General features: G+C 41.5%; 7 protein-coding genes across 12 annotated transcripts in view; 4 read left to right on the top strand and 3 right to left on the bottom strand.

Moving 5' to 3' along the window:
• Positions 1 to 9,525: 9,525 nt before the first annotated feature.
• nopchap1 (NOP protein chaperone 1) lies at positions 9,526 to 74,520 on the bottom strand. 3 transcript variants are annotated; one of them, XR_014600251.1, is made up of 5 exons: positions 74,443 to 74,517; positions 73,593 to 73,685; positions 71,902 to 72,035; positions 65,503 to 66,920; positions 9,526 to 9,585 (listed from the first exon to the last, which is right to left on the bottom strand). XR_014600251.1 is itself a non-coding variant. In XM_084050425.1 (4 exons), the coding sequence occupies exons 1-4, from the start codon at positions 74,510 to 74,512 to the stop codon at positions 66,744 to 66,746; spliced, it is 456 nt and encodes a 151-aa protein (XP_083906551.1). In that variant the 5' UTR covers positions 74,513 to 74,520; the 3' UTR covers positions 65,153 to 66,743. The 3 variants fall into 3 exon arrangements, 2 of the variants coding, with proteins under 2 accessions (XP_083906551.1, XP_083906550.1); XM_084050425.1 differs by lacking the exon at positions 9,526 to 9,585 and having other exon boundaries at positions 65,153 to 66,920; positions 73,593 to 73,667; positions 74,443 to 74,520; XM_084050424.1 differs by lacking the exon at positions 9,526 to 9,585 and having other exon boundaries at positions 65,153 to 66,920.
• Positions 18,360 to 33,010, top strand: samm50l (sorting and assembly machinery component 50 homolog, like). Its single transcript, XM_084049901.1, has 15 exons — positions 18,360 to 18,522; positions 19,998 to 20,114; positions 23,987 to 24,088; positions 24,553 to 24,640; positions 25,107 to 25,213; positions 26,580 to 26,710; positions 27,364 to 27,451; positions 27,626 to 27,754; positions 27,899 to 27,970; positions 28,679 to 28,765; positions 29,461 to 29,531; positions 30,262 to 30,329; positions 30,528 to 30,674; positions 32,040 to 32,181; positions 32,309 to 33,010. The coding sequence occupies exons 1-15, from the start codon at positions 18,502 to 18,504 to the stop codon at positions 32,352 to 32,354; spliced, it is 1,416 nt and encodes a 471-aa protein (XP_083906027.1). The 5' UTR covers positions 18,360 to 18,501; the 3' UTR covers positions 32,355 to 33,010.
• Positions 36,134 to 59,869, top strand: aldh1l2 (aldehyde dehydrogenase 1 family, member L2). Its single transcript, XM_084049777.1, has 23 exons — positions 36,134 to 36,357; positions 38,207 to 38,351; positions 40,607 to 40,841; positions 44,701 to 44,866; positions 45,773 to 45,874; positions 46,694 to 46,783; positions 47,868 to 48,002; positions 48,197 to 48,322; positions 48,612 to 48,703; positions 50,331 to 50,475; positions 50,755 to 50,874; positions 51,011 to 51,138; positions 51,431 to 51,581; positions 52,299 to 52,369; positions 52,494 to 52,599; positions 52,974 to 53,061; positions 53,630 to 53,723; positions 53,860 to 53,959; positions 54,060 to 54,158; positions 54,963 to 55,128; positions 56,452 to 56,557; positions 56,672 to 56,871; positions 58,676 to 59,869. The coding sequence occupies exons 1-23, from the start codon at positions 36,310 to 36,312 to the stop codon at positions 58,729 to 58,731; spliced, it is 2,769 nt and encodes a 922-aa protein (XP_083905903.1). The 5' UTR covers positions 36,134 to 36,309; the 3' UTR covers positions 58,732 to 59,869.
• Positions 63,396 to 63,830, bottom strand: LOC311039631 (mitochondrial import receptor subunit TOM20 homolog; the record flags this gene model as incomplete). Its single annotated transcript, XM_084049569.1, has 1 exon — positions 63,396 to 63,830. The coding sequence occupies one exon, from the start codon at positions 63,828 to 63,830 to the stop codon at positions 63,396 to 63,398; it is 435 nt and encodes a 144-aa protein (XP_083905695.1).
• LOC311040255 (zinc finger protein RFP-like) lies at positions 68,465 to 71,192 on the top strand. Its single transcript, XM_084050423.1, has 2 exons — positions 68,465 to 68,899; positions 69,188 to 71,192. The coding sequence occupies exon 2, from the start codon at positions 69,197 to 69,199 to the stop codon at positions 70,838 to 70,840; it is 1,644 nt and encodes a 547-aa protein (XP_083906549.1). The 5' UTR covers positions 68,465 to 68,899; positions 69,188 to 69,196; the 3' UTR covers positions 70,841 to 71,192.
• A 1,796-nt stretch (positions 74,521 to 76,316) lies between the features above and the next one.
• slc41a2b (solute carrier family 41 member 2b) lies at positions 76,317 to 106,151 on the top strand. The gene is made up of 11 exons (XM_084050482.1): positions 76,317 to 76,458; positions 77,557 to 78,242; positions 79,231 to 79,338; positions 81,798 to 81,869; positions 83,188 to 83,332; positions 85,425 to 85,571; positions 88,514 to 88,661; positions 89,126 to 89,205; positions 93,768 to 93,899; positions 95,491 to 95,639; positions 104,714 to 106,151. The coding sequence occupies exons 2-11, from the start codon at positions 77,694 to 77,696 to the stop codon at positions 104,897 to 104,899; spliced, it is 1,716 nt and encodes a 571-aa protein (XP_083906608.1). The 5' UTR covers positions 76,317 to 76,458; positions 77,557 to 77,693; the 3' UTR covers positions 104,900 to 106,151.
• A 17,770-nt stretch (positions 106,152 to 123,921) lies between these two features.
• chst11 (carbohydrate (chondroitin 4) sulfotransferase 11) overlaps positions 123,922 to 127,764 on the bottom strand; it is a 74,773-nt gene continuing 70,930 nt past the window's right edge. For 2 of the 4 annotated variants that reach the window (XM_084049442.1, XM_084049443.1), the window contains exon 4: positions 123,922 to 127,764. This exon is cut by the window's right edge and continues 2,920 nt beyond it. The gene's annotated coding sequence lies outside the window, so the exon portion shown is untranslated. The other 2 variants (XR_014600175.1, XR_014600176.1) reach the window with 2 other exon arrangements.

Here is a 127,764-nt window from a genome sequence, read left to right as displayed (position 1 = left end):
GAATTTTCACGATTTTTCTAAAATAGAAGATCTACAAGCTTATGAGCTTGTAGATCTGCTATTTTTAATAGCCAAAGACATCTTACATATGACACAGATGCGTGTCATATTGTGTTCATGACACATTAAAACAACAAGGCCTACATCATTTAAAACATTTTCACATGTGTGTTTTCAGTGGTTTTACGATAGAGGGCGCTGTTCAGCAGTCTGCGAATGATCACCAGATCACCCACAAAGAGTGATCACGTGATCACGACAAAATGTGAACTGCCGGTCGCCGTGTCCGGAATGATTTCAATTCATCATCTCATCAAAATAAGGGACATAATCATCTTGTGCAGGTGCATAAATGGGGGGGGGGGGCAAATCTGTTCGTGATTTGGACTTTTTTACTAGAACTTTGGCTAGCATCCTATTCTGGGGGAACATTTGCTGAAAATAGCCGATCTACAAGCTCACGACGCCTCGTGTTTTAACTGAAGTAAAAGTATCAATACCACAAAGTAGAAATACTCTTGTTACAAGTCAAAGTTAAATATTCAACATTTTCCTTGAGTAAAAGTACGAAAGTATTGGCATCAACATACTACTAAAAGTAAAAGTACTCTTCCCAACCAACACACGCACGCACGCACGCGCGTGCACGCACACACACACACACACACACACACACACACACACACACACACACACAATGTACACACACACATGTACTCACGCAGTAAATAGGCCTCCCTGTTCAAGCTTCCAGGTAGGCCTACTGCTGGACGTGGAGACACTGTAGGCTCTGTAGATACTGTACGCACTGGAGACACTGGGCGTGGAGACACTGGAGGCACTGTAGATACTGTAGGCACTGGAGACACTGGGCGTGGACGCACAGCAGAAGCATCGCCTGGAGACATAGACACAAGAAAACCTTAATGTAACTGAAGAATGACCTTAACTGAGGTTACATTTTAATCTACAATATATCATGATATAATTGTGCCTATTGTAGTTGTGCTTCATCTCATTTTAAATATTCAATAATGTATGATTATTATGATGATTGGCTCATTTGGGTTCCCCTTTAGGAACATGGTGCCTTAAGAGGATTAAAAAACAACTATTCATCAGATAACTAATGTCTGACACATGGATTAAAAAACAACTATTCATCAGATAACTAATGTCTGACACATGGATTAAAAAACAACTATTCATCAGATAACTAATGTCTGACACATGGATTAAAAAACACTATTCATCAGATAACTAATGTCTGACACATGGATTAAAAAAACATTTCATCTTACTCTGTTGGTTTGCTGCTGCAATCTTTAGTTTCTCTAATTCAGCCTTCACAAGAATCTCGATCTGCTGAGCTGCAATGACAGATATTGTACATTTTGATGAACCATCAACAGAACAAGTAAACTATAGACTTTTATTTAGATTTTTAATAATCAATTACTCACCAAGAAGTGGGGTTTCAGCGATGGCACCTTTTTTCTGTCAGAACATACAGATAGAACATATATAAGTTCAGATGAACCACAGACAATCAAAGAATCAGATCTTCTCTCTATATTTATCTTGTATTCATTCTAATAGTGTTGTATTGAAGGAAATATAAATATTGACTTCTACTCATAAACTCTCTACACATTATAAAGTCAAGTATTATAATACTACAATAATTACTAGGCACTGGCGGACATTTTGACAACACATCCTATGCATCCCATGTTAGTTCTCATGGTTGTAAAACATTAATTTCATAATGCTTTATAATCATTGTTATAATAAATGTATATTCCACATGTCGTGGAACATGGTGCCATTGTGAAAGAAAATATGATCTGTCTGATCCCAGTTTAAGACATCACTTGTTGATTTTATTTTTTTCTGTAATATTTTTCAGGATTTTGTAACTATTAAAATCTATTATCTGGCACTGATGATGATGATGATGATCACATGACCGAAACGATTGCTGCACCTTGACACTTTTTCCCACCCTTTTTTTCTGTATGTTTTAGACATTACCACACCTGAAATCAACCCTGAACTAAGGACACAGACTAAACGTGACTAAAATGTATTGTAGACATGGGATGCATATAAGTGTTACCACATTAACTTATAAACATTATCTAAACTCTCTTCATACCTGTTGGTGTGTTTCCAAACCGCCCCGCTAGATCCAACCTGTTGCCCCTCAACAGGAGTTTCGCCATGAGCTGAGTTTCTTTCCCAGGATAATTCTGTACGATCTGGTCGACGATGTCGGTGTTCTTAGCATTCTGCAGAGCATTCTTTTTCAGCGGCTGGAGACCTGCAACATTGCCAGGCTGTTGCAGACGCCACTTGAACCTGTCGAGCTCCTCGTCATTCAGCAGGTCCAGAGCATCCAGGATACGATCCTTAAGTGTCTCCATCTCCGTCTCCATCTCCATCTCCATTTCCTACAAACACATGATGTAAACATGTCAGCTTCATTCTCTTAATGCTTTGGATGTGAAGGGTACCAGAGAAAGGCCATTAAATGGGGGTCCGTAGCCCTAATGCATGTCAAACTGAGGGGTCCTTGAAATGAAAATGGTTGAGAATCACTGCTAGAGCCGTAAAAATCTTGTCTTATGGGGATCCCTGGCTTATCTTTTTCAAATGGGGGTCCGCGGGCTAATAAGTGTCAATTTGTGGGTCCTTGACATGAAAAGGGTTGAAAACCACTGGGCTAGGACTCTAGGCTATTCATGAAGAACAATTCTATCCTTTCACAACTAGCATTGCACGCATTGTGTTTTTCACAGTGACTGTCCCTCCCACTCTGCACTTATCATTGGATTTAACATTCATTTTAAAATGCCTTTGATGTGAGGCTGATCAGAGGTGGAAAAAGTACTCAAATTCTTTACTTATAAGTAGGCTAAAAGTATCAATACTGCAGTGTAGAAATACTCTGTTACAAGTAAAAGTCCAGAATTTTAAAACTTACTTGAGTAAAAGTACAAAAGTATTGGTATCAAAATCTGTCTGCCTGCCTGTCTGCCTGCCTGCTTTGCTGCTCGCTGCAAACTGACGGCAGCTGCACTTAAGTTGCTCCTGGGTCCTAGTGCCCTAGGCTCGTACTAGAAAGGCTATAGAGTGTGCAAAAAATCCTGAAGGGGCGTCAAGAAGTGTCATTTTGTAGCGGCGGACATCTTTGGGGGGTATTAACAGGTTGACTTAACATTGCTCCCCCCAATTATGTCTGCAGCTACTATGCCACGCCCCCCGTGGTGGTAACGAGACGTTGGCAAGCACTATTAGGCTGCGCTGATATTAAAATGTAGCCTATAAATGTACAGCCCAGCCCGGCCCATAAGCCCGACAAATATGTGACCAATTCGTCCGGCCCAGTTCGACCCTTACAGGTCTGTAACTCTGAGAGTGTGCACATGGAACCAAATGGACCCTTACAGGTCTGTAACTCTGAGAGTGTGCACATGGAACCAAATGGACCCTTAGAGGCCTGTAACTCTGAGAGTGATAATACAAGCCCATGGTTCCCAATAGAAGTGAATGTAGATGAGACATGTTTCTACTATTCTCCATGACTGGGAAGCAGTCATTGAGAAGAGTAGAACACATCATTTACTCTCTCTACTTCCTCCTCCCTTCAGCTCTTCATTTCTCATTCCCTGATTTCCAATGCATCATATTGTTTGTCTCATCTTTTTTTTGTTTAAGAACAAGAACAGAAAAAGTCATAAGAAAGATGCATTTTTCTATTTCAAATATAACTTACTGTAGACCATTATTGTATTGTCTGTTTTCATCAGTTTCAAATATAAACATAAAACTTACTCTCACACGTCCTGCAGATCCACACTGCTGGTCTGTAGAAAGCCACACACTGCCAGTATAAGGCCGATACGGCAACTTATACTGTATGTGCTGAGCTGCGGGTGGAAAGAAGATAGTTCTGGTCCAACTGGATTCTTTTGCACCCACCACCCATAGATACCCCCCCTCCCTCTACCTGTCTGAAGCCTCGATCTGTGTGAGGGGTCAGCCCCCCCCCCCCCCCCCCCCCACCCACCCCACAAAACAATTCACTCACACACACACACACACACACACACACACACACACACACACACACACACACACACACACACACACACACACACACACACACACACACACGTGAACATTTACTTAAGTACAATTTTGAGGTATTTGTACTTTACTTGAGCATTTCCAATTTCCAATACTTTTACTTCTCCACTACATCTCAAAGGCAAATATTGTACTTTTACTCCACTACAATTTGTCTACTTCAGTTACCTTGTAGATTTTGATTATTAATACAAAACATACATTAACCTCTTCAGCCCTACATATATTGCAGCCATTTGAAAATAGCAGATCTACAAGCTCACAATGCGTCGCGATGCGACGCATTGTGAGCTTGTAGATCTGCTATTTTCAAAAGATTTTTTATGCATTTTATACATTTGAAAACTTGTGAAATGGGACATTCTGCGTAATGAGTACTTTGTACTTTTGGTACTTGAAGTACATTTTGATGCTTGTACTCAAGTACATTTTGAATTCCGGACTTTTACTTGTTACAGAGTACAGAGTGCCGCTCTAGTTTGGCCGATTCTACAAAATGTCGTCTAAAACATTTTTTTTGTAAAAACTTATGTTGCTGTAGCTTATGTTGTTCCAGGGACCCCCCCCCCCCCCCCCAAGAAGCAAAGATTTGAGTTACAAATGTTCCTATAAACATATAAATATTCAAAGGTGTCCACACTTTAAAAAAAAAAGAAAAAGAAAAGCAGATAGGGTTAGGGAAAAATAGCTAAAATATAAAATAATGTTTTTTAGACAGATGTGTTCCCGGTTTGAATGGGTTAAAAAAGTATTGTGGCCTTGTTCAGATTAGACTCCCTGTACCACTCCCCCCCCCCCCCCCCCCCATCTTACCTCCACACCCACACCTGAAACCCGCCCCCCCCTCTCACCTCCGCACCCATGCCTGAACACACCCGTGACACTTCAGCACCCCCCCCCTCCCTGGTACCAGATCAATAAGGAGAGTGTTTGTAGCTCTCAGACTGTGGAATGCTCTTCCACAGGTCCTGCAGAGCTGCAGAGCCTGTGGGCTTTCTTTAAGAACCACTTAAAAACATTTCTGTTTTAGACAAACATTTGCAGAATGTCCTCGATTTGTTCTTCTTTGTAATCATGTCTGCTGATGTAAAGCACTTTGTGAGTTGTCTTTGTGAGAAGTGCTTTATAAATAACATGTACTTACTCACTCACTTAGCTGTGCACAGGTGCATAAGGATGTTCTTTAATGTTACACGTGTGTACAGGTGCATAAGGATGTTCTTTAATGTTACACATGTGTACAGGTGCATAAGGATGTTCTTTAATGTTACATGTGTGTACAGGTGGATAAGGATGTTCTTTAATGTTACATGTGTGTACAGGTGCATGAGTAAAGCTTATTTTTGTTCGGCTTCCTTCTGACATTGCAGCAGCATAATAAATACATAACAATGGGCCCGATTCATGAACCGTACTTACGAACAAATTTGTTCTTAGACCCACTTAAGAAGTTTTTTAAGAGATTTTGGCATTCACAAATGTTTTCTTAGCTGTGATTTGTTCTTAAGTTAAGAAGAAATCTACGCATACTAGAGAGCACTCTTAGGCTGGCCTTTGAGTTCTTAAGTGTGACATATTTGTGCAAAAATAATTAATTCTCGAAGTTTCTTCAATTCTACAGTTGTATAATATAGAATTTAAATTACAATAATAGTTTTATCATATCTTTACAGCAGTGGTTCTCAAAGTGTGGTCTGGGGACCCCCAGGGGTCCTTCAGGGAGTTTCAGGGGGTCCACAGCAAACGAAGAACAGTTTAATCACTTTAACCCTATTTTATACTTTGTTTGAAAATAGCCGATCTACAAGCCCACAACACGTCCCATTACTGGCCATTTTGAGCTTGTAGATCGGCTATTTTTGAGACATTTTGATAAATCTTGAAACATTTTCCCTGGCAGAAAATATTTTCAGGTGGGGGTCTGCAGCCAAATGCATGTCAATTTGGGGGTCCTTGACATGAAAATGTTTGAGACAGGTCTGAAAGCCCATATGGATAACATTTTTAACAGCTAATTTCAGCAAATGTACATCGATGTCTAGTGGTGATATGTTGATTAATGTGAGAGAAATAATCAAATACATTCATTAATTAAATACAATAATTTGCTGTTCACTTCAGAAGTACCTCCACAGAACTATTAATTTATTTATCTTTATGTTCCAAACAGTCTCACACAGTGTGTGTGTGTGTGTGTGTGTGTGTGTGTGTGTGTGTGTGTGTGTGTGTGTGTGTGTGTGTGTGTGTGTGTGTGTGTGTGTGTGTGTGTGTGTGTGTGTGTGTGTGTGTGTGTGTGTGTGTGTGTGTGTGTGTGTGTGTGTGTGTGTGTGTGTGTTTTGGAGGAGGGGAGAGGTTACCAGCACAAAATCACCCTCCTCCGGGCAAGATTCGCTCTTGCTCATGGGTCAATTGTCTCTTCTTCGTCCTCAAACAAGCCTTCAAAATCAAAGTCCCATGAAGGCTTGTCATGCACATCAGAAAGAGCAATGACAGCCAACACAGTGGATGGTTTGTTACAAACAAACAAACAAATACAGAGGCACTCATAGATTGTATACATTGGATGTCCACACACAACAGTATCGAAATTAAAAGAACGGGCATTGCAGCTTTAAAAACGATGGAAAGGCCTGGTAAGGCCATGAGTCTATCCAAGAAAATAAATCCCATTTAGTGTCTACACTGTCTTGTGAGTGATGTCATGTTTTGCATAAATATGTTGATCTACGGAACAATGTGTGACACCTTAGATGACATACCGGGGATATAAACACAACATTCTTGGCCAACCAGTTTAGAACATTTGGGCCCCAGGGCCCTCCCTTCAGCTGTGAAACAAGGTGATAAGAGAACGAGCACACAGCTCATACCTGTTTGCATGCATCTAGAATTATTCAATGAAATTCTTATTGGGTTGATTCATTAATTAATCAAAGGCTAGTGAGTTAGTTAATTAGTTTTCATTCACTTTGATTGGCATACACAAAACACATACACAAACTGTAATTGGAAACGTAACAAAACAACTTCCCTGTGCTTTTTGCACAAGGTCAATTGACATTATTCTCGGGCTGTACAAATCGTACAAGTCTACTTCTGTAACCAGTCGACCTGTTTCAGAGAAATGGAAGGTTAACGACAGCAAAAAGCAAACGTAATCCCCCCTATCAGTGGTACCATGGCAATAGAAATTAAACTTAGGTCAATGATTAGCCAAATATTGTGACATATTTTGCACCATGGTCGATGATGTGAAGTATGGACTCCTCTGAAGTAGTGTTTTTACAGAGAAAATGTCAGCAATGTCTGAAATGACTTGAGTCTCTCTACTTATGGATCTGAAATCACTCAACTAAAAATGCTATATTGTCTATTCATTTTAAAAAACAACAAAATATGTGGAATGTTGAGTATCAGGAACACGCAAAATATTCACTTCCTAAATTACTATAATGTACAGCACTTGTGAAAATATCAATAGCTAAAATTATGTTTGCAACAAAAGTACACTACTACCAAGAAATATGCAAATTGTTCAATGATCATGAGCGGGTTAAGATTTAAGGGGAAAGTATAACTTTATAATAGGTATTCACACGTACCAGAAAATAATTATATTTCAATTTGTGGATAAAGACAAGTGGGTGTTGTTATCTATGTTTTGGCTATGTCTCCCTCCTTGTACTGTACATGTAGTGAAGAAGTCAAATACTTTGGCATTATATTGGATGAGAACTTGAACAATCAATGTGTTTGTGATACACATGTCAAATGAAATGAAATAACAGCCATAAAGTAAGTGATACAACGATGACTCAAGTCTGAAATGACTTTGTAAACTTAACTGAGACTAAAAATGAAATGATGTTGATCACTGCTACAAGATGATTAAAAAAAACTGATACAAACTAAAATGGCCAATGCAAAATGGTGTGCTATAGAATATATACTAAAAGAACTATGGTGAATATTGAGCTTTCACATGTATTACAATTCACTTTCAACATTATAAGTGTCACTTAATTCTTTCGGAAATCATAGTTTTAATCTTGACACACAGGGAATACCCTGTATTTCATTCTATCATTCAACTGTTTGCATTCCCTTCCAGTCACCATATAATATGAACCTTAAAGAAAACTCTCTAAAACTGTACTCGTGAACCTCACTGCAACACAACTCAACTCAAATGCAACAGAAATATATATATACTAGAACTAAATGTAATTAAAATATCTCTTAATTAACGTCTCTTATCTAGAAAAGCATGGTTGTCAGCTTTGAAAGCATCTCAGCAGGGTGTAACCTGAAATGTTATCTTTGGTTTAAAACAAATATATATATATATATATACTATATCGAAATAGTTTAAATTAATGTTGTTATTCATTGACATATCTCTGCAATTTATTATCCTTTATTCTTATATTGAAGTACCAGCACTTTTTTTTTTTAAAGGTCTTGATTAAAGTACACAACGTGTTTCCGTTCAGTTAACTAAATTGACATTAGGCCTGCATAATTTGATGAATTTTAAAATATATATATAGTTTGATTGTGGCATTCTATTTAACACTACACATTACAACAGTTTATCAGTTTATGACGTCAATTTGGTTGTTTTCTCTGATTAAGCTATTATATAATTATTTTAGTCTGTCACTATACAGATGTAATATTATATTACTAATGGTGAAATATTATTATGTGATCTTTTGTAACTTTAATCTATGCGAGTCAAAATCAGGTTTACTCTATAATATATTAGTGCAGAAAGAATTTTGTTTTAAATTACGATGGGTTCCTGAGCTATTAAGTATCATGTTTGTCTCCTCTCTAGTGTATGTTATTTGTGTGTCCTGCCCAGAGCGATAGAAAATGTATTCATTTACACATGTCGAGAACCCAGTACTCACATATTTTACTTAAGTAGAAGTATCAATACTGCAATGTGCTATATAAATAAAGTTTATTAATGTAGAAGTACTCTGTCACAAGTCAAAGTCCGGATTTAGTGCAAAGGTATGGATGAAGCAGGGACCCCGGAGCCAAAAATAGCAGATCTACAAGCTCACAACGCCTCGCAGCGTAAGGCGTTGTGAGCTTGTAGATCTGCTATTTTTGGCTAAATTTCTCCTCAGAAAAGGGATGCTAGGCCTAGGGTTCAAGTGATTAATGTAAAATAAATAATCATATCACTTTATTTACTGACAGAGACAGACAGACAGACAGACAGACAGACAGACAGACAGACAGACAGGCAGGCAGGCAGGCAGGCAGACAGACAGACAGACAGACAGACAGACAGACAGACAGACAGACAGACAGACAGACAGACAGACAGACAGACAGACAGACAACAGACAGACAGACAGGCAGGCAGGCAGGCAGGCAGACAGACAGACAGACAGACAGACAGACAGACACGCTGGGCTCTCCTCTGGTCTGGTGTGTTTTTGTGTAGGCCTATATCACTATGCTGTGTGTGTGTGTGTGTGTGTGTGTGTGTGTGTGTGTGTGTGTGTGCGTGCGTGCGTGCGTGCGTGCGTGCGTGCGTGCGTGCGTGCGTGCGTGCGTGCGTGCGTGCGTGCGTGCGTGTGTGCGTGCGTGCCAAATCAAATGTATGGCAAGGTCACGTGACAGCATAAACTTTACTGTATAGTTTATATAACCAGTAAATACAGTTAATTATTATTTTTTAATGTAATTGTTGGTGCAAATGTCTAATGTGATGCCTGGAGGCAGAGCAGTAAGACTGACTCAGTAAGACTGACTGGCTGTGCAATTACTTCATGATTGCTGCCAAATTCTGCCTTAAGTTAAATACAGGGAATTAAAGTACCTTGCGCACACTACAGCAAGTTGACATGGACATGGAAATGTTCATTTCAAAACGTCTTTTCACAGAAAAACACCATGTTTTTCAATAAAACTATTAATATGGTTGCATTAATCAAAACTCTTGCACTTTGACAACTGAGGCAATTATAATACACATGATACACATGTCGTATGACAGATCTACATTGTAGTAGGACATACAGGTGTGTATTTGGAGGATATAGTCTCCATGAATTACTCATCAAGGATTACATTTACCTGCATTTAAATATAATGCTTCAAATAATTCATTACATACAGCCAGTGTGTGTAAAAGTAGGTCACACATTATGGCAGCACAAACATATTGTGCTATAGGGCAGCCCTGCATAAAGCCTTGGTTCTCAAAGTGGGGTCCGGGGACCCCCAGGGGTACTTGAGGGGGTTCCAGGGGGTCCCCAGCTAAATGATGGACAGGAACCAAGTGGACCCTTATGGGTCTGTAACTCTGAGAGTGTACAAATGGAACCAAATGGACCCTAACGGGTCCATTTGGTTCCATTTGTACACTCTCAGAGTTAGATTAACATTGATTTTACAATATGAATTGGGGTCCCAGAGATAGAAATGCCATTAAATGGGGGTCCGTAGCATAATGCATGTCAAACTGGGGGTCCTTGAAATTATAATGGTTGAGAATCACTGCTAGAGCCGTAAAATATCTTCTCTTATGTCCCTGGCTTATCTTTTGAAATGGGGGTCCGCGGGCTAATAAGTGTCAATTTGGGGGTCCTTGACATGAAAAAGTTTGAGAACCACTGGCATAGAGTATGTGGTCAGTCAACTTACCAGGTATGTTAATAACTGTGAGCAGAATGTTGTCAATGACTTAATGACCTGAACAGAGAGACACAGACACATCATCAATCAAACAGCATTCCTACATAAACAACTATATATGTCACAAATACCACAAGAAACAATGTGTGAAAAAACAAGACAACAAGCCGAAAATCCTCTTTCATGAACCAAGCCCGTTTCACTAACACTAAGATCACTCGTTCACAAACCATTTACCAATGAAGAAATTGTACATCTCCTCAGAACAAAAACTAGTGAAAGTAGCCGATCTACAACCTCACAAACCATGAAAAGTTGTGAGATTGTAGATCGGCTATTTTCAGATAAAGTATGTCATACGTTGAAAAAACGTATCTCAAATAAGCATTTCAGGTTATCTTTACCATTTCCACATGTATTCATTGATACAGTCATGTTGTTTGCAATTCAACTTAAATTAAGTCTGCATTAAGTGAGGCTTGAACTGGCGACCTTGAGATTGTGAGGCATTCATTTAAGGGAGACGCCATTGGCCCAACAGACAAGTAACTGTGAAAAAGGAGATCACACAGATGATACAGTTTCACGCAAATAGCTGAAAAATCCTGGCTTTAAGTGTTTTTCAAACTGCTCAAAATTGCGGACAATCTAAGGGCGGAGCTTAATGGTCAAATCGATACGTGTGTTCCTCATGAGTCAAGGCACATGTGTAAGCAAGTTTCACGACTTTCGGCCAAACGAGGCATGACTTATGCCTGTTTAAAGTCTGCCTTTTCAAAAAATTGCTATAGCGCCCCCTTTTGGCCAATTGGAGTAAGATTGGTTTCAGTGATATTTGGAATGACCCTGTACATTTCTGCAAAGTTTCAAAGAAATGTGAGTCTGCATGTATGTTTTAGGCACAGATGAATATTTTTCATAAAACTGTAATAGTTAAAATCTATCTCCTCCTGGGATTTTTGAGCAATCTGCACGAAACGTTTAACACTTGAACTTTGGACCACTGCCTACAAAAATTTCCAACGGATTTTCCATAAGTGAAAAAATGCAGAAGTTATGAGCCAATGGCTGTTTTTCATATAATTCAAAATGGTGGGCGATCTAAAGGTCAGAGGTCAAAAGTCAGACCACGAAAGTTGTCGGGCATGAAGAGACGCATGTGTGTATCGAAGTTTCATGGTTGTAGGTCAAACAGGGCATGAGTTGTACCTGTTCAAAGTTGGCACTTTCAATTGAGTGCTATAGCGCCACCCTTTGACGAATGAGTGTGAGAATTATTTCTTGGTAGTTTTTCATGAGCATCTACCATATGGCCGAGTTTCGTAAAAAGCGTATGCACGGTTAAGCCAGAACTGGCAAAAACAAGTATTTTTCAAACTGCTCAAAATTGCGGAAAATCTAAGGCCGGACCTTAATGGTCAAATCGATACGTGTGTTCCTCATGAGTCAAGGCACATGTGTAAGCAAGTTTCACGACTTTCGGCCAAACGAGGCATGACTTATGCCTGTTTAAAGTCTGCCTTTTCAAAAAATTGCTATAGCGCCCCCTTTTGGCCAATTGGAGTAAAATTGGTTTCAGTGATATTTGGAATGACCCTGTACATTTCTGCAAAGTTTCAAAGAAATGTGAGTCTGCATGTATGTTTTAGGCACAGATGAATAATTTTCATAAAACTGTAATAGTTAAAATCTATCTCCTCCTGGGATTTTTGAGCAATCTGCACGAAACGTTTAACACTTGAACTTTGGACCTCTGCCTACAAAAATTTCCAACGGATTTTCCATAAGTGAAAAAATGCAGAAGTTAGGAGCCAATGACTGTTTTTCATATAATTCAAAATGGTGGGAGATCTAAAGGTCAGAGGTCAAAAGTCAGGGGTGAAAGTTGTTCAGCATGAGGAGACGCATATGTGTATCCAAGTTTCATGGCTCTAGGTCAAACAGGGCATGAGTTGTACCTGTTCAAAGTTGACATTTTCAATTGAGTGCTATAGCGCCACCTTTGGACGAAAGATTGTGAGAATTATTTCCTGATCGTTTTTCATGACCATCTACCATATGGCCGAGTTTCGTAAAAAGCGACTGCACGGTTCAGCCAGAACTGCGAAAAGTGGCAGAAAAAGAAGAAGTGACAGAATACTGCCAATAACAAAACAGGTCCAGAGCTGAGCTCTGGCCCCGTAAAAAAACATTAAAAATGTATATTATTTAACAACATATATACAACATGGAAACACAGCATAAAAAAAGATAGAGGACAGAAATATTAGTAAATTTGTAGTGTGTGTGTGTGTGTGTGTGTGTGTGTGTGTGTGTGTGTGTGTGTGTGTGTGTGTGTGTGTGTGTGTGTGTGTGTGTGTGTGTGTGTGTGTGTGTGTGTGTGTGTGTGTGTGTGTGTGTGTGTGTACTTCTCCATAACTGAGCGCCCCTAAACTTGATGGAAAATGGATACAGACCAGTACAGAATGTTGGTGAACATTTGAGAGATAATTTGTAAAAAAAGGAAAGTAGCAGGCCGCCCAATGCGGCCTGAGGTAAGAAAAGTGCCATTTTCAGACAATACTGGACACTGGACAGGAGACGGCTGTTGGCGCCAGCACTTGACATACGCACACGTTCAGGGAGACCCCCTCTACAACGCCACACTCTCCGCTAAGCGGGAGAGGTGTATTTGGAAAAGTGGCGGGCCGTCCAGTGAGGTCAGGGGTCAGAAAACAGCCATTTTCAGACCCCCTCTAAAACATTTTTGAAATAGTGAAAATAGACGATTAGCATGCAGATATACGTCAGAATCACTTGTCAGTGCACATTTATTTTTATTTATTTATTTAACAGGGACGATGCACATTGATCAACATGTCAGTTATTCACGTCCATGTAAATGAGCCAGAGTTGGCTAATTTTCATCTGTAGTCCCTGGGCAGGCTGTTAAAAAAGTGGTATAGTTATCCATACAAAAAGAGACATCGTCAACTATACAAAACAAGTAGACATAGTACAAAAGACAAAACAATACAATACAGTAAAATAGGAGAAGACACATCAGTGATTAATGGAGGCGAAATTTATTCATGATTACAAATTTGGTTAGCTTTTAGCCATCTTTTAAGGTTGAATTTGAAGGTTAGAAAGTTGTTGGTCTCTCTTACTTCGGTAGGAAGACTGTTCCAGTGACGGGAGGCTCTTACAGAGAAGACTGTTTTACCAAACACACTCCGTCTGAATGGTACCTCACAGTCTCCCCTGGTAGTTGCCCTTGTTGTTGTTCTGTCACCACTCTCCCTTCGCTCTATGAACTGTTTTAGTGGTGGAGGTGCAAGCCCATTTAAAACCTTAAAAATGAGACAGGCATCTGCAAAATGTTTAAAGCTATCAAAATTAAATAAACTAGACCATACCCGGTCGGCGCAGCGCATCCGTGGGGGGATATGCGCACATGATCTGGCAACCCGGGAGGCAGTTCGTCCCATAGCTGGGCAGCCCCGTAACCATGGCGACAGTGTTTGACACAAAAACGCTAATAAGAAGCTGAGATTTGATGAAATTGAAAAACGGGCTTCACAGTTAAGTTCAGATGGTAATGGTCAATGGCTGTGTGCAAAATCAGAGCAATTGGTCCAGCCAGTGAGGAGAACCGGGTAGCTTCACCTCCACTACAAACACCTCACTACAAACGCACAGAGGTTACTAGAATTATAGTAGGATAGTAGGATTATACTTTTGAACTATACGGCAATGGTGGTAACGGTTGGGTTTTTGATCAAGTGTTTTTAATGTCTGTTTGTAAAGTGATTCTATGGGTTTGAGAGTTCTTAGATTTGTCTGTCAGTGCATTGTGCAAATAAGTGTAAATAACATTGTGCAAATAAGTGTCAATTGGTCACCTGGTAGTACCAGGTGACACTTTGCCGACTGGGACTGTATGTGTGGGACTGGGACTACTTTAAAATAGTTAAAATAGGCGATATACAAGCTCAATGCGATTTACAATTTAGGCATTTAGGCATTTAGCAGACGCTCTTAATCCAGAGCGATTTACAGTAAGCAAGGTAATACATCAAATGCATAGAAATAGTAATCTAGGATCATATGTAAACCAAGAATCATCAGTCTAACAGCTCCCTATCCCCCCAAAAAATCTATAATCTCTACATTGAAACTATTCAAACTATAGGATGCCAGGTCAACAATGGCCTGGCATCTGTCTACATAACATGGTATCTAATTACATTTTAGCCTTTGCATAAGCCTGCAAGCCTGCAATGCGTTGCTATCTTCTATTTTTGCACATTTGGCACTGCTGCTACAGATTATCATCATGTTTTAAGAGGTTTATCATACATGCCATTCCATCTGTACTTTCATTTTATTTCTGTTATCTATCATTTTAAAAAGATATTGGTTGTGTTAGCACAGTCTCTGTAGAAACAGCCCCCAACATTTCACTGCTTGTACCTGTATTGAGTAAGTGACAAATAAATCCCTCTTGATTCTTGTTCAGATTAATTCCAGAGTTCTCTTTGAAAATGTCACACATTTTGAAATGGCTCCACATCCATTACCTGATAGAAGAGAGTTGCAGATTTTCATGGAACTTGGTAGAAATGATCTCTAGGCTGCCCTATAAAAATGGCTCAAGGTCACAATCATAGTCACAGTCAATGTTACATCAGTCATATCTCAGGAACGGAGAGAGACACAGAACGAGATGTTGGTGTGTGCCTTTATTAATGGTATTGAAATTTTATACTGATGTCAAACTGGGAAACTGAAATAGAAGCAAGGCTTGTCCATAGCCATGTCTGTTTTGTGGGAGTATCCACACATATCTATCAATAACTGGTCAACGCAACAGTACTGTATACACAGAAGATGCTTTAAAACTTCCTGATGATATTCTGTGGCACTTCCTGGGACTTGCATCCTCTTCCAAAAAGCCAATGAGTAGGTTTGATTTATTATGGAGTCATAAGGAGGTGACATCAATAGAACTTTTTAAAAGGTATTTTATTTAATTTGATAGGTGAAGTCACAGCAGTAGATTGGCTAATTTCAGCATGCAACCAAGTGTAAAATGTAGCATTACGACGCCATCAAGGCCCGCCAAAATACATTTTTGACGATAAAATCAAATGTAGATTTAGTCGACTAAAATCGTATTATATTTAGTCGACTAAAACTACACTAAAACAAACATTTAAGGTGAATAAAATATGACTAAAACTAAATTAAATGTTATTCAAAAGACTATGACTAAAAATAAATAAAAATTAACACTGCGTCACAGTGACATGACAACAACAGGTAACCTCAGTCTGTGATATTAATCTACAATTTTTTGTGTTAAATTGTGACTGTAGCCTGAATGATCAGCGGTCAATTGTAAGCAAGAACAGATTTGTTATAATTGTAAGTAAGTAATAGTAAGTGCCACGGCAAATAGCTGTCTCATGTCCAGCGTCCAATTTGTGGAGTCTATGCACTGAAAATGGCTGTTTTCTGACCCCTGACCTCACTGGACGGCCCGCCGCTTTTCCAAATACACCTGTCTGGCTTAGCGGAGAGTGTGGCGTTGTAAAGGGGGTCTCCCTGAACGCGTGCGTATGTCACACGTGCCCCCGCAAATAGCTGTCTCGTGTCCAGCGCCCAATTTGTGAAGTCTATTCACTGAAAATGGCTGTTTTCTGACCCCTGACCTCACTGGACGGCCCGCCACTTTTCCAAGTACACCTGTCTGGCTTAGCGGGGAGTGTGGCGTTGTAGAGGGGGTCTCCCTGAACGCGTGTGCATGTCACAAGTGCTGGCATCGGCAGCCGTCTCCGGTCCATTGTCCACTATTGTCTGAAAATGGCAGAAAAGGGCACTTTCCTGACCTCTGACCTCACTGGACGGCCCGCCACACTTTTTTTTACACCTCTCCCGCTTAGCGGAGAGTGTGGCAGTGTAGAGGGGGTCTCCCTGAACGCGTGTGTATGTCACAAGTGCTGGCATCGGCAGCCGTCTCCGGTCCAGTGTCCACTATTGTCTGAAAATGGCAGAAAAGGGCACTTTTCTGACCTCTGACCTCACTGGACGGCCCGCCACACTTTTTTTTACACCTCTCCCGCTTAGCGGAGAGTGTGGCGTTGTAGAGGGGGTCTCCCCGAACGCGTGTGTATGTCTCAAGTGCTGGCATCGGCAGCCGTCTCCGGTCCAGTGTCCACTATTGTCTGAAAATGGCAGAAAAGGGCACTTTTCTGACCTCTGACCTCACTGGACGGCCCGCCACACTTTTTTTTACACCTCTCCCGCTTAGCGGAGAGTGTGGCGTTGTAGAGGGGGTCTCCCCGAACGCGTGTGTATGTCACAAGTGCTGGCATCGGCAGCCGTCTCCGGTCCAGTGTCCACTATTGTCTGAAAATGGCAGAAAAGGGCACTTTTCTGACCTCTGACCTCACTGGACGGCCCGCCACACTTTTTTTTACACCTCTCCCGCTTAGCGGAGAGTGTGGCGTTGTAGAGGGGGTCTCCCCGAACGCGTGTGTATGTCACAAGTGCTGGCATCGGCAGCCGTCTCCGGTCCAGTGTCCAGTATTGTCTGAAAATGGCAGAAAAGGGCACTTTTCTGACCTCTGACCTCACTGGACGGCCCGCCACACTTTTTTTTACACCTCTCCCGCTTAGCGGAGACTGTGGCAGTGTAGAGGGGGTCTCCCCGAACGTGTGTGTATGTCACAAGTGCTGGCATCGGCAGCCGTCTCCGGTCCAGTGTCCACTATTGTTTGAAAATGTCCGAAAAGGGCACTTTTCTGACCTCTGACCTCACTGGACGGCCCGCCACACTTTTTTTTACACCTCTCCCGCTTAGCGGAGAGTGTGGCAGTGTAGAGGGGGTCTCCCTGAACGCGTGTGTATGTCACAAGTGCTGGCATCGCCAGCCGTCTCCGGTCCAGTGTCCAATTTGTATAGGCTATGCAGTCCTTTGAACAGCATTTATCCATTTAGATAATGTTTTAATGTTTTAAAAAAACGTTTTTGTTACACAGAAACATAATATGTGTTATATAGCTTCGTTTAAATGCTTAATTTATAGTTTTAATGTGCAAATGATTTTCAATGGTTTCTTTTTACTCTAGAGGATACTCTTATTCTGAAGAGATCGTCAACCGGAAGTCTTATTTCTGCTCCGTTATTTCTGCTCACGGAACACAGCTCCAAGGGAACTCCACTCGTCCCTCCCAGTCTTCCCTTAGGGTCTTGGAGAAAACGGGGGATAAACTGGAATATATCATATCGGAGTGATCCAATATAGCGTTAAATAACATTTAGTTAGCATTAGCAAGCCTAAATAAGCAACTACACTTCAGCAACAAGCCCCAAAAAAACTCGACCACCAATATTTATAAGCAACTTCACAGAAAAAATAAGCCCAAAGTCGCTTATAATAAGCAGACATGGCAACGCTGAGCGTGATCTTACCCTTTGGTCTCCGCCCACTTTAGCTACGCGTGGCTCCTTGGTGGCCAATCACACAAGAAGGACGCATGTGACGTCACAAGTGTCATGGCGTCTCCCTTGAAGGGGGCTTGGTTCTGTCTGTGAAAATTAGTCATTGCCATTTATTTATATATTCGTTGTAACAGGACCAGTGAATAAAAAAAGTAAACCCTAATTGCAACAAAACAAACCTTCTAACAGCAAGACGTTACCATGGGTGCCGTCCATGCCAAGGTAAAGCACATTCTTGTTAAACAGCGATTCGTGGAATTCTCTGTGACCTCCTCGGCTATGTAATGCATTGTAGGATGACCAGTAGCATGCTGTACTCGATGTACTATCTCAGTGGTTCTCAACCTTTTCAGGCCGCGAAACCCCAAAATAATCATATTTGAACCGGGGACCCCCCCGACCCTGATAAGAACTTGGAATGTAGGAGTTGAGCTCTGTGTATTATATTGTGAAAATAGCCGATCTATAAGCTCACAGCGCCTCGGCGTTGTAAGCTTGTAGATGGGACATTTCCAAAATGTTTGCCTCTTTCTTAGATTATTTGACAATTTGGCCAATGTTTGACCAGTATTTATTGTATAGTTTGTTGATTACGTTTGATGCAGTAATGGTCTTTTTCTATTCTTTTTTTTGTTATTAAAAAGGTCTTAAAAGTCCTCAAATTGTCACTTCACTGTCATCTGGGGAACCGCCCCCCCAAAAAAAGAATCCATCATGTGGTACCCCCCTGGGGGTCCCGACCCACAGGTTGAGAACCACAGTACTAAATGACCCAGCAGCTATACCGTCCTGGACACAAAGAATCAATGGAGGAATGACAAACAATTCAAGTTGGGTTTCCAAAATGTGCTGGTTTTCTAGAGCAGTGGTTCTCAAACTTCTACATTTCAAGTTCCCCCGTTTGGTCCATTTGGTTCCATTTGTGTACTGTCAGAGTTACATACTTGTAAAGGTCAATTTAGAACCCCCCCAAAGAACCCTGAGGGTGACTCCCTGGACCCCACTTTGAGAACCACGCACTGATCTAGACTCTAGAGGACTGTAACATCAGGCATGCTAAATACAGAGAACACTCTTGATTGCCAATTTACTAATATTGTAATTTTCTGGAATAAGCCACCTGGTTTTGGGGTGCAGCACCCACTTAACCCAATCCGGGAACGCATCTCTGTCATTTTAGATTTCTTTGGCTATTCAAAAATGGCAGATATACAAGCTCATAGTGCGGCACCAAGTGCTGCGCTATGAGCTTGTAGATCTACATTTTCTAAAAATCTTTGTGCAAATCTTTGAATATATATTATTTTAAAGCGAATATTTGTAACTGTCAAATGTCTCAAAAATGTCTTCATTTTTCTGAAAAACTATTGTTGCTATATCAGTGGTGCTCAAACTTGCCAAGGACCACCCAAAATTATACGCATTTTGCCGCTGACCCCCAGGGTTTGAGTTAAAAATGTTTGCTTTAAAAATATATATATTCAAAGATTTGCACACATTGTTTAATAGCCAAAGTATAAAATAAAAGTGGTTACACAGATGCATTCCCGTTTTTAACAACTGATATCATGGTCTCCACCCATCACTCTGGTTCCTAGCCTGTCTCTACATTCACCCATCATCCATAAATCCTCAGATAAATTTGATTGTTTTACAATTCTGTTAACTTTGTACTACCCATCCCATGGTACCTGCAGAGTTTGGATCCTCTCCCGATGCATGGCCGCAACTTGGGAGTCAACCCAGATGACATGGTTGACATGGTTCCGGAAACAGAGCAACAGACTAAACAGGAGATACTGGAAAACAAAGATGTGAGTTGATTCACTCTCAGGTTGAACACTACTAATACAATGTATGTTAAACAACAGAATATATGCTTCTCTTTCTGAGCATTCACAGTGTTCTTCTGCCTACACATGCGTCATGTCCTAGTATGAGCGAATAGGGGAAGGGGATCAGCATCAGGTGATTCCCTTGTTTGACCCGGCAAAAACTTGTATGTGTCTCAAAGAATATGATTATTGACAGAATCACGGAACGTTTTGAATATTTTGCGGTCCCGTTTTCATTTTTCACAAGATCGGTGGTTTTTGCAATTACCTGCACTACAATACTTCACCATATGTTGCGCTATGACAAAATAAACCCATTAAATGTAGTAATGTATACGTTCCGTAATGCAATTCCAATGGTGAAAGCTGTGTTTTTTCATCCGGCGAAAAGAAAAGCGGATTTGGCCACACCCCGAAATACCTGTATGTGTGTCTCAAAGAATATGGTTGGGGCTGCAGTGGCTCAGGAGGTAGAGTGGGCCGCCAGGTTCGATCCCTGACTCCCTGACTCTAAACTAAAGTGTCTGGCACAGAGGAGGGCACTGACTGGCATACATGTGAGAGAGAGGAGTTTTTGTTTTAAGTAAGATGTTTTAAAATATGTTGTCAATTAAATTAAGTCCCCTTACATCTGTTTGCAAATTACATCCTGCACATTATTCTACATTCATTCAAACTCTGAACTCTGACTGGTGGAGGGAGTCTTGGAGATAGGTGGGTTATTGAGTCTAATGATCATTACAATGTCCTGATGTGAAAGAAAAAGAAGAAGAAGAAAAAAATGTTGTTATATATTATCTGTTGGAAATATTTTATTTTGATAGGTTTCATAATTTAACTTAATGTTGATTTGGCACACTGACTCTCCAGAAAATGAAAACACGGCACTTCATGGCAAAATGGTTGCCGACCTCTGGTCTAAATTGTCCTTGAGCAAGACACTGAACCCCCGACTGCTCCCGATGAGCCGGTTGGTACCATATTCATGGTTGGTACCACATAACGTGTAATGTGTAACAGTGTTCCACCGTTGCGGTGAGCGTGAATGGGTGACTGTGAAGACTGCGAAGATTAGAAAAATGCAATGGTGGACTGGACTACCACTGTAGGACATCATCAGTACTAATGGTGTCCAGTATGGGTCTCCAGATCACTGGAATTTATAAATAGAAGATGCAGCTATATAAAATAACCAGTCACATATCATTGCATATTTTTTATAGTAATTCAATGTAAGTAATATATTGTCATAATCCCATTATTCATGCATATTCATTAATTCATTTGTAACTTATATTTGAATGAATTAAAATAAAATGTACATAAAATGTACAGTCTTGATGGAATTCATTTTTTATCTAAATACTTGCGTCAATGGAGAACATAAGGTGACTGAAAATGAATCTTCCATAATATACATAATCCATAATATACACAATTGGTGTCTTAACCCATTTAGATTCTAAAAACGCTATATATATTGTATATATAGCAACAGCTGAAAAATGACACAGAGGCGTTCCCGGCTTGAAAGGTATAACAACGTATAGGTGTAACACGTCTAAAACAAACCTTTTCAATTTCATGTAATGCTGATGATGAATCTAATCTATGCGATTGACAGGAGAGATGATCAAAGGTGCAGAGTTTATACCACTATCGTTGAGACTGGGACAGAAGAATGGATAGAGTTTCTCAGCGAAGGTGCAGCCTGTGAAAGAGTAGAGATGAGCTCTGGCCTCCACATCATAAAAGGAGACCAGACCCTCCTCATAATCCACAAACACCCCCACTTTCTGGACCTTCTCTCTTATAGGGAGGAGGACAGAAGGGTCAGCAGCAGCCTTGTACAAATGTCCATTCATCAACACTATAGACCAGTACCCGTTGTTGGGGCTCAGTGTGATCGATCCGTTCCTGTTGATGGACTCTCTGACCACTCCTAAATCCCAGCCTGTCTTCCCTTTAACCTGAACCTCATAGTAAAATCTTCCTGAGGAGACGCTTTGTTTTCCTAAGACACAGACACATTCAGAGAATCTCTCTGCGTTGTCTTGGAGATTCTTCTGTATGTCTCCGTGATTCACTCGTTTTCCATCATCAGAGAGGATGAGTTCACAGTGTGCTGTATCAGGGTCCAGAGTTACATCCACCGCATGCTGCTGGATCCTCCTCAGCTCGGCATCAATCTTGCGACTCCTGAAGTGATCAACCATCTCAGAGAGAACTGTATTAACAGAAAATTCTTGTATCTGATCGAATATCCTTTTACATAGTGGACACTGACGCTCATGATTACCATCCCAGTAATGTTTGATACAGGTCTGGCAATGGTTGTGTCCACATGGAGTGGTGATTTGATCAGTGAACACATCCAGGCAGATGGAACACAGGATCTGCTCTTCAGACAGGAGAATGCTAGCAGACGCCATTTCTACACTCTGAGAATAAAAGAGAAAGAAATGTCGTGCTTGAATGATCCATCACACAGATTAATGGTTATGAATCTGATATGGATTTTACTGGAATAGTGGACAATCATTTCTGATAGATACTTGATGGAAACCTGGCAAAAACACGCTTCTCGATTATTCGATTAATACAAAAAGGTCATAGATAGAATAATCGCTAAGAAGATAATCGTTAGTTGCAGCCCTAATTGCCACGTTCTGTTATTTATAGCAGCGCTCTGCTATCGATAAATAACAGATCACAGAATGTTTTGATTAACCATTCAGGAGCATTCAACCAATTTGTGTAATAATTCATGATAAATCCATATCTGCTGTACTCACCTGTTTTTTAAGTTCTCAGTATTTCTGCAAGAGTCCTGTTGAATGAGTGAGAGTGATCATCATTTCACAGTTTGAGTTTCACTTTAGATTTGCGTCACTGAGAAACTACTTCTTGTAGCCGTTAACCCTTCACAGCCTCCCCTCTTCTGTCTTTCATCTCTTGCTTGTTCTCTCTTGGTCTCTTGCACTCGTCCTCTTGTTCTCTACCACTTCTACCATCCATGGGAGAGGAAGAAAGGAAGGGTTAGGGTAAAGGAAGGGTTATATCTACATGTAATTTGCAGGCAGTTTGGTCTGAGCCCTTAAACTAATTTGAATGTGAACTGTAGAATAATCTTGGACATTAAAAATCATAGCAGCCTAAAGGGTATGCTTTCTGTGTTTGTGTGAGAGAGATGGAGCCTACTACTTGCACCAATTGTATCAAGTAAAGTACAGTACGTCATTGTCGATTGCAAAAAAACATCTTGAAACTGCCTGCGATATTAGAACAACAAAGTGTCAATAGCCTGAAATATGCCAACCCACGCCTAGAGCCAGGCTGAAGTGACTACACACAAATAGCAGGGGGGTCATCCCTCCCTATGTTCCCCGGGTTCTATGTTCCCCACTTACTCTAGGGTTAGGGTTGTAAGAGGGGAACATGGAACCCGGGGAACATAGATACGCTCCCCTAGCAGGTGTCACTCTGCGGAGTGCAGAGAGCTGTAGTTAGAAATTGAATTTTAATCCCAGCAGACCAGGATGAATAGCAAGAACTAAATTAATTGATTTAACTATCCAATAGCATCAGAAAAGCTAAATATAACAACAACATGGCTATTGGCCACCGTTTAAAATCAAAGAATACATGTATTAACCATGGTCTCTGTGTGTGTGTGTGTGTGTGTGTGTGTGTGTGTGTGTGTGTGTGTGTGTGTTAATGTAAAGATGAGATAGCTGCCCCTTTTAACTATCACTTCAAAGCCTACACATTCATCACAAGACATATGTATATACGGTAGGCACGGATGTGTGAGAGGTGACCCACTTACAGTAGATGTCTGTTCATTACAGGTTGTTGTCCAACACGTCAACATCCAGGGCCTTGGAAGAACTAAAGAGGATCTGCTTGGCTATGAGATCTCTGAGGTCTTCCACGCCAAAAGCCTCATTGACGTATGTATTGTAAACTGTTGCATGACAATATTATAACATGCAAGTAGCCACAAACACTGTTAATAATTCCTGCACAAGCCTGGAAAAACTCCTGTAGTGTGGAGAAATTGATCATTACGTTGATCACAGTTTTGAAAAGATTTGGAATTGAGTTTTAAAGTGCAGTAAATGTTTGTTCATCTCCTGTGCACTTTAGTAATATTACACATTTCATCTTCCTGTAGGCCAACTGTCATTACACTTACTGTGATATTTGTTGTTTAAATAAAACGATACAAAATACACTAGACACTGCTTGGCCGCAGTCACCTTTGATATAATATTGAACACTGACCAGGATCAATAATAAGGAACGAAAAGAAAATCCATTTGAAATGTGAAAGTTATTGCAGTCCTGTCTGCATGATACTTTTGCAGTGAGACTTTACTTAACGGAGAGCTGCATTTCCATGTCTTCATGACAGGTCATGAAGAAGTCTCACGTGGCCAGGCAGAGGCTGCTCCGCATGGGTATCTTCAAAGAGGTGGAGGTGCTCATCGATACATCTGAAGGTAGGAGGATTCCTTCCACATGGCTGTGTAACTGTTGTCTAGAGCAGTGTTTATCAACCTTTTTGGTGCCAAGGCACACCTGGCATAGCCAAAATATCCCAGGGCACACCTAGAATTTAGCGGCTGGCCCTGGGTGCATCTCTTCTTTGCTGGTGGAGCTCTCATCATCTTGTAGTAATAATACTGAGTGCCAAAGCATGTACCCTGTTCCCCTTTTATACAGTACCAGGTAGGACAACATATTTGCATTCCTATGGGTGATGGTCGCTACACTGAATGGCCGTATCGATTGACGGACAATCACCGCTATTGTTCTCGAGGGGCTGGGTTCACACTTTCTTCAAACGTCGCGGCACACCTCAGCAGTACTCGCGGCCCAAAATTGGGCCCTTTGCCAGGGTTGATAAACACTGGTCTAGAGACGAAGTAATCCCCCCTAACATTCATCTCATCTCCTATACTGTAGGTGCAGATGCTTTGCCCAACGGTCTCGATGTAACTTTTGAGGTGACGGAGGTTAAGAGGCTGACTGGAAGCTACAACACCATGGTTGGCAACAACGAAGGGAGTATGGTAAGAAACAAAACATGAGAAATGAATAGTACTTTAGCGTGACGATTTGATGTCATGTTATTTACAGGGTCCCCACGGTCATGAAATTCCTGGAAATATTTTGAAATTAAAAAAAGAAAAATCCAGTACTGGAAAAGGTTTGAAATTGATCAAACATCATCAAAGGTCCTGGAATTTATCAAGGGTCCTGGAAAAATGTTTGGCTATGCATTGTTTTTGGCTATTGATTTTGTTAAAACAAAACATTTTCATAAACATGAATAATATTACACGAAATATGTAACATAAGTAGTTTTTCGCCGAACGGGCTGTGTGACGGCAGCCTAATGTATGTCTCAAACTTTATTTTTGCTACACTGCCTATCTTTGGGCATTCTACATAGGAGTAAGAGACACATTATTGCGCCGAATGATTGTTATATAGGCCTGGAAATTGGGCTAAATATTCTGGAAAAGTTTTGGAAAAGTTTTGGAATTTCATTGCTAAAAATGTGTGGGGACCCTGTATTTATCACCAATGTCCTTGCCAAGACCTCGCTCTAATCGAAATGAGCTTGCCAGATTGGCTAGTTCTCGCTAGGTCATCTTTCCCATTGAAAACCAGTGGTTCTCAACTAGATTCACACCGCAACCAAGAGTTTCAGTTGACCTTGAATTCGGGACTCATACATAAAATAACACAACATGCCTCTTCCATGGATTAAAGTTCTCAGTCGCCAAGACTGATTTCAGTCATTTGGATTCCATGGAAGCCAGCACGTCTTCTATGGAAGCATGTTGCGCAGCAAAAATAGCCGATCTACAAGCTCTCAATGCGTCTGCGACGCATTGAGAGCTTGTAGAAAGGCTATTTTTGGTTATTTTCAGATTAGAGCATTTGAAGTGGTCAAGCTAGCAATATGTTCAGAAGCATCTTCCATCATATCTTAATCGTCTCGGATATTTCATATAAAAGCAAAGGTTAAAGCCTCAATCTGTGATTTCTTCACATGGTTGGCAGTATGTAGAACAGCAGGAACAATATTACTAAAGCATCCTAATTGTACATATTGTATTCTTTGTTTAGGAATTGGCGCTAGTGTGTGTCCTTTCACACGGTTTCACAAATCGCACATTAGGACATTTTCAGTCGTGAGATTTAAACTGGCTTTAATCCATGCTCTTCTAAAATTGGGTGCAATGCAAATCCAATTTCCCCATGAGGGATCATAACGTTTTCTACCTATCTATTTTCCCTGTTAGAACTTGACTTCTGTTATTTATTTTTGTAGACTGGTGGTTTTGTATTCCAGACTGCTATACAGTAGGGAGGTTTCCCAACCCGATAGAACAGGTGTGTGTGTGTGACACAGTTTCTTTCTCCCAGGTACTGGGCGTGAAGCTACCTAACATGTTGGGTCGTGCTGAGAAGCTCACCTTCCAATTCTCTTATGGGACCAAGGAGACGTCCTATGGCCTGTCCTTCTTCAAGCCTCAGCCTGGACACTTTGAACGCAAGTATGGCCACTAATGCTGCTCTCCTCATTATCACTTTGCCGTGTGAAGAAGCAAACATCACTTTGTCCCCCTTCTTAGCGTAACCGTTTAGTATAACGAGCACTTAAAGGACGACTTCACCCATTTTCAACCCTATCTTCATATTATTGGTCCTCACTAATGCTCATTATGATATGGTACCATTTCTGTCTACTCACTCTGGGCTGTGGACATTTCAGAAACCCCGCCTACCAGTGACATCATCGATGGGGAATCCAAGCTAATAGAAACTGCAGGCTTTCTTTTCCTGGAAAGTTAGCATGCTATAACGGAAGCCATAGTTCTCGCGTCAATACAAATAAATAAAATCTTGTTTGAAAAAACTCATCTGCCTAACTATAATGTCACTGGTAGGCGGGTTTCTGAAGTGTCCACAGCCCTCCTATGAGACATCGACCAAGTAGAAAAAAATGGTACAATTTTATCATGACTATTAGTGAGGACCAATTATATGAAGATGGGTTGAAAATGGGTGAAGTCGTCCTTTAACCTCTCCTGTGTGATTTAAATCGGTTCTAGCAAAAGTGAAAGATGCGTGTGTAAATTCAAGTGGTTCTTGGTTTGCTGGGTCAATATTATTTGTTCACGGTTGATGGTGGTGTCCTCTGTTTCAGCCTCACACTCAACACGTACAAAGTCACCGGCCAGTTTCCATGGAGCTCCCTGAAAGAGACTGACAGAGGAATGTCAGCAGAGCTAAACGTAAGATGATTTGTGCGCAAGTGCAGTTTTTTCCCCATGTATTCCGTAGTTGTGTACAGATTACATTTTTTTCCTTTCTGTTTCTTTTTGAATGGATGTCACCTTTCACCAGCTATGACTAAAGGCAGTTCATGGTTTTATTTCAACTGATACCCTTCACCTTCCCTCCTGCAGTTTCCTCTAGGGATGACCAATCATATGTTAAAGTGGGAGGGGGTCTGGAGGGAACTGGGCTGTCTAGCACGCAGTGCCTCCTTCGCAGTGCGAGAGGAGAGTGGACACTCGCTGAAGTCGGCACTCTCGGTATATACATGTCTTAAAACCCTCTTCTAAGCTCCCGATTCCAGGGCATCATTTACTGTAGACAGTTCAGCTATATTTCTCTGTGTATGTCTGATACATCACAAGTGAAACATTGTCGTAATCGATGGCTCTTAAATTTTCCAGCACACCATGTCGATCGACACAAGGAATTCTGCAATCTTCCCCAAGAAAGGTGCCTTACTTAGAATCAATCAGGTAAGTCTGTAGTAGTGCCTGCATGCAGTAGTCTTGCGGCTTTGTTTATTAAGGATCCCCATTAGTCTACACCGTAGTGGAGACTATTCTTCCTGGGCTCCAGGCAAAAAATGTAAAATGCGGTACATCATGATCAATGTTAGTGAACAAACACACAAACTTGGAGAACAGAATTTACATTAAAAGTGAAATACGAATAAAAAAACAACAGGTTTGCCTGTCCGAAAATACCAATAATGATAAAAACCTACTCTAATTTCCTTTCTGATTATTGCTTCCTTAAGTTTATTTTTTTTAAACCAAATGTATTTCTAGTCAAATGTGGGGTGAGCACATCCCAGTATGCAATGGCTCTGTACAGTTCTGTTTTCTTAAGTGCATTGGTTCTGGGCAGAGGTAATGTAAAGTGACCGCTTAGTGCCTGTCTAGTATTATAACCATGTCTATCGTTTGCAGGTAATGGCTGTAAAAAATAGGGCATAGCAGTGGCGGCATGATTCACCAGGGGCCTTGATGGCTTGGGTCCAGGCTTAAAATAATGATTTTAAATGTTTTTGGAAATCTCTTATGGGGAAAATGAATGGGCTTTCGATCCGTGGCACCACAAAATGGCTGCCACTGCTATGCCCTATAGCTGCTGTAAAAAAAATGTTTTACGAGACATCAAGTTACTGTCCTCGCCAACTGATGTGTGTGTTTGCCCTGTAGGAGCTGGCTGGATACACTGGTGGAGACGCTAGTTTTCTGAAGGAGGACTTTGAGCTACAGCTCAACAAACGGCTGTTCTGGGACTCGGTATGAATGTAACCATTATCTCTAAACTTAAACATATTAGAGAAGCACACCATAGCTTCATTCGATTTAGTTTCATCTTGTTACATTTCGTTTAGATTTAGTTTTATTGAATTTCTTACTTCATCACCATCCATTCTCAGGAGGATCTTAGTGGTTGTCTAAGAGCAGTCAAACATTTGATTTAAATGTAAATATTTTACATGGATTCATGAGTGATCCTGCAGTTTATTTTTTTATATTTCCTAATACTTTAATATTTGTTGATCTTAAATATATCATAATTTAATTTGAACATGCCATAGTGTTATGTTACAGGGGTGCAGTATTTTGTCTTTGTAGCCATTATAAATAATTGCTCTTTTACCTTTTTTTACTTGTCCATGTCTTGACTGATGGATTATGCAGATGGTAATACATGTTAAAATACACCAGCGGTATCCTTTTAAATAATAGTATGCCTGGACTGTAAAAAACAAATGCAAGCACACATAACTGTAGTTGCACTGAGTAACCACAGGGTGGCAGCCAATCATGCAACAAAATTGAGCCTTTAATATGTTTCTTTTTAGGAAAGAATCACAGCCATTATTTATTGTGTTTTGTTGTTTCCTTTTACATTTTACATTTGTTTCATTTAAACGTTTGTGTAATCTAATGTTGATTTGTAAGAGGAATGTTTTATTGTTTTTTCCCAGGTCTTATCTGCCTCTCTCTGGGGTGGAATGCTCTACCCCATTGGAGAACAGCCCTCTTGCATCGCTGACAGGTATGCCGTCTGAATCATCTCAGAGTCTTTTGACACATCCCTGGGCCTGTCACATAATCGCAAGATAATTGAAATCGTCAGAATCGTTTCCATGCTAGAAAACCAATTAAACGTGTTGTAAGCATGTAGTTTAGCTATTTCCGCGATTTTATTTTCATTTATTCTTTTATTATAAAGTGATTAAATGTGTAATTTCTTTGTATATTTAAGTTATTTTTTATATCTGCCCTGTGAATCTTTGTTTACTAAGCCAGCCTAATATCCAAACAGAAATGTATTATTTATTTACAGTGTATGTGCCTGTGTGCCAAAAACACAATTAAATCAATTATTTATATGACAATTAAGTAAGTAACATTTCATGATAGAGACAGCCCTAAATATTCCTGGCTCTAGTGGTAGACTTATGTCTGTTCTTCTGACACAAAATTATGGTTACATAATTTAACAAAGCAGATCTACAAGCTCACGATGCAGTGTGTTATGATGCGTTGTTGGCTTGTAGATCTGCAATTTTCGGTAAAGAGATTTGTTGTAAAGGGGGGTAAAAAAGCAAATAAAGAAAGTATAGACCCCTGGGGAACACAGGTCAACAAAGTGTATATAGTGGTTTAAGTGGTTAAAGAAAAGTGGTTACAGAATTCTTAATGTGAAGATGTAGATTATGTGGAAGCTTTAGTTTTGATCATATTCATATTTGTTGGTGATGTTAAAATATATTTCTATCCAGGTTCTACCTTGGGGGTCCCACCAGTGTCCGAGGCTTTGGGATGTACAGCATTGGCCCACAAAGTGAAGGTGAGTTCATTTTCTCACTTTGTCAGTCTGACCTTGAGGAAAACTGACCATTAGAAAGAATTTCTGGAAATGTATAACATGGAAATATCATTTTTATTTTAATCTAAAATGTGTACTACCACAGGTGTTTTTTTCCCTTTATTTTTACATAATAAGTGAAATATTCACATATTTACAATGACCTTGGATGTGTTCTAGGTGACTACCTTGGTGGGGAGGCGTATTGGGCAGGTGGACTCCATTTATACACCCCTCTGCCCTTCCGACCAGGCAAGGGAGGCTTTGGAGACCTCTTCAGAACACATTTCTTCCTGAATGCCGGCAACCTCTGCAACCTAAACTACGGTAGGTGTACTGAAGACACAACCTTCACTGTCGCGAGCAGGGCTGCAACTATCGATTATTCTATCGAATACTTTTTCGATTAGCGTGTTTTTTAAATATTGTTTACGGTTTTCATACATTAACAAATCGATTAACACAGACATGCAAACTTGTAACTAATAGACCACTTCAACATTACATCCTCAAGAGTGGGTAGTACACACACCTTCTGAATGTTCGTGCTACCACGAATGCTTGATGGTATGGAAGAATGAGGCATTGTGTTTTGTAGTATTACCCCAAAAATGCAGTATCTAGGCTGATCTGGCAACGTACTGTAACTTTTGCGTTGTGGTCGAAGGTGGCAATTGAAATTTGCATCCGAAATAGGGGCACGGGTCTATTATACTTGAATGAGTAACTCCGAGACCACAGTCGGCATCACTAGCGTATGGTGGGTCCTAACGTGGACCGGGCCAGATTCTTAAACCCCCCGCCCCCCGCGGGGGGGGGGGGGGGGGGGGGCTCGCGCAACGATGGCTGATAAGTGACAGTCTTACCTGGCAAGAGAACCGGTTTGACGGGGAAACCGGTTTTTAATGGCCACCCATTAACTATCCGGCCGAATGCAAATAAGCCCGATTTGAAAACAAAGGCGAATTCCGGTGGTTCGGCTACAACAGAATGGGTGCTAATGTTGTTATGTAGATTTTTTGTTTTTTTCCCCCTGGGGGCAGTGGGGGAGCAGAGTTTTCCAGACCGGGCCATGGCCCCACTGGCCTCTATGACGATACGCCATTGGTCGGCATTTGCCACAAGCACGATGCATTTATCATACACTCACAGAAATAAATGCCGGCCTCTAGCTGATTGTCTGTCGTTTCAACTTAGCAGAATCAGAATTGGAAGTACCTTTATTGCCAGATATAATACATGTACTACTAGGTATTTGACTTGGCCCACAGTGTAAACAGGTCCTCGCAGCAGTCAAGCAGATCATTATGCATAAGCATGACACACAGGATGGACAGGACTAATGTTCTCATTGTCATTCTGCACTGCTCCTCTCTACCTCAACCACACCTCACTGCCACAATCACCTGTCACACAGGAATGTGCAAGCATTTTACATGAACATTTATAGTTAAATTCACACATTGATATATCTGCCAATTCTGACTTCTCTGATGGAATGCACTTAACAATTTCCCAACCTTTTCAACTTTCCCAAAAAATCGCTGTTGGAATTACATCTGTGTGTGTGTGTGTGTGTGTGTGTGTGTGTGTGTGTGTGTGTGTGTGTGTGTGTGTGTGTGTGTGTGTGTGTGTGTGTGTGTGTGTGTGTGTGTGTGTGTGTGTGTGTGTGTGTGTGTGTGTGTACTGTAGGTGACGGTCCCCGGGCACACCTTCAGAAACTAGCAGAGTGCATTCGCTGGTCATACGGCGCAGGCATTGTGCTGCGCCTCGGAAACATTGCCAGGCTGGAGCTGAACTACTGTGTCCCCATGGGAGTGCAGAGTGGAGACAGGTGGGATGATACACAATTGGACTGCCATTGACAGACCTACCGTTCTATTTTGCATTATTTAAGACACACACTTAGCCCCAACTGACTTTTTCTTTCTCGACTCTTTCCGTCTTCTCTCCCTGCACAGGATATGTGACGGTGTCCAGTTCGGAGCAGGAATTCGCTTCCTGTGATGTCATCACCCTGCTGCCTTCAGTTATGGCAGCAGAGACTTGTGGCGCTAAAAGGGAGAGAGTATTGTCACTTGTAATGTGTTGTAGAGTGTAACACTAGGCATGGATCCTACAAGAATGCATTGTCCTCGAGGAGTGCGCCTGAACCCATCTCCTTTTGATATTTACCATTTATATCACAACACTCCTGTTTGCTGTGGCACCACTATTAGTTCCATTTCTGGCCTGTGAAAGAGATTTGGGCCGTATCTCCCTTTGCCTTCTGCGGGATTGCAGCCTTTCTAGAGGCGTGGCCTGTTGTTTCATTTGTTTTCGAGATTTAATCCTACACTCTAAGCACTGTTGTGTCCTGATGACCGATGTCTATTGAGCTGTGAAGGAAACCAGCACTTTCTGTCAATGTAAAGGTATAAAACGTAAAGCTCTGCAGTTTACGGAGGGAGTTGGACCTCATGCCAAAACGGCTTGTTCAAGTAATTCATGTAAGGAGTAGAGGAACAATTTGTCATCATCCCAACCCAGCAGCCCTAGTAGTGAGTGAAATGTGACAACACTGTGTGTGAGCTACTGAACCACCAGTGCACTTACTGTTAGTCCTCTTTTTAATGTTGTAAAAGCCGTTCTACACACAAATAAATCTCAGTTGGTCCCCTGTTCTTAATGAATCATTTGTGGTGTCTTGGACATACTTTCAAGCATGCAAGAATAATCTCCCAGAAATGTCCCATAAATTCTATCTGACACATTTGTTCTTCTATGTACAACACATTCTGTTTGATTAGATTTGTAAATAGTGCTATTATGAAAGTTTATAGGCGCATTTCTGCTGCAGCAGCTGCGGTTGGCACTAATTTGTTATTACAGTAATAATACGACTGAAAGGTACTGTACATAATTCTCTTTTTCTTGATGGTGCTGAACCACAGAAGGAAAAATGTGTGACTGTCTTTGATCTTTTAAGAGTATTTCCTTCCTGGTTGAGAACCTCATTGTCAGGTACATGGCTAACTTGAGGAACACGTATGCCTGACGTGAAGTTGAGACAGGAGGAGTCATCAAATGTAAAACCGTATCGATGAATAAATTCATTATAATACATTACTGCATACTGTAACACAGGTATCCAGCAGGGGAAATGTGTGACTAACATCATGATCATGCAATTTGTTATTTGAAAGTAAATGGTACATTATGTACACCATACAGCTATTCTCAACCCATCTGACCACCTAACCCACACATGGGCAACATACGGCCCGGGGGCCGGACCCGGCCCTTTGACCATCTCAATCCGGCCCGCCAAGTCATCATTTTTTTTTTTTAAATCCACATTTTAAAAGGCTGCCATATGTTATGGGTTTTGAGACAAATTAATTTAACTCCAATTAATATTAATTCATATTTGCCATTTGAGTACATACCTGCATTCCTCCATCCGTATGTACTCAAATGTTTTATGTTTATAATGTAACAGTGAAACAGTCTGCCGTGAGTTCATCATATAATGAATGCGATGTGAATACAATGTGTTTTATCAGTGACCTATGGAGAGGTGCATATCAGATAAGATGAGATACGGCATTGACGTGGATTGTTTCATGTGATCTATTCATTGTAATCTCGTACAGAGTACACCAGAGTGATACAAAAAGAAAAAGAAAGATCAACATTTTGTTGATGAACATTGTTGTTGAGAAAGCAAGGACCTTATTCTAATGTAGTCTGGCATGCCTACCAAATTCACACAGTTTTAACATCATTCAGCACTATGTGTTTAAAGTTTCAATTCAATTGTACAATGAATGTGTGGCCCTTCACTCATTTTATCAAAGTCAGTGTGGCCCTCTGGAAATAAATGCTGCCCACCCCTGACCTAACCGGTCAGATGGGTGGGCTGCGTGTGTTTTTCAGAGCATGTTTTTTATGATCAATCAATAGATTGTGTTCTGGCTTTCATCAATGGAACTATAGCATACTTAATACTAACAACCATGCTATACAGCTTTGCGTCAAAGCCAATGTTCCATCGCCCAGTTGACCTGTGTGTGAGTGTGTGTGTGAGAGACTGTTTGGACTTTTGCCCCACATGGGATCCTGTGTGGAGCAGTTGATAGTGGATGATGCCAGACCACTGTTTGTCACTTTGGGAGTCAGGGCAGGTGCACACTGAGATATCAGCTACAGGTGCACAGATCAGTCTGGACAAATTAACTATTAACTGTTTGATAAGTGAAACTTTTATCAGCTTGTTAACCATATGTAATACAAAAGTTAATTGCAAGTGTTTAACTTCATGGAATTAGATCATAGTAACATGTAATGGAATTTAGCCCTTGGCAGTACCCATTGATCAAATACCTAGGACAATTAATTAGGCTAATTCAAGATAATGGCTTAATAAAATTCTGATTGGATGACTTGGCAACAACCACCATGAGAAGCATTGACAAGTTTCTCAGACATTAAAACCAAAAACCCCTGGGCCCAAGCCAGGGCAAATTTGAAGCCAGTTCCCTACACTCGAAAAGTGAAGCCCATTTAAACGGTAACCATAGGCTTTTTTAGATTTCAGTGAAGGTCACCAGCACGTTTGTATGCTTACTGACAAAACACCTGTGGACATTGTTATCTGTGTGTGTGTGTGTGTGTGTGTGTGTGTGTGTGTGTGTGTGTGTGTACGTGTGTGCGCGCGCGTGTGCGTGCGTCTGGGTGAGCACGCGCGTGCACACGGACGATTGATATAAACTCCACATGGCACAGGCAACTGCTCTTTAACGTCAAATTACAAAGTGATGAAAATCTGTGGTGGAAAAAGACAAAGTACTCAAATGTTTTACTTCAGTAAAAGTAAGTATCACTGCAATAATACTCTGTCACAAGTAAAAGTCCGGAATTCAAAATGTACTTGAGTAAAAGTACCAAATGTTTACAAATCCTTTGAAAATAGCAGATCTACAGTAGGCTACAAGCTCACAATGCTTCGCATTGCAACACATTGTGAGCTTCAGCTATTTTCAAATGGCAGAAATGTATATAGGGCTGAAGTGGACGTAATGTATGTTTTTTTAATAATCAAAATCTACAAAGTAGTAACTCAAGTTTTCAAATGATTGTAGTGGAGTAAAAGTAAACCTTTTGACTGAGATGTAGGCTAGGGGAGTAGAAGTAAAATATTGGAAATTGTAAATACTCCAGTAAAGTAAAAATATCCTCAAAATCGACCTCAAAATTGTACTTAAGTACAGACAGTACTTGAGTAAACTTAGTTACTTTAGGATGCCCTGCCTGTTCTCAGACTAGCAAATTCAGGGACATCTTTTGAAAACGCACTTTTATTTGAATGACTTACATCCGTTGAGGCTTTTAAAAGGGGACTAAAACCCTTTCTTTTAACAAGGCATTTGCCTTCAATGGACTTACTGATGCCTTGTGTGTTTTTAAACTTTTTCTTAGCTGTGTAGTTGGGGAGGGGTCTCCATTGATATGAATTTTTATTCATTTCATTGTTTTTATTATTTTTCAATATTTTAAATATTAAGTTTTTTTCTTGCAATGTAGCACTTTGGGATCTGTGTCAAATATAAAATGTGTTTAAAGCAAATGTAATTGTTATTGTTATTATCATTAATGCACTTTGTAACCTTGTGTCGAAAAGCGCTATATAAAAAAATAACGTTTATTATTATGATTCCCCATGTAACCCCTCCCATACGTAGTGGTCGTGAGCGCGCACGTACAAGGCACACGTAACATGGTGCCTGGTATAAGCTGGCTGTGACGAGCGACGCCAACGGCTGTCACCCAACGGTCACCAACGCGCGCACATCGCCCACTCTGACAGACAGGTGTGTGTTTGCGTGTCACTCATCACCAGGAGAGCCCAGTGTGGACTAAATTAATTCGGCAGCATTTTTGATTAGATTGAGGATAAAAAACCAAACCAAACACCGCCATCATGTTGTGGACAGCGAATCAAATCATAAGGAAATTCTCCACGTCCTCCGTGAGTAGCGTTGGTTTACTACTAAATGCAGTTGCACTCCAAAATGATCTTGATCAATGTGTTCATATTGCACGTATCTAATTAGCCTTGGATCAAGACTACCATAGATGTATTTTTATGCAGTTTTTATCGAGTCTGACTTTTACTTTCCCATCTAGATCTATGCACATGTCAAAATCGATCAAATGTCATCTATGATAGTCTTGATCCAAAGGCTAGTATCTAACGTTAACCTTGCCTGTTTGCATTCCTGTACCTGTGCCAGGATATCATTATACTATTGCTTGGTTATCACCCCTTATCTTAGAATGACAGATATAGGGCCAGTACAGTCATGGAACGTTTGATTGCCATTTGCCAATGCCACGTTACTGGACGTTACTGTATTCAGCTTACTGTTACTGTACAGTGGAGTTGCATCAGCATAGCATTGTGGAATGCTCTGCGATTGACTGTCATGGTAGCTTTTAGCCTCAGCCTGTCTGTCGTGCACAAGCTGCAAAGTTAATGTCATTGTGCTTATAATTAATTGCACAGCAGAACTTCCCATATTGGACACAATATTGTTATTTATCTAGCATGTGGGGTGGTTTTGCAAGCTGGGGGATGTTTTTCGCAGATTCTTTGCAAGCTGGCTGCAATTTACATTAGAGAGCCACTTCATTTATGTATTTATTTGTTTGTTTTTACGACCGTTTGCATGATCAAATTGTGAGCCATACCCCCCTCCTTGCAATGCAAATGCCTCCTAGACTCTGCCTAGTGGATTTAACAGATTGATTTCAGCATGAGAAACCTGACACCTCCCAGTCCTCCCTCCTTTCCATACAGTATGTGGCAGTACTATTACTTCATTTGAAGGATCTATGCTGTTGTGCTTTCTGCAGCCAATCACTCTGGACAGTGCTCACCTGCATCACCATTGACTGTATACCATCAGTATACATCAGGATCTTCAACAGGGGGTTCGGGACCTCAGAGTTAGCCTTGCGTAGCCAGACTATATCACTGCTTGGATATGGGTCTGGTGCCTCTAAGAGGAAGTTTTTTTTCCAAGGGGGCGGGATCAAAACAATGGCTCTGGAAGTAATTGGTTAGACCTACAACCAACTACCAATCACAGTCTCCCATATTTGAATACTGGGCCCTGATTGGTCACCCCAGACTTCTGGAGCAGGAAATGGATTCACAATGGAGCGGTGCCAGACCCAAATCGCCGAGGGCATTTATTTTTTTGCACTGGCAGATTCGTCTGGTCGCAGGCTACCTCAGAGTTACTGCAGGGGTTCCACCAAATCTTTGTGTGATGTGGAACGTTAGCCGAAAATAGATCTACAAGCTCACAACGCGAGGTGTTGTGAGCTTGTACATCGGCTATTTTCGGAGAGTTGGTGTAGAGGGAAAAAGAGAAGACCAAGTACAGAGCCAACGGCCATTTTGTCTAAATACTGAGGGTTTAAAAGGTTAACTATCTGAAAATACACGTTGGCATGAATCCAACTATTTATGAAATCTATGAAAAAGTTTATTCTGCAACACAGTTTTATACAATATGTAGTTTGGGTCCCCGCTTCATCTCTCTCTCAGCTAATGGGTCCTTGGGCTGAAAAACGGTGAAGACTCCTGCTGTATACCAATGACATTGGTGGCCATTGAGGTTGCCAGAACGTGTTTAAATTGGGCAGAGGCCAGGTGTAGTGTAAATGCAGATGGAAATTTTGTCATTATGCACGCTTTATTCAGATTTGCAGTGTAACTTGAGACTAAACTAAACTTGAAACATACTGTCTCGTCATGTATGGATGTTTCCATTGAGTTTGAATTGATCAGCTGCTTATTCTTTTTACAGCCTTATTACCAAAATAAGCTGAAACTAGCTCTGATTGGCCAGAGCTTGTTTGGCCAAGAAGTTTACACCAACTTAAGGAAACAGGGCCACAAAGTGGTGGGCGTGTTCACCGTCCCAGACAAGGATGGCAAGGCAGACCCTCTGGGTGAGTCACCTCTGTTAAATCTGTCTCTTCTATCTGTCTTCTATATCTACAATCTTTCATATCTGACAGGCGATTCCCAGTTAAATCCCTAGCTCCTCCTGCTCCTGGCTCTGTGTCGAAGTGTCTTTGAGCAAGGCACTGAACCCCCTAACTGCTTCCAATGAGCCGGTTTTCCTTGCATGGTAGTCTCTGCCATCAGTGGATGAATGTACTGCACATTGTAAAGCGCTTTGGATTAATGGACACTTACCATAATACCATTTAGCTGTCAAAACGGTAACCGAAATAGTGGGCACCTGAGAACTCTGGGCGCCATTACTTATTTTTATTTGTATTTTATATTTGCATTTATTTTATAATAGGGATGTCAAATACATATAATCATTTTTGAACAATATTTAAGGCCTAATATTTCTACTTTGATACAAACCTGTTGATAGCTAGTTATTTTGGGCATAAACAAAAGTTGGAGGGCATATTTAGGTATGATGAAACATGCATGTTCAAATCATGTATACTTTACATTATTTCCAACCATATTCCAAAGCATTTGGAAAAAAATGACGTGCCCTTAATTGTTTGGTTTATTTTTATTTATTTATTAGATCCCCATTAGCTTACTGTACAGTTACAGCAGCTACTATTTCTGGGGTCTCAACCAGCATCATCACACTGCGCACTAGACATGTAGATTCATCAGAACTAATCAAGATAGGTCTGGTTGTCTACCTCTTTAGCCTAATCTAAGTCCTTCAGAAAGCCATAATAACTGCCCTGAGCACACTGGCGGAGCGGTGGTGGGGGTTCAAAGCGTGACGGAGGATCTGAGAGGTTGTAGCTGCGTTGGGCCTCCGTTGTTCTAACTGGGTCTGTGGTTGAGGTAGATGCCTGTTGACTCTGCACAGTGCTCCTGCACAAAGACAAGCCTTTATCCTGCGTTAGCTGCGGGATAGTGGTTCCATTGTCTGGCCAGGGAGAGGCCCAGTGTAGCCTGGGAGATGCAGAAGCGAGGTGAAAAGTCTACCACCGGACTGGGCCTTTGGTATGATGCAATATGCCCCAGATGAATCATCATCAACTTGACCCACTTAACCCCTGCACTCTCCCCCCATGATCACCCACCTACCTACAGTATACGCATTTCTTTCCACTCTTCCATGTTCCTTCATGAAACATTCATTGAGGGGTTTTGGTGCCCTGTCTCCTCGTTAAGTTTGAATCTTGGCAATAGTTGCAGGCTTATAGCAACTCATTTGTACCAACTAGGCCAAATACCCTAGTATAGGCCCAGAGGGGTCACAGAGCATGGCCCTCATTTGAAACACAGCACACCATGCTAACTCCTGCTGGTTATAGTGGCTGTTCTCTCTCACTCCCTCGCTGACAGCTGACCCCATGTGGCTCTCCCTCTTAGAGGGTTTGTGCTTGTGTATTGCAACACTTGTGTGCCTGCGGGTAGAGCAGTTGGATCTAAAGTGTCAAATTCAACTGACCAGGGGGCAGTGTGCCCTCCCTGGGCAGGCTGCCCTGAAGCGAGCTGAACTGGTCAGTGGTCATGGACCGGAAACCCAACTCACTGACATCCAAGATCCATTAAGTTCATATACTGCCCCCTTCATCCGTACCACTCATAGCCGTTTCTCCATTTTAAGACAGAGGTTCTTTACTCTGGAATACACACCACACCACAATCAATCCTCTCCACTTGCTTCTACCATAAGTGTAGCCCTACTTCTGCATACACACACACACACACATACACACACAGACACACATGTGCAGACACACACACACACACACACACACACACACACACACACACACACACACACACACACACACACACACACACACACACACACACACACACACACACACACACACACACACACACACACACACATACATTCAACTGCACACAAGGTACTTAGTGTTTGTTGTGTCTTATGTTTGATTACTATGTTTAACTTGCTACTTTTTTATTATTGAGAAACTTGTATAAGCTCTATATGGGTTTCCTTTCTCACCTGCACTTATTTCTGTGTCTTTTAATGATGTTACCGTAGTACTGTTTTTATTGTGCAAGCCAAATGAATAAAACCCCAAAAACCTAAGGATTGTAGCACTATTTTAGGCCTGTTTTACAATGAGTAGAGTCCCAGCTAGGTAGGCCTAGTTCAAACTGAAGTCAAAACCTGACCTCCTTCAATCAGTTATCTTCTCTCTCTCTTAATCTCTCTCTCTCTACTCATCAGCGGTGGCAGCAGAAAAAGACGGGACGCCGGTGTTCAAGTTCCCGCGCTGGCGCGTCAAGGGGAAGCCCATTCCGGAGGTGGTGGAGGCGTACAAGGCAGTCGGGGCGGAGCTAAACGTCATGCCCTTCTGCTCACAGTTCATCCCCATGAATGTCATCGATAACCCTAAGCATGGCTCCATCATCTACCACCCATCCATCCTACCGCTGCACAGAGGAGCGTCAGCCATCAACTGGTGAGTTGGAGAAGGGAGGGGGGGTGCGGGGGGTTATGGGATGGACGAGTCAGGGTGGGTGAGGGGTCAGTGGATGAGTAGTTGAAGATAAGTGGTGGGATTAAGGATTAGGAGAGAGGGTATGTTGCATGTACGTCTCTGTCTCTGTCTGTCTCTATCTGTGTGCCTTTGGGGACATCAAGCATACACTATGGTTGACAGTACAAGGGTGGACTGTCACTCTTGACAGGTTAAACATCCTCACCAAAGTTACTGACGGTATAATCATGATTGTTTTGGCTCCTAATCTAATCTAATTAGAAGAAAAAGTTGGAGTAATGAACTTGAAGCCGCCCCTCTCCATGGTAACGGATTGGCGTGGTGCTTTGATTGGCCGTCGCCTCTCTGAGAGTTGTCATATATACTGGCTGTTTGCCAGCTGCTTCTTTATGCCTGATGCAGGTCCGAGTGACCGAAATGTTGTATTACTTAATACATTTTTGTGAAGTGAAGACAGTGTGCGGGACCTTTTTTTTTCTAATCAAAATCGGTTCGCATTAGAGGGGAAAAATAATAAACTGTGACATGCACTTACTAGTTTATGGCTTTTATTTTGTCCAGGTTCCACTCATTACCAATATATTTCTTGAGGCAACTAAATCTGTTTGAGTGGTGTAATCCATCATGCTAGAAAGCTTATATCAGTCTGAGCCACCAGAAATAAGCAATAGTGCTCTGCTTAAATAGTCACCATAAGACCTGCAAGCAGTCTGGACTGGAGTGGAATATTTATATGTGTGAAATTCAGTATTCAGTAGCAGTGCCCCTTTGCTATTGCAAGTGACATTCGCAAATCGTAGTTCTGTGCCTTAACCTCACATGGCCTGAGTGTCCATCAGAGAACAGAGAATGGATGAGCTTTTGCTTAATAATTAGAAAGACTAAGGAAATATGCACATTGTTGGCGAATCTATGTGGCATGTTCATTGTAGATTACCAATATAAATGACAACCATTAATGTCCAACCATACAGTATTCTGTACAGAATAAATGTAAGTATACTAGGCAGTTTTGGGGCTTGATCGAGTCAGGCTATATAATAGGCCCTAGTTTACATTGTTTCTGGACTGGGCAGAGGATAGTTTGGTGCTACAGTAACTGGTCAGGCTTATAGGTTGGAACCAGTTCTGGCTGACCTGATGTTTTACGCATGCTGGTTTCCTTATCTGTCTTTCTAAGCTATCTGTTCTCTGCCCCCGTTATCAATGGTGTGTGTGTGTGTGTGTGTGTGTGTGTGTGTGTGTGTGTGTGTGTGTGTGTGTGTGTGTGTGTGTGTGTGTGTGTGTGTGTGTGTGTGTGTGTGTGTGTGTGTGTGTGTGTGTGTGTGTGTGTGTGTGTGTGTGTGTGTGTGTGTGTGTGTGTGTGTGTGTGTGTGTGTGTATTTCCTTCTTGTCGAAGCCGGTGCAGAGTAGAGATGCTGCCCTCTGTCAGAACAGATTAAAAAAACACCCATTTGGGGGTGCTGGCACCAGATGGATAGAACATTACTGACATTATAATCTTGGTTTTGGCTCCTAATCAAAATGTCTTCTGAATAACCGAATATTTGAATATTCGTTCCCGATGGTCAAAGTTGATTGAATATCAAGAATATTTAATTGGCAACTTTCTTCTGAAAAATATGAACCTTTGTGTGTGTGTGCAGGCTCTTAATGCTTCTCTTTCATAAGAGAAGCCTATGTGCCTGGGCACACACTGACTGTCATACTGCCTTTGCATTCCATGCAGCAGGCCTCCCTTTTGCTCCATAAACTTAACTTGCTCCGTCAAAGTTTAAGAAACATTCATATGATGACAACAAAAAGTTAATCTATGTCTTTACAAAATGGAACGGTGGCTCTCAACAGACCTGCGACAGTGTACGTAACGGTGAATGAATCTTTTGTTACAGTAAGATCCATCTAAAAGTACCACACAGACACACCTGACACCCCACAAGCTTGACCTTTTTTTCCCAACATTAAGAAGTGAAACGGCAGGGCCAGTGTGTGCCTGACCAGCTTACTTGACCTACAGGAACTTAGAAGTGCGTATTTTACTCTTGGTCCGAGTTGTAATATTACTCCTCCGTTTAAGACAATGAACTAAACTAAGGCATAACCCTTAACTAATTATAGTTTGATCTGTATTTTACAGTGGTGGACAGTAACGGAGTAAATGTACTTGAGTACTGTACTTGAGTACAGATTCTGAGGATCTGTACTTTACTTGAGTATTAGATTTTTTTGATACTTATTACTCTTACTTGAATACATTTCCAAGACAAATATTTTACTTTTACTCGAGTAAGTTTCTAGGAAGGCTATAAAGTACTGAGTACTTTTAAGAACACTCCATATCCACAACAATGTTTCGCCATGCAACTCCTTGCAACATGCAACTACTTGCAAAATGCAACTACTTGCCACTACTTGCAACCATTAACCCCAATGGCAGTTGCAAGGAGTTGCATTGGTGTGGTTGACCTTAAAACAGTTTTGTTGCAAGGAGTTGCGACTAGTTGCATTGGTGCGGTTTGGCCTTTAGGTTGGCTGTTTTTTTTCTTCCGTAAAATGCAATTGGCGTAACTTCTGCTCTCACACTAGCCATGTTTCTGGCTTCCCCCTCCGCTCGCCTCTTTGTTACATCTTGTATGGGTGTATAGGAGTAAAAGTATTTAGTTCTGGTTCCTTAGTAATTTCTATGTTTTTATAGGTGTTTCTGAAGGCTTTGTATAACGTCTACAAGCAAGCACATCAGTGCATGCAGTGCAGGTGGTTTCAGAGAGTTACAGTACTTTTCTGAAACAAGAGTTACAAGGTCCTATAAATTCATTGTGAAAATATTACAGCAATTCATTGATATCAAAATTAAGAAATGTACTTATACTTTTACTTGTACTTTAAGTATTTTTCAAAGCATGTACTTTGGAATACTTAAGTATATTTAAAAGCAATAACTTTTTTACTCTTACTTGAGTAACGTTTTGACTGAGCTACTTTTACTTATAGTGGAGTAAATTTGACCAAGGAGTATCTGTACTCTTACCCAAGTACTGGGGTCGAGTACTTCGTCCACCTCTGGTATTTTATTAGCCTATTATTACATCAGCTTGAATGTGTGCATAGTGCATACACATAAATATGTTCAGTGTGTGTGCACAGCACACGTGATTGTTCAGTGCGTGTATGTCGTGTGAGATTGGCGAGTTGTGAAGGAGGAGGTAGCGAGACATATTTTGGGGGGTTGCCACCCATAAAGGTCGAGAACCACTGGTCACTCTAGTCTTGCTGAATGACAATGGAGTTCAGAGAGTTTGTGTTGTTTGTGTGTGTCTACCATGGCCAATGATCTCACTGCACACGCACATTCGTGGCCGAATATTCGATTAATCATTGTATTATTAATGGCAGTAGAATAATTGACTTTGATTTAGGTCAGTCTTGCACATCCCCAATAGAGTGTTTGAGCTTGTAGATTGGCTATTTTCGTTATTGTCATAAGACAAAGTATACAGGGCTTGGTAAAAGGAAAGTCATTTTTCTTCTTATTTGTTTCTTTTATTTGTTTATAAATGATGTGGCCCTTTCAGTGTTATGGGCTTAAACGTGGGCCAAATTACTATTACTAATGAGAAAGTTGAAAGCTTGTTTAAACTTTATGCAGCATATTACAGCATAGCCACCAATATCATCGAGCCATTTTGTCCTTGTATGAACCCCTTTTATCATGTGCTTATCTTGATGTCGTGCCTGATTGTGTTTATGACCCTTGTGTTTTATGACGTGAAAGTTTTGTGGCTCAGTTCCATGTGTTTGTGTGGCCGTCATCATCACCCAGGACCCTAATCCACGGTGATAAGAAGGCTGGCTTCTCAATCTTCTGGGCTGACGATGGTCTGGACACTGGGCCCATCCTGCTCCAGAGATCCTGTGACGTAGAGCCCAACGATACCGTAGACACCCTCTACAATCGCTTCCTCTTCCCAGAGGGCATCAAGGCCATGGTAACCATACCTCTGCATCTCACCATCTGCAAGCCCCACTGACGATTTGTTCAAACCAGTCTGGTGGGTTGCATATTGGATTTTCTGTCAAATGGTACACAAAGGGTAAAAGTCAACGGCATTTTATCATATTTATTATGTTCTACTGGCTCAACCCACGGCTATGTTCTCTCACCATTACTTTATATTCTGTACAGAAACATGCCAAAGTAAGCATGAGAACAGGACCATATACAGAATATGATACAGTCGCGAGTCTGCAACACGATAATGAGTCCAGCTATGGCCCAGTCATTGAGAAGTTTTGAAAACTTTCTTGGAGCTAAACACAAAGGATATCATGTCCAGACTATGATCATTACAAACTAGGCTGTGGACTGTGTAGGAAGCTACACAGGTATCTTGGGACTGGTCTCTGGAAAACCAAACATGTCTAAACCAAATTGGACTAGTAAGCTCATAGGTGAATCTCAACTCAAGCAATCCGTTCTTCTCTCCACACAGCTTCCACGTAATTCAAGTTCTGTTCTTCTAGACGGTTCCCGTCCTTTACATAGCAAATGTCGGCTCCTTCAGGCTGGTTGTATGTGTAAAAGGTCTTTGTACTCCTGACCTTGTATACTGTTTTTGATACTATGAATACACTTGTTCTTTAAGTTTTGATGTTCTTTGATTCTGTATCGTTGTGATGGTTGGTTTTCAACTCTGGATTGCTAAATCTCCCGTTTGGACAGCTAATTTACCTTTGGGTGTTAATAAAGAAATCTTGATGTGACAATGTACTTTTCAGACAGAAAGACAAAACACCTACAGTATAAAGATGGATTATTAGAAGTGTTCTCCTCCACTGTGGACTGAAGTGCTACACTTTTAGTGACTGGACATTGATTTGTGTCCATGGGACAGGTGGAGTCCGTTCAGATGATAGCTGATGGCAAAGCCCCTCGTGTCACCCAGCCAGTGGAGGGAGCCAGCTATGAAGGCATCCAAAAGAAATCCAACTCCAAGGTGAAGTTCATAGACACGTGCGCACACACACACACACACACACACACACACACACACACACACACACACACACACACACACACACACACACACACACACACACACACACACACGCACACACATGTGCACATTCATACACAAGTTCATGCCTACCCAGTACAGATATAAATGTACAGTCTAAGGTTACATAAGGTTTACCATCACAAAGTCACTATTTTGTTGCAGTAAATCATGGGATAGAACATAACATTGCTGTTAACCACATACCACATAACCCTAGTGTCCCTATTTCTTTTCTTTTTTTTTTCAAATGCTTTTTCAATTTCAATAATAACAAAAATAGCAGATCTTCAAGCTCACAAGCTGTGAGCTTGTAGATCAGCTATTTTTTACTATTCGTCATGCGACAAAGTATACGTATAGGGCTTAAGCGGTCAATGAACAACACTTTGTATTCATTCCTGTCCTGCTGTTTACTGAGCAAAGCAGCTCAGGGCCAGAAACGGGTGACGTTTGTTTTACGAGGAAAAGAGAAGGGGTGGGGCTGGTTTTAGGGAGCTGCTGATTTCTGATTTGCTGCTTTAGAGAACCACGTTGCTGGCAATGTCTCTGCATGCGCTATTCTTAGGCGGGGGAAGGGTCCGCTTACACGTGTTGCACAACCACAGTCAGACAGCTGTTTGGCCTCTCTGTCATTCCTAGAAACATGGCAAACACTGACGGAAGGCAAGTTTGGTGCAGTCAGCGTTTTCTTGCCCCCCCCCCGCCTCCCACCACCACCACCACCACATTCCATTCTGTCCTCTCTCCGTTCTTCAGGTCAACCTAGCCCAGCCGGCAGAGGCCATCCACAACTGGATCCGTGGCCATGACAAAGTTCCTGGTGCATGGGCCGTCATTGATGGTCAGGTGTGTGTTTCACACACACACACACACACACACACACACACACACACACACACACACACACACACACACACACACACACACACACACACACACACGCGCAGGGACGTGCACAGATAGACTCTAGGTGGTGCTGGAGCAACCTGCCCTTTGCCCTCTTGACCAGAAGTGCCCTTTTGACGTTTTTTTTTTCCAGTTTACAGCAGGGGTCTTCAACAGGGGGTCCGGGACCTCTAGGGGGTCCTCAGAGTTACTACAGGGGGTCCACCAAATCTTTATGTGATATGATTTTTCTTTTTACCATAACCACTCGAAACCTAGCATCCCTTTTCCGAGGAGAACTTTAGCCAAAAATAGCCGATCTACAAGCCCACAACGCCTCGCGCTGCGAGGCGTTGTGGGCTTGTAGATCGGCTATTTTTGGCAAAGAGGTATAGGTGTAGAGGGGAAAAAGAGCAGACCAAGTAAACAAAAAAAGGATGATTTACTTGAGCACCTGCCCCTCAAAATGCCTGTGCACGCCACTGCGCACACGCACAAGCACATTGTTCTGTATTTACACACACAAAAATGTATACGCAGTGATGGAAGAAGTACTCACATTTTTTACTTAATTAAAAGTATCAATACTGCAATGTAGAAATACTCTGTAAATTAAAAGTCCGGAATTCAAAATTCACTTTAGTAAAAGTACAAAAGTATTGGCATCAAAATAAGTACCTAAAGTAGAAAGTACTCATTTATGCAGACTGTCCCATTTCACAAGTTTTCAAAAGTGTAGAATGTATAAAAAGCTTTTGAAAATAGCAGATATACAAGCTCACAATGCGTCGCAATGAGCTTGTAGATCTGCTTTTTTCAAATGGCCGAAATATATATATAGGGCTGAGTTACAAAAGTAAGTTACTAGTTACAAAGTAACTAGTAACTCAAGTTTTCAAATAATTGTAGTTGAGTAAAAGTATAGTATTTGCCTCTGAGATGTATTGGAGTAAAAGTTAAATTACTCCAGTAAAGTAAATGCAGTTGGTTACTTTACACCACTGCGTATGTGTATTCACTACTCCCTCTGCCTGTCCATCCCCAGGCCGTGGCGCTGTATGGCTCGTCCTTGCTGTCTGGATCAGTGCCAGCCGGTCAGCCTCTGGAGATCGAGGGGGCTTCGCAGCCGGGCCTTGTCACCAAGAACGGACTAGTCCTGCTCGGGTCTGATGGTAAAGCGGTGAGTGTCCCACCGGTTGAATAGAATAAACATGGAGCCTGGGAACCGGGCCAGTGACGTCGGCTCTGTTGGCTGTAAAAAAACAAAGCAAAACAAACACTTTTTCATTGGGTCATTCAAACACGGCCTGAGCCTAACTGAACTAATTCTCCTCCTGTCCCTCCCTCCCTCCCTCCTTGGCGTTCTGTCTGCAGGTCCAGGTGAAGAACCTGCAGTTTGAGGATGGAAAGATGATCTCCGCCTCAAAGTACTTTGCCTCAGGAGAGAGCTCCAGTGTGGACCTCACTGATGATGAGAAGAAGATGGCAGAGGAGATCAGGGTAAGTTTACTATCCATTGATCTGGATAAGGTACTGTAATAAAAATAATTACCAATCTACAAGACACCTTGTGAGCTTGTAGATTGGCTATTTTTGCTGCGTGATGTCATCGTAGGACAAAGTATAAATGCTGCATGACGCCATCGTAGGACAAAGTATAAATGCTTGTGTAGTTAAATTTGGCTAATGTTACTCGATGTTAACTTAAGTGTTGTGTAGTTACAGGAGATTGTCTATGTACTGTATGTGTAGAATAACGGTGGTGATTAGGAGTGCCTTTTCTCAACAGACCGTTTGGAAAGCCATCCTTAGCAATGTACCTGCCATTGAGGACACCACAGATTTCTTCAAGTCTGGAGCTGCCTCTATGGATGTGGTCAGGTGAGACACAGGCTCTAGCTGAATCCTAGAAAGACTGCATGTTGACCTTTGACCTTCAAAATGGCATGTACCACTGGGTTGCTCCACAGTGGCTACTCGGTGCCCAAGAATAGAATACTGTGGATGTTTTGGCCTTTCCCAAACATGTATTGAGTAACTTTATGAATGTGCTGCAGGGCCTTGCTCAGAAAGAGCATGTGTGGCCAACTAAACATCTGTAGTTGAAAAAGAAAAGAAAAAAAACAGATATTGAGATATCAGACTAGATATAGGTATTTTGGTTTCATTATATCATAATATTGTGATGTAGCTTACATGTTGTGTTTTCCTCAATTACATTAAAGTGATTCTGTTTTCTGAAATTGTTCCAGTGAAATTAACAATGAATGCCCCCACCTGCCAATGATTGTTTCTCTCAGTTTTCTTTTGTGTAAATATCTTAAAGGACAACTTTGTTTTTTTTACAACCAAGGTTTATATTTTAGCTTGTGATTAAAGTAAATAAAAGATGAGTGTTATTTTTTTCTCATTTACTGCTTTCTAAAGTTATAGCAATTTTCGCGATCTTTTTTTACTGTGGGCGGGGGCATTCTGTCCAGTGGCTAAATATGCTTTTTTTTACACAATATAAATTCCTGTGGTCTTTGATGGCCAGATGTGAGTTATTGTGGGCTAGAAGAGCTACTGTAAATAATAATAAAGAAAACGCTGTGTTATTGTGTAAAAAAAATACATATTTAGCCACTGGACAGAATGCCCCCACCCACTGTAAAAAATCGCGGAAATTGCTAAAACTATAGAAAGCAGTACATTTAAAATCTTTTATTTACTTTAATTCAATCTAAAACATAAACCTTGGTTGTAAAAAAACAAAGTTGTCCTTTAAAGCACCAATAATAGTCGTCTCAACATTGTCACATTTTGATATCTAGGGGCTTTGGTCAAAAATATTGTAACATTTGATTTAAATAATGAAAGATATATACATATATACAGATGGCGTGTGTAGTAGCAGGTATGTACTGTACATGATGCTTAGAACATTAGCATGGTATGCAGGAGGTGTGTGCATGTCCTTTCAGGAACATAAGCATCATGCAGTTGTATACATAACGTGCCGCTCTGAGGCGAGGTTAAAGAAAGCAGCAGTACTGTAGGTGCAGTTCAATAGTTCAATTGATTGATTGAATACTTTATTAGACAGAAATGCAAATAGCACGAGGTACAGTCATACATTTAGGCTAAAAGGATAACACAAAAGAAAGTCCTGGGGACCTGTTTCCATTGTGGTGCTATGTATTCAATTCATCAACATACTGTAGCATAAATATAACACCAAAATACAACATCATCAACAAAACACTATATGTACAGAGTAGAATGTAGGCAGTGAATGCCTATGGAAGAGGTGAGTTTATCTCCCCCTTTGACCTAAAAGACGATTTTCAGGCCTGTTTTGAAGGTGATCAGTGATCCACATTTCTTAAGGGATGGTAGACCAGTTTGTGCAACAAGGGAAGGTGCTAACCACATATTCACATATGGTAAATCCACCGTAGGTATAAAAATAAAAATAAACTTGTAAAAGTAGAATGAATAAATGAATAAAACTGTGGTGTGTTTTCAGGCTAGTGGAGGAGGTGAAGCAGAGGTGTGGCGTCGTGCTGCAGACCGAGGACGTTTACATGGCCACCACCTTCCAGGACTTCATCCAGCTGTTTGTCCGTAGGCTGAGGGGAGAGGACGACGAGGAGGAACTGGTCATTGACTACGTGAGTCAGAGCTGCTGCTTGTATGTTGTGCTCTGAAAATAGCCTTATCTACACGCTCAAAACTATTAGTAACTGCTATTTTCGGTGCGCGACACCGCACGCAACAATGTATATCAAACCTGTACTAGTCAATATTTAATTTAAAGCTTTTTTCCCCCACACTACGCCTATTTGTTCCAAAATGTTCTTAAATTGGTTGAGGAACAGTCTACTAAGAGAGACTCTGAGGGTGCTTTTTGCTGCATGTGATTGGTCTGTACCATGTGGTTTAATCCCCAGACAACAAAAGAAATTAACAACATGACATTGAAGATGCCGTATCAGAGCTTTATCGACGGCAAGTTTGAGGACTCCGAGGACGGCAAGACCTACAATACCATCAACCCCACTGACGGATCTGTGAGTGCCATTGACCCGCACCAACATTTATATACCCTCATATATACAAGTACATAAAAGAGCATGAATGCAATGGATAGATTCTTAGACACATTATTGGGTTTCTCATCAATTGCTGGTCTATATACTCTCCCAGGTGATAACTAAGGTGGCTTTTTGCTCAGTGGGAGATGTGGACCGGGCAGTGGCCGCCGCCAAAGAAGCTTTTGAGACTGGCCCCTGGGGCAGGATGAACCCCCGAGACAGAGGAAGTCTGCTTTACAAGTAAGCACTGTGCCTAGAGCGCCACCTGGTGGCGCCTTGCAGCTCAACATGAACTGAAGTTGTACAATCAAAAAAGATCTGCGTATTAACCACTTAAGCCCTGAATATTTTTTTTTAAATTAGGAAACTTTATAAAATATTTTGACTGACATATATCACCTACAGTATAATGACATGCCCATAATAGGGTGGGTAACAGTCCTCTCATCCCACCTAAAGCCTTCTCACTTTTGTCGCTTTCTCCTTCTCTCTTTCTTCTTTTGCGTCCTCATCAACCTCGGCTATCCTCCAGACTCGCTGACCTGATGGAGGAGCACCAGGAGGAGTTGGCCACCATCGAGTCCATTGACTCTGGCGCTGTGTACACCTTGGCCCTCAAGACCCACGTAGGCATGTCCATCCAGACCTTCCGCTACTTCGCAGGCTGGTGTGACAAGATCCAGGTAATGTAGAAGGAATTTCACCCGAAATTGCTGCACATAACTTTACTTTACTTTGTTTGTTTATTTACGGGACATTGCATGTTAATGAACATTCAATACATGTACAAGAAATGAATCAATTGAAAGTGTCATGTAAACATGCTGGATTTAGCTAAAAGCTCATTTCCATCCGTAGTCCCACATATACAAACATCACAACATGACAAAAACAGAAAAAACAACATACCAAAACATACCTAATTTAAGCCTAACTAAGAACCTAAATACCTACTATAATGTCTAATAACTAACCAAAACAATATCTAAAGCCTATTTTGACATATCGAAGATAAAAAAATAAATATCGATGGTCCCATGTTTGAGACATACATTTTGTAACCATTGTTTTAGTTGTGTTTTAAGGGTACACAGGGTGGGGCTTTCCCTTAGAGTGACTGGGAGGCTATTCCATCGTAGGCTTCCCTTGATGGAGAGGACACTCTGTCTAAAAGTGATAGACCTCACAGTCCCCGGCATAAGCCGTTGTTTATCGTTATGTAATGTATCGTGCCTTGCGCCTCATCATGTGTCGCGTCTGGCTTGATTTATACTTGGTTGAGAGACACTGGCACTCACCAGAAATAGCAGATCTACAAGTGCAATGCGTTGTGAGCGTGTAGATCTGGTGTGCGACACTGGTGCGCAACCAAGTATAAATCAGGCGTCTGGGTCCCACAGGGCAAGACGATACCCATCAACCAAGCTCGGCCCAACCGCAATCTGACCTTCACCAAGAAAGAACCCCTGGGGTAAGCGTTCTATTTTTCACAGCTCCCTCTGCCGTGTCTTTTGAAAACCAGTTTTTCTTTGGACAATGTTTAACTGTGATATGTGTCATGCTAATGCACCTGTTGTGTGGTCATTCCGTGGCAGTGTGTGTGCTATAGTCATCCCATGGAACTACCCACTCATGATGCTGGCGTGGAAGAGCGCTGCCTGCCTCGCGGCTGGAAACACACTTGTTCTGAAACCTGCGCAGGTGAGAGCACGTCACACACATACGCACACATGTGCAGAGAGGTGCATCGATACCCTGCTTACAGTATGTACTCGTACGTACTCATACACATTACCCGATACTCCAACCCGATAATGTTGCACTCAATGACACACTAAACATTAGCCTATATTACTGCAGTGACACAGCCTACAGTTGGCGTTGTTTACCGTTGCAATATATGGTAATGGTATTGCGTAACCCTGCATCTAACATCACATACCTGTACATTCGACTACACTATACAGTCATAATATAAGTTTGTTGAGTTTGGCCGTTTTTGTCATCGTCTACCAGTTCTGCCATTCCCTATCTGTTGAACACATGCTATCTAAAAGTCATGTGTGGTTTAACAGGTCACTCCACTGACTGCCCTGAAGTTTGCTGAGCTGACAGTGAAAGCTGGCATTCCTAAAGGAGTGATCAACATTTTGCCAGGATCAGGTAATAAACAGAGATAAAATGGGAAAGTGACCTTACAGAGTAGTTATTGTTCCTGCATTATTGAGGGTTCAAGCCTGAAGGGCTGAAACCCTATTATCTGTGTGCTTATTAACCTTAACATTAACGTTAAAAGTAATGGTTTTGCCAATTCCTGTGAGATGGTTAATGGTAGACATGAAATGTTCAGTCCTCACGCTACATCTCCTAAACTGTAGGTCCGATTGCTAAACAAATCTCTGTAGATTATTATTGGACCAAGCTGACAGCTTTTTGATATCTTATTTAATTTTCAAGATATTGACCAATGAACTTCAAAAGGGTGTGACTTAGCACATAAATAGACCAAAGTGAACAAACATTGGCCCGGCACACATTTGGCCGTAAATTAATGAGTGTCTGTCTGTCCAGTCATCATAAAACCTGTTAGTTATCTTTATTACAGGTGTCAGAAGCTGTCAAAAGGCTGTTTGGTTGATCCCCTGAATCGCTGCTTTGTGGCTATAGTTAACTTTTTTTATTGCTCTTCTCTCTCCTCCTTCTGTACAATCACCACTCCTGTGTCTGAAAGGCGGCATGGTGGGACAACGTTTATCAGAACACCCTGATATCCGCAAGCTTGGCTTCACTGGCTCTACCCCAATTGGTAAACAGATCATGAAGAGGTATTATTGTATTGTATTATATGTATTGTTGTACAGTATTATTGGTCACCGGAGGTGATGAACAAATTGCTGTTTGTTTGGTGCAACTGAATATCATCCGCTTGATGCTCACGGAGTGTCATTTCCTGTTTGGCAGCTGTGCTCTCAGTAACCTGAAAAAGGTTTCTCTGGAGCTGGGAGGGAAGTCTCCTCTCATCATCTTCAGCGACTGTGAAATGGACAAGGCTATTCGCATGGTGAGAAAAAGAAGAGGTAGACATGCATAGAGATAAAGATGAAGGTGTTCCTTCTTAATTAACCCTACCATTTCCATGTTCCCAATCTCTCTCTGAACAGGGCATGAGTTCTGTATTCTTCAACAAAGGTGAGAACTGCATCGCGGCCGGGCGTCTGTTTGTGGAGGAGTCCATACACGATGAGTACATCACGCGAGTGGTGAGATGAATCACTGGTTCTTTTCTCTAATGACAATGGCATACACACATTAACCATTTCAACCCTAGCATCCCTATTCTGTGGGAACATTCATTGTGAGATTATAGATTCATTTCAGTGAAGATATTTAGTGTAGCCAATGGGAATACGGAATTTAAGTGCAGCCTCAGTAGAGTGGTCTAGGGATGATGTATTTTTGTAGGTGGAGGTGGAAGTTAGCATCTTCCTGGTTCCATTGACAAAAAGCCTACGACAGCTAATCTTCTAAAATAATCTTCACAACTGAACACAACTTTTAAGATTCTTTTAAGCGTAAATGCAATCGCCAGAAGTAAATTGAGCTGTATACACACTACACCACGATCACATGACTTGTTCGGTATTCATTAGTGGGGTATTTAATGATACATTTTATGTGGTAGAAAAAAACATGAAAATCTCTTAAGCCCATGTTAACCCATTACAACCGGGAAAGCATCTGTGTCATTTTAAGATTTTTTGCGTTGGCTATTCAAAAATAGCAGATATATATATGATATTTTTGAACATTTTGAAAAATCTTGAAAGTTTGTGAACTATAGATTTAGATGGCATTTGTAGAATCGGCATCCGTTCGTAATGGGTTAAACAAAAACCCCATTTGAGACATCTAACAAAACCCATAAAAAAGGGCACTTTATACTGTAGTACTGTAGTATCTGCTTCTACAGAAAAAAAAAATCTCCTCTTCTGGGCAGCACAGTGGCTCAGTCATTTCAACCTACAATTCTAAACATGTCATTGTTCCATGTGTTCTCTCTTCAGGTGGAGGAAATTAAGAAGATGAAAATTGGAGACCCACTGGACCGCTCCACGGACCACGGCCCCCAGAATCACAAGGCCCATATGGACAAGCTGGTGGAGTACTGTGAGATTGGTGTGAAGGAAGGAGCCACACTGGTTTGTGGGGGCAAACAGGTGGACAGGCCAGGTACTGCACCGACAGACCCTGTGTAGTCAACCACAATAGACACTTTTTTTTTTTTTTTTTTAAGATTTTTTTTGTGGCTTTTTATAGCTTTATTGGGAGAGGGATAGTGAAAGTAGGCTGACAGGAAATGGGGAGAGAGATGGGGGAAGACACGCAGCAAAGGCCGTCGGGAACGGGACGCGAACCCGCGGCACGCTGTCTGTTAAGGGATTTCAACCAGGGTGCCTGGACCGCGACGCCACGGCCCAGGCCCACAATAGACACTTTTAACGGTAACCGGAATGCTCGCCCCCAAAACACACTTGCCCCCATTTTTTTCCACCCGGCAGTTCTTGTATTCTTGTATTTGTTTTACTGAGGTTAGGAATAAGTTTAGGGTTAGGCAGAGTTTTCTGAGGTTACGTTTAGGAATAAGGCTAGTTTTAGGCAGAGTTTTACTGAGGTTACGTTTTAGGAATATCTGGTGGCGACCATTCTGAGGTCGCCGGATTAGACCCGGGCGAGCGTGTTTTGGGGCGAGCGTTCTTGTATTCCTTTTAACCACACGAACCCTAGCATAACTATTGTATGCGACTGCAGGAGAGTAAACTTAAATAAGTAGCTGAGAGGCAATTAGATGGGCCTGTCTATTGTCTGACGTGCTCCGCTTAACAATAATTAACAATAAATAATTTGCTTGCGTTTAAGCAGTGGTTTTACTAAAGCAACATAAAGAACTTAGTTAAAGGGTGCTAAAACTTATAGCAACATAATCACAGCGATCAAAACAAATAAAGCAAAAACAAATAAAGCAAATAAAGCAGTCAACAAAAAATACGGCTTCCCACACACCCTCTGTCTGTTCCCAGCAGGTGAACAGGTGATACTTTTGAGGTAACCTTATGCCCATGACCCAATTATCCACGTACCAGTGATAGTGCATTCACCAAATGTATAAACAATCGATATAACCAAACATAATCATAATAAGTAAAATAAACCCATTCATGATTACAATAAACCAATTCATGGCATCCTATAACTATTCGAAGTATATCATAATAGGCGAACATTCAGTGAAAATAGCAGATCTACAAGCTCACGACTAGCTATTTTCAGTGGAGAATGGGGGGAAAAAAGAGTGGTCCAACTATAGGGGACCCCAGTCAACGAAGTAGGGTTTAAGTGGCTAAGCCAATCTACTATTCCAATCTACTTGTAGATCAGATATTTCACTATTTTGGAAATGTTTTACCCAAAACAGGGACACCAGGTTGAAAGTGGTTAACGCCAGGTGTAATTCCTAATATTTAGAGAATAATTACTATTATGATCCCTGTCCAGGTTTCTTCATGGAGCCCACGGTATTCACCGACGTGGAAGATCACATGTTCATCGCCATAGAAGAGTCCTTCGGTCCTATAATGGTGGTGTCCAAGTTCAAAGAAGGGTAAGCAATGAGCATAGCATGTTCATCTTTCCTCCACACGCATACACTAGTGTCAAGTAGTGTGACTTCCTGTCCCGTAACCCCATCCTGTCTTCCCTCTCGTCCAACCTCTAGTGATGTAGACGGTGTGCTGCGGAGAGCCAATGATACAGAGTTTGGCCTGGCATCCGGTGTGTTTACCCGCGACATCAACAAGGCCATGTATGTGAGTGAGCGTCTGGATGCTGGAACAGTATTTGTCAACACGTACAACAAGACCGATGTGGCTGCACCTTTCGGCGGCTTCAAACAGTCCGGCTTTGGAAAAGACCTTGGTATGTACTACAATTACTGGCTCATACCTTACTGCTGATTACAGTAATTCTTCAACAAGAATTACTATACTGCTGAGCGCTATCAGCAGTATAGTATGTTAACTATACTGCATCATTGAGAATTTGCCATTTGTGGTCGCTCCAACCCCCCAGAACCCAGAGGTTGCGCAATGGACATGCCTGCCATTCATAGGTACTGCAGCTTAAAACGGCCTGGGGCTTCTGTCACGAACGTGCGAAACCGGTTTCGACCAATGGGCTCGACTCAGGAGCTTGTGCACTAGGATGCGCATGGAGGTGATGCAAAACGTGTCACCTCCGTGACGTATCACAGAAGCCCCAAATGGGCCCTGCCCGTCACATTTCCCAACCCGAAAGAAGGGGTGATTTATGAGTATGCGCTGGGTGAGCAACTCGATTCAAGTGGATGGGCAGGGATCTCCGGTGCCCTCTCTATTATTTTTAGCGGCGCTAGCCGCTCTATACCTTTAGGTATAGAGCGGATAGTAGCCCTCTATACCTGGCTTTTGCGTCAACGTTCCGATTGGTCAGGTCCGTCAACGTTCTGATTGGTCAGGCTCGCCAAGGTTCTGATTGGTCAGGTCCGTCAACGTTCTGATTGGTCAGGCTCGCCAAGGTTCTGATTGGTCAGGTCCGTCAACGTTCTGATTGGTCACTATTCATGACATCACTGTTACTATTCATGACATCACTATGATGTCATCATTTATACACACGCACACACAAAGTTTATTTTTTAGGTACCCACTCTATCAGCTATGACAGATCAGTTTTTGTCACTTACCTTGGAATGCATTTGGTGATTCGCTTCCAATGGCACTATTTAGTGCCACTGGAAGCCTTGAAATAAATTTACAGAGATTTAATATTGTTTCTCTAGTAGAAACACATATCTATGACAAAATATATCAAAGGCGCCGCTACCTTCACACAGGTGTGATTTTTTAACTCTATGGGTTGCCCCCACTGCAGTGCTTCGTCATGTCTCATCTTTCTCCTCTATCTGTGCCCTTGGTTAACTGTCTCTCTATACACTTATTTAAATTAAACATAAAATGCCAAAAAGCATCTAACAAACAGGTGATTCTGAATCCTGCAGACAGTTTCAGCTTCACGCAGCTGATGCCTGCTCAGACGATATGCAGAAAATGAATACACACAAGCCTCAATATTCATATATAATATTCTGGACAATAACATCCCATACTACTCATACAGTATATTGGCTAGATAGATTGATAGACCTTTATTGATCTCATGAGGGAAATGTAGTCACCATGGCTATTGTCTCTTGACCACTGGGGGTTTTATATTTTTCATTGGAACTGTCATTCTTCCTTTAATGCTTCACACCACAGACTAAACAGAATAAGCCTTTGGACCAGGGGTCTTCAACGTTTTTAGGCCAAGGACCCCCTCTCTGAGAGAGAGATGGAGCAGGGACCCCCACTATATATTGCATAAACTTGTGTTGCAAATTAAAGCTTTTCATAGATGTTGGTTTCATGTTAATGTGTATTTTCAGACATTTAACCACTTAAACCATCAACACTAAGTAAACTTTGACTTTGACTGTACTTCTCTCTGTCAGTCTGCTCTTTTTCCCCCTCTCTTTGCCGAAAATAGCCGATCTACAATCTCACAACGCCTTGCAGCGCGAGGCGTGAGCTTGTAGATTCAAGTGGTTAATGTAAAAATGTCTTCAACCACCTGTTGAAGACCTCTGCTTTGGACTGTTGTTATCATTTGACCAATATTTTGTTTTCCTGTATTTTGTCTACAGGAGAGGATGCTCTTATGGAATACCTCAGGACCAAAGCAGTGACTGTGGAGTACTGATGAAACCCCTCATTGTGAACTTTGTACCCAACATGAGTTTGTCTGCCTTGATCAGAAATGCAGCTTCAAGTTCAGCTTTGCTTTCATCCTGTGTGAGATATAGAGGAAGAGGCTCTATTGTGTCTCTGTTGCAGCCTGGACAACGTGCCTACCATTTAATTGATTGAAAGAAGTCTTAACCACATTAACCCTGCCATCCCTATTTTGGGCATTTCATTATAGGCCGACATTTAAAACATTTAAAAATGTGCTTTTTTTATACCACAATTTCTCAAGATTTATTTTTTGTGTCAAAAGTAGCAGATCCTCAAGCTCACAATGCGTCGACGTGTTGTGAGTTTGTAGATCTTCTATATTGGAACAAGGCAAAGTATAAAATAGGGCTCAGGTGGTTAATAAGGGAAATGACTAACACTACTCATATATGAGTTGACTTTAAAAGATTCATCTATATTTTGGTTTGTGAAGACTGGGGTAGTATGTTTTGGTTTAAGATGGGATCTGAAAGATGGAAGATCTTTTCATTTGTTCAATACTTTATACATATGTCAATACTATCTCAGTTAAACTGAGATAATAAAAAGAAATGTCGGCTGTTAGTCGCCACGTTAGCCATTTTAAATGTTTTAGTTGTACCATTTTTTTTTTTTTTATTGAACCATTTTATCTGGTGCCTCTATACGTTTTTTTTTACACACTATCACTCACTGTTTGGCTCTTAATTTCACATCTCTGGGTCCTATGTTTTAATTCAAAATAATCCCATCTCCCAAAATTTTAGTTTTTGTAAATATTTTTTAACAAAAGAAGAAAAAGAAATAAATATTTGCTATATTTTCACATGTAAGAACACTGTATGTAACACTACATTGTTATTGTTAAAAGACGCAGAGCCTGATTCTAGAGGTGTTTCCACAATTTAGGAATATATAAAACACTATGATACTTCTGAAATTACTTTTCTACAGTGTTTGTCCTACAGACTGAACATGACCACATGTAAGGGCTAAGAAATGCAGTGTTTGCATTGTATGTGCAATTCTGAGACATCTGCCAGAGAGGAAGTTAAAAGGGAAGGAAACTGTATATTTTCTCACACTGCCAATAACCAGCCACAATTGTTATACAATGGTGAATAAAAATCAATCAGTCAAATTGCACCGTTTGTTTTTGTCACCATCCATATGTAAATTGTATGGGGCCCACTGACCTGTAAGGAAGGGTAGGAACTAACTTTATTATTAGTTCATAAGCTGCAGTGGATGATCTCAACCACTTTAAATACTTTTCAGCAGTTGGCTATAGTCATTTAACCAAAAAGACCTCTGACAAATGCATGCACTCAACCTTCCTGTCACACAGCAGAGAGTCCTGTTTCACATTACATACAGTAAATAATGTTTTTTCTGTACCACTGGCATTCAAATACTTGGGTTAACCAAATACACACAAGGGGGAAAAAGACGTGTTGATACTGTACATACAATACGTATGCATTTATGTTGACTAAACCCGTGCATCTCAACAATTAAGTGTTATTGAAAATATCCTGAGAAGTTAGGTTTTTGGATCAGTGGTTTCTTCTTCTTTTCTTAAAAAAAGAAGAAGCAAATTTTCACACAGGGACTTCCTACTGTATGACACAAAAGATCGTGTAACTGTGAAGATGCCCTAGTCTAGTGGTCCTGGGCAGACCCACTGTTGAAGACCCATGATCAGTGTGATTTCTTCTTTTTGAGCGGTGCAACCGCTCCTATAAGAGGGTTTAGGACCCATCCGTGGTGAAAGTTTTTCTTTCCGTCGTGAAAATGTGTCTTTCGCTGTGAAAACACGCCTATAGGCTAAAAAATTAATCACACCCAGCAGGACGTGCTGTGATTGGCTAGCGAGACACATGATGAAATTAACTTCAAACTTCGCAGACGCGCTGTGATTGGCTAGCGAGGCGCATGATGAAATTAATAATAATGTAAAAAATGTAAGCACGTCACCTCGCAGGACGTGCTGTGATTGGCTAATTTCAGCTGTGTTTAATTATATTGATTGGACTTGATTGGGAAAGGCACACACCTGTCTATATAAGACCGTACAGCTCACAGTGCATGTCAGAGCGAATGAGAATCATGATATCGAAGGAACTGCCCGAAGAGCTCAGAGACAGAATTGTGGCAAGGCACAGATCTGGCCAAGGTTACAAAAGAATTTCCGCTGCACTTAAGGTTCCTAAGAGCACAGTGGCCTCCATAATCCTTAAATGGAAGACGTTTGGGACAACCAGGACTCTTCCTAGAACTGGCCGTCCGGCCAAACTGAGCAATCGGGGGAGACAAGCCTTGGTGAGAGCGGTAAAGAAGAACCCAAAGATCACTGTGGCTGAGCTCCAGAGATGCAGTGGGGAGATGGGAGAAAGTTCTAGAAAGTCAACCATCCGTCCGGCCAGTATTAATTTCACAGGGAGTAATGATTTTGAATTGGGAATCCCACTAGTAACGCACCACCTACATTTGGTGTCATGTTACCTTGTTACAACAAAAATGGACCAATCAGCATCTACTGCCCCTGAGAGCACGATGGAAATTGACCAACACTCACTTTCAAAGACAAAGAAGACAGAAGACAACTCTTTACATTCACAGAAAATGACAAAAGATGAAACCGATATTGAGAACAAAACCACTCTTCTTTCAAATCTTTTGCAGATTCAAACTAAAAACCGAGATGAAGAACAACAACGTCAAATTAAGCAATTGCAAAATGCACTTAGCATAGCTAGACAAACACCAGACCAGAAAGAACTTAACAAGAAAAAAAGGATAGAAAATGATAGACTCAGGAGGGTTGAAATAAGACATGCACAGACACAATTTGAGGACAGAAAGATGCAACAAAAGAGGGGACCAAAAGAAATACAGCGAAATAAAGAACGTCTAATTGAGCAATTGGAAAATGCACTTAGGATAGAGACAAGACAAACACCAGAACAGAAACAACTCAGTAAGGTTGAAATGACACATGAACAAACACAACTTGAGGAGAAAAAGACAGAAACAAACATTACCCTGATCAAATCTCAGCAAAAACGACGTATACAAACATCCCACCACGATCAACTTCATGACCAACACTCACTTTCAATGAAAAGGAAGAGAGAAGACGACCCTTTCGATTCACTCAGAAAGACAGAACAAGAAACAGATATTTCATGTTCCACTGTTCTTAAAAAACGAAATGAACAACACAAAGGTCAAATTAAGCAATTGCAAAATGCACTTAGCAGAGCTAGACAAACAGCAGAGCAAAAGGAACTTAACCATAAGAAAAGGTTAGAAAGCCTTTAGAAGAGCTGAAATAACACATGAACAGACACAACATGAGGACCAAAAGATGGAAGAAAATATTACCATGGTCAGATTGAAGCAAAAAGGACTTACACAACAAGAGAGGCTACGAAACTTCAAAAGCGCTGTCAAATATGGCCCAATATTTCCATGCTCCTGTTGTGAACAAATGATGTTTGACAATGGAGTTTCCATCATTGATGACAATGTCCGCAGTACCATTGAAAAAGCATGCAATGACAAAATTGACAGGTTATTTGAAAAAATATTTGAAAGCAAATTGGACAATCCAAAGTTCAGTGTTTACATTGATTTCAACACAAACTGGTATCTTTGTCACACCTGTAAGAGATATCTTACAAAAGGAGAAATGCCACCTATGTCTGCTGCTAATGGCCTGAAAGTGACCGCTGTACCCAAACATCTGCAACTGACAGAATTAGCAAACAATCTTATTGCCAAAAAAAAAAAAAAATCAGAAAATATTTAGACTTCCGACATTAATGCCAGCTAATTTTCCTCCTTCAGAAAAACCTCAAACCTGCCATGAAACGTTTCACAATCTCAGACGGACATTTTTCTACACTTGTCAGAGTGGGAGTGTACAAATTGAACTAAATGGACCCACACAGGTCCATTTGGTTCCATTTGTACACTCTCAGAGTTACAGACCTGTAAGGGTCCATTTGGTTCCATTTGTACACTCTCAGAGTTACAGACCTGTAAGGGTTCATTTGGTTCCATGTGTACACTCTCAGAGTTACAGACCTGTAAGGGTCCATTTGGTTCCTAACAATCATGTATCTGGGGACCCCATATTGAGAACCACTAGTAGCCGGTTTGTGTTAGATTTTTGTGCGTGGGTGACAGAGGACAACGTCAGGATGACTTTTTGAGCGGTGCAACCGCCTCTATAAGAGGGTTTAGGACCCATCCGTGGCGAAAGTTTTTCTTTACGTCGTGAAAATTTGTCTTTCGCTGTGACGCCATGCTGTGGAAAACACGCCCATAGGCTAAGCTTTGTAGGACGTGCTGTGATTGGCTAGCGAGACACATGATGAAATTAACTTCAAACTTCGCAGACACGCTGTGATTGGCTAGCGAGACGCATGATGAAATGAATAATAATGTAAAAAATGTAAGCACGTCACTTCGCAGGACGTGCTGTGATTGGCTACCGAGATGCATGATGAAATGAATAACTCATAAATAGCACCGCTCACTTCACACTGGGTGTGATTTTTTTTTGTAGGTAGTTCAGAAAGACAGGGAAAGACTTAGCAGCATAGATGATATCATTCTCAGGTCAACCACAAATGCCCCTTTTCAGTCGTCATCTTCTGCCACGGACTGGGCACTTGCGGTTCTTTGCCTAACACTGGGCAGTTTGTTAAGCAGTATCTGGAACGCTGCGGGTGACAGAGTCTGATGGAAGACCTGGAGGAGTTGGAGGTGCTGGCCGCACACTGAGACTGCAAGGGCCAGGTGATCCACATCCTTCTCAATGTCTCCCTGGAAAAGGAGTTGCTCTCCAAACTTGATCTCATCCCGGAAGAACTTCTGAACGGCCTCTGGGTCTTTTAGGTTAGGCAGCGTTGACAGGCCAGTCTTCTCTTTGGTCACATTCAGCTTCCTCCTGCGCTCACGCAACTTCTTTTTAAAATCCGGGTCACTCCGTTGTTTTCTGTCCAAATAAATGCAGTACGTGATGACGACAGCCCCACACATGCCAGCAACGATGGTGCTTGTTTTATTACCCATCGTGGTTATGACACTCCCCAGTTAATATCTGCATTTACACCAACTAGTGCAAGTACTGTATGCACTTGGATGTCAGTCTTGGAGTATAATGACGTCACTCATACAATGTCATTACTGTGACATCAATTATCTCCATATTTAGGCATATTACTGCAGTAACCATCATCAAAGTACTTGGAGGCCAGTGTGGAACCTTGTGGAACTCCATATTTGGGGCCTCTGACCCTTCTGTGACATTATCAATATGATGTCAGTCTTCTCCATATTTGGGTACATCTGGACAACCGCTGGTCAGACGACTTCACACTCGACACTGTACTTCACTTAAACTACGTTGGTTGAACAGTTCTCGAGATATGTGAAGGACAGAAATGCAGAGATTTGCGTAATTTATAGATATAGAGTATGCCGATAACCATTGGGTTTTAGTGGGTATAATGCCCATTATATAATGCCCATTATAATGCCCAACCTAAAGCTTGGAGGTCCATTCAGCTGTTCTCATCAATGATGAACAAAACCTCCTAACTCCACTTTTTGTTTTGTTTATTTCATTTCCTGAAAAATGAACATTTTGGAGTTAACTGGTTTCTGCCCGACAGCAGAGATACACTGTATATAGGCTATGTGTGCCCATATATGGCTTATATGGGTATAGATATATACCCATATAAGTATATACAGTATGGGTATACTGTACTGGATACACCAGACGAGGGCCGCAACATTATTTTTTACCACTCTATTAATAAAGAAATGTGGGAGCATTAAGACGGTATGCCGACCTTCTCTTTCTTTACAGTTTATGTATTTTGATCCAGCACCTGTCGAAATGTTGGGACGTGCGTGCCGTGCACCTCTTGACCCCTATACACTTACATATATTCCCTTATATACAGTATAACGCTTAGTATAATGCCAAAAATCATGAGCAATTGCCCATTGGAACAATAACTCCAGAAAGTGTATTTTCGGATCAATGGCCCATTGGAGCAATAAATCCAGAGTGTGTAGGCTATTTTCAGCAATGGCCTGTTGGAACAACACCTCTAGAGGGTGTATTTGTGGAGCAATGCGGACTAATGGGATTTAGCTCCAATCGGACATATTTTGGACTAGGCCCCCGGCAACATAGCTGCCTAGCCCCTAATAAACCAATAGACATACTACCTCTATGAGCAGTGTGAGCATTTATCATTCTTAACAAGACAGTGTTGTGTTCTGTTTCATTGATGGAAATACACAGAGACTACTTCTTGATGTTAACATCACTTTAATAAACAATACTATTTCTACAAAATCACACAAATTAAAGTCAAGGAAATGCAGTGAAAATAAAGCAACAGTCAATGAATGAAAGCATGTACTGTCTAATAACTTGGAATGAATAGAAATGTCAATGCATTGATTAATACCTATTATCAAAGAGCATAAAAATATAACAATATATTTTACCAACAGAAAGTGCAAATGTATCTAGTCACTAGATACATCTGGACTTTCTGTTGGTAAAAGATATTTGTATAAAAAAAGAGGATATTCATATAAAAATCTATCCCACTAGATTCTAGTGGGATAGAGTTTTATATAAACATCAATTAAGGCATCCTACTACACTGGACAGGCAGGCAGACAGACAGACACACACACACACACACACACACACACACACACACGGGTGAAAACAACAATAATAATCTCCTAGAGATTAATAATAATAAAGACAAATATATAAAACACTTCTGAATGTACTTTTCCATTTATCCCACAGACTGAACAGACCAGGAAGAATGTATGTGCAATTCTGAGACGTGTCAATCCTTTCTCACACTGTCAATATACAGCCATATGTTTTAGATTGAATCAAATTGCATCATATGCAACTGGAACTGGGCCCATTGACCTGTAAGAAGGGTACGAAGTAGAACTAGCTTGACTAGTCCTCTGCCTGCAGTGGATGATTACAACCACTTTAATCATACATTTAAAAAAACACACTTTTAAAATGGAATCAGTTATGACTCCAAGGCCTTAATGTATGCTTTATTACCTGTATGGTCTTTATTATTGGAACATACAATTTAGACAAAACTCTTACTTCAGAATATATTTTAATACTGAAATAAAATGTACTACACAGCCAAAGAATTTGGAACTGTAGCCTGTATCATCATTTTCAAAATGTTCACATTTCACAAGCTTAATACTTTTAGACCTGGAACACCTATACAGTACGTTTTTATACCTTTCAAGCCGGGCGGGAACACCTAGTTGTTGTATACAGTATTGCAACATAACATTCTAACCCATTAAAACCAGGAAAGCATCCGTGTCATTTTAGAGTGTGAGAACTACTGATTTAGAGTTTTTCAGAAAACTTAGATCAGGATTTAGAAGGCGTTTTTAGAATCGGCCTCGGCGGTCTAAGTGGGTTAAAAACACTTTACGCCATTGCATCTGACAAAGGTACTGTGCACTCAACCTATCCCCAGCCACACAGCAGAGGCCTGTTACAGTATAGAACTCCACTGAGCCTACACACAAACCACAACAGGAGAGCGGTATACAGTACATGAAAAATGGATAACACTACCATTTACAGCTCAAACTGTCAGAGGGTCAACAATACACCATACAGATTACATGATGGGACACTCGCGTTTTCCACTGTGGTCAAAACAAAAAGGCACATTACTCCCACTGAGATAACGTTGACTTCTGGACAGAGTTCAAAATATGTATATTGTTCATGTAGGGCTGGGCAATTATGGACAAAATCAAATATGACAATATCTTTGACCATATAACTCGATGTGCTTCTTGATACAGCAACGAAGCCAAACAAGTCCTTCTTAAAAAATATATATATATACATTTTTTTTGTAAAGTCTATTAGTCACACCTATTAACATCCTAATGTCCCTGTGTGTCCACAACTTGGATGTTTGCTTTCTTCTTGTTTTTATCACCAGGCAGTCTGAGATTCTCCTCTGTAACTGCACTCTCCTCTTCAGAGTCTGATGTTTCCTCCTGGGACGTGTGCTCTTCTGTGTCACTGTCTGAATCACTGAGCTCTACCACGGCTACATCCTAAAACAAAAAACAAACAACCACACACACGTGTCAATAAATCAAATCATTGATGAACGCATACAACCGATTCTATAACGCCTCATTCATTAAAAAGGTAGGGCAAGTGATATTTTTTGGTTAAAACAAAAGGTTTCTGTTAAAAGGTTAAAGCACTATATTCAGATAGTACTCCTTGCTATAGAGTGTATGTTCAGTAACAGGGGTCTCCTCGTCTCTGCACCTCTTTAATAAACAGAAAATACTTTTACAGGGAGGTTGTAATTTTCCATCCAATCAGCTTAAATTTGATAGTGTTTGAAGTGTCATCACTTCAAATTTCACTTGTTTAATCTGTATCCTGTGCAAGTTCTTTCTCCTGATTGGATAACATTGGTACCCTGACCTGAAAATGGAATTTCCGTTTACTAAAGAGCTGGAGAGACAAGGAGACTTCTGTTGCTGAACAAACACTATATCAATGAGAACTATCAGAATATAGAGGTATTTAATACTTATAAAAAATAAAAAAAAATATCACTTGCCCTACCTTATATTCTCATCTATGGAGCATTCTCCAATTCTGAACCCCCAGTACACAACCATGACTAAACATCACGTTGTTCACCTTTGTTCTTTTGATCGGGGGACTACTTGATCATCTCCTCACCTTAACAAGTCCCTCCTCTTCCAGTTAATTCTAAGGGATCCCAAACCTTTCAGGCCGTGACCCCCCAAAATAATCTTATTTGAACTGGGGACCCCCCACCCTGACAAGCACTTGGAATTGTAGGAGTTGAGGCATTTAGTTTTGAGTGACTCGGTTCCACGGATAAATATTATGGAAACAGCCTATCTACAAGCTCACCACGCCAATTTTTGCCTCCATCTTATGTAATATTTGACAATTTGATCAATTTTAGAGGTACTAAAAAGTTTTAAAAGTCCTTAAATAGTCACTTTATAAATGTGCAGATACCATGTATACGCTTATACTGTATGTTGGTTTGTTTACTGTTGTGTTGAGTGAGAAAACAATGTTGCACAATGATAGCTAATCATCTGGGGAGCCCCCAAAATAATTTGGGGTCCCCCCCTGGGGGTCCAGACCCCCAATTTGGGAACTACTGATTGAACTAGAGGATAGCTGACATGGCGTGTTTCAATAACAGTATCATTCTTAAGCATTATTGTGCTGGGCTATTAAGCATTATTGTGAGTACACAACACTGCTAATGGAAACATTGCTGTGTTACACAAGGTTATTGTACAGTATTTGTGATTTCTGTGCCATTTTGCTAAATAATCAAATGCACATTTTGGGAAGTTAAAGTGCTTTTTGTATGCACCAGTCATCAAGATATAGGTGTGTGAAAAATGATTTCTGTCTGGGAAAACAACGTTAAAGAAGTTGAAGGGTTACCTATTCCAGAGAAACACTAAGGGGGCAGAGCAGCTCAACAACATACCTTAAAGTGAAAGTAAATTAGAACTTTAGTAGAGCTGTGACTATGCCAAGAGTTTAATCAAAACCTCTTTTGCTCTATGGATTTGTACCGGTATCTGCCATTATATACTATATATTGGGATAATGACTTGTGCACTTACCATATTGTATGGTTTTGTTATATATATATAATATTACTGTAGTGTTAGAGTTGACTGACACATGTGTCTGTGTGTATATAAACACGTAAAGTTTTTTGTACTCTCCTCCTCATTTCCATGTGTGTTCCTATTTCTAGGGTGTGCCCTGGCGCCTTACTGGCATAATGCAATGAGGAAGAAGATTAAATCGAGACGCGTTGCTTGGGCTGCTTGCACCTGTATGTGTTGACAGCCTATTGTGTTCCTTACTTTAAAAGTGCTGCTTGAACTCAGTGCATTACCTTAAATAGCAGGAATACATATTTTTGTTGCATTCGAGGAGCTTACAACTTTGTTATTTGATCAAAACCCCTTTCAACAGGATTTTAGTTACAGCAGACTCAGATAAACTGGTGAGTAAAGTAAATTAATTTTACGGTGTATAAAAATAGCAAAAAATGTATAATGTACTATAAAAACATGGAATGATCTAGAGTTTAATGTAGCCTTCGACATTAAATTATGTTCATTGGTATATATATATATATATATATATATATATATATATATATATATATATATATATATATATATATATATATATATGCAGATATTCAATTAAGTGATTATATTGTTATAATCACATTTTATATATTTTTTTGTACATGTTTCCAGTGTTTCACTCTCACTTTTATTCTCAGTGTGTAGAAATGAGCTCTGCCAGTAGCCTCCTGTCTGATGAGCAGTTCCTGTGTTCCATCTGTCTGAATGTGTTCACTGATCCAGTCACCACTCCATGTGGCCACAACTACTGCAAAACCTGTATCACACTTTACTGGGACAGTAACGATGTGTATACGTGTCCACTATGTAAAAAAAAGTTTTATAAAAGACCAGATGTCTTTGTCAATACTTTCATCTCTGGGTTGGCTGATCAGATCAGGAATTCAAAGCAGCTGAAAAACAATTCCAACGCAAACCAAGAACCTGCTAAACCAGATGAAGTCTCCTGTGACGTCTGTACCGGGCCCAAGCTCAAGGCTTTGAAGTCCTGCCTGGTGTGTATGACCTCCTACTGCGAGACTCACCTGGAGCTTCATCAGAGAGTCACAGGATTAAAACAACACAAACTAATCGACCCTGTAAAGAACCTGGAAGACATTATGTGTAAGAAACATGACAAACCGATGGAGCTGTTCTGCGAGACTGACCACATGTGTGTTTGTCAGTTCTGCACCGAGTTAGACCACAAGTTACATCAAATTGTATCTCTGAAAGAGGCATATGAAGGAAAGAAGGCTGAGCTGGGAAAGACAGAGGCTGAGGTTCAGCGGATGATCCAGAAGAGACACCTGAAGGTTCAGGAGGTCAAACACTCAGTAGAGCTCAGCAAGAAAGATGCCGACAGGGAGATAGCAGACGGTGTGAAAGTCTTCACTGCTCTGGTGAGCTGTATTGAGAGAAGCCAGGCTGAGCTTATTGATGTGATTGAAGAGAAGCAGAAAACAACACGGACACAGGCCGAAGGCTTCATTAAAGAGCTGCAACAGGAAATAACCGAGTTAGAGAAGAGAAGCTTTGAGCTGAACCAGCTCTCACACACTGAAGACCAACTCCATCTCCTCCACAACTTCCCATCCATCAACGTCCCTCTGCCAACAAAGGACTGGACAAAGGTGAATGTCCATCATTCTTCATATGTGGGGACTGTGAGGACAGCTGTAGCTCAGCTGGAGAAGACACTCAGTAAAGAAATGGAGACGAAGCTGGGCGACGCCGAGCTGAGCAGGATCCAGCAATATGCAGTGGATGTAACACTGGACCCTGATACAGCAGAGTGCAATCTCATCCTGTCTGAGGATGGAAAACAAGTGAATCATGGAGACATAAAGAAGAATCTCCCCGACCACAAAGAGAGATTTGCTCCATGTACCTGTGTTTTAGGAAAACAAAGCTTCTCCTCAGGAAGATGTTACTATGAGGTTCAGGTTAAAGGGAAGACTGACTGGGATTTAGGAGTGGCTAGAGAGTCGATCAACAGGAAAGGATCGATCACACTGAGCCCCAACCACGGTTACTGGACTACATGTGTGAGGAATGGAAATGAGTACATGGCTCTTGCTAGCCCTGCAGTCCTCCTCCCTATAAGAGAGAAGGTCCAGAAAGTGGGGGTGTTTGTGGATTATGAGGAGGGTCTGGTCTCCTTTTATGATGTGGAGGCCAGAGCTCATCTCTACTCTTTCACAGGCTGCACCTTCACTGAAAAACTCTATCCATTCTTCTGTCCCAGTCTCAATAATCATGGGAAAAACTCTGCTGCACTGATCATCTCTCCTGTCAATCACAAAGATTAGACTAACCCTCTGCTTTATATGAAATGGTTCATTTTCATTTTAACAACAAATGTGTGAATGTATGGGTTTTTAGGTGGTGGTTGTTTTTTTTCTTCACTTGACTTAATTAACAAGAACTACATTTAACCGGAGCCAAGTACAGCCAAAGACTAATGGTTTACAAATGGGGTTCTCCAATTATTTGTTAAAGATTTGCTCTTATTTAGCTGCATGTTATCATTTATAGAAGACAAGCAATTGTAATTAGGTGCATGTGCACCCCTTAACTTTTTACTCACTGTTGTGTAAGAAAAAGAAAAAAGATTTGAGAATGTCAACTTTTCTTTTCTAAGAATGTATTTCAATTACACAATAAAAAATATAACCAATTAAAATAAAGGACAAAGAAAGAAAGAAAGAAAAGTCTACTCTGTTTGCCTCACTGTGAAATGTCTGTTCAATATTGTCCATATTATGTTACTCAGACATACAGTAGGCTATGATAACAAGTTTCCCAAAAGAAATAACACTCAAGTCGATACTCGAGACACATTGCGTTTCCTACTTTGTATGAAATTAATCGCTCAAGCCCTAATCCCAGAAACATCTGCTGAAATCTGAATTCAGTGAAGGGCTAAAACTGGGCGAAAAATATTCTGAAATAAAAAAAATAACAACTTCAAATAACCAATGCAAAAGACTTTAAGTAGTTCATATCCGAGGATTGTTAACCAGGTTTGTTAACCAGCCCATTCATTGAATTTAGATTTCCCCAGACATATCAGTAGGCAGAGATCTCTAATCTCTCTGATACTCAAGCCCATTGCCATTTTGAACATTTGTCAAAATATATACAAGTAAAAAAACAAAACAAAACAAATCTAAGATAACTGGTCTACAACCTCACAACGCGTCACATTGCAATGTGTTGTGAGCTTGTAGATCAGCTGTTTTCAATGAACTCTTGGAAATTTTGCCAATAATGACATGCCTAAAACAGGAACATCAGGGCTGAAGTGGTGAACTACAGCACAGCCCGTCTCGTGGCTCACAAAGCACCCAAAACAAATGTTTTCACTCACCATCTCAATGACTTTGTCAGCTTCTTCCACACACTCGATGTCAAAGTGTCCATCGGGAGACTCGCTCATCTGCTGCTTGAGCTTGTCGTTGGCCTGGGCCATCTGTGGCAGGAAACTATGCAACCGGTCCAACACTAGCACACAAACAGAGCATAAACACAGGCACATATCATCACACCTGTGAAATCCTCACGGCCATTTGTAAATATGAGAGTATGAATAGAGCTTGTAGATCGGCTATTTTCAAGGGAGTTGGTGTAGAGGGAAGAAGAGCAGACCAAGTACAGAGCCAAAGTATTGGGTTTAAGTGGTTTAAATGTCTGAAAATGCACATTGACGATGAATCCAACATATTAATAGAAAAGATCATGTGTAAACAAACAAACAAAAAACATGAATTGACACAACGCTGATGATAGTGCTGTCAAACAAGTCTATGAAGCCATCTATAAATCTATGAAATAGTTTAATCTGCAACACAATTTTATAGTTTCATACAGTATGTAGTGGTGGATCACTGCTTCATCTCTCTCTCAGCTAAGTTGTCCTTGGCCTGAAAAACGGTGAAGAGCCCTGGTCTAATCTATGGCTTGTAGGCCTGCCTACTGTATGAAGGACAAATAAACCCCTCTCTTGAACAGTGAGTCAGTGACTCTATAAACTCCTCGATCCAGAGCTATAGTGTTAGGTAGGATCTAGGATATACCTACTGGTTGACAAGTAGTACTGCATAAGCTCATATAATAAGCATATCCCCTAGCCAAGGTAGCCTGGTAAACCCTCCCTCCAGAAATCTCATTTCCATTTGATTTCTGGAGTGAGTCTGGCCTGAACGCCCATTGTGGGGCTTTCTAGCCCGTTCACCAAATGGACGAGCCTATCAGCGTCGTCGCTCATCGTTCTGTAATTGACAGCGACAGTTGGCCAATCAGGTGGCGAGTTCGAGTGAGCCCGAATGAAGCCGAGTGCAGCCTGAGTGCGCCGACAAAAGACGAACGGCAGCCATTGTTGTTGTGTGAGTGCCTTCACTTCTTACTTTGGTTTTTAAAAACGGTCTCAAACTTCTTTTTTGAGGCACAGAATTTACTATTAAGATATTGTTTGGATAGAATTTAGTTGTTTAACTTCATATATGTGGTCAATTAATCATGACAGAGCCTATTTAAAAATATAAATTTAGAGAACCGGCAGGGGCGGGGAGTGACACGCATGTATCCCAATAAGGCAACCTATTTTGGGCATGGCCGTCTCAAAAGTCCCGTTGCGTCACATAGTCTGGAGGTGGTAAAAATGAACTGCTGATTGGCTGAAGGGGAAAAACGATCATTGGCTGAAGGGGTTGTCAGTCAACGGTATTACTCCCGCCCAACTCCAGCCCACAGCCAATATTGCAGAATGGGCGATCAGGCCAGACTCACTCCAGAAATCAAATGGAAATTAGATTTCTGGAGGGAGGGTTTACCAGGCTATAGCCAAGGGAGGATTGATTCCCCCTTAAATGACAGGGTTGAATCAGCATTAAGGCTGAGGAATTTACTGTATCTCTTGGCTTGACAGGCCAAAATAAACAAAGATTAAGACAGTATTAAGGAAAACAGAGGTAAGAAGACAGCTATTATGGATGTACAGACAGACAGACAGACAGACAGACAGACAGACAGACAGACAGACAGACAGACAAGACGTCTCACCACTACTTCTCGGGACCCTCTCAGTCTGTAGTGTTTTCCCAGGTTGGGGCTTTACCAGAAGGGCTTCATGGAGACCTGTCATTACAAGACAACCTTAGAGAGTAATACAATGAATATTATACGTTTCAATGTCAAATTTATTTTAACTATCACAATCACCGGGGCGACACGAATCACCAGTGGTGTTAAGTAACTAAGTACATTTACTCAAGTACTGTACTTAAGGTTTTGAGGTGCATTTACTTTACTGGAGTATTTCAAATTTTCTATGCTTTTACTTCTACTCCACTACATCTCAGAGGCAAATATTGTACTTTCAAAACTTTACTAGTTAACTTTGATTGATTTGACTAGATTTTGATTATTACAAAACCTACATTATCCACTTCAGCTCTGTATACATTTCGGCCATTTGAAAATACCAGATCTGCTTGTAGATCTGCTATTTTCAAAATACATTTTATACGTTTGAAAAGTGCTTAATGAGCTATCCAGTTTAGTAGACCTTGTATTGTGAATTTGTACTTCCATGTACTGTTATGTACTGTCATGTACTGTTCTCATGTCTTACTAAATAAAGTACATCAATCAATCAATCAATCAATCAATCAATCAATCAATTCTACTTTTGGTACTTTAAGTGGAATTTTGATGCCAATACTTTTGTACTTTACTCAAGCGCATTTTGAATTCCTGGCTTCTACTTGTAACAGAGTATTTCTAAGTAAAAGATGTGAGTACTTTTCCCACCACGTTTCAATGTCAAATTAATTTAAATATATAATATATTTAATTGAATTATCACAATCGCCACTTCCACAACGTGGAACGAAGACAATATTATCCAAACCTGCTCCTCCGTTGCCGAATGACAACAAATCCTGAGAGCTGGTTTTCTTCTTGCTGCTGTTTAGCTCCATCTTTAATGTTGTTTTGAATCGACACGCGTCTCTCTCCACAAGATAACATCCGGTTCAAAGTTGAAAACATACAAACATTTCACCGGTTTCCATACAGTGCCCTCTAGAGGAGCTAGGTCGATCAGCCTTGATCCAAGACTGTCATAAATTATATGACAGTCTTGGATGATCTTCAAAACAGTGTTTGTACTGTTTCTGTTTTTAGTCTGAACATCTACATAAACGTTCAGATTTTAAATATAAAGTGCTTACCCCATGGCCACGGATGTTAGAATTATGTACGGGCCCACAGAAGTACCCGTATCTTCCGTATTGTTATTGTTCAATACAAATAATTTTAATCCGATCGGTGGTCACTTTCTTATAATGTATCAGAGTGCAATACACCTCCCAACCAATAGGGTCTCGTAGTTAAAAGCATACGGAGAAAATGGCCACCAATCTGATTAAAATGCTTTTTATTGAACAATACGGAAGATACGGGTACTTTTGAGGAACCGTACATAATTTTAACATCGGTGGCCATGGGGTAAGCACTTTATATTTGAAATTTGAACCTTTATGTAGATGTACGGGTAAAAAAGGGAGAGAGTGCAAACACTATGTTAAAGATCATCCAAGACTGTCATGACAGATGACCGTCTTGTGATCCAAGGCTCGGTCGTCAAGTAATTTTACGTTCAAAGCGGTTGGTTGCCGTATGGGAATGCCATTTAAACAAACACAACACACACAAATAAATACATGAATTAATACATAGGCAATAAATAGCTACATGTATACGTGTAAATATATAAATGAGTCAATATAGTTAAATAAATAAACAAATAACTAAATACATGGATTTTCACTTCTGAATGACATTTATTTTCTTTTTTTTTTACACTGAATGACATTTTTAATGAATGCTTCTATTTTATTTTAGGCAACTTCCACTTCGAAATTAAACATGTATTTATTTTAGGATTGATTTCATACAGCCATATTTATTTATTTGACCAACTGGGTAAGAAAGGAGGTTACAATGTTGTCGAAATAATGTAGTATACATTTTACATCGGAAAAAAACTGAAATTAGAGTGGCGTCATCACTAGTCTTTCCGCAGTAGAGCAATGCCTCTATTCCGAATTAACCAATGTGATCCGGTCTAAAGCCCGCCTACTGTATTCGGTAGTTATAACAATGCGTATCCATGCCAAGCACCATTTCTGTATCCGCTCTACACCCAGACCGGATCAGCAACCTGCTAAGTGAATTGATCTCTGATTCCCTGCCAAACAACAGCACCGTCGTCCAGATCCCATAACCTAAAGGGGCGCTCGTGTTTATGATTGGGTGGCGGGCGGCCTATGGCTACGGATACAGGATAGGTGGGCACTAGGGACATCTGGGCACCTCGATGTAAAATTGGCTATTTTGTCCAAAATGTTAAGAAATAAGTAAAATTAAGTAATATAAAGTATACATGATGTGAACATGCATGGTACATCATTTTCAGACTTAATTTTATCCTTCAAGTTCTTGTTTATGCCCAAAATGACTGGATATACAGGTTTTGTAGCAATTTTGTTACTGTAGAAATATTAGACCATAATTGTTGAATGTTTAAGCATTTTCTAATCATGTATACTTTACTTAGCCTACATTACCCCACATTAAAACAAAATCAAAAATGTTTTATTATTTTACATTTTGGGGGGAAAATAGCCAATTTAACACCGAGGTGCCCACTCTTCCTGGTGCCCACCTATCCTGTCACTGTCCCTCTGGGTTATGGGATGTACAAGGTGGTCAAATTGTACAAGGTGTGCTCCGCGCATGCGCTCCACTATGAAAATATTCGGTGGCACTTTCTTCTTGGTTGTTGGTTCTGCTGTCACCGTTCCTCAGGTTCCTGCTCTACTGGTTCCTATCAATATCACCGACCCGCGACGACGACACCAATGTGAGTTCGTCAAACGATGTTATGCTTAATGTATAATAATTGCTCTGTGTCGTACGACGGTGCTGCTCGCCGAACACAAGCGAGCTACAAGCTCACACAACGCGTTGTTGTGAGCTTGTAGATCTCTTTTGTATCTCTCTCCACTGTTTTGATGTTGACTCAGCCAGCTAGCTAGCTAGGTGTATTTATAAGCTACAGCATTATTGGCTATTGGTGACATCCTTTTTTTCCCCCCTGCGATTTTATGATGTCTTAATTATTGAGGCAGAAATGCCATATAGTACAAGTAATGAGACAGACTGACAGATGAGGCCTGTCTGCATGATGTGCTTCAGTCCTGCTTGGCCTGTTTAAGTGTATATATTATATATTTTTGTATATTATATTATGTCTTTAAATGTCTTGATGAATTGAATACACAGGACCAATGGAAACAAGGCCTCAGGGCTTTTTTTGTGTTATCCTTTTAGCACCATTTGTATAATCATATGTACCACTGTACCTTTTTGCAAACTGTTAATAAAATATTTAATCAATCAAAGTTTTCCACTAGAGCTTTTGCCATTTCGATATACATAACCGCAACAAATGGACTGGAGATGTAACTAACTGGTAGTGTTTACGAGACATGGCTGCAGCTCCAGGAATGGCATACTCCACTAAAAAAGAGAACTAACATGTGCAGCTCTTTATACTTTGGATATTAAATCTTGCCCTAGGCATTACATTGCTAGAGCTACTTGAGGTCATCATAGACTTTATGGAAACATAGGGGGGCAAGTGGGAGGCGTAGGTGGTTAGGGGCACAGCTACAGTACCAGGACAAAGAAAAAGTTATTTACAGAAATGACACAGACATCTCTGTAAACATTCTGTGAAATCCTCCCAAGTGCCAAGTTAGTCTCCAAATGGTCTTTCAAATCAGCTTTCCTAATACTATAGCCTTGATTTTCCGTTATTTGAGTTATTTCTTCTTTAGAAAGTTGCTAATTTGCGCAATGTTCAGCTGAACCGCCTAAGATGAAGATGAGGCGAAAAGTATAACGATGCACATTCGACTTAATGTTTTTTATATCTCCTTTTATGTCCGTCTGGCAGACGAGGTTCAGACGATGATGGTGAAGATGGGTGGTATTCTTCAGCCGGCATAGCCAGTCGTTCTTACCCCTTCTTCATACTGCCCAAACTGGATGGAGGATGAGAGATGAGACTGCCTTGCAGCCTCAGGACACATAATGAGCATCCGCACACTAGGGGGCACAATAGGGGAGTCCCTGGGCACTAGCCTGACCGTGCGTATGAGTGGAGCGGGCGGTGGGTGGAACGGTCTCTCCCTCAAGCCCGTCTCCTCCGGGCGAATCACCTCCCTGTTCCAGACCATGGTTCCTACTGGATACACTAAGCTCCAGGAGGAGCGGCTGGCCATGGTGGACATGGGGGCCAAACCTGAGGCGGGGCCACACCAAAACGGCTACCGCCCAGATGCACCTCACGCGGAGGGCCGTCGCCACTTGGATCGCGCCGCCCGGTCGTCTCTGACCTTATCGGACTGCAGCGACGGACGTTACTCTGAGACCGAGCCCATGCTCCCCGAGGGAAGGCTCTCCGGCGAGGAGGCAGACGAGGAGGAAGAGGTGGGCGAGGAGGTAGGCCAGGGAGGATCTTCTACTGACCGGATCTTGCACAAGGAGTCATGGCTGGCCATGTCGCTGCAGATCCTGTTGCCCTTCCTGCTAGCCGGGTTTGGCACCGTGTCGGCCGGGATGGTGCTGGATGTGGTGCAGGTGAGTTGAGCTCTATGTTTTAATTTACTCTCCGTAAGCGTTTTCACACCGGGGGGGGGTGACTCTGGAATAAGCAGACCAGGCATTTCACCTTACATTTTCTGCCAGGGTTGAGGTTTCTCATCCTGGGTTGAAGCAGTCACCAAAGGGTGAAATTTCCAAAGTTGAGCTTAAGTTGTGGCTTCATACAAGTCGATAAGATCTTACGTGGTCAGTGGTCACCTTTCTCTGTAGCTAACACACAGTTCTGATTTTTATTTTCACTTGTTAGGATTGTTATTATTTTTGCATTATTCCATAGCTAAATATGCCATTATCGTTGTGTTTTTGTGGCTGTATTGATAAGTATTCATTTCATAGGGTCAAGAACTGACCCTCTGAAATGAATTCATTTTTTAAAAGTACTGCCTATCCCACAGATCTCTGCATATTGTTAATAGTGCCTTAGTCGTAGCCCCGATAGAACTCTTTAAACTAAGCAATGTTTAAAGTCTGCATGCTTCCTGGGGCATTGTTTTCTTTCTTTCTCTATTCCTTACCCTTCCAACTCTTTTCTTGAATCACTACTGCAGAACTTTGGCAGCTTGTACAAAACATGTTTTCACTCGTATACAACTGTAAACCTGTGAAGTTGAAGTTCACCAAGCACTGTTGAGTGACTGTCTGATTGTGTTCATGTTGTTTATATAGCCTAATGATTATTTGCTTAAAGAGTCATTAACCGGTTGAGCTAATAGTCGAGTGGTTAGCGTGCATACCACATGGGATCTAATGCCTGACAATGAGTCCCCGGTTCAATTCCCGGTAGGCCTGACCATTTTCAGCATGCCTGCTCTCTGTCTCTTAACTGTATCTGTCTGAATAAAGCATGAACACCCCCCCATCAAGCAGTAGAATTGACACAGCATTTCTATCTGATGGGCTACCATTTTTTTTATGTGGGACATAAAATGTTTCCCTGTGTATCTTCTTCTACTGTCTCTCGCAGCACTGGGAGGCTTTCAGATACATCACAGAGATCTTTATTCTGGTTCCTGCCCTGCTGGGTCTGAAGGGGAACCTAGAGATGACTCTGGCCTCCAGACTGTCTACAGCGGTGAGATAAAAACACACGAGTCATGACCACAGAGAGAGAGAGAGACACACACACACACACACACACACACACACACACACACACACACACACACACACACACACACACACACACACACACACACACACACACACACACACACACACACACACACACACACACACACACACACACACACACACACTGTACATGCATATAAACTATTTGAAAAAACTTGACATGGAAAAAACACGCACTTGTCTCAAACAGTCAGCATGACACTGTCATTTTAATAATTGTTATTAAAACTGTTTTTTTTGTTTTGGTCTTTTTGCACACCTTCTGCTCCAGTCAGTCCTTTTTTGCGATGACACAGACCTAAAATATAACATGACGTGCGCATGTGGCTGTGTGCTTCTGCGGGTGGCAAACAAGACGTCAGACAGTGTGTGTGTGTGTGTGTGTGTGTGTGTGTGTGTGTGTGTGTGTAATCATGTCATTCAAGGCTGTTGGTCGTGTCTACTCTCGTAAGCCCCTGTTGTTGTCCTGTTATCAGGTCATGTTTTTCTGTGTCATAGTGCTACCAACATATCATTACAGTGTTACGCATCAGCTTCTTTGTCAGGTGAAAACGAGACTGGTGGAGGGGGGTGGGGTTGTATCTAAACCTGTAACAGGAACATGGAACACTGACCCTATTCGTTTCTCCACCAGCACTTAATTCCCCTTCAGCTGTATCTACTCTGTTCACACTCCTTCACTTGTTGAGATTATTTTTCTTTCATTTTTCCCCTTCTTTTTTTCCCCTAGTATTTAGGCAATATGACGATTCCCCCAAATGTGTATAGTCCCTGTCATTGCTGACCCTTACTGTTTGGTCTTTGGGAGGGTGTAGATCACGGTTTCCCTTTTCTTTCTTTTTTGCTACTTGAATTTGTAATTATTACTTCAAAAAACATTTTCAAAAAATAAGAAAAACATCTAACATGTTCAGAAATTGTAGATCGTAGATCTGCTATTTTCACTAGTTTCACTCTCCTGGGGAGATATCAAGTTTCTCTTTTGGGTCTCAAGCAAAAACGTTTGGGAACCGCTGGTGTAGATAACCACGTGTCTCCTTCGATACACATGGAGTCGCCAGTTCACCTGACGTAATGCGTGTGGAGGAACACGCTATTCCTCCCAGTTCCGGTCCCTGATGAACAGGTGCCCCGACCAAACTGTAGGAGTCGCTAGGCTAGCGCAGAGACAGAGATTAGCTGTACATGAAGACTACACGGTCTAGTACAGTAAGGACGGGTGACCGTTTGCTGTGTTGGCACCGAAGCTGTGGAACAAACTCCTTTTTGAGGATCAAAGTCCTAGGGACTTAAAAAAAAAGAAACAGTTAAGACCCACCTTTTCATTGTAGAGGACTCCTAGGTTCACTTGTTTTGTGTTTTGTGGGTTGTGTGTGGGTGTGTTTAGTTTTCTACTTCCTCCTGTTGTGACTAACTGTCAGTGTGACTGAGTTCTTGTTGTCCTAGTCTAGTCTTCTTTGTCTTGTCCTTTTTTTCCTATTTTCTACTTTTTCTCTTTCTTCGGACTGCGCCCCGGGCCTGTGTAATAACTGGAAGGGGGGGTGGGGGGGGCACTACAAATCCCAAACCTATGGACCATTTTTTTTAAAAACTATGCATATAAGGACATGCCCAAAACAGGCAGGCCAGGGTTAAAGGGGTTAATGATGGCTTTTCAAATGGCAGACTGAATCCTAAACGTGTGCACCACCATGGCACATTTTAGCAGAGCTTCTCATATGTTCACCGTCTCTATCCGACTCTATCGTTCTCTTGCTGCGCTGTTGAGATAATGTGTTGCAGAAAAAGGGGTTGATGGAACATAATTCCCTCTTTGTTTGTCTCTGTTGGCTTCTCACAGACCGGCTCCACATTCATTCGTTATTGTGTCAATATGGACAGGGCCGCTCAGTGTGTGTTTATGTTTCCCTCCCTATCCTCAAAGCACTCTTTCCCAAATGCAAGCAAGCAGCTCACTAGCAGAAATGGTGCCTTCAGTTCACCCTCACACTCTCGTTGAGAAATAAATAAAACGATGTGTACTGTGTGCTTGGGCAGCTTCTATTGTAAGTCTAACAAATATTGAGCCGAATGTATGATCTTCCATAAGTCACAGTGTATACAGGGGTCTGACTAAACGTTTCCCTTATACACCAAATCTCTTTGCCGAAAATAGTCGATCTACAAGCTCGCATCGCAAGATTCGCAACGCAGCGTGCTGTGAGCTTGTATTCCTGCTATCTTCGCCGAATGTTCACCTTTTATGACATGCCCAGAATAGGGACACACAAGTTCAAGTGGTTATAATCCAGCTGTGGTGGTCCACTCCACAGCCAAATGTCGAATTCTGTGTTGTTGATGATAGAGAATGAGTGAGAGCGTGAATGCTTTGTGCTGACTCAGCTTTGTCCCCCAACACAGGTGAACGTGGGCAAGATGGACTCTCCCATAGAGAAGTGGAACCTTATCATAGGAAACCTGGCACTGAAGCAGGTAATCACTCGCACACTCACTTGTGGCGTTATCACGCTCATTCACAGGGGCGTTCCATCGATCTCCTTCTGATCTCTTATCTGTGAGGGATGGAACACAAACAAAAGACACTGTGTGTCTCTGTTGAACAGCCGTTCTGAACAGGTTCTGGTAATTATCTACCCGGTGCCCGGACCCGGATAAGCTGAGTAGTGAGCACATGTTATGAGTAGTAGACGTTTGGGGAAATGCTGTTTAGATTTACACTACATATAAGGTATCTGATTATGTACATGAATACTGTATACTTGCCCCTGAGAGATCATATATATATTGCATAATTATAATGAGTTATGCAATATGAGCTCACAAGAGGAAGTGTTCAGTCGGGGCTATAAAGTTATGTAAATGCATAACTTATTAACCTATTTCTGAATGAATGTTGTGTCCCTCCCAAATGCATCTCTCTTTCTGTCTTGACCGTGACTCATTGACTGCCGGAGTAAATAAATAAATCGTTTTTTTTTTTGTATTTTTACTAACCTTTCAAGAGCCACAGATTATTTCGCTCCAGCACGATCGACACACAGAGTGTCGCAAAAGACGGAGGAGTGTCTCTGCCTCCATTGGGGGGAAAAAGCATGTCACCGCGACCCTCCGTTTTTTACTTCAGGGTCCCCACGGTCATGAAATTCCTGGAAATATTTTGAAAAAAAAAAAAAAAAAATCCAGTACTGGAAAAGGTTTGAAATTGATCAAACATCATCAAAGGTCCTGGAATTTATCAAGGGTTCTGGAAAAATATTTGGCTATGCATTGTTTTTGGCTATTGATTTTGTTAAAACAAAACATTTTCATAAACATGAATAATATTACACGAAATATGTAACATTTAACATAAGTAGTTTTTCGCCGAACGGGCTGTGTGACGGCAGCCTAATGTATGTCTCAAACTTTATTTTTTGCTACACTGCCTATCTTTGGGCATTCTACATAGGAGTAAGAGACACATTATTGCGCCGAATGATTGTTATATAGGCCTGGAAATTGGGCTAAATATTCTGGAAAAGTTTTGGAAAAGTTTTGGAAATTCATTGCTAAAAATGTGTGGGGACCCTGTTACTTATTGGCTGTTGAATATAGCTTGTTCTAGCAAAAAACGCAGAAAAAAAAAACAAGAAATCATGGGCGTCAAACACGTCATTGGTAGTGAATGAGTTAAACTATTGGTGTTACTTGTCTATCTGCCAATCTCTCTCTATCTGCACCCACCCTCTCTCTGTTATTTAACATCCTCTTTATTTCGGTGTAACCTTCTTGTTCTTGTGCCTTGGTGCAGGTGCAGGCTACAGTAGTGGGCTTCCTGGCAGCAGTGGCAGCCGTCATTCTGGGTTGGATCCCAGAGGGCAAGTTCCAGATGAGCCATGCCGTGTTACTGTGCTCCAGCAGCGTGGCGACAGCCTTCATAGCCTCCCTGCTGCAGGGTATGAGCACAAACACCAGGCCACACACACACACACACACTCACACTCACACTCACACACACACACTGGATCAAACTTCTCAGTCGCCACGGCTGATTTCAGTCATTTGGATTCCATAGAAGCCAGCATTTATTCTATGGTAATCTCTCAAGAACAGATTCTGCTCTCCGCTTGAAGAGCAGAATCCGAGGGTCCTCGGAGCAGACAAAACCACGGAAAGATATTCACATTTTTCATCTTTCATCATAGAAACAAGTGGGCTTATAACCAAAACGATCCATGTTCTCTGGGAGAAGTGGTGTTGGTGTATAAGCGCACCACCGGAAGTGGAGCGCTGAGGGCAGACCAAAAACCCCGGTTTCCTTGCGCACGGGTGCTCCATTTAGCTCGTCCCAAAGCCAAGTGAAAGAGTGAAAAACAGTAGAGGGCGCTGTTTTTCCTTTTTATTTGGCGATGGGTTCCCAGATTGATTCTATGGAAGCATGTTGCACAGCCGATCTACAACACTGGAGAGCTTGTAGATAGGCTATTTTCGGTTATTATTTTAAGGTTAAAGCCCCAATCTGTGATTTCTTCACCTGGTTGGTAGTATGTAGAGCAGCCGGAACAATATTACTAAAACATAATTTTACATATTGTGCTATTTGTTTAGGAAACAGAGCTAGTGGGGCCAGGGGGCTCCTTTTGTACTGTTTCACAAATCGCACATTGCGACTTGGTCATACAAACAGTCGTGGGACTTAATTTAGCTTTTATGTCACGTTAAGCAGTGGTTCTCAAACTTTTTCATGTCAAGGACCCCCAAATTGACACTTTTTTCCCCCGCGGACCCCCATTTGAAAAGATAAGCCAGGGACCCCCGATAAGAGAGGGTTTTTACGGCTCTAGCAGTGATTCTCAACCATTTTAATTTCAAGGACCCCCAGTTTGACATGCATTAGGGCTACGGACCCCCATTTAATGGCATTTATACCGCTGGGACCCCAATTTATATCGTAAAATCAATGTTAATGTAACTCTGAGAGTGTACAAGTGGAACCAAATGGACCCGTTAGGGTCCATTTGGTTCCATTTGTACACTCTCAGAGTTACAGACCCATAAGGGTCCATTTGGTTCCTGTCCATCATTTAGCTGGGGACCCCCTGGAACCCCCTCAAGTACCCCGTCATTGGTTTTCACTTTGAGAACCAATGACGTTAAGGCTCAATTTATACTTCATCGTATAACAGTGTTGTGTGCCGAAAATGGCCGATCAACAAGCTTTGGCATGCGGCACGTGTCATATGACGGAGCATAAATTGAGCATTACACATACATATTATGCATACCTTTACTTTGCATGGACTCATTCACCCATGGGCGGATTGGGCGCATACTTGAGACACGCATGCAGACACGTGGTGGAAAAAGTACTCAAATTCTTTACTTAAGTGAAAGTACCAATACTGCAATATGAAAATACTCTGTTACAAGTAAAAGTCCAGAATTAAACATTTACTTGAGTAAAAGTACAAAAGTATTGGCATCAAAATGTACTTAAAGCACCAAAAGTAAAAGTACTAAATATTTGAAAATAGCCGATGCGTTAATGTATGTTTCATTATATCATAGTTTATATCTGAAAAGTAACTAGTAACTAAAGTTTTCAAATAATTGTGGTGTAGTAAAAGTACAATATTTGCCTCTGAGATGTAGTGGAGTAGAAGTAAAAGTATTGGAAATTGGAAATGCTCAAGTAAAGTACTTAAGTAAATGTACTTAGTTACTTTCCACCACTGATGCAAACACATGCAAAACAATGCTGACAAGCACCTAACGGTTAAGATGACGTCCCTGTTGAGAGGATGGCCTTTTCGCCCCCCACACACGTACGCACACATAAACGCACAGCCTCACAAATACGCATGCACATTCGCACGTGCTCATACAATACCGTACACAAAAACACGAAAACCAAAGATTTTTTTTTTTAATGTCAGTGTTTCAATGCGTGTAATGATAACACATTATGTTGTTAAACCACCAAAACGAAAAGATTACGGTTATTTTTGCTTTTTTGACGTCTTTGTCCCTGTCCCCGGCCACGTACAGGTATCATCATGGTGGGTGTGATTGTAGGCTCCAAGAAGACGGGCATCAACCCGGACAATGTCGCTACGCCCATCGCTGCCAGTTTTGGTGATCTAATCACCTTGGCCATCCTGGCATGGATCAGCCAGGGCCTCTACAACTGCCTGGGTAGGAAGATGACTTGCTTTCGCTACAGGGAAGCTTAGCGTGCTTCAGTTCTGCATTTGTTGCATGAAAAACCTTGTTTTATTCAGTCGATTAAGCCCAGCAATGAGCTAGCCCGCTGGTAGGGTTGTTTTGCCTTCAAAACGCCACTTTTTCCTGGCTGCATGTACCCTTTATTTCTTAATCAAAATTGATGATGAGGAAAGCTTAGGATTTTACCCCCTGTGGTCAGAGGACACGAGCACAGTTCTAAAGTTCTGAAAATAAATGTAATCATTTCCATAACCAGGGGGGGGGTCCATGCACAGTGCTGAAGACCATGGGGACGTGCAGCTGCTCGCATAAGGAAGCCACCGCAGACAATGAAGCATGACTTATTGTGCTGAAAATAGTGAATAATAGCTTTCACCGCTTTCTGCATTATGTCAAGAGTCCCCGTTTCATTATCTTGCACTGACTTCCATTGGTTGAAAAGTTGATAATTTCCAGGTTTTGAAAGTGTGGGAAAAATATTCGTGGTACATACAGTACTTAAACATTTCATCTACCTGTGTGCGTCTGCATTTTTGTAAGGGTGTCGATGTGTTGTTCAAAATGTTGAGATAATTGCTGAGAAAATATGATCTCTCATCTCAATGTAATGATTTCACCCAAGTGACAATTGTGAACATCCAGTTCTAAATGTGCATGAAGAACCCTGTGCTTTGCTGCACCTTTGGGGGCAAAGGCTTCAATTAGGATAATGGTCCACCTCCACCACTAGAGGTCACCCGTGCACCATTATTTAGATTGACATGAGTGGCAAATTGAACAGACTCTCTTTGACTTTCACCCAAATATCCAACAGCATGTTTAATTCATGTCACACCCAGCCCAATATTACACTACCTCGCATTACTTAATACATAGAGTGCTGGAAGCCGTTTCCTCTGGAAAAATATAGCCAACTAACCAGCCTTGTCAGGTCAGATTGTATGAAATAAGCATTCACCACTCACTGAGACCAAAAAAAAAAGCTATGAAAGAGGTAGTTTTTTTATTTTTTTTATTTAATAAGACCATTTTCAGATTACACATTTCCATCTCGGAGCAATGCAGCAAGGCTGTCTTGGCAGCCAGAGCAGCTCCCCGGACAGTGGCTCCGTTGTTTTCAGGGTCAGCCTTGTCGACACTTCTCTACTAAATTGGACCTAATGGCCAGTTTACTCAGTGGCTTAAATCTATTTCAATCACGTGATCATCTACACAGAGAAAGCCGCTGGAGATTGCGGCACCCAACGTCGCCCGTCTGAGCAAACATCTCTTGTTTTATATTATAATGGCGGAGCCGGGCCTTGCCCTTGCCGTTAGTGAGGAGCTCTTGCTGACTATTGTTCTCAGTGGTGTAAAGTACATTTACTCAAGTACTGTACTTAAGTACAATGTTGAGGTATTTTTACTTTCTTCAGTAATACTTTTACTTCTACCTCACTACATTTCGAAGGCAAATATAGTACTTTTTACTCCACCACAATTATTTGACAGCTTTAGTTACTAGTTACTTTGCAGAATTAGATTATTATCACAAAACATACATTAACCACTTCAGCTCTATATATATTTCGGCCATTCGAAAATTAGCCGATCTACAAGCTCACAATGTGTCACGATGCGACACATTCTGAGCTTGTAGATCTGCTATTTTCAAAAACGTTTTATACTTTTTGAAATGGGACATTCTGCCCAATGAATGTACTTATACTTTTGGTACTTTAAGTATATTTTGATGCCAATACTTTTACTCGGTACATTTTGAATATTTTTACTTGTAACAGAGTATTTCTACATGGCGGTATTGATAATCTCACTTAGCTAAAACATGTAAGTACTTCTTCCTTCACTGATCGTACTCGGTGAGCCTTCCTCTCTGCCCCAGCTCCGGGCTGATCTCATCATCAGTCTGAGTCTACTTCTTAATGACGGTTATTTATGTGTAGAATGGGAACATCTGTGGGGGAGAGCCTGCTCAGCAGCACCTTGCCAGCAAAGAGCAGGTGCTTTACCCTAATTATTCTTCCGAAATAGCTTCCCTTTGGGTATAAAGGAAGGAGGTCGTCTAAACTGTATGTGACAGAAATGTGTGTGTGTGTGTGTGTGTGTGTGTATGGATGTTTAGATTAATCAGATTCCCTGCGATGTGCCTAAATTAATGTAATCAATTATTTAAACAATCAATACTCAATCATTTAATTACAAAATCGATTAATAATTTGGGCATGTCATTATTGGTGACATTTTTCCAAACAAACCGATCTACAAACTGAGCTTAGAGATCGGCTAATTCCACTATTGACACCATTGTGCGACAAAGGATAAGGCTTAGTGGTTATTCAATGAATTGAAAATCTTTCAGCTGTTCCCTTCAGGGGTCGCCACAGCGAATCGTCTGCCTGCCCTCCATCTCACCCTGTCCTCTTGCCTCCTCTTCTCTCACACCAACTAACTTCATGTCCTCTTTCACGACGTCCATAAATCTCCTCTTTGGCCTTCCTTTAGGCCTCCTGCCTGGCAGTTCCAACCTCAGCATCCTTCTGCCGATATACTCCCTATCCCTCCTCTGTGCATGTCCAAACCATCTCAGTCTGGCCTCTCAGGCTTTATCTCCAAAACATCTAACATGGGCTATCACTGTATAGATATCTTTTTAATATTTTATACATATTTCTTTTGTTTCGTTTTTCTTCTCGATTACACGATTAATTGAAAAAGAAAATTGTTGATGGTTGCAGCCTTTTATTTCATAGAAACCCTCGCCTCCTGTTGCAGTGTCCCCGCTACTTGCTTAGTCATGCTCAAAAAAACGAATATGAATGAGAGTCCAATTGCCTCGTTTCAGGTGTGCTTAATAATGAATGGCCAGTTTTAGAATCTGAAAATGCTCTCTCTCTCTCTCTCTCTCTCTCCAGACTCCTACCCTTACGTGTCGTCCCTGGTGTGTGCCTTCTTCATGTCTCTCACCCCGATCTGGATGTTCATTTCCTCCAAGCACCCCGCCAGCCGCACCCTGCTCTACTCCGGATGGGAGCCCGTCATCACTGCCATGGTCATCAGCAGGTGTGTGTGTGTGTGTGTCTGTGTCTGTGTGTGTGTGTGTGTGTGTGCACGGGTGGTAAGTCTTCAAAGGGGAAAGAACAGCTATTCTAATGTTGTCTGAGACGGCCAGTGTGTGGTTTTGTTTGATGACTCATCCCATAAACAAATTGGCCCTCGGCAGCGTGCGCTCGGCTTTCCCCTTGGGGATGACAACCTCACAAATACACTGCATGCCAAGCCGTGTGTCTGATTGTCTGTGTGTCTCTTTCTGTTTATAGCTGCTCCTCGACCCATTTATCATGTGTATGTACTGGTTGTGTCTGTGCTGTAATGTGTTTCTGAGGGATCCCCTCTCTCTTTCTGTCACATAACACCCTTTTTTATTACCTATGTTTTTTATTGCTATTCTGTGTGAAAGAAGATCGTAGAAAACTTGAGTTTTTGTGTTATGTATTTTCTATAATGACCCATTCTGTCCCGTGTAGCATCGGCGGGCTCATCCTGGACAAAACTGTGTCCGACCCAAACCTGGCTGGAATCGTGGTGTATACCCCTGTCATCAACGGTGAGTCACAGCACCCCGCCCCGCCCAGCATTCATGTCTCTCTGGCCACTGAGCGAAACGGCTCATCCCACCTCGTCTCTCTGTCTCCACACTTTGTAAAACTCCCTCCCCCTCTTGTACTGCTTGCATCTCCTCCACGAGAGATAAGCTTTTAATTAAGCAGCATTAATGAGGGACATTTAACGAGATGGCAGACGATCCTGCGCCTAATTGTTTCCCCGCCGTGTGTGCGTGTAAAACGCGGTTTGGGATTGTCAGAGCGCGCGGATGGGGCAGGGACCTTTTTTAAGCTGTCTGAAATTTACAACGTATTCACCTCGGATGCAGGTGCTGCAGTCATTTTGGATCTTTAAAAGTCACCACACCTCCTCCTGCAGAGATCTCAGGAGGAGGGCAAAAAGAGCAGGAGGATTAGGTACGGCTGGATTAATAGAAGAGGTCGGAGGGAAAGAGTTGTGTGGAGGAGAAGGATGGCTGAAGATGGGTTAAGTGTTCGACAGAGCCAAGACCTGGAGGAGAGACGAGATGAGATGTGAGGAGACAGACAGTCAGTCAGTCTGTCTGCCCCCTCTGGGCAGAGCGAGCCCTGGCTGTGAGCAGACGAGGCCCCCTGCCGTTCCACCATGGCCTCCCTGCACCCAAATCCCCTCTGTCGGACCTAGTGACCCGAATAAACTGCAAACCCCCAAGCACCCTTAACCCCACACCTACGGGTTTGGGGTGAAGGGTGCTTGGGAGTAGCAACGAGGTGTAGAGACCAGATAAAGAGTGATGCCAGCGGAGACGGAATAGAGCGGTGTAGATTGAATTAAAACAGACATTGCCTTAGGGTCGTTCATGTATCTAATTTAATAAACTCATCACGATAACAAGCACTGTGTGTGTGTGTGTGTGTGTGTGTGTGTGTGTGTGTGTGTGTGTGTGTGTGTGTGTGTGTGTGTGTGTGTGTGTGTGTGTGTGTGTGTGTGTGTGTGTGTGGGTGTGGTTTCGTCTGTGACCAATTCCGTGTCTCACAGAACCATCCAACTATAGCATTGAATCAGTTTAACCTCCTATTTATCATTCTGAATACAAAGACCCAGTTCCACTCCACTATTAATCCCCTGCTCTGTCCTGGCATTGTATATTCATACACACAAATGCGCACAATGACTAACAAAAGCTTTTTCTTCCACTTGAGAGCTGCTTTGTGTCCACCTCTCTGGAAATTCTGGATTTATATACCGTACATAAATGATGTTGTTGTTATTTGCCAAGTACATTTGAACATACCTGCTATTCATTTTCTGCATAACAATACACTATAGTAGGCCTAGATGTCTGTTTGTCACCATACTGGGAGTTGTGATATTGTGACGTGATGGACAATTACTACTTGTGTTTGCTGTGCTAAACAGTATTGTATTTAGCACAGCAAAAACAAGTGTTGCTTTTGCAGACATTTAAGTCTTTGTCCCGTTAGTTCTCTCTTATCTTGTGTGCACATAGTGGCAGAGCATTCTGTTCTGTTGGGGCTGCTGTGAAGCCAAGATCAATGTTGGGCAACAAGCCTGATTAGAATATGCCGGTGAAACCAGGTGTTTGTGAAGAAAAGATAACGGCAGTCCCATTATCTTATCTAATGTAGACACCGAGACACTCTTCCAGGGAGTTAAGATGTGCTCGCTAATGCTAGTAAACAACAAACCAGACTTGTTGCCCAATGGATTTTTGGGTCCATTCCCCCAATATGGATAGCCCCAGCCCACCGATTACTCATGTTTTGACAAATATTTTGTCAAAAAGTGCACATTCCATTCTAATCGATTTCAAAAAGTTAGATTTGATTACAAAAAATTAAATAATATATATAGAATGAAATTGCAGAGCTACACATTTTAGAAAATCTTCACCACCTACAATGACATGCCCAAAATAGGGATGGCAGGTTGAAAGTGGTTAAAAATCGGGACACCTCGAATGATGCATAATTGTCAAAACCGATGTCGTCAAAAAAAGTAAAATAGTTGCCGGTATAGCCGTCTGGCTCTAAAGAAGACCAAGAGTGATTTGTATATGGGGGGGGGGGGGGGTATTTTAAGCCTTTTTAATATTGATAGGACAGTAGGCTGACAGGAAATGGGGAGTGACATGCAGCAAAGTCTGTCGGGATCGGGACTCAAACCCTCGGGACTCAACCCCTAGGCTACATTGTAGCCTAGGTGCCCGGACCGCTACGCCAGCGATCCGGGCCTGTATATTCATCTTTATCGGTGCACCAGTGTTCATGATAGATATAAGAAGCGTACAGTGGAATCTCCATAACAATTCCTGGCAACGACGATGGGATCACTAACTCTTGCACTGAATCTTTCTTTTTAGGTCATCCGAGCTCGGCTGGGGTCTGGTACTACCAGAGCCTAAAACCTTGACAAACACCATTTCTATTAAAAGGAAAATTTGAGAGATGCCCCAAAAGCAACAGACTATGATGAAAGAGATAAAGAAACTCTCCGTGTATTATTTGTCTGAGGGGATGTGTGAAAGTAGGCCGCTGTAGTGAATATGAAATGTTATTCTCTGTACATACCCGTCGGTCTCATGGCGAGCTTGGTGTTAATTAAAAGCTAGCATGAATGACTGAACAGAATAAATATATTTCCCTCCCTCATGGATTTCCTCCTCTCTCACTCCCTCAGTTTTTTATCTAACCGACCCATCCTTATTTTTTTTCTCTCTCTCTCCCCATTTTCCTCTGTCAGAATGTTTATTTTCTTTCGGGCAATGTCCATTTGTCATTGCTCTCTCAGGGTTTGTCAGACTGACTAGAAGAGAACAAAAAAAAAATACAAATTAAATAGGATCTGAGCGCTGGTGCTGCTCCACGCCTCTCAGGCAGATGTGACAGCCGTGTCTCTGCTGTCCTGCATACGTTTTCAAGCGATACAACACTGCATTGCCTTCTAAGCCACGTCACCTCTTCTTATTCTGACAAGAGGAAAAACGATCTTATAGCTATTAGCAACACCCAGTTTCACACTCATAGATGTACACACATTTACACCTAGGAGCTGCCCATGCTTCTACTGGTAATCAATCAACTGCTCCAGACAGTGAAACAAATACAGCCACACACACACACACACACACACACACACACACACACACACACACACACACACACACACCGTAGTCATAGATTGTTTTGCTTGCAGACTATACGATTTTGGCTGTCTTTACATGTTCTTTACACTGTGAGATGGGGAAAAAAGGTTGTACTGCGCACGATCTCCCCATCACATTATGTCACGACTGACAGGACTATAATGTACAGTATGTGTGCTGGGGCAATGTTTTACCAACAAAAAAAGAATGGTAGGACTATTTGGATTTGGCTTGTTGGAAGAAGAGGTCAACACGGGTTGCAAGCCATTTTCACAAAATTGCATGCACATCAACAAGCAGATAGGCATTGATCCACCATGCTTTTAACACCTGTAGACCTGGAGAATTGCTGCATGTTTCTAGCTGTTTTTATTTCCACAAACAATGACCTTACCTTTTATTTATTTTTTGTGTCACAGTGCTGTTATAATAATAGTCTCGTGTTGACTATCATCGTAGCAGGATCCACGCTGACAAAACATGGTGTGGGAACTACGGATGGGACGATATGAAAATGACATGTCAAGATTATTGTGACAAAAATAATTGATGATATCATCGCTATGATCAAAAATGCTAAAATTTAAAATGCCAATTGTTAACAACTTGAATCCCCAGCATCCCTATTCTGGGGGGAACGTTCGCCAAAAATGGCCGATCTACAAGCTCACATGCGTTTTGAGCTTGTAGATCGGCTATTTTGGACAAATTGATTTGTGCAGAGTGAAGTAAGAGCGTACCAAATGCGCTCTTTACAGGTCTGTTTTATCAAGTATAGAGGGTCTGAGTGGTACTGAATTTGCAGCTCAACAAAAGCCAATTCATCCTAGTGTATGACAGAGGACAATTTCACGATAAATTAAAATCTCTGCGATACGATTATTGTGTTGTTTTTTTATCACGATAACGATTATCGTCCCATCCCTAGTGGGAACCCATATATATATATGACACCGTGGATCGGCTCATAGATGGCCGTCTGCGACACCATCTCAGTGACTGACCCAGGACAATTACTCTTATGAAGGGCGGCTGTCGCTCAGGAGGTAGAGCAGGTCATCCAATGATCCGTGGGTCGGCGGTTCGAATCCCGGCTCCTCCTGTCCACATGTCTAAGTGTCCTTGGGCAAGACACTGAACCCTACTGTACATTGCCTCCAATGATTCGGTCGGCGCTAGCTTGCCACCATTGGTGTGTGAATGTGGGAAAAGTGGGGACGCTGGCGTGGACTGTTCGCCGCTCCACCTCCCAATGTCCCCCCCCTGTATGAATGAATGAACCATTGTAAAGCGCATTGAGTAAGTTTGAGTACTTAGAAAAGCGCCATAAAAATGCAATTCATTAATGTTTCTGTCATGAAAGTGTACTTTCGCCTGAGATGATTCCGTTCTTCAGCTTAAGTCTTTTTGATGTCCAGGTATTGGGGGGAACCTGGTGGCGATTCAGTCGAGCAGATTCTCCACCCACCTCCACTTCCACTGCGCGCCTGGGGAAGTGCCTGAGGAGGCCAAGGGCTGCTACTACCCATGTCGCACCTTCTGGGGATCAGGTAACTACTGTAGGGCTGTCATTGTCTCAAACAATTTAAATTAATTATTTAATTGTGTTTTGGACATTGGAACGTAAATAAAAAAAAATACAATTCTGCTTGCTGCTTAGGCTGTGTAAACATACATTTCACAGGCCAGATATCAACATAAATAATGTAAATATACAAAGAAGCCTATTACTGAGCTATGCAAACAAATGACTGCAACGGGTACCAATAATCAAAAATAAATAACTTTATTTTTGTTTGTGGAAGATTCTTTGCCCTAAATGGCCCAAATAAGGACAGCAGATTGAAAGCGGTTAAAAGAGCGTCAACAACGACATGGAAATAAAGATGTCATTATATTTCTGTCAATTTCATCCAGTTTTTTTTATACAGATGAATGGAAATGATTATGTAAAATAATTGTGATCAGTGATCAGGCGACTATGTAATAAGTGTGGCAAGCCTACAGGCAAGGTAACTAACTACACAACCCAAACCTCTACCAAAGTGGTCTTGTCTTTTAAGTAGCCTCGACGCAACATCATGCTTACATCATAAAAACTCAACCTTTTTTCATTTCAGAGGCACCTATACATCTTTGATTGGACCATAGACGCTCATTTCAGAATAGGCTTAACTTAAATTGAATAAATGTCATCATTGTACTTGAGAAATATATTCACAGTGTAACAATTATAAAGTGAATTGAACTAAGGTGAGACTCTGAAGGTCATAGTAGGTTCGCAGGTCATTTGGTTGGAAGCAGAGCTCTCCCAGTTGCTAACTGTCACAACCTGCGAGTTATGGCTTTATTTGCAGTTTGCACCTGGCTCATATTTTGTCCTGTTTACTGGTACAACTTTAGGAAAACATTCTCAATCCTAGACACTGTGTCTAGGAATCTAGGAATACATTGGCTAATGTGTGTATGCGTGTGTTTGCACATCAGTATATTGACTACGCGCACGTGTGTGTGTGTGTGCAGGGCACGTAGTCTGCAGTGGTGTGTAAAAGGGGCATTTGACCTCTGGGGTCAACAGATCCTTCCTTCTTGGCTGCTCTTGTTTCAGAGAAATCGTGTGTGTCGTCATGGTATCAGGCGCAAACAAATCAGTCAGCTCCATATGTGGGCACAAAAGGGGGCATGCCCATATATGGCCATGTACTGATGACATCAGGGATCTCCATATATTATGGGCATAAAAGGGACAAGGACTGACAGATATCAGTGCGATAGGTACTTCTAGTTTGCACAAAATCTTATATATAAACTTTATCAACACGATTATTTTTTATATATAATCTACTAAATTGATTATTAGTCTCATGAACTATTTTACTTTGTTGCACAACAGTGGCATATAAAAAGTTTGAGTTTGTAGATCTGCTATTTTCACCATTTCCTTTTTTTTTTCATTGCGTTTCATTAATCATAATCGAGGCGAAAGTTTGAAATCGTGATATTGAAAGTATTGAGGTCATATCAGCCCCTACTATGGACTCTGTTTAGATGGGGGGCGGGGGGAGGGCTGTGTGCCTCACCTTTTTAACGTTATTTCCTCTGTCACCGCCTTCTCCCTCACCGTTTCCCGTCTTTTCTCAGGACCCAATCACCGCTCCGCTCAGGTGCTGCTCCTATTGGTGGTCCCTGGTCATCTAATCTTCTTGTACACAATCCATCTGATGAAGAGTGGCCACACCACCCTGACTCCCATCTTCATGACTGTATACCTGGCTGCTGCCCTGCTACAGGTGAGACCCCGCTCCACTCGCCTAACCGTAATTATTTGAGAGCGGAAATAGCCGATCTACAAGTTCACAACGCAATAAGACGAGTTGTGAGCTTGTAGATTAACTATTTCTGAAAAAAAAGATTTTGAAAGTATATTCAGATATTAAATATGTCAGTCATTTGTTTGTATGTAAGTTATTTGTCAATCTGCCAGGTAGAATTTTGTCTACGAAGCCTAAAAAACGAACAGAAATGTAATTTGTATGTTCCAATGTTCAATGCCCAAAACACAATTAAATTGTTAATCGCAATTATTTGTGTAACAATTAATTGTCAAGTAAAATGTCCTGATCGTGACAGCCCTAACCCTCCTACACCCAATCTCACACACACACACACACACACACACACACACACACACACACACACACACACACACACACACACACAATGTTGTCCCTAGCAGATAACTTATATGAAAGCTATTTTCGACGAGCAGCAGGCTTATAAAACCAGGCTAAACTCACCACTCACTGGCTTGTAAGTCGTCCGATGCAAGTTTGCACCTTCAGATTCTGTACTTCAGTGGAGAAGGCCATCTGAATGTCATTGTTCTATGAATATTGATGGTGTTATTTTGTATAATTCATGAGCAATGTAACAACAACAACAACAGGGAGCATGTTTAGGTCACTGAACTCTGCCTTTGATGAGCCCAATCAGCATACAGTAGCTTCTCTGATATAGCTTTGAGTCGGTGAGAACCTGAATAAGCAGCATTTAAACGTTGAACTATTGACATACTGTAGCTCTCGTGGGTTTTCCTGGTGGACACTGAAAGACAAACAGGTGTGTGTGTGTGTGTGTGTGTGTGTGTGTGTGTGTGTGTGTGTGTGTGTGTGTGTGTGTGTGTGTGTGCGCGCACGCATGCTTGCACATGCACTATGCATTCCTAGAGCTGTGGTCTGTGGTAACGCCTTTAAGGAATCTGTGAGTTCTATGAGTTTGAACTGTTTTGCGGCTGACAATTATGGAAGCAAAAGCCATCAGAGTATCAATTGCTCCTTTCAGCATTTCTAGTTTGCCATGACTTGACTTTGTGGTATGTATGGTATTTTGGCAGTATGTTTTCTGTGCTTCTGATGTTTGTGTTGCTTTAGCTAGTTTAGATTTGTATTTTTTTTTTTGCCACTCTGTTTGAAAAGTGGAAAGGTCATTTAAAGCTGCAGCCCGTAACTTCTGTGTGCTACCCGGGATTCGAACCCAGGTCTCCTGCACGAGAGACAGTGGCCCTCATTTATCAACGCGGTGCAGCCCAAATAATGGGCGTACGGCGTTTTCACCGCAATTTTCGGCATTTATCAATATATCCTGACGTGGGCTTTATCCTACGGTACGCTGAGATCTCACGTCTGGTCGAGACCAGTTGTTGACGTTGGCTGCACCCGTTTATTTCATCCTAGACCTGCGGAGCAGCATTGTCTGACGGTCTGACAGGCATCTGGACACATATATCCACTCCAAAATGTATATCTACACTAATAAATAATCCCTGTGAAAATATAACATTATAAATTAATTTAAACAAACTGCTTTAGCAGTCATTCAGATAAGATTGTAGATCTGGCTGCATTGAAAATAGCAAATCTACAAGCTCACAAGCCAGCATCGCATCGTGACGCGTTGTGAGCTTGTAGATCTGCTATTTTCAAAACAACGAGCGCTTTTGCGTCGGGAGTCGCGCGGTCGGGACAGTGAGGTCTACTAACTTACAGTAGCTTGTCCTATGGTATGGAGTTATGTCATAGGGAGTTATAGGCTACAACCTGGCTGGGTTAAGGATATAAACCTGACGCTCCAATCTCTTATAACGTGGGCGGCGCGGGATCACTGCAGTCTGCAGACCGCCCGAGTCTCATGGGGAATATAGCCTACTACATGACTGCTTTAGTGTAACTTGGAACGCGCACTGCTCGGTATGGGGTAAATAAATAAATATACAAACGTATTCCATTCATGGCGATGTAATTGGTTTCATAATATGTCATTCATGTAGGCTACAAGCCTACTACGTGACAATTAGATTGTACCGCTACGGTACGGAGTGTGTGTGTGTGTGTGTGTGTGTGTGTGTGTGTGTGTGTGTGTGTGTGTGTGTGTGTGTGTGTGTGTGTGTGAGTGAGAGAGAGAGGGGCGTGTGCGTGTGCGGCGAGATGAAGCGAAGCGATCGGGGGAAAGTATTTCTTATTGGCTTTTCATGTCTTTGGTCGTATTCTGGTTCGTCTTCATGTCGTAAAATCGGGGCGTTTTGAGAATATTTAAGGGCGTGTTATTTAAATGACGCTCGGTTTCAGCCGTGACATTTATCAACGCTGGGACCAAATGTACGCTCGGATCAGCTGTGTAGGATCCTTTGATAAATGTGACTTCGACGTTGGTGTACGGCCGAATATATGGAAAAATATATGCCGGTTTATACGCTGCGTTGATAAATGAGGGCCCATATTTCTACCGCTCTTCCTTTGGGCCGGGGAGATATTGTTAACCAGTAGGTGTCCTAATGGAAGAGTAGGTAGACCGCTTCCAGCCACTGCAGGTGTACTAGTTATAATGTATTACAACATAGTGCCATACAGATTGGTTAAAATAAAGATTTATTCAGTATACATTTTTGCATTGCAGCTTTACACGTTTAACCCATTAAAACCTGGAAAACATCTGTGTCATATTCGATTTTAGCTATATATCGTCTCTGTCGGGTGGAAACCTCATATGTCCAAAACTGTTTCTTTTCAGGATTCAAATTCAAAAGTAGCAAAACTACAAGCTCAAAACGTATCGCTTTGCGCCACGTTTTGAGCTTGTAGATCTGCTGCTTTCGATGCTTTTGCGTGATGTAGTATGATCAAGTATTTACGGGGAGAAAAAAAAGTGAAATATGGATATAAGAGGCACTACAGCAACGATACGTAGCAACGTGATATTTAGGAACCAAATGAACCCTTATGTGGTGTGTACATGGACCCAACGGGTCCATTTGGTTCCATTTGTACACTGTCAGAGTTATGGTGGTCCGTGGTCTAATGCAGGGGTTCTCAAAGTGGGGTCGGGGGACCCATTATATATCAGCTATTTTCAAAACATCTTGACATTCTTGTCAAATGTCTGAATTTTCTTGAAAATGTCCACACCACAAATGTTGTATGGCGGGTCCTTGGCACAAAATCTTTTCAGATGGGGGTCCGTGGCCAAATACACATTAATTAAGGGGTCCTTCACATGAAAAGGTTTGAGAACCACTGCTTTAGGCAACACTGGTGGTACTTTGAAACTTCAAAACTGACATCAGAAGGTAAGATCTAGTGCAGATCTATGACCAAAGAGAACGCCGAGTGTGCATGCACACCTCGATGTGAACGGGTGTTTAGAATTTTGCATAGTGCTTAAAAGTTGCTTTTTCCGATCTGAAGGCAGACAGAATAATGTTACGAATCCATTGGCATCGTTGTAAATCTGGCTCTGACAGCTTGCGGGGGTTATCGCATGAATGTTGCTTTGAGCAATGCTTGTTTATACTGTTCTGTGGCAGCTGAGGGCGATTATAGAGTAATTATTTGTTCAGAAGAGCGAAATCATCATTCTCAGAATTCCAAATGCACTATACTTTTAGGAGAATTGCATTAAAATAGGATGGATTGAACGAACCATGCATAGATTTAAATTAATTTAGATTTTAATAGCCTAATCCTATATCAAACCTAGGCTTATTTTTTTAAATCTAGTTTATGCAATTGTTCACATGAGAGAGTAATCTGTCCAGTAGTGAATTCAGTAGGAATGATATGTTAGTCTTAGTTCTTTAATAATGCACAGCAAAATCCTCAGCGTTTATTTATCCATTTGTAACTCGAGTGAGTGTACAAAATGTACCCTTGTCTGTAACCAAATGGACCCCTATGCGTCCATTTGTTCCATTTGTACACATGTGTACACTGAGGATTTTACTGTGTGGGATTCCTTTAAGACGTTCGCAACCGCTGGTGACTGACATCAGGATATACAGTGCTTTCTAATTAGACCTCTGTCTAGGTAGGGAGCTTCCTGTCTGTTCTGCCTGAGGGGCAGATCCTATGTTCTCCCTATACAGTATGTTCACTGATCTTGTTACCACTTCATGTGGACACACCCTCTATACATCCTGTATCACACAGCACAGGACAGGAGATATGGTTACATTTGTACACAGAGTTACATGGACAAGTCCCTTGTTTTGTGTGTTTCTGGGCTCTTTACTGTTACGTGGACATGTCCCTTGCTTTTGTGTGTTTCTGGGCTCTTACTGTGAGACTCACCTGGAGCTTCATGTCATCAGACACTGGAAGCCCTGAAGAGACACAAGCTCATGAACCCTGTGGCAGACCTGGAAGACAAAACATGTAAGACGCATGATGGACCACCTGTGCGTGATTGATCAGTTGCGTGTTCACCAACTCTGTACTGAGAAAGAGCACATGTTCCAACATTCCAGAGGAAGAGGGCACAGTGAGAACATCTCAGCTTGGGGAAGATGGAGGCAAATTTAGAGGTATATTATAAATAAAGGTAGATTATTATCCTTGAGAGACAGCAGAGGCTTTTGGAGATCTGGTGATCTGGAAAGCTCAACAGGCTAGACACAGAAAGAGAGAGGGCGGACAGCCTCCCTGCTGGCCTCTGTCAAGAGGGGTCAAGTTGAGTCCAAGACATCCAATTACGCTGCAGCGACTTCCTTAGGTGTGATCCACACACCAAGCATTGGTCTGACATTAACATTCCTGCTGTCAACTTCTTTGTGGGGACTGTGAAGACAACTGTGGTTAGGTTGAAGAGATGGTGAGGCTGTCCCGAACACACCAACACAACACATCCCAAACTCATCCTGTCTGAAGAGAAGGAAGAAGTCAAACATAACGTGTGAAAGGATCTTCCAACATCGCAAATAGGTTTGTCACATAGGTACGAAGAGAAGTACAACGCGCTTCAGCCAGTTGAAGGCAGAAGGGCTTGTCGGTGCTCAACAGGGACAACTTGAATCAGAGAGAATAATACCTGGACACTTCAGGAGAGACTATCCAAATAAAATACTGGAGCACTCAACTGGTCTGCACGTATATATTATTTTGCAGGGGTGACTGACGTTTTGACTTGCGTCTTCCTCAGTCAAACGGAACAAAGGAGAGAGGGGAGGCTATATAATGTATATACCCTCCCCCTTGATGAGGTCAATGTCAGTGTCCTGGGACACTAGATCTTCTCATCGGGCAGGTTTTACTTTGAGGTTCAGGTGGAAGGATTTAAGTGGGATTTAGGCGTGGCCAGTAGGAAAGGACTGATCCAGCTGAGCCTGACAATGGCTACTGGACTGTGACTCTCAGTAACAAAGACGAGGAACAAGCTAATAATGCAATGCAACTCCCATCTCTCTCAAACCCCTGGTCCAGAAGGTGTACCTGTTTGTGCACTATAAGGAGGGTCTGATATCCTTTTAGTGATGTGAAGGCCAGAGTTCAGATCTACTCTTTCACGGGCTGCAACTTCACTGAGAAACAATCCCTTCCTGAGCCCCTAGAGGTAGGAAAGCAGCCTCCTTTGGATTGTGTATTGGACATCAAATTGAAGGCTCTTTCCGGTGCTCGACTGAGTATCAAATCATTCATAATGTTGTAGAAGTGGCATAATTATAATTGTATTATAATCATGATGCGTTCACAATATAAAAATAGTGATACAGCATCAGATGGGGTGGGGGTGGGACTGTCGGGTCTCTTCTCTACATGTAAAGTGTCTTGAGACAACTTGTTGTGATTTGACACTTTAATAAAATTGAATTGAATTGAATAGATTGTCCACATGGCAGTGTTTGCTGCCTGGTAGCACATTTTTCCATGTTGATGAGATGTTTGTTTTTGTGAGTCTGCAGTATATTTCGGTGTTGGCACACAACAACAAATGGCCCCGTTATATGATCCCGGTTTTAGGCTGTCCTCTCTGAAGAGTGGAAAGTTCCCCCTTCTGTTTGCTCAGGGAGTTACCTCTTCCCTTGGTGCCTCTTCTCTTTCACTCTCTCGCTCACTCTCCCAACTCTCTTTTTCTCTCTCTCGCTCTCTCATATATGTCTCTCACGCATATACACACACACACAGACACACACACACACACACACACACACACACACACACACACACACACACACACACACACACACACACACACACACACACACACACACACACACACACACACACACACACACACTTGCACTCTCTCTCTCTCCCCTCTTCAGTTTGCAAGTAAACACAAACCTCAATGCAGAGAAGCCTGTGAGGCATGAGAGAGAGAGATTAAACATAAAGCTGCTTCGCTCAATATATTTTACATTGCACTATCAGCATTGGCTTTAAGTGCTAAAATGTGTTCTTCAAAATGCTTGAATTTGCATGCAAGTACAGAGTTGCTGCATGTAAGAGTTGATGAGATTTCAATAATGAATTTAGATTTTTCAAAATGAATTGTTATTGTTTGCCGGTTATTTTCAGTTACGTATCCATAAATTATTTTATAATTATTTTTGCTATATTCTTAAGCGATGAGAATGAGGGCAAGAGAAAAGAAAAACAGAATTTAACGTATTCTTGATAGACAGTGTCCAGTATTCCCAAAATGCAGGTTTAGATACAAGTGAAGAGTCTTTTTGAAGTTGTATTGCTAGAGTGAAGAGAATGTACTGTATGTGTAGGTATGTAATATGTATAAATATCACAGATAGATACGTATATATTATAGATAGAAATTGACTAGCGTGGAAGCTTATTAGTGATATTTATTATTGATGGAGGAGGGATGGGAGCGATAAGTTATGCTTCTTCTCACTCCTTTTCAAGAATGCATCTTTTATTCACTGTTATTCTGAATTATTTGTTTTCATTTGTTACATTGTTTTTAAAATTGCTTTATTTGAAATCAACATTTCAAATAATAAAAAAAGAAACATCAAATCAACAACACCGATCGTACAGCTTGAAACTAAATTGATTGCCTGGTTCGGTCTGGACATGACCTCTGTCGCCAGTGCTTTTCACGAGGCAACTCTGAATCTCACTGCTGCACAGCCATATTCAAAACAAACCTTTTACACTACAAATAGTTCATGCTTCTGGGGGTCCCTGGAACAAAACATTTTGAGATGGGGTCCGCAGCCAAATACATGTAATGTTGCTGGTCCTTGACATGAAAAAGTTTGCGCACAGCTGATATAGAAACGTAGGATTTAGAAGGCATTTGTAGAATCGGCCTCAGCTCTTAATGGGTTAAATTATATTTAATTCTGTGGACAACGTTTCCTCTCGGGCCTCGCAGACACAATTAGGGAACGAAAGTGTATGTGGGGGAAGGATCTGTTTTTACAGTTCCCTCTCTTAGTTCTGGTTGACATTCACCTAAATGTTGAATTTGCATGCATCCGTTTCTTTGAAATAATGACACCACATAGACTGCAAATGCATGTTCTTTTCCTCTCTCTCTTCTCTCGTCAGAGTTGATAAGGGTGGTGGTGGTGGTGATGACAATTTTGATATACAGTAGTTTAGAGATAAAATATGTTTGGCAGCAGTTTGCATCAAAGACTGTGAAAGAGAGTTTTGCAGCAGTAAGTAAAAAAAGGGAGACTGATATTACGAATGAAGGGCAAACCTTGTCACTCTGACTTTGCCTGCCATGTGTAGTTAGGTTTGACAGGACGCTGTGTGTCCCAGAGGCGCTTTCATTGTGCGATGACTTCTCAAAGTTATCATGAAGGGAACCTCCTTCACAGAGTCTGCTCCCCTATTCTAAAGACAAGTATAACTGTCTACAAGCTGTATACATTCATAAGTGGGTCTATCCTTTGGTACTTTGAGAATGAGTTGTTGTTGCAAGAATTTCACCAGCCACCTTATTCTTCTATAATGATCTGTCAGTGAAATGCCTGTATGGCTAGCAGGCAGTGTCTTTCAATGGCTGGCACTGTGTTCAGAGTTCATCCTAATTGCCATCCATTCCAAGACATTTTATTTTTTTATGTTTCTACTAGCAACCCTGGACAGCTAATTTCCCCTTAAATTATATCCACGTGTTTATCTTTTAATAGACCCCTCTCAACACCATGCCGGACATCTGTAAAACATTCAATCCGGGAACGCATCTGTGCAACCACTTTGCACTTTGGCTATTCAAAAATAGCAGATATTCATAAGCTCATAGTGCGGCACCGAGTGCTGCACTATGAGCTTGTAGATCTGCTATTTTTTTTAAATTGTGAAAATTTGTTCCTATATATATAATGTATATATATAATCTTTGAATATATATATATCTTTTTTTAAAGCAAACATTTGTAACTCAAATCTTTGCTTCTGGGGTTATATAATATTTTGAGATGGGGGGTCCGCGGCCAAATCCTCCTATAATTTGACTAACCTCTGTGGTTGTCGCCGTCGTTGTGTCTTGGGGCGCGCGACACATGCGCACGCTGTTGCCGTGTGTGTTTGGTGTGCGCGCTCGCTCGCGACACACAGCTCCGTGGTGTGTGTGTGTGTGTGTGTGTGTGTGTGTGCGCTCGCGCTAAACTGTGTGCGGGGTTGCCAGGTTTTGCGGGAGAAACAAGCAGCAAGGTCTGTACTTTCGTCTGCGCCCTTCACCGGGGCTTGGGTGCTCATATCCCCCTACGGGTATGGTCTAGTACATATAATTTTGGGGGGTCCTTGACATGAAAAAGTTTGAGAACCACTGATATTATAGCAAGTGTTTCAGAAAACTGTTTTTGATTTTGAAGACATTTGTAGAATCCCCAGAAGCAAAAGATTTAAGTTAAAATTAATTTAATTTTCACGATTTTTCAAAAATTGCAGATCTACAAGCTCATAGGGCGGCACTCGGTGCCGCCCTATGAGCTTGTATATCTGCTATTTTTGAATAGCCAAAGAGATCTAAAGTGACACAGATTTGAATGGGTTAAAAAAAAAAAACATTATGGATTACACACTCTCACATCCGTGCCTGTCTGCCCCTCTTTCTCAAGGTGTTCGCGTTGCTGTGCATCGCGGACTGGATGGTCCACCTGATGTGGCGGAGTGGCAAGGACCCGGACAGCTTCTCCATCCCTTACCTGACGGCGCTGGGCGACCTGCTCGGCACGGCCCTGCTCGCCCTCAGCTTCCACTTCCTGTGGCTCATAGGCGACCAGGACAGCGACGTTGGCGACTGAGGTAACCTCTGTCGCCCTAACAGAGAGGGGAATGGCTGTGGTAATATATAAACGCCCTCCCTCCCCCTCCATAAGCCTGGCGGCGGTTCTCTGTCTCTTTGCGTCGCTCAGCTGGGAACATTCCTCTTACTTCTCCTTACTGGACACGGCGGCATTCGTCACAATGCTGTGAGAGACAAGAAGATGCTGCACATAAAGGTTTAGCGAAACAACAAACAAAAAAAACAGACAATTTAATGTATTTGGACATTTTTATATATTTACATTTATGTATATAACTAAATATATGTATTCCATAACTGTTGTTCTCTTCACTGCTCATCGCCTTGAGATAACCCATGATTTTTCTTTGCACCGAGGCACTTAACATTATGTCCCGCTGGATCCTCGTCGGGGTGGGAAATTAACGCCAATATTTTTAGCTTAGAATTTTGCCTGTTTGTTACCAGGCACCTATTTGCAGACGTCCCGTGCCATTCCAATGTTTAAGATGGCTGGTGAAAAGATAAAAAAAGCAGCCACTGAGTTTTGTCATTGGCCCGCCAGCACGGCCAGTATAGTTAGTTTCCGGCACTGGCCACCACTATGGTGTTTCACATGGTGTGTCTGAACCCAGGTCAGAGTCTCTGTCTGAAGCACGCACAGTAATATGGTTTTCATGCTTCCATTACCACCATGTATTTGAGTCTGTCTATGATAGTGCCACATGCAGAGGATGTCAATAACATAAGCATGACATGCTTGATTGGCCCAATAATGAGTCTCTGTGAATGCTACTGGTACTTGCAGCAGTCGTATTAACCCATTTAGACCTGAGGACGATTCTTCAAATCGTCTCCGTCAGGGGGAAACCTCGTACGTCCAAAACTGTGACTTTTCAGGATTCACAAAAATAGCAAAAGTACTTTAGGTACTTTTGTGTGACGCTGTAGTATGATCAAGTAGGGTGTTAATTTACGAAAACGTTAGAAAATGGAGATAAGAGGTTTCTGCCCGACGGCAACAAAATGTTTTCTTGAAAACCTACAGTATGTTGCTATATATATATAGCTACGATCTATAATGACACCGATGCTTTCCAGGTCTGAATGCGTTTAGCAAATGAGAGGAATTGTCTACCCCCCCCCCCCGCTCTCTCAGATGCACACACGTTCCCATTCTTTTTCTTCCTTTTATTTATTCATCTTGTCATTGATGTGGGTTCAGACACTGCAGTGCCAGCAGAATCATTCTTTCTACCGTGGACAATATGCACGCCAAGCACATGCTGTTTACATGTATGCACAGTGATTCTCTGTCTCTCCAAGCCAATTCCAATGATTATGTGCCTCTTGAGATTCACTGGTTGACATGGTTACATTATTCTCTGTCACGTCATAAATGTAATTTTTTTTTTCTACTTGCATTGTAATACTGTGCGATTAAGAATTGTTTTCATTTTGTACTCACTACCAATTTTCTGACAATAACTGTTGTACGTTTGCTTTTGTGGCATACATTGGCATAAATAAATGTTTTAATAAATGTCCAGCATTTGATAAATAACTAATTTTGTGATTCTTTGGTGGTTTTCCGTATGCTGTTCTTATTTAAATGGCTTGTCCAGAGTTGGAGGCATTGCCATATTGTTGAGAAAGAATAAGTCAAATCAGCTCAGGACGCGAGCTGACAAAGGCTTGAATACTAAGCCATATAGAAACACAGCAGTGTTGTATTCGGTGGTTTCTTTCTCTCTCTGTCTCTCTCTCTCTCTCCGTTTGCCTCAAGTTAGGCCAAGAAATGTCTGTGTTCTCCCACGATCACAGACCATCACCATGACAACACGAGCAGAAATTGTTCATCCTCTTTCTTGACCGCTGCGTTCCAAGGAACATGCATTTTCCACACAAATGCCACCCTTCACACCCACCTGTCCGCATCATCTCTGTTTAACATGTAGCACTCCATGAATGATTAGCGTGATGGGTGTCATCCTGGATAAGGCATGATTGAATTAGCTAAGTTGGGAGTATAAAGCAGTGTTGTTATGGCAGAGATAATCAAATGCTGGAATCAGAAAGGAATCGGTTACACATACTACTACTACCCGTAGACTACCCCTACTGATAAGAACATATACAGTACCTTAGATGTTTTGCATGATATTTCTACTTCCGTTGAAAAGGAAGCATGACAAGGCGGATAAGGATAAAAAGCAGTGGTTGAAAGAGTACTCAAATGTTTTACTTAAAAATACTGCAATGTAGAAGTACTCTGTTGCGAGTAAAATTCAAAATTGACTTGAGTAAAAGTACAAAAGTATTGGTATCAAAATGTACTTAAAGTACCAAAAGTAAAAGTATTAACCTGTTTGAAAAAAGCAGATCTACAAGCTCACAACGCGTTGCATCGCGACACGTTGTGAGTTTGTAGATCGGCTATTTTTAAATAGCCTAGGTATAAAACAGGGCTAAAGTGGTTAATGTATGATTTATAAATAGCCTAGGTATAAAACAGGGCTAAAGTGGTTAATGTATGATTTATAATGTAATCATTTATATCTGCAAAGTAACTAGTAACTAAAGTTATCAAATAATTGTACAATATTTGCCTCTGAGATGTAGTGGAGTAGAAGTAAAAGTATTGGAAATTGGAAATACTCAAGTAAAGTACAAATGCCTCGAAATTGTACTCAAGTACAGTACATAAGTAAATGTACTTAGTTACTTTCCACCACTGATAAAAAGAAAGCAAAATAGAGATTCCTGTGTCTTTGGAAATTGAGAGATGCATTAGCTCTGCCTTGTCCACTTTAACCAATGGATTCTTCCTACCTTCCATGTGATTTGTCATGGTTATATTCTGTTCCCAGGCTCAAAGAAGTCTGGTGTTCAGATGAAGCTGTTTTGTTTTTTTACCAGATTTATTCAAAGGGTGTACGATAAAACTGGCCTACTACACAATATCACAATATCAAAGATGGTTCTTTGTTTTTCTGTTGTTTTTCTTACTTATCACAAACGAGACAAAAGATACCCTCCCTAGAGAGTTCATTGTGTATTAAATCTCTTTTCAAAATGAAAGACGTTAAATCTTTTAACGAATATGTTTTTGTTGTTTTTTTGTTGTTTTTTACTGGCTGACAAAGCCTGTGATGCATCATGTTCATAACGACAATGATGGACCTCTGGAAACACCTCATTATCAGGGCCCTGAACAACCACTCCTGGTGTGCTTTTTTTGACTGTTTTATTATAGGGGGTGACCCTGATTGATATAATTTAGTCAGTGTGTGCACACATAGCTTAACAATGTGCCACTGTTAGTGTCTAGACAGTCAAAAAATTTTAACAGTGGCAAGTGAGCCCAGTTCAAGGTTGATAAACGAGGGCATGGAGTTTTGGGGGGTACACGAGAAGTTACTTGGTCCCCTTGGTCTGCTGGCTTAGCAGTAGTGACCCAGATAGGTCCAGAAGGCCTATGAAACCTAAACCAGGCGTGGACGTTTTTCCCCCACTTCAAGTGGCCCTAGGGGCTATTATCAGCAGAGCCCCAGACATAAGAGGAGCCTGAAGGGTAGCTAATCTCCCCCAGCATCACACAGGTTGAATACCCTGGCAGCTCCCCGGGTGCCGAGGTGCCGGTCCTCATTTTGGGAAACAATACTTGATTCACAGTACGGTTAATTGGGAACAGATTCCTCCAGAGAGGTGTTTTTCTAGCCGGTGATGTCAGGTCAATCTTAATGTGTTCAAACCCACGTGCCCAGAGGAATTTCAACATTGCTGCCAATTGCGGAATGAATAATGACTGACGAGCATTTTGATTTGTGTCTGACTGCACCTACACCAATCAAATTATAGCCAGCAATCATTCAGCTTTAACTGCCATGTGCTTCTACTTGTCGAGTTGATGATGGCACAGGAGAAGGAGAAAAAACTATCAGCCCAGGTTAACGCACGTGGGCTGATAGTTTTTTCTCCTTCTAAACACAGAGTCATTTGGAATGATTGTGCAGTGTAGTGGTAAATGCACACCAAACTGGTTATGGTATAAGTTCCAACAAAGAAAAAGAAGAATAACCACACACTCCATATGATTATTCAACTTCTCAATGTGTTTCGGATATGAGCCCCCCTCCCCAAGCCCCCTTGCCCTAGGCTTGCATATTTTAAAAGCTTGCAGCATGCAAAAGAGTCATTGAAAAGGGCTTGTAGTCAGGTGCCTGTATAGAAATACTGCACATTTGAAGATTTTTAGGTTGTGCATTAAAGTCTCGACTGTACTCCTGACTTGCTGTATTGCAAGATAACAACCAAAAGTATAACTGCAAAGTGTTTCTGGTCAGGTGCAGCAGACTTTGATTGAGTGGGTTAAGTGCTTTTCTGAAGTTCACAAGGCGATGAGTTTAATCCTTGCATCCCTGTGTGAGTTTAATCCTCATATAAAAAGTAGTTTTGAAAGGCAACTTCTGTAGGAAAGGTTGAAAAGCTCACGCTAACTGGTCCAGTATAGTGGCAGATTTTGCTGTCTGGTGCAAGAGGCTCAAGGTTGTCGGAGGCAGCTTGATGAGCACTATGATGATGATGATGATGATGATGAAACAAGCACTTTATGACCGGCACTTTATATTTCTGAATATAGCCTTTTGTTTTATCTCTTGCACTTTATCTCTTGCACTATGATGATGATGATGAAACAAGCACTTTATGACCGGCACTTTATATATCTGAATGTAGCCTTTTGTTTTATCTCTTGCACTAGATGCGCCCAGACTTATGTTTTATGCTATGGTGTTTCATGTCTGTTGTTGTCCTGTATTGTCTGTATGTTTTAAACCACTACTCCGGCTGTAAACCTATTTGCCCTTTTGGGACATTAATAAAGACCTTGACCTTGACCTTGAGCTTCATGAGAAATCATGCGATTTGAGGCGTAGGTGAGGATCAAAGGTGACAGTGAAGTTCAACCGAAGCTGAAACACACAACCTACAGTATGTGTCTCACCCACTCTTTTAGACCATTGAGCTAATGATTCAAAATACCCCTATTTCAGTAACACTTGCTCATATGGTACCCTAATAGCGCTTCATTTATGATTACTTAATACATTATTTAAGCGTTAATTAAGCGTTAATTGAGCATTAATTCATCATGAATTCCTTGTAACTGATGTATTAAAGGACAACTTTGTTTTTTTACAACCAAGGTTTATATTTTAGCTTGTAATTAAAGTAAATAAATGATGAGTGTTCTTTTTTTTTTCATTTATTGCTTTCTATAGTTTTAGCAATTTTCGCAATATTTGGGGCAGGGGCATTCTGTCCGGTGGCTAAATATGCCTTTTTTACACAATAAAAAAGGTCCCGTGGTCTTTGGCCAGATGTGAGTTATTGGGGGCTAGAAGAGCTACTGTAAATAATAATAAAGAAAACGCCTGATTATTGTGTAAAAAAATACATATTTAGCGACTGGACAGAATGCCCCCGCCCACTGTAAAAAAAGATTGCAAAAATTGATAAAACTATAGAAAGCAGTAAATTTAAAACATTTAACAGTCATGTTTTATTTACTTTAATTACAATCTAAAACATAAACCTTGGTTGTAAAAAAACAAAGTTGTCCTTTAAGTGACTTTGCTTAACTAATGATTAACTCATGATGTTAATTGTCTCCGCCAGGCCGATAGGCATGGCGAGAGAGTATGTTTTACCCTCCGTCCGTCCGTCCGTCCGTCCGTCCGTCCGTGTGTGTGTGTGTGTGTGTGTCCGTCCTTCTGTCTGCGACCAGCTAATCTCTGCCACCGTTGGCCCGGTCGCTGTGAAACTGCACACACACACTCCCTGGATGCCACAGCAGAACCTCTGCCCCACATTTTTCAGATCAGCCTGTCATAGCGCCACCATGAGGCCGACTTTTGCAAAACACATTTTTTAATGTTACTCTTACAGATGTTCTCCAAATAACACACAAATCGGTACACAGTATCTCTATAGCCATGTGATCAACACGGATCTGTCCGATACTTCATGTTCTATCCTACTTGGCTAACATTGGCTTCTAAAGTTTGCATGATAGGTCCGTTTTGAACAAAATTCCTCAAATCATGAACGCAGTGTGCGATTTCTGTGAAATTTTGCACACACATTCCCACTAGGCCGAGGAAGAAATGACACCCTTTTCACATTGGCCTGTTATAGCGCCACCAGCTGGTCTAATTTAGCAAACCACATTTTTGGAACAAAATGCCTCAACTCATGAATGCAGTGTCTGATTGCCGTGCAAGGCCTAAGAAGAAATGGCACCCTTTTCACATTGGCCTATTATAGCGCCACCAGGAGGCCATAATAACCTAGCTGACCTGGCGGAGACTTATGCTCCGAGGAGCTCTTTTTCTAGTTAATGATGAATTACAAGGACTTCATGATGAATTAATGCTTAATTAACGCTTTACGCTTAAGTAATGTATTAAGTAATCATAAATGAAGTGTTAATTACGGGAAAATGAGAAAGTGTTACCATTATTTCATTCTTTCCTCTGCTGGGTGGCTTGCCCACCTGGGACTTGAACCCACAGGCTCCAGGTTTGCAGACTGTGAGTAGCCTCTTGAGACAGTCTTGACTGAGAGTTTTCAATGTCTCCTCTCTAGATCTTAACACAAAACTCAATTGGGAGTTCAGGCAGTTAAATATTCTGTACTTTCACATAAGTACAGCTTGGTCAGTCTCAACATTTTCATTACACATATATTAAGTTGTTTTACTTATTAGGCCACCAGACTAACCAGAAGGAAATGTCTACTTGTGTTTCCTTTGAGTAAACAGAGAACATTCCTGACAGCCTAGGGTGACATTCCTCCAAGACACGGAACAATATGGAGTGAGACTGTACCTGGAATGCTAACCTAATTTACAGAACACTGACGTTGCCAGATTCTGTGAGAGAAACAAGCAACCAGGTCTAGGAAAACCAGCCCAAAAGAAGCAACTATGGGCCACATGAGCACTTTAACATATACATCAGCTATTTGAAAATAGCAGATCTAGCAGCGTTGCGTTGTGAGCTTGTAGATCGGCTATTTTCAAATAAAATATTGCGGGGAAGTTATAATAAGAAGATCTGGCAACCCCGCCTGCACCGCTCTCCCTTTACCTACAGTATATCCCATCTTTATTCTTGAGTCACCCAGAACCCACAGACGGACAGTTGGATGGCCTGCCCGTGACACTGTGACCTCTGTCCACCCTCTCTCTGCTGTCCTCCGGCTCTCGCGCTGACAGTAAGTGTGCCGGTGACGAGAGAAGATCAATAGCTGTGTGTCCGTGCGGGACAGATGACTCAGCCCCCGTACATTGGGCACACGGTGCTCTTGGAACCCGGAAGCACCGGTCGATCTGTCCTTGTTTAGCCTGTTATCAATCTCATTTATTTGGCATCAAACCCCAAATGGGAAAGTGTATGTGGCTTGGCGACCAGGTGGGACACATAATCCCATTTATTATCACTATGTGCTGAGAATCACACAGTATCTACACCGCATACAGGTGTATGTGTCGACCTGAGAACACCTGAGAGACCCCAATTACCGGAGAGGGAGAGGGAGAGGGAGGATAGGTCCAGGACTTCTTTTCTTAGCTTGACGTCTTGAGCCTCAAACTTCACTACCACGTCTGTACCGGACATTTACTCTGGGGAGATCCTTGACCTCACACAGGATGGTCGTCTATTCCTCCACAACCTGTCCCTCATCACCTGTAAGTCAAACTGTCAGTCGTTTGACACGTTGCATATCAAGCAATCTGGGAACCCATTAGGGGGGAAAAACGAATGGGTTTAGAAGTACAAATGCTGAACATTTAAAATGTACAGTACTTGAGTAAATATACTTAGTAACTTTCCACTACTGTGTTCAGCCCAAAATGTGGTGTTCATGTACGTTCCACCTCCAAAATGTTGTGTTCCATTTTCAAAATGTTATCAAAATTATATCCTTGATATTGATATTGTGATGATAGTTTGTTTATGGAAACACCTAGAAGGACACATCCTCGGTGATGAACCCAGGGTCATAGGGTGTTCCGGGTCTAAGATCACCTGGGGGACCCAGCCGGGGGTGATCAGTCCCCGGATTGTGTCCAAGCAGCGTGCTACTCCATGGACCCCCCCTCTTGATCCACAACCATGACCATGATACTGACATGATACTGACCATGATACTGACATGATACTGACATGATACTGACCATGATACTGACATGATACTGACCATGATACTGACATGATACTGACCATGATACTGACCATGATACTGACATGATACTGACCATGATACTGACATGATACTGACCATGATACTGACATGATACTGACATGATACTGACCATGTTCAAAGCACTTATGCCTTTTGTACTCTATTAAGGTTTTCAGCCTTTATTTCAAAAAGTAAAAATCATAATGACCATATTCTTTTACCATCTGATAGGGCTCATAGAGACCTTTAAAATGATACATAAAAGTCATTTTTTGCCAAAAATGTCACATGAGCGGTTTGCGCCTCAGTGGTTAACTCTTCAAAGATCCAAAGAATGCAACAGAGGTAACATACTGTACATACAGCACAGAGACTGGTAGCACACTTTTTACACACATTTACAGACTGCCTCTCTCAATCTCTCTGTCGCTCTTACACTCTATGCTCTCTATGTTCTTTGCAGTTGTTTCTTGTGCCCAACCCCTACGCTGCCTTCTGATTTAAACACACACACACGCACACGCACATGCGCGCGCACACACACACACACACACACACACACACACACACACACACACACACACACACACACACACACACACACACACACACACACACACACACACACACACACACACACACACACACACACACACACACACACACACAGCTTCCCTGCTGCAGTCTGCCTCCACCTAATGACAGGGTGTAGAAAGCCAGAGAGAGCAGGGAGGGTAGAGTGTATTTCTGACATACCAGGGACTTGGACCAGAAGGTCAGCCAGGAGGAGGAACTCTGCCAATATCAGGGGGCGTGCTGGACGCGTTAGGTTGACCATCAAAAGAGCAAACATTCCCCATCAGCCGCCATGTTTAGAATAGCTTGAGAGGTGAATGTTACTGAATCTGAGGGCTCGAATTTGAGGCTTGAAGTTTAAAGGGTTCGTTCTTTTCCTTCTGCGACTGATTGTTTCTGAAGGTCACGGGTGGGTGCAGTGTGTGTGTGTGTGTGTGTGTGTGTGTGTGTGTGTGTGTGTGTGTGTGTGTGTGTGTGTGTGTGTGTGTGTGTGTGTGTGTGTGTGTGTGTGTGTGTGTGTGTGTGTGTGTGTGTGTGTGTGTGTGTGTGTGTGTGTGTGTGTGGGTGTGTGTGTGTTCGGGTGGCAGGGGCGTAGTGCTTTCTATTAACGAAAGGCCTGTTTGTGGTGTCTCAGTGCGATCGGTCCTGGCACTGTTGTTTTTTTAAATATATATATATATACCCAGGGGCATTTCTTCAAAGGAGCCCACTTAAAAAGAACCACTGAGCACAGTGCACAACTTTGACGTAATGACAGACAGATGAGGGTCTTTCCAGTGCTGTTGGTCTCCGCAGGCTCAGACATGGACAACCACGTGGGTGGGGGATCCAAACACAGCTGCTAGAGTAGGGAGTTCCAGTGGGGCATTTACAGATGTGTATTGTGTTTCTGTAGGCCCCAACCCAAGCTATGTCCTTGTCTACTACAGTAACTATGGAAAAAGAGGATTAATGTGTGCCTGTATGTGCTGGGTGTAGCGTGTTATGGTATAGATACGCTTTTTCGGGCCAGTGCCCCCTATCCAATAGACCAATACCCAGGTCCCTTACCACCCCACACCCACTTAAACATTTCAGTATCATGGTCAGTATCATGTCAGTATCATGGTCAGTATCATGGTCAGTATCATGGTCAGTATCATGTCAGTATCATGGTCAGTATCATGGTCAGTATCATGGTCAGTATCATGGTCAGTATCATGTCACATGATACTGACACAATGAGGGGCTGTAGGCCCTGTCTAAATGCCAACAACGTGTTGCATCGTTGTTGGTTTATACATGTTGTTGTTTTTTCCGGCAAGCAACACTGTCGCACAAGGGAGTATAAACTAGAAAAAGTGCTCCTCGGAGCACAGGTCTCCGCCAGGTCAGGTAGGTTATTGTGGCCTCCTGGTGGCGCCAATAGGCCAATGTGAAAAGGGTGGCATTTCTTCTTAGGCCTTTCAATCGGACAAATAATCTAATTTTTATCATTTAGAGTTTTCCCCCGTGAATGACAGAAGACAATTTTGCCAATGTTTGACCATTTTAATGTATGGTCTGTCACTTTAGAAATGTGGGTGTCGAACGCATTATGGGGGTGCGGGCCACATTGGTCAAAAGGTGACTTGATGTGGGCCGCAACCAGTTGCGGATGCTCATGCACGCTCACACGCATTCAGTTATACAGCATTGTTTTTCAGTCTGTTGTCTCAGTCACTGCTACTACAGTATATCACTTTGAAAACAAATATTATGAAGAAGAATAGCTACTTTAATTATTGACATTAAAAACAACACGTTTTCACTATAGTGACAGAATTCTTCAAGCAAAATATTTAGATTTAAAGAACAACAGTGGTGTAAAGGCACTAGCTGGCTGGCTGGAATGACCAGCAAAGCCAAGCTGGGAAGCTGGGCTTTGCTGGTCAGTCCAAAAGAACACTTTAAAGCACTAGAAGACTACGTCTAAACATTAAACATGTGATGGTGTAGTGGACTAATGCTCGAACTCTCAGCACTGGGTTTCCATGTTCAAGTCCCAGACCTACTGTAGTTGAATGTGAAATTATAAACTTCAAAAGTACTGAGTAATGGTGTAGTAATACTCAGTCTTTCAGCAGAGAGTTTCAATTGTCAGGTTTTGCCAGCTGAACTACAAAAAAAAAAAAAATATATCAAGCATGCATGTCCACAGTAAGGTGGAATTTTTGAACTGTGAATGGAGTTTCTAGGTGAAAGTGTTTTTTTGAGGTCCCAAATTCGTCCATCGACCTCCATTCTAAATCTCTGAACTTTTAAAGGAGTACAATTCTAAAACTATTAAATATTTCAAAGATTCCTTTTCAGGCAAACATGTCCACAGTAAGATGAACATTTTAAAGTATGATTGAGGTTACTAGCCGTAAGTATGTAGTTGTAAGCCTGTCTTTAAATGTCCATTGGCCACATTGACAATGCATTGGGCGCTTAAAGTTAAATATCTCCAAAACTACAAATGATTTCAATGAAAAAAATCTCTAGCATGCATGTCCACAGTAAGGTGGAAATTTTGAACTGTGAATGGAGTTTCTAGGTGAAAGTTTTTTTTTTGTGGTCCCAAAATCGTCCATCGACCTCCATTATAAATCTCTGAACTTTTAAAGGAGTACAATTCTAAAACTATTAAACATTTCAAAGATTCCTTTTCAGGCAAACATGTCCACAGTAAGATGAACATTTTAAAGTATGATTGAGGTTACTAGGCGTAAGTATGTAGCTGTAAGCCTGCCTTTAAATGTCCATTGGCCGCATTGACAATCATTGGGCGCTTAAAGTTAAATATCTCCAAAACTACAAATGATTTCAAAGAAAACAATCTCAAGCATGCATGTCCACAGTAAGGTGGAAATTTTGAACTGTGAATGGAGTTTCTAGGTGAAAGTTTTTTTTTTGTGGTCCCAAAATCGTCCATCGACCTCCATTATAAATCTCTGAACTTTTAAAGGAGTACAATTCTAAAACTATTAAACATTTCAAAGATTCCTTTTCAGGCAAACATGTCCACAGTAAGATGAACATTTTAAAGTATGATTGAGGTTACTAGGCGTAAGTATGTAGCTGTAAGCCTGCCTTTAAATGTCCATTGGCCGCATTGACAATCATTGGGCGCTTAAAGTTAAATATCTCCAAAACTACAAATGATTTCAAAGAAAACAATCTCAAGCATGCATGCATTTCCACAGTAAGGTGGAATTTTTGAACTGTGAATGGAGTTTCTAGGTGAAAGTGTTTTTTTTGAGGTCCCAAATTCGTCCATCGACCTCCATTCTAAATCTCTGAACTTTTAAAGGAGTACAATTCTAAAACTATTAAACATTTCAAAGATTCCTTTTCAGGCAAACATGTCCACAGTAACATGAACATTTTAAAGTATGAATGAGGTTACTAGGCGTAAGTATGTAGTTGTAAGCCTGCCTTTAAATGTCCATTGGCCGCATTGACAATCATTGGGCGCTTAAAGTTAAATATCTCCAAAACTACAAATGATTTCAAAGAAAACAATCTCAAGCATGCATGTCCACAGTAAGGTGGAATTTTTGAACTGTGAATGGAGTTTCTAGGTGAAAGTGTTTTTTTGAGGTCCCAAATTCGTCCATCGACCTCCATTATAAATCTCTGAACTTTTAAAGGAGTACAATTCTAAAACTATTAAACATTTCAAAGATTCCTTTTCAGGCAAACATGTCCACAGTAACATGAACATTTTAAAGTATGAATGAGGTTACTAGGCGTAAGTATGTAGTTGTAAGCCTTTTAAAGGAGTACTATTCTAAAACAATGAAACATTTCAAAGATCCCTTTTCAGGCAAACATGTCCATATTAGGATGAACATTTTAAAGTTTGAATGGGGTTTCTATTCTATATATGACATTTTGAATCATTACTGTCAGTTCACCTTCTTTTGGGTCTTGAGTCGAACCAATTACTCCCGCGGAGACATCAAATTTCTCTTTTGGGCCTTGAGTCTTGGGACTCAAGGCCCAAAAGTGAAATTTGATGTCTCCGCGGGAGTAATTGGTTCGACTCAAGACTCTTTTGGGTCTTGAGTCTTGGGACTCAAGACTCAAATCCTGGAAATGGCAAATCAGCATGTGTGGGATTTGAAGGTGCAAGAGTCAGGTAAAAGTTGAAAAAATGTCCAAGTTGGATTTGAACTGGGAACCTTCCGGTTGTAAGCCCTGTATCTTAACCACTGCACCACAACGATTCTTTCTAACTTTGTCCACTTGCGTGTTGTTTACAAAAAGATTAGATAAAGGTGCAGGAGTCAGGTAAAAGTTCAAAAAATGTCCTTGTTGGATTTGAACCAGCAACCTTCTGGTTATAAGCCCTATATCTCAATCACTGCACCACTGTAATTCATCCTAATTCTGTTCACTTGCATGTTCTTCATTGAAAGGTTAGATAAAGGTGAAACAGCCACGTAAAAGTTGGAAAATATTCCTTGTTGGATTTGAACTCAGAACATTCTGTGTGCAAGGCCTGTATCCTATCCACTGCTCCACCATGGTTCATAGTTTCTCTGGTCTCTTGCAGGATTTTCACTGAAAGATTAGATACAGACCACAAGAGTCAGATAAAAGTTGGGAAATGTCCTGGTTGAATTTGAACTGGGAACCTTCTGGTTGCAAGCCCTGTATCTAAACCACTGCACCACAGAGATTCTTATTATTCTGTTAACTTGCGTGGTATTCACTAAAAGATTAGATAAAGGTGAAAGCGCCAGGTAAAAATTGGAAAGATGTCCTTATTGGATTTGAACCAGGAACCTTCTGGTTTTAAGCCCTGTATCTAAACCACTGCACCACAGAGATTCTGATGTAGTATGTTAACTTGTATGTATGGTATTCACTACAATATTAGACAGAGGTAAAGCACCAGGTAAAAGTTGAAATGTCCATTGCCGCATTGACAATATATTGGGCGCTTAAAGTTAAATATCTCCCAAACTACAAATGATTTCAAAGAAAAAATCTCAAGCATGCATGTCCACAGTAAGGTGGATTTTTTGATCTGTGAATGGAGTTTCTAGGTGAAAGTGTTTTTTTGAGGTCCCAAATTCGTCCATCGACCTCCATTCTAAATCTCTGAACTTTTAAAGGAGTACAATTCTAAAACTATTAAACATTTCAAAGATTCCTTTTCAGGCAAACACGTCCACAGTAAGATGAACATGTTAAAGTATGAATGGGGTTACTAGCAGTAAGTATGTAGGATTAGTAGCCTGTACTCGTTTCCCTTCTATGCCGGTCTATGCATGATTCTTACCTTTTTCCGCACAAAGGTAAAGGTCAGCCCCCCTTCTCTCAGATGTTTTACATTTTATCGCCCAAGTCATTTTCAACGACGGGTTGAAACAAGCGTTTAAACTCGCTTTTTTAGTCAGCCTGTGGCCAGTCAACCCCCGTCCGCATGCGCTGTACTGCTCCAGTAAGATTGCATTGGGAAAACATGGCACAGGCTGACTAAATAAGCGATTTAAACGCTTGTTTCAACGCGTCGGTAACATTTTCTTGACCGCTAAAATGTAAAACATCTGGACTACCTTTACTGTTTAGATACGATGTGCGGGAAAATGTAATAATCATGCATAGTGACCAATTTTCGCTCGTGTCGTCACTTGCCTGCACGCGACGCTGTGGATTGTGGAACCTCATTTCGGCGTAGCCCTCCGCTGCAGAGGTTTCAAACTTATTACTATTAGACTTAATTAAGTCTGATAATGATGTACCGTGCATGTGTTCACATCATGTATACTGTACTTTACTTAAGACCATATTTGAAATATTTAATGTTTTAACATTTTGGACAAAAATAGCCAGTTTTACATCGAGGTGCCCAGATGTCCATAGTGCCCACCTATCCTGTATCCGTTGGCATACCTCATACCTGCTGGAGTCAGGAGGCGATTGCGGGTGAGAAGCCTGCGTTGGCGAGGGTCTGGGAGCACTGGACCAAATAATTACCCGTTTGGAATAAAGTTGATCAGAACGGGAGGCTGGCTAGCGAGGCGACGAGATGTTGTAATATGGCACTTCTCTGGCTTTTTGTAATAATTTGTTTCCCCTTAGGTATCACTTGTGTATTGAGTGAGTGGTATATTATAGAATATAAAACTAAACAGAATAAACATATATAACCGAATAAACATACACACACACAGAAGTCCCAGAGGTATAAATGCCATTAAATGGGGGTCCATAGCCTAATGCATGTCAAACTGGGGGTCCTTGAAATTAAAATGGTTGAGAATCACTGCTAGAGAGCCGTAAAAACCTTCTCTTATTAGGGTCCCTGGCTTATCTTTTCAAATGGGGGTCCGCGGGGTAATAAGTGTCAATTAGGGGGTCCTTGACATGAAAAAGTTTGAGAACCACTGCTTTATGGTAGTTAGTTAATAACAATCATTTTTGATTTATTGAAGTGAAGGAATATATTCAACTATTTCTTTATACATTTTGCAACGCACTACCCCCACTGTGCGCATAACCATATGACGTCCATACCACGTTACGTCCATGCGAAACACATCATTCAACAATTAATCAATAAGCAATCTGGGAACCCATGCAAAATAAAAAACAGCGCCCCCTGCGACGTCGTATGGACGTCCAAAGCGGACGTCCATACGACGTCCCGAGTCAGACCTCCTCAGTCAGCTACTTTACTGACTAAGATACTGACTCAGACGTCGTATAGGGGCGCTGTTTCCCCCCTTTTTTTGTGCAACGTTGAATTATGAGTTTCGTATTGAACTTTTAAGTGTTTACATGGCTTTTCCCAACCTATAGCCTAATTAACTCATGAAGACTATTATCTTCTGTATCTGTGATGCCAAAAAAAAGGTATGTATGTATATGTGTGTGTGTGTGTGTGTGTGTGTGTGTGTGTGTGTGTGTGTGTGTGTGTGTGTGTGTGTGTGTGTGTGTGTATGTATATATATATATATATATATATATATACATATACATATACATATACATATACATACATATATATATATATATATATATATATATATATATATATATATATATATATATATATATATATATATATATATATATATATATATATATATATACACACACATAGATATACATATATATACATATACATACATATATATTACATATAAATATATATATATATATATATATATATATATATAGTTTTGTAGTTTTAGAATGGCACTAAATGAGTTGGAGTGTCTCAGCTGGGCAGAGTTCTTTTAGACATAACCCCCCACCTTTAAATATCAGGAAACAGGGGAGGGGCGCAGTCCCCCCAGTACGTTCTCTTCGTGCTTTTGACTTGCTTTTTTGTATTTTGGCCTTGCAAATCTCAAAGTACTACAACTTCGAAGTATGGGACGACTGGGATTTGAACATGAACCCTCTGTGCTGAGAATCCGACCTTTAGACCACTACCTGCATCTCTCAGCCACTCCCTTCACAGTTCTCTTTGTGCTTTTGACTTACTTTTTTGTATTTTGGCCTTGAAAAATCTCAAAGAACTACAACATTGAAGAATGGGACGACTGGGATTTGAACATGAACCCTCTGTGCTGAGAATCCGACCTTTGGACCACTACCCCATCTCTCAGCCACTCCCATCATATCTCTTCGTAGGCTTGAAGTGTTTATATGTCAGCCTTCAGTTAGTAAAGTTGAAAAGCAATGAATCATAGAATGACTCGGATTTTAACATGTTATCTCCATGCCGAGAGTCTGATCTTTAGACCGCTACACCATCTCTCAGCCACTCCCATCATATGTCTGTTCGTACTCTTGAAGTTTTATGGTGTAAGACACTGTAAGACAAATAGGATGGAATATGAAATATCGGACAGATCCATCAGAATCACATGACTATGGAGATACTGTGTACCAATGTGCGTGTCTTTTGGACAGAATCTGAAGGAATAATCTCGAAAAATGGTGGCGCTGTAAAAAGCAGATGTGAGAAATGCAGTGTAGATGTTTTTCCTTGGCCTCAAGGGAGTGTGCATGCAAAGTTACACGCAGATCGGTGCAGTTATAGTTAAAAATGCAAATCGGCCTGTTATAGCGCCACCATGAGGCTGATTTTAAAATCCTCAAGTGGCATTTCTTCCTCTGCCTAGTGGGAATGTGCGTGTGCAATTGTATGGAAATGGCAAGCGGCGTTCATTATTTGAGGCAGTTTATTCAAAACGGACCAATCCTGCAAACTTTGGAAGCCAACCTTAGCCAATGAGGATGCAATATGGGGAATCGGACAGATCCGGGTTGATCACATAACTATAGAGATACTGTGTACCGATTTGCACAACGTTTGGTTAAAAGCTGTAGGTGTAATGGGAAAAAATGGGTTTTGCACAAATCGGCCTCCTGGTGGCGCTATGACAGGCCCATGTGAAAATGTGGGGCAGAGGTTCTGAATTGGCATCCAGGGAGTGGGTGTACACAGTTTCGCAGCGACCGGGCCAACGGTGCCCGAGATTAGCTGGTAACACACAGACAGGACACACGGACACACGGACGGACGGACGGACGGACGGACAGGGGGAAAAACATACTCTCTCGCCATGCCTTTCGGCATTTAGGCTTTAGTAGCCTTTCCAGACATGCCTTCATCTGTACAAACCCCATTCAACACTTAACACATCTAGCCAATCTTCTATCGTCATCCCAATAAAAAAACGTGCATCTACACACAATTCAGAAACCATGCCTCATTTGACATAGGATGAAATGAATAATAACTAGAAAAAGTGCTCCTCGGAGCACAGGTCTCCGCCAGGTCAGGTACGTTATTCTGGCCTCCTGGTGGCGCTATAATAGGCCAATGTGAAAAGGGTGCCATTTATTCTTAGGTCTTTCACGGCAATCAGACACTGCATTCATGATTTGAGGCATTTTGTTCCAAAAATGTGTTTTGCTAAATTAGACCTGCTGGTGGCGCTATAACAGGCCAATGTGAAAAGGGTGGCATTTCTTACTCGGCCTAGTGGGAATGTGCGTGTGAAATTTCACGGAAATCGCAAGCTGCGTGCATAGTTTGAGGCTTTTTGTTCAAAACGGACCAATCCTGCAAACTTTGGAAGCCAACCATAGGCAATGAGGATGGAATATGGGAAATCGGACAGATCCGTGTTGATCACATGACTATAGAGACACTGTGTACCGATTTGCATGACGTTTGTATAAAATCTGTAGGAGTAATGTAAAAATGCACAAATTGGCCTCCTGGTGGCGCTATAACAGGCCCATGTGAAAACATTGGGGCAGAGGTTCTGAATTGGCATCCAGGGAGTGTGTGTGCAAAGTTTCGGAGCGAACGGGCCAACGGTGCCGGAGATTAACTGGTAACACACAGACAGGAGGGACACACACACACACACACACGGACGGACACACGGACGGACGGACGGAGGGTAAAACATACTCTCTCGCCATGCCTTCGGCCTGGCGGAGACAATAATGTGCTTGAAAACCGGTATATTAAATTGCGCCCCCTGGGGGGCTGTATCGCCTCCGTTGAGAAACGCTAGTGTGTGTTTGTGTTTGCAGTCTACCAAACTCAGTCCGACATTGATACAGACACAGAACAACTGCAGAGACATTTGGAATTTGAGTTTCTGCTGCATTTTATTGTGAAAACATCTGACAGAATGAACCATGGATCACACCACTGTAAGATCAAAAATCTTCTCCCACAGATGATATATATATATACTGTACATGTATATACGTATATCGTCGAATATTAATGTTTTTTGGTGAATTTGAAAAACGAACTGAAACAAAAACAGAATGGCTGGGAGGGGGGGGGGGGTCCCATGAGGATAGAGAGAAATGGAGAGTTTTGGTGTGTTGCCATGGTAATAGCAATACGTATTGGGTGGTTGCAAATAAATAAATAAATAGGTGGAGCCTGTTTGAACGAGGGTCTCACTGCTCTAAGGCAGAACGGGTACAGTACAGAGCGAGTTCATGAGCACGCACACGCACACACACACACACACACACACACACACACACACACACACACACACACACACACACACACACACACACAGACCCTGCATTTGAAAAGGTACTACATATATACATAGTAGATATACAGTATACAGTATATATACAGTATATATATATATATATATATATATATATATATATATATATATATATATATATACTATATATGTATAGAGAGATCATATATATAATTGTTGATGTAAAGCGTCATTGGGTCTCTAGAAAGGCGCAATATAAATTATTATTATTATTATTATTATTATTATTATTATTATATTAAACGCTCTCATGAGGCACTCCAGTATCCAGTACATCCAACAGTAGAAAACGCTGTTCCTGGTATATCTGTAACAGAATAGTCAACCCCAACTCGAAACATCACCAGCCATCAAAATCACACGCACGCGCACACACAAACAAACACGCACACGCACACGCACACGCACAAGCGCACACACACACACACACACACACACACACACACACACACACACACACACACACACACACACACACACACACACACACACACACACACACACACACACACTGTACAGTATGCAGCACACATAGAGTATCTGGCGATAGATTAAACGACTGAGACCGGTACAGTAGGGAAATGGGAGGCTTTGTGACCCGTGGTTTTGGAAGGACGTACAAGCGTTTGAAGCAACACAGATCCACACACACATAAAAAAAAAGCTTTTAGGCCGTCTGAAGGCCTGGAGATCTGAGCACAGCAGGTAGATGGACACCCTTCTCTTCACCACACCTCCTGGTGCAGTCACACAAAGGTGTGTGTGTGTGTGTGTGTGTGTGTGTGTGTGTGTGTGTGTGTGTGTGTGTGTGTGTGTGTGTGTGTGTGTGTGTGTGTGTGTACACACACAGTATATGTGATATAGATAAGGAAGAGGCCCAGGTGACATAACAGTAAAGTGCTCGGAACAGGAGAGTAGAGTGAGAAGGCACTCTGAACATTTCAGTGGCTCCGCGGTGTCCAGGCTGAAAGGCACAGGGGATGGAGTGCCATAAAGCCTAATTTAAGGGGCCATCCACACCAAGAGGAGATGAGAACTGTAACGATGACTATAACGATAATGATGTGAGCAATCCACACTGGTGAACGATAACGTTCCGTAAAAACAGCGGCGCCAAGCACACACTGCACGCTCTGGCTGTGTTAGAGGCCCCAGAATGGATATTGATGAGCTGTTACGGCCGTTACTCCGTAGACACATTATTCATACTTTGGTGGTCCGAGGTGAACCCGATTGCATTCCAGATGTCCTTCCTCTTGATAGTGTCTTTACAGACACTGTCTGAACCAAAAAAACACCCATCTCTCAGCAATGTCATCAGCTGAACATGAGTGATGTGTTCAATTCCGACAGATTGTGACTGGCAGCCAGTGTTTCTATCATTCATGAAATCGGTCTGAAAGTTTTCATTATAGTTATGGTGTGGACTCCAGCATTTTATATTCATTCCAGTATTTATAGTCATCATCGTTCTTAGTGTGGAGAGCCCTTTTATACGTCCTGGGGAAGGGGGGGGTGCTCAATTTAGAGTAGATGCATGTTTCACGCATGCAAGATTTGTGAGAAAGGGGGTCTTTAATATATATTTTTGCATTAAAAAGGGGTTTTAATATTTTCTCCAGAAAGGAGTAATACAATTTTGTAAGAAAGGTGGGGAATTAAATATGATTTATGTTTTACTTTTATATAATGTACTTTACCCCAGAAGGCACTGGCGAACCGTAAAGCTTGACTACTGACTTGTTCCAAGTCTATGAATGGACAATTAACATTTTGGCTCAGAGACACAGTTTGGAACCATTCATATTTTTTGACAGAAAGGTGGCATTAAATGTCCAGCATTAAAAAGGGTGCATTACAAAATCTGGGCATTAGAAAAAGGGTGGCGTTAAGTCTTGTCAGCCCCAAAAAATGTGGACGTTTGTGTCCCAGCATGCATCTATCCCAAAATAGTAGCACCCTCCCCTCCCCGGGGAACTCATTATCTGGTGAAATTAATTGTTTCTCCCTTGAAAATCAGTTATCTACGGCAAGCGACGCGGTTGTACGACAAAGTATAATTTATAATTTAGGCTTCCGTGTTGCATTTATGCGTATGTGAGGCCACAAGAGAAATACATAGAAATACGATGGAACCATCTGAGCAGGGTCTAAAAACATCACCCATTCAGCAATCCCAGTTCCATAATATGACACATGATAAAGAACAACCGTCAATGTTGTCTATGTCTATACTGTACAATGGCATGGCATGGCAGTGGATCTGTGTTAATGGTTAATGCAGGAGCTGTAACAGAACAACACAGAAAAACATCATAGAAAAAAACATAATCCAAAACATACATTGTGGAGAGGAAAGGAAAGCAGAGTTTAATAGCATTCCTGGCTTTGTCTCTCTGTACTGATGAGCGTGAGATATGACCAGTGGTGGAAAGTAAATAAGTACTTGTACTCAAGTGCTGCACTTGAGTACTTCTACTCCACTAAATCTCAGAGGCAAATAATTGTACTTTTACGCCACTACAATTATTTGAAAACTTGAGTTACTTTGCAGATATAAATTATTACATTATAAAACATACATTAACCACTTTAGCCCAATTTTATACCTAGGCTATTTGAAGATAGACGATCTACAAGCTCACAACGCGTCGCATCGCAAGAGCTTGTAGATCTGCTAAGTAACATTTTCAACACAGGCCTTTTACTTTTTACATTGTGGTATTGCTACTTTTACTTAAACAGTAAAATATCGGAGTACTTCTTCCACCACTGTTTATATCCAAGGGAACCTTCTGCGTTTGTGACACAACACTAAATTGCGGGATGACCCTTGCAGTTATACTGTTTTAAGTGAGTAAATAGACAGCTCTCGCTCTGACAACCATGCATTCTAACACTATGTGTTATGTAAAGTCAAGTGTTGATCTTCACATTAAGGCTTAAATATATAATGCATATGTATAAAAACAAATATCATAATGAGCCATTCCTGCCCTCAAAAAACAGTAAAAATAAAACAAAACCTGTGGATGTGTTTGTCTGCCCAGATGACTTCCTGTAAGCCAAAGTGTAAATATGTAATTCTGTCCAATAATAGACGTCGTTGGAAAAACAACATAAATATACCCGTTCACTCCACTTGTATATAAATACTTTTACAGCATACGACAACTGAGCATCCAGTGGAACTGGATTTATTGATATTGTCTGCAGACAGTGGAAGTTAAGAATAGGGACAAAAAGTGGGTTGAAATACGGTCAGTCTTTCCACAGCTGGGACAAACAGCTGTGCCGTGGGCTTGTACCAGCTCTGTTTGTTTAAGAAGCCTGCACTGTAAAGTCCTGAGCGTTAATTTAACTCTGAGAGTGTGCAGTTAAATTAACCCTCAAGGTTTTGTAGCGTTGCCCCTTTCCTGCAGGGACAGGGATGGAACGGTTGACACCGACCTCACCAAAAAAAGGCATTTCCACTTCGGGGGGGAGGGGGGGGGTTAATTGTGAGCCACTTGTGGAGAGAGGGAAGGGAGAGAAGAAAAAAGGGCCTCCGTAATAGTTTGTTTGCTTGCCGAGAGACCATTTGTGTACGGCGCCCCGTCATCCATTTTGAGAGGCTTAAATGAGCAGTTTACGCTTGGGCTTAATCAGCGTGTGAAATGAAAGAGGTGTCCCTTGCTACGTGTGCCTCACCCTGCGACCGCTGAGTCAGCAACGATGCTGCGTGGCATCAACATTGGCACGGGTTCAGGTGCTGCTGGCTAAGTGTGTCGGTTCGCGTGCTCATGCGCGAGCGAGCGGCATTTATTATGCATTTAAACTCGGGAGGTGGCGGCGCTTATTTAAGAATGTGCCCATTGTTTCCTTCAGGAGGAGGACGACGACTGGGGCTTGGGATGGAAGCCAAGTCAGTAGCCTGCACCCTTTATTAGACCCAGATGTGTATATATGGGACACAAACACGGTTCTCTCATTA

The sequence above is a fragment of the Gymnoscopelus microlampas genome, assembly GCF_963454915.1.
Source record: "Gymnoscopelus microlampas genome assembly, chromosome: 23".
In the NCBI taxonomy this organism is placed as follows: Eukaryota; Metazoa; Chordata; class Actinopteri; order Myctophiformes; family Myctophidae; genus Gymnoscopelus; species Gymnoscopelus microlampas.
The sequence above is the reverse complement of the archived record's forward strand: the minus strand, read 5'-3'. Positions and strand labels throughout refer to the sequence as shown.

Bases quoted from the DNA above. Each gene is read 5' to 3' on its own strand.
- samm50l (XM_084049901.1), top strand. From the start codon at position 18,502: ATGGGTGCCGTCCATGCCAAG. The intron at 25,214-26,579 runs GTAAGAAACAAA...TCTTTCTCCCAG, and splicing joins GCAACAACGAAGGGAGTATG to GTACTGGGCGTGAAGCTACC. The intron at 29,532-30,261 runs GTATGCCGTCTG...ATTTCTATCCAG, and splicing joins CCCTCTTGCATCGCTGACAG to GTTCTACCTTGGGGGTCCCA.
- aldh1l2 (XM_084049777.1), top strand. From the start codon at position 36,310: ATGTTGTGGACAGCGAATCAAATCATAAGGAAATTCTCCACGTCCTCC. The intron at 40,842-44,700 runs GTGAGTTGGAGA...ATCATCACCCAG, and splicing joins GGAGCGTCAGCCATCAACTG to GACCCTAATCCACGGTGATA. The intron at 56,558-56,671 runs GTAAGCAATGAG...TCCAACCTCTAG, and splicing joins GTGTCCAAGTTCAAAGAAGG to TGATGTAGACGGTGTGCTGC.
- LOC311040255 (XM_084050423.1), top strand. From the start codon at position 69,197: ATGAGCTCTGCCAGTAGCCTCCTGTCTGATGAGCAGTTCCTGTGTTCC.
- nopchap1 (XM_084050424.1), bottom strand. From the start codon at position 74,512: ATGGAGCTAAACAGCAGCAAGAAGAAAACCAGCTCTCAGGATTTGTTG. The intron at 72,036-73,592 runs GTGAGACGTCTT...TTTGTGTGCTAG, and splicing joins GAGGGTCCCGAGAAGTAGTG to TGTTGGACCGGTTGCATAGT. The intron at 66,921-71,901 runs GTGAGTGAAAAC...TTTTTGTTTTAG, and splicing joins CTGACAAAGTCATTGAGATG to GATGTAGCCGTGGTAGAGCT.
- slc41a2b (XM_084050482.1), top strand. From the start codon at position 77,694: ATGAGCATCCGCACACTAGGGGGCACAATAGGGGAGTCCCTGGGCACT. The intron at 88,662-89,125 runs GTGTGTGTGTGT...TGTCCCGTGTAG, and splicing joins ACTGCCATGGTCATCAGCAG to CATCGGCGGGCTCATCCTGG. The intron at 95,640-104,713 runs GTGAGACCCCGC...CTCTTTCTCAAG, and splicing joins TGGCTGCTGCCCTGCTACAG to GTGTTCGCGTTGCTGTGCAT.